Source organism: Rutilus rutilus, assembly GCF_951802725.1.
Source record: "Rutilus rutilus genome assembly, chromosome: 12".
NCBI classification, from domain to species: Eukaryota; Metazoa; Chordata; class Actinopteri; order Cypriniformes; family Leuciscidae; genus Rutilus; species Rutilus rutilus.
Window position 1 is genome coordinate 35,853,004 of NC_140217.1, and position 134,303 is coordinate 35,987,306.

A 134,303-nucleotide genomic window follows, 5' to 3' on the forward strand; every position below is an offset into this window, starting at 1 on the left:
TTCCTTTTTCATTGTTTTGTTGTAGTTTATATTACTTTATATTTCTTTGTTTTTCTTTGCTTGACTAAGGTGCAACCTTACCTTCCTTGCAATAACACAACTGATTTGTTCCCTTTGTCTTTATCTGCAGATCAGATGACAGTATCTTGGGATTCGGCTCTCTACTGCAGAATCAGCTTGAATCTTCCCTGATCTCTTCGCACTTTGAGGTGCGCAGTGGGCTGGCTGGCCTGTGCTTTTGGCTGCTTGTCTGTCATCTCATCCTGGGTTAGGACCCTGAGCTCAGCCCCAGGGAGGGGAGGGAGGCCATGGAGGTTCCTCTGGTCAACTTTGAGAACCTGGACGACATCGGAATCAACCTGGGAGACCCAAGCGACTCAGGATATCCAACCTCACCCACCTCGGATGTCCCAGAACCAAACCAGGGGACCTGTGGCATAAATTCACCCACACACTCACCTCTGAGAGGAAGACGTCCAAGGCGCTCTCTAGCCTCTCCACCAACACTCAGCAAGAAAGGAACTTCAAGCTGCAACAGTCTGATCTCCAACTGGAAGGTTCTAATGAGTAGCGAGGGCAGTCCCAATGAGGCTCTCTTAGGAAAAGTAGCCAAGGATTGTTGCGAGGACTATTTTACAGAAAAGGAGAAACTCGAAGATGGCGAACAAAAAGTTGTTATCAACGTCTCAGGGATGATGTACGAGACAACACTTAAAACTTTGAATCAGTTCCCAGACACCTTGTTAGGAGACCCCTTAAGAAGGATTGACTACTTTGACCCCATGAAGAACGAATATTTCTTTGATCGCAACCGTCCCAGCTTTGATGGAATCTTGTATTTCTATCAGTCCGGAGGTAAGATTCGGAGGCCAGCGAACGTGCCATTGGATGTGTTTGCAGATGAGATAGTGTTCTATCGACTGGGGCATGAGGTCATGGAACAGTTCAGGGAAGATGAAGGTTTCATCAAAGACCCTGAGCCTCAACTCCCAACCAGTGAGATTCACCGTCAGTTTTGGCTGCTCTTTGAGTACCCAGAGAGCTCCAGCGCTGCCAGGTCAGTAGCCTTAGTGTCTGTTTTTGTCATCACTATATCTATTTGTATCTTCTGCCTGGAGACGCTCCCGGAATTCCGTGATGAACGTGAATTTATACCTGCGTTCGTCAACTTAACCCGTGACGCCAACGGCACGCTCCTGTCCCCTACTCCTCATCCTAAGGCCATGGCCTCTGTCTTTACTGACCCCTTCTTTGTGGTGGAGAGCATCTGTATCGTTTGGTTCTGTTTTGAGCTTGGAGTACGTTTCGTGGTGTGCCCCAGCAAAAGGGAATTTTTCAGTAATATCATGAACTTCATTGACATTGTGTCCATTTTGCCCTACTTCATTACCGTCATAACAGAACTGATGGCCACCCATGATGGAGAAGACCCCACCGCCGGCCAGAACATGTCTCTGGCCACACTACGTGTCATCCGATTAGTGCGCGTCTTCAGGATCTTCAAGCTGTCCCGCCATTCCAAGGGCCTGCAGATTCTAGGCCAAACCCTAAAGGCCAGCTTGAGGGAGCTGGGCTTGCTTATTTTCTTCCTCTTCATTGGCGTCATCCTCTTCTCCAGTGCCATTTACTTTGCTGAGGTTGACGAACCTGATACTCAGTTTGTGAGCATCCCGGAAGGATTCTGGTGGGCTGTAGTCACCATGACGACGGTCGGCTACGGTGACATGTGCCCCATCACACTGGGGGGGAAGATGGTTGGGATCCTCTGTGCCATTGCTGGTGTGCTGACCATTGCACTTCCCGTTCCCGTCATCGTCTCCAACTTCAACTACTTCTACCATCGTGGAACGGAGCAGGCGGACAAAATCATGATTGACGCTGCTGCTGAGGCTGCTGCAAATCAGAAAACCAGCGCTGAGGAGAAGTATGAAAGCAATTACTCGCTGGACAAGAGCAATGGGAATTGGCAGACGGGAAAAAATGGCGTTCCATAAGGATTGGTATATTTCAAATGACTAGCAATAACGACTGTCCAACAATGCACTTAGAAACTCTCCGTTTTATGGTTTGACAACTGTTTATTTAAGAGCTCTACATATATACCTAATGCTATGCATATACCAACAGTACCTTTGCAGAATGTGCTGTTTCAATGGAAGAACTCGAACAGGATGCTGTTTTAGCCAAAGGCTGCTAAAACACAGCTGGATGACTATAAAACCTCAGAAGCACTATCTAAAAAAAGGAAGCAAAAAATATTGTAAGGAACATCCCTTTAAGGCTTTACAGTAATAAAAACTGAAATGCACTGAACTGGAAAAGGAACATGAATCACAGAAGACAAAAAAGTACTCGTCATCATTTGCGAGGCAAACGGCTGCATTTGACTTGGGTCAAAACAAGCATTTAATTAATCGCGATTAAGTGCCTGTGTTGCCGAGTCCCTCAAATTAAAGCCGAGGAATCATGAATCTGCACTCTGAGCATCCACCCAGCACCACCTTTTGCTGATGTTGTCGTTCCTTTGGAGTTTTGCACTGACATCACCTTTTGTCCCTGCTGCTTGTGAGAGAAAAGCGTATGCCAAACTGTTATCCATCTTTCAATGTCACAAAATGTCTCCTCTAACAGCCCTGGTAGTTGTCAAACATAATCAGGCCTGTTTTAAATTTAAATACAGTATCTTACGCATGCAAGTATGTTATATTTGGATGACCCACCGTACTGTGGCAGCATCTGCTTGCTGCTCGTCCCACATTTCTTCTGGTGTTTCTATTTTTGTCAGCATACACATAGAACGAGACACTGGAACTCTATCTTTAGGGTGAGATGTTTTTTTTAATTCTTTCTATGCTGGCTTAAAGTTTTTGTACACACCTTTGCTTGGTAATTTCAGACAATGTCACAAATCTTGTCCCCTGTTTGACCGAATGTATATGACAACAGTGATGATAGCCAGTAGAATAAACAGCACTTATTTCTTTGACTAAAGGCTTCATTGGCCTACTATCAGCCTTACTTGTTATGCACATCGATATGTATGGCTGAAAAACGCACAAGAATTAAAGCATGAATTAATATGGGTTGGGTTAGCCACTCAAAACAATACTTGTCGGTCAAACAGAGTACACATAAAAGAAGCTTTAATTTAGGTTGGTTCTGATGATGGAGGCAACAAGTGTTATTTAAGAATGGATTTCCATGCATCACACTAATTTAAGCTGACTTGACAAGCCATTAAGGCAGAGAGCATGATCGCACACTGCATGTACTGTATAGTGAAACAAAACCAATGAACGATCAGCCACTATTGAAAGATGGAAAAGATTGCCGTGAATATATCATCCAGCCTAAAGACTTATTTGTAAATGTTCGCAACATCAGGACTTACACAACGTAACAGGTTTATCTAATGAACAGAACAAGAAGAATCATTATTTTACAAGCATATTAGTAACATTCATAGCTACGTGAAAACACTTACACAAAGTTTTTGTCATGCAATCATGCAGATAAGCATATGTCTGTCTTTACCCATGATTGCAATAGATTTTCACTTATGAGATATTATTGTCTTTCATAAGAGTACAATTTCTGTCTTTGGAGTAAGAATAAGATCTGTTACGCTCATCACGACAACAGTTTTAATTTTTTTAGTGATTAAACTATGCCCATAGAAATCTGTGCTCCATAACTTGAAGTTTCTTTATTGCAGGAGAGAGAATATTTCCTGCTTTATTCACATTAAACATATTGCACATTTGCATGTTTTTGTAAAAAGCAAAGTTGAAAAAAAAAAAGAGAGGACAAATATTTGTTTCCAAAGCATATTTTGATTGTAGCATTTCAGCACTGACTAAAGCAAAGCAATACAGCACTTTTCAGGGAAGCTTGAAAATGAAACTTATGCCAGCAGTTAACATTGCATTTTTGAGACACTTAACGTATAATTGCAATATAGAACTTGAAATGCTTTTTATTATGCTGTTGTAGATTGTAAAAGATGCATGGAAACACTGAGATCTATGAATTTGATCAAATTATCATGCTTTGACTAGAGGTAGAAATATGACATTTAAATCAACCCTCCATTGTGTCAATGGAAAAATCGTAAGTATATTCCCTTAGGCATGCATTTTATGTCATATTATGGCAAAATATTAATAGCAATATTGAAAGTCATTGTTCAATAAATCCTGAGAGCTCTATTTTGATTTTATACAATATCCCCACTGACTAAGGTGATAATGCCAGTGTTATGTGATTATGGCATTTAGCATCTCGTGAATGTATGCTATGGCTGTATGATATATTTTGATTGTTTAAGCACTATATTTTATTCATGATATTCTGAGTGCCTTTTATTAAATATATATTAAATTTAATGGCTCCATCTTTGTGTGATTTAACAAGGACTCATTGTGTGATTCTCATTCTATGATTATGTGTCGTCCCAACACAAAATCAAATATGTTTATCATACAAAACTAAACAAAAAGTAACATTAAAGAGTGAAACACTGGTGCCCTCATCTACACATACACCACTTAAGTAAAACAAAAATGATGAATAAAATCTGGATTACCGCCGACACACTGAATAAAGTTTCTTATAAAAAGCTGACAACATTCTCCCGTTTTTTTATTCATCATAATAGCTCTTTTTTCACTTTTAAAGAACATTCATTTTTTCCAAATTAACATTCAAACTACAAATGTTCTTATCTGTGTTTTTCAAGTATTATTCATAGACCACAAGATCAACTCCAAGCATTTGAGAGTTCATAAGGTTTTTATACAGTATTGGAGAGGTTAAAAATTTCGTCCAACTCACTCAGACAGAGTGACCATGATTTGTTGGCATGACCTGTGGAGTTTTTCGGGAACGGAGACCAAACAGTGCAAGATCCCACAATGAGAGCACATTAATCTTTAAGGGCATTTTGTTTGCGTATGTGTGCACCCATTAATGTTTCAAAGCGCAACGTCTATGTAGACGTAAGGGGCATTTTCATTTATTTTGGCTGCTCTAAATTACCAACTTCAAATCAATATAAAATTTGATTTAGTTTAATGTTCACTAGACCCATATTTGCCCATTAAGCTACAGTATTTCCCCTTCTCCTGCGTATATGGACAAAGTATTTTCTTGTTTTATAAGAAAACAAAGTTGAAAGAATACAAAGCATGTTTGCATGCATGATCTTACATGATTATTGCCATGTAAACACCCTAAATGGCATTATTTTATTGCAGAAAAGTCATAATTTAAGCCAAACCCAAATGACAACCCTAGATTTTTGACCCTAGATATCTTAAAATATTTTGAAGCAACCTCTAAATGAATGTATATTCACTGTTTTAATTATTGAATCAGCTTTCTTTTTTTCTGTTTGCTTCATAGTGGTTATTTCAAGACATGATTGATTTCAGTAATTTGACAGGGAGTCATAAGAAGCACTCTCGTCTGGAGGTAAGAGTCCAGTTGAGACACTAAAATATTGAGCAGTGAGACAGCAAAGTAACCAAATACCAAACTATGTATATAGTATGTAAGAGAATGCTGGTAATGTTTTGTGGTTATGTAAGGCGATTCGCCTAGGTATTATATAACCGTCATCTGAGCAGTGTCATTTCTGAAGTATGATATCGCAATATTTGTTTGTCATAAAAATTTAGTTCCCCCTGTGTTTTTAGAGATCAGCAAACAGATAGTCCCCAAGCAAAGCAATTAAAACGTTTGTAAGTATCGTTTAATACTTGTTAAAGTTCACCCACAAATCAAAATTCTGTCATCATTTACTCACACTCATGTTGTTCTGAACCTGTATGAGTTTGTTTCTTCTGTTGAACACAAAATAAGATATTTTGAAGAGTATTTTAACCACTAACCAGACAGTTGACGGTAGCCATTGACTTCCATAATAGGAAAATAATACAATGGAAGTCAGTGGCTACCGTCAACTGTCTGGTTACCAACATTCTTTAAACTATCTTCTTTTGTGTTCAACATACAGGTTCAGAACAACATGAGGGTGAGTAAATGAAGACATAGTTTTCATTTTTGGGTGAACTATCCCTTTAATTTCAGCAAACAGTTTATGCAAATTGTCAAAATACAAAAACGAAATGAAATGCTAAAGAAGAAACGCATCCTCCTTGGCTTTTCTTTGGAATGATATGCATTGCCATTTATATAATTAAATAATATATTTTAAATAATCTCCTCAGCAGTCGCACCGGTCACACCACAGGCCAGACTAGGTGCCTTAAACGATGTGTCCTTAATTTTATCTGCTTTTATCTCTAAAACCCGACACTAGACTGATAACCCCTGATAGGACCAATTAGGAGATTGAGGAAAGAAAAATCACACAAAGGCTGCAATCGCCTTAATACCCTGGAGATACCCTCAGTCTCATATATACTTAACTGGTCAGGTGCAAGGTAAGGTCAAGCAGTGTATTGAGAGAGATGTGGTTATAAACAATTAATGGCCGGCCATTTTGTTCTAGTCTTGCACGGTTAAGACCGTTCAGGTCTCTCTAGCTCTGTGGCTGGAACAAGTTACTATAGCAATTTAAGGCTGGGTAAGACTGATTACATCTACAACAGGCAGAAAGTGAAAGAAACTGACCCCTATAACCTGAGCATGGTTCAATTTGTAGTTTCACGCAGTCCTGATTACTGCGGTAACTTTAGTATGCAGACCAGACGATATTTGTGGTTGTGCCCTGCAATGCCAAAAGTCATGGGTTTAATTCCCGGGGATAATATGTCTATTTTGAAGTCGCTTTGGATAAAACTGCATTGCAAGTGCCTAAAATATAAAAGTCTTCAGTAACATTAACTTAATCTGAATCATGAATTTGGCATTTCTATCCAAATGCCAACTTAAATTCCTCTAAAGGAATACATTTTAATAATGCATTTCCTGAAAATTAACCCACAAGCTTGGCATTGCAAGCATCATGCTTCATTGTTTGAACTGCAAGAGTGCATGAAACGGAAGTTGTGATGGTCTTTTCTTCCCTATTGTGAAGTACATCTGAGTGAAATGGCTTTTTGAATGAGAAAAAATTAGGGTAGGACTTGATCTCGTCCTTCAGGAATTGATTGTGTGTACAGGGTGTAAACCACTAATTCTTCTACAGTAACACTATCCAACAATGACTAAGGGGGACAACATTTTTTTATATCTGTAAGGAGGACAACAGTTTCAGCTCAATGGTAATATACATGCAAAAAAACTCATTTGGATGAGAGGAGGCATTGCCTCCACGTTACTATCGTCTGATCAGTGATCACCCAGTCATTTGCATAATGCCAGCCTTTCATGTTCAATGAGTAACCACAGTACTCACTCACTCAGATATCAATACTTTCACGTCTGATTCATAATCAAGCTCATAATCCAAATTACTCCACAAAAAGAGTCATCATGAAGCCTACAACGTTCATGATAGCCTATCAATTAGTATATAGCCTAAACTAAAAAAGGTTACACAAAACGTTTGATATTATTGCTACTTTAATATTATTATATATTATATTATAAAAGAAAAGAAACACAAAGAGAGTTTGTATTCTAATATCAGATTTTAGTGAGAGAAAAAAAAAACGCAAAATGATTAACAAGAAAGCATGTATTTCTATTGAGCTATCCTTTCAGACTGCACACAAAAACACAACAGCAGTACGTGTTCAGAATGTGTCCAATTCACGAACAAATGATGAACCAGGGCTGTGTTTTTCAAAAGCATCATGATCTAAGATTGTAGAGGCCATTAAAGAATTGAGCAAAAAGAGTCATGGGTCGCGTCCGGAATCGCATACTCTCTTGAGTAGGTACTAATTTTGAATAAGTAATTACTTAAAAAAACGCTAAAAAGTTTGTTCTATATATAGTATGAATGTGCGTAGTATGTAATCTGGACATACTACATTCGCCATGTTATCATTGTCATGTGACCTACCGGCGTTAGTTGCATTGCTTCACTGCAATTCACAGATTCTCTCCTGAGGCCTCATGGGATAGTAAAGTGTCCTTCCATTATGCACACTTCAGGCCTGTCCAAATACTCACACTTGCGATCTTGGCCACTTGAGAGCGTGTGCACTGCACGCAACAGGAAGTAAATGGGCAAGACTGTCCCATGTCTTAAAAATGCCAGAGAGCTGTACCAGAGACTATTTATTATGCCTAAAAGGACTTTGGCTGTACCCATAGATATATATATAAACACTAGATACCTCGTACGCGCTGTTGGCCAATGGAGGTCGACGTCCGCACACGGCGGCCATCTTGCGACAGGGTGCTCGCTCACTCGTTTAATGGTGCATGTACTTTAAAATAACCATAACTTGCTCAATTTTCTACCGATTTTCAAACGGTTTGGTTTGTTATAAACGTCAGAGATGTAGTTACGACACTGCATACATATGAAAAATTATAACATGCATGTTCAAGCATTCGGAATTATAGCCATGTTAATAACGTTTGTAAGAAACCAAACCGTTTGTAAATCCGTCGAGATTTCATCGAGATATGAGGATTTGTGTACGTGCTGATCATTCACCTTAATGCACAGAGCACTGCCGTAAGATGGCGGAACGGTGATGCCGGAAGTGACTGCGCCATAAGACATCTAGCGTTTATATATGATATGGCTGTACCCTGACACACACTAAACCCACACTAAGCGTAGGCTATCCCATCATGCATTATATTCGGGAACTCGTGTGCCCCCGAAATCGCAAGATGTCGAGGAAAACATTCCACTGCAAGTTAAATTATATAGATATTACATATAATGTGGTAGTAAAACATAAAGTGTTGCACGTTTTACTGATGCAAAGATGAGTAGGCTATATATTTTGTACAACATTTGCAATTGCTCTTTATCACTCAAGATCACCTTATCACGTCTTTATTGCTCTTTTGTATTCATCAATTTTTTAATAGTGTCTATTGTTACATAGGGACTACTGAACAGACATTTAGAAGTTTATTTTAAAATGCAAAGTATTGAAAATCAAAATAAAAGTTCTGTAAACACTTGCACTTTTTGCAACACTATACTTGCAACACTGTAATTGCAACACACAATTACAGCCTTCATGCCCACTTGAACACTTGTGCCAAATACAGGAAATACCACGTCATGTAAGTCAAGTCAAGCGCAGAGACCACAAGGTTGGGTCTTTCATTTGGACAGGCCCAGAATCTCCGGGTAATTTTTGCCTACTTTTCGGAGTACAGTGAATTCGGACATACTTCTTATCACATACTGTGTTTTCCCTACTATAGGGAAGTATGCTATTTTGGATGCACCTATGTACTCCATTATACTCTGTTTGAATCAGTCTGGTGAATCCTTGAATGAACTCACTGAGTCAGTTAAGAGTGGTTACTGAATCAACATTTGATTCTCTTTTGGAAATGCTATTCATCATTATTTCCAGTGATGTCAGTCTTAAAATTAGTGAGTTTTGTGTACAAAGATTCGTAAAATAATTTTTTTAAACACTCAATACGTATTTTCTGACATAAATGATGTTTTATTAACAAAGTTCGGGAGGAGCAGGTTCAGATAATTAACCAAATTATGCACAGCTGGAGATTAATCAGTAATCAACTCAATGACAGAGTATAAATTCACAGCAGACCTATCTCTGTTCATTGAAAGTTTGTCAGCATCCCTCCTCCACCCCATCGCCTCACTTCCAGTTCCATCTACACTTACCAACTGGGGGGGAGTACTCTGGGTTCGGGCCTAACTCCGAGCTCGGAGCCCTCTCCCCGGACAGCACGCCAAATACGCATAAACTTATTGTACTAATTATATGTAGATGTGAACTCGTGAAATGACATTATACAGTTTACATCAACACTGTTTATTTGTTCAGTCAAAAACTCAGGTCGGATAGAATGTTTAGTGTAGGCCTACTTGATTAAATGTGATGTCCAATAGAGTATAAAATGTCTCTTAACACCCCACAAATGCTATCAGAACAGATTCTGCAAAAACTAACTTACCTCTTGCACCATTGAGTGTAAAAGTCTTGCTCGCGTAGCATCATGTGCTCATGCGCAACGCTTCTTACACACTTGCCTACTTGAGAACTATGGCAAAGTAGCCTAAATAAAGTTGAGCCACACCCATTCTACTTTTATTAGCCTCCAAAATGATACATTTACAATAACTCATACACACTAACAATTATCAAAATAATAATGAATAATAATTAATAAAAACATTGTAAAAATAATTATTAGGCTACATTTCACAAGGCTTTAGACCACTAGATGGCACAAAAAATCATCTCAGCACTTTTCCATGAACCGGAAGTTACAAACGACTTTTCTCCAGTGTTGTGACGTATTTCCAAGTGAAACGGAATATTGAATGCAATAATACCAGAGAATGATAATACTAATTGTAAAATTTTATTTCATGGCGACTTTAACAACCGCTTTTCATGAAGCACGTGGAAAGTTGGATGTCTTCTCCTTGATTCTGCGCTAATTTGATCTAAAATGTAATGTTTTTTTTGTTTGTTTTGTTTTATGTTGTAGATTTATGAAGCAAATGAGAATCGATCAAATTATTGTTTATATTTTGAGACAAGGGTCTTGTTAATATTTTACAGTTTTGTTCAAGGTAATTAAAGCAACAGTTTAATTCAATAACGGAATAGTATGTAAAGGTCTGGTAGTATTTGGGGTGAAAGGCACAAAAATTAACATGATAATAAACAGCTGGCTGACTTTTCCTTTTGTTGACATGACATGGTTAGATTCAGATGGGAAATATCGTATATCAAATTGGGAGTCGACCTTAGAGATAATCACCATATTTATAATGAAACCATCATATTAAAAAATATATAATATTAATCCTAATAAAATATAGGCTATTTATTTGATACAACTGTAAATCTTTATTGAATTATTATGGGATCACGTTCAATGCTTTCAGAATCTTTACTTTCAATAATTTTATTTCTGTATTTTTAAAATGAACATATTTTAATGACAGTATATATTTATTGAACAAAAATGTATTATTTATCAAAATGAACCGAAAATAGTACAAACTTTACTAAAGTGATTGTTTTGAGCAAGCATTAACTTAGACATTATTAAAAACATAATTTTATTTAAACACATACATACACTCATTTTAATAAAATGTATTATTAACATTTCATGTTTGTCATGTGTTACAATGTAATAAGAAAGAAGTTAATTTTCTCAGACAATACGGGTATCAAGCAGTTATGATCTGTTATGTTGTAAAAAAAAAACAATTATGTAGCATTACCACCATGAATATCTGTTCACATGCTGAACGTGCTGGTTCTCCCTTTCCTCATCTCAATTAAGCTGTAAAATCAACTAATGAATGTTACTCATCCCGTGAGGGATTTCCCCTGTTGCTTCACGTCTGTCGCTCTGACTCAATTACCCAGCTTTGTTACACCCAGTTCATTCATTATTTATGTGATGTTTTGGTCTCACTCAATAATTCAAAATAGTCACGTGATGGTCTAATAACTGGAGTAAAGTTCAGAGTAAAATAAATATATATTTTTTATATATTATGAACACAGTCTCATGAGTAAGGCAAGGCAAGGCAAGGCAAGTTTATTTATATAGCACATTTCATACACAATGGCAATTCAAAGTGCTTTACATAAAAGAAATAAGAATAATTAAAACGGTAGTAAAAGAAAATGGGAATCAGTCCCAACATCTAAAATACATTTTCCCTTATACATTCATAACAATTACCCACATAATTTGCAAGCTACCCACATACGCAAATACCGCCAACAAATATATTGAATACAGTGATTTGTAATGTTTGCATCATTAAGGCGTATCAAAGAAACAGATTCACTTCATTCAGTAGAACTTTAGTTATAATAACCTACATAAATACTGAAAAACATTAGAAAGCATTTGTATTTTTAGAAGCCATATTATGCAGCAAACATTAATCTTCTGTCTGAGAACATATGTGTGTTTGGACAGTGCACTGCCAGCTATGCATTGTTAAAAAAGAAGGGAATTCTTTATCTTTTGCATGTCCCTACAAGTGCTTGCCTGGACACTGGAACCTCCTAATCATACATTTACTCAGTTTAAAATAATGAGAATAGATGTGTGTCTCTGTTTGCACTCACACTCACTTGAATGCCAAATTGACAACAAAGGTAATGTTCAGCCTATGGCGTCAAAATGCCATCTGTCCAAATCATATGAACAGATACTTCCTTAAAGTTGTCTGCATGCTGCATTTCCCACAAACCACATCATTTGACAGACAGGTATGGCTTGCTGATTACTGTGTCGCTCGCAAATTACTCTAATAAAACTGAATTATGTGTATGAGTAAGCATCATTTCCCAGACTGATAGGCTTTGCCTGTGCGTGCAATAATGCAAAAGGTATTGAGTGAAAACAAGGTGACAAGTCAAATGCCTTCCAGGAAACTGTCATGATTTCAGTAAATCAGCCACGGTCTGCCCACACCTATGGCCCACACATCCTTCAGACGACCTCTAGTGGCCATCGTATTGAACTGTTCAGTGGAAGTCGACCACCAAGAAAATACACAAGAGATGCCTTCAGTTAATTCATCTTACACATATGGAAATAGATGTATGTGATATGCAGAATTATAACTCAAGACAGAATGGAACTGTATCTTTACAGGATATGGCATATGTAAGCCATACAGGAAGTAATGTATATAATGTGAAGTGCATCTGTCAGCATTTACTGGATACCACTGTAATGTACACCTACACTATTGGTACTGTATACAAAGTAAAATAAATCACACTTGTATTCTTGTTATCATCACTAACTCAATATAGACATGTGTTTTGAAAGTAAGGACATAAATGTAATATGCAATTATCTATGCATTTATGTATTTTCCAATTCAGTAAACTGCTATGAATACAATATGAACAATTAGTACCTGACTATATAAATGTATTTCTATTAGGCTACATCTGTTTTACTCAAAGGATGAATTGTGAAAGTATGAAAAAGATCTAATGTCCTTTTTTTGGTGAAAAGAAACCTGTAAACAAGCACACAGAAGACAAACTGGTTCGACTGAATTTGCCCTTCCTTTCATTTTTATGCAACAACATGTGACATAACGTATTAAGTTCAGTCAAATGAATGGTCAAATTAGCAAAGTCTTTTCCAAGTGAAGACCAAATTGTTTCTGGTGTATAGATATCTTGTTGTAATCTCCATAGCTAATGGATGACTCTTAACTTTAAATATAAATTTTTGTCTGGTAACATTAGTGCATTATTTGATATGTATTACTTTTCATTTAATCAGAAATGCGATTCCCTGAAAAATGTATTTATATTACAACTCCTGAATTTTCTCATACCCACTTGTATTTTCTTGGTTTCATTTTTATTATGCGCCAGAGTCAGATTTTCCATGTCTTATCTTAGGTCTCTACATTTACACTTACATTAAATCATTTAACAGACACTTTTATCAGAAGCGACTCTACATAATATGATTCAGGAATTTATTTACCTCACAGTTTAGCTAGGCTACATGCCATTTAACAAAACTTACAGTAAATGGCCTACTGACTACAGAATGATGCAATCTTTTTTTGTGTCACGGTTTAGGCATAAATCCATGTAAGCCAAATTTGAAATGAATAGTTGTTTTATTGTATTCGCTATTATTGCACAACTATAGCTCCTCTTCAAATCCACTTGGACTTATATAGGTTAGGTTTCATTTAAAAAAAAATTCTGGTGGCATTTCCCTGATGTGCGTCGTATTAAAAAAATAGACTGCGTCGAAACTGTAAACAACACATGACGTGCTAGCCTACCTGAGTGATGTCACCCTGTAGAAGCGCCTGCTGATTGGTGGATCTTTAAAAAAGAAAGGGCGTCTTTAAACGTTGCCTAGATGTCGAAGGTATCTTAAAGACACAAACAGTTTGTCACACCACAGGAGATAGGACGAATATCAAAGAGTGCGAGAAATTGTAAGTCAAATAATCAATGGTTTATTCGAACATTTCAATGTATCCCAGTAATGTTCGCATGTAATATCGTAATTTATTGTGTTTTTGTTGGTAGCTGAATATACGCGTGTCGTTACGCTATTTAAACGGAGCCTATTTTTTAATAGCGATAGTTCTTAAACGGACAGTTCACTCAAAAAATTTTGTCTTCATTTACTCATCTGTATGTTGAGAAAATCATGTAAACCCTTACAATTGCAAGCTGTAATTTCGAGATCTGAGGAATGCTGAAAGGGGATTTAAAAAAAAAAGAAGTGAATGTGACTGAGGTGTTGTTAGGCCTATAGCATAATATGCAGCGATTAATCGGACGATATTTGGCCAATTATTAGTATTGAACGGTTAACTTGTCAGTGTATAATGCACCTTTTCTGTTTTAAGTTCTTTTCTTTCTTTTTTTTTTTGTTTATTTAATACAATATTAAATGTTCATTTGCATTGATGTTTTTTACAGTATGACAGCATGGCATCCATTTCAGCTGATTCCCATCACACCCCTCAGCTGCTGTCAGTTGGAGAAAAGGATAAGAAACGGTTGCTAGAGGTGTATGTTAAGCGAAGTCTCAGCCTTAACGATGGATCTCAGTGTCCTCCTCGGAGACAGGAGGACAGAGCACGCAAATGGGTCGCCATCACAGAGCAGAAGACAAGAGACCACAAACATACATCTCTTAACTTGACTTCACAAGCCTCCATCTCAGATGAGAACATTAGTTATGAGTCTGTCCTTGAACCACAACTGGACAAAAAGGAGATGTCTTATGAGAAGAAATCCAAAAAGTGGAGAGTTAAAGGCAGTCTGCGTCGCAACGATGGATCTAATGGGTCTCAGAAGTCCAATGGCAAATCCAAGAAGTGGTTTAAAAATGTGGATAAGGGCAAGGAAGAAGGAGGGCAAAGCAATGATGCTCCCCCCCAAACAAGTACAGTTACTGTTGGAGAAATTCATTCAAAGACGCCAAAGTCTTCCACAGTGGAAAGGAAGGACAAAGAAGGCAAGAAGACAAAGAAACCCACTGTATGGAAGACTTTCTTGAACTGGTTTTCCAAAGGAAACATTGAAAAGGAACAAGATCATCAGAGAACTGAAGAACAGCTCCCAATTTCCCAACCCTCAACACCCCAAATGTCTTGTTTGCCTTTAGCTGATGGCAAATCAAATGGTGACATCAACCTGCGGCGCTCAAAGTCTTCGAAAAAGAAACCATTGCACAGGAGATCGTCAAAATGGAGGCGAAGTGGAGATATGTCCACTGCAAAATGTATGTATCTCAGATTTTCTCAATGTATGTTCAGCTGTATTATGTATGTTCTTTGCATTAGTTTGAAGTTCACATGTATATGGGAAGAAAATTCTAAATAAGTTGTTTTGTTTTTTTCACAGCTGTTAAGATGGTGGAACCCACCACCTCGTACTATGAGAAAATGTCAGAAGAACTGGAGAAAATTGTGCACGAAGTGAAAGACAATCCAGCCGATGACAATGCCACTTTTCAGCCAACAGACCAGAGTGGTGTAAAGGGTGAGTGTTATTATAATAGACTCTATTTGAATGATGCAAATGAGATGGGTTAAATATTAGATAGAAAGGACGCCACAAACCATTATAGGTTTCAGCTAGTTGTGTCACAGTTTCCCAATTACTCAAGACAACTGAAGAAGGATGAGATTGAATGGATAGTTCACCATCATGTTGTTTCAAAACACTTTCTTTCTTTTGTGGAACACAGAAGAAGATATTTTGAGAAATGTCTCCATTGTAACACTATTTGGTTACCAACATTCTTCAAAATGGTTCTTTTGCGTTCCACCAAAGTATGAAAATCATACAGGTTTGGACAACAGAATTTTAATTTGTGGCTAAAAATGGCAAGTTATCACTCAAGCAATTTGAAAGTGTTTCATTAATCATTTAAAGAATTATTTGCTTATTCTTGTGTTGTTCCAAAACCATGTGCTGCTATTTTTTTTAGTGGAACGCAAAAAAGAATTTTACATTATCAACAATTCATAGTGACTATGAAGGACAAAAACTCTATAAAGTGCCATAAAAGGAGTCCATGACTTCTGAAGCATTATCTTCTCCGCATTATCTCCGCATAGTCTTATTCTCCATTCTGCAAATTCTCACACAAAGGCTCCGGAAGTCTTTGAACTACTTCTATGGTGTTTTTGTCCTTTGGAGTTTGACAGATGTCGCCACCGTAACCTGTTAATGTATGGAAAAGCTGGGTGAAAATTATTTTTAAAAAAATCATCTTTTGTGTTCAGCGAAACAGAAACCCAGTATACAGGTTTTGAAAGACACATGAAGAGTGAATAGGCATTAGTCTCAGGTTGTAGTTTTTTCTTGATGTTCAAAGTGCACAGTATCTTTTATAAAATTTCTTACATTTTCTATCATATTTCTGCAACTATAGTCTCACAAGAAGAGCTTGTCAAGAGAATCACACAACTGATAAAACATCAAGGGGACATAATAGATAACAGGGTAAGTGTATCGCATTCCTTCTGAAATCACTAAACGTTACTGAGACATTTTGTTTTAGTTTTGCAGATGTTTATTTCAGTTTCAAACATATATGAAATGTTAACCTGTTCCATATAATGTGGTATTTAAAGGAGGTCCACCCATTTCCTTTTTCCCACTAACGTTTTCTCATCTCCTGTCCCTCCAGCTGAAAGAGAACGTCACCGTGAAAACTTATCTGGACGGGATCACCTATAGATCCTTCCAGCAAATGGCTGATCAATACGTTCAGTCAGAAGTTCCAAATAAGAAAACCTGCCCTTCCGTCGTGGCACCAGAGCTGGTGAAGTTCGCCTTCACTCTGGACTTCACAGCCCAAGTTGCTAATCTACATCGCCAGGCCACAGGCCACATCATGGGCTTTGGGAACCAGTATCTCCAAGATCGCTTCACTCACATGAGCGAGAGCCATCCGCATCTACCTGACATTAAAGCAGAGGATCGGAACACGCAGAACTCTGAGCAAGAATTCATAAGCTTGTAGAAGCTTATGCTATTAAGATACAATTTGGTCGATCGGATCACAAGTGGACGACACTACAGGTGTAAACGGGGTCTAAAACGCTTTGAGCTTGTCCACTTTCGACCATTCAACCAGATTGCTTTCGTTCGGACTGTAGACTGTAAAAAAAGAAAAGCTACAAAAGACCGCCATTATGGTAAACGCACTAGCCAGGCGGGATTTTGGTTCAGACACAAATTCGGTGGAAAACGAAAACGAAAAACGTACCAAACACAATGCTCTCTCACCATTCCTGATTTCTAACACGCACTCACCGCGTTTGGCATTGTCTGGCAGAAACTGAAGTTTGTCTCCAGGCGCATTCATATATATATAAATTGCATGAGCTTATTTCATCCATTAGATCAAAAGATCTGAAAAAGCCCACACATTTACCCGCCCATAGACCCTCCACTTTAAGAAATCAGGACAGAAGTGGTTCAAAGTGGACAAAAGAGACGGATTTAAACACAGGCGTAAACAGGAATGTGTCTCCCTCGTCTGAGATCCAATCGACCAAAACACATCTCAATGCCAGGTGTAAACAGGGCCTAGTTGTCAGAGTTTTATTGGATATACCTTTGAACTGTAGCAACACAAAAAAAAGATGTAATGAAGGATTTTAAAATAGGCATTTTGTTTTTTTGCACAATAACCCAAATAGTGTGCTAACACACCAGAAATAACTGGTTTGTTTACACCATAAAACATTATTAAGTTAATGTGAAATTTAGGAGGAAATACTTTGTGAATATTTCTAATGAAACCAAAATCACCAGCCTTTGAGATGAGCGGATCGCTCTTAATATGAACATGCTAAACTTTTGAATATAATGTTGCAAAGTGCACATTAAAAGTCAAACAGTAGAGCATTGGCGCTTGCAACGCTAAGGTCATGGGTTCAATTCCCAGGGAAAGCAAGAACTGATAAGAATGTGAATGTGTACCTTGAAATTCAATGTAAGTCGCTTTTGATAGAAGCGTCTGCCAAAATGCATAAATGTAATCTGTATATTATACCTCAAATTTGTAAACTATACTCACTAAGCATGTATATATATTTTAAATATGTTGTAAATGTGTATGCGGGCATATGCAGAAGTTTTACACCATAAAGATAAGATTAAATATATTTAATAAATATGTTTTGTAAAGTGTTGTTCATGATTTAATTTATTTTCTTCTAAAACCATATTTAAATTATTCAAGATAAAAAAACAGTTAATGAGCATAGTAAATTGTTAATGAATGACAAAAAAAGTATATGTCAGTAATATGATTACAGCCAACTACTGACAGCTATAGTTTTATGCTGATGTGCAATCTAATTTTATTTTCATTTGATCTTAATTTGTGTATTTTTTTTTTAATACATTCAATAAGCAGTTTCAATAAATCAGGCTGTCCAAATCCAACTTGATAATGCATTTATTAGATTTGAACAATCTTGCATAAAACAGAATATGACTTTGGCACGTTTACTATTACATGTTTACTTTATTCTTACTACTAAATTGAAATAATCATTTAGTAATATACTTTTGCCATTTGTATTAGTCTTTGTTTTGTTTTTTAAAGAAAAATCCTATATAGTTTTAATATTAATTTTAGTAATTATTTTATTTCAGTTAGTTCAATTTTGTTTAAGTTTTTTTAAGTTTAAGTTTTTCACCTAATATTTATATAATATTTTATTTTAGCTTTATATAAATTTCCGGAAACAATATTTAATAGTTTTAGCTCTGGTTAACAATAACAACACGGATATGCATATCTTTCCATATTCAGCGTATCAACCAAATATTCCACACATGCACTGAAAAAAAATATATATTTGTTTCAACTTGAAAAAAAAGTGAGTGTTTGTGCTGCCTTAAAATTTTAAGTTTAGACAACTTGAAATGTGAAGTTGTACTAAGTTGGATATCTGAGTTGACTAAACTTACATTTTTAAGGCAGCATGAACACTGTTTTAAGTTGAAATAACAAACACATGTAGTCAGTGTTGTTGTTTTTAATCAACCATTAGAGAGATTTTTGAGAGACTTTTGTCTGCAATAAATAACGCACTGTCCTTCAGTCTTCCTCTTGCACATCCATGAAGGAGATACAAGGAGAAGAGAGATTTACTTCTGCGTTCCTGTGCTTGTCCAAGTCTAGTAATAAGCTTCTGTCATAATCTAGCGTGTCCTTCTGAAGCTGTGGTGTTTCAGAATGGCTGTCCATTTCTAACTCCAAGTTGAGCTGCAAGAGGAAGGTTGAAGATAGTGGCTTTGCATCTGTAATGATGTTATCTGTCTTTCTGCAGAAATCGCCGGATCCAGTAAGCTGGAAACAGAGGAAAGATCGTTGTCTAAACAACAGAGGCTGGGTCTGGCTCTGGCTCTGGCTCCTGCGCTCCGGATGCTTCTTCCAGGTTGAAGTAGGAAGACGGCATGACAGAAAACGCAAAGCAACAGAAAGTAAAGGAAAAGAGGAACAGGGAAGGAAAGTCAAAGAAAGAGGGGGGAGACAGGACCAGGGTGCAAGAAATAGAGCAGGCGTGGGGACCAAAGGTGGAATTTGCAAAAGCAGGAATCTGGAAAAATTCATGAAATAATGTCACATTCATGTTGATTACTAGTTCAATCATGTATGAAAGCGTTGCTAGTTTTACCTGTTCGGCAACAGTCTTCTCAAGTGTGTGAGGGCGAATCGCAGGTGTTCAATCACTTCCCTGACTGCATTCAGAGCCTGGTGGGGAAGTTTCCTCGCCCTGCGTAAAAATCTATTCACACACCACATGCAAAACAACACAAGGAATGTTATTCTGCTGATAAGATCCTCAAACAAGAATATGAGCAACTGATTTAGACTAAAGATCTTACCTATAGAAGAACGAGATGACTGCTGTAGTGGGCAGAGTGTACGGCAGTAAGGCGTAGGATATGAGACGACACGGCAAGATGTTGTTGTGAAAGGTCCAGATGCCAAACTGTTCTGCTAGGTTACAAAGCAAAGCTGAAGAGAGAGATTTCATTTTAGCATGTGCATATTTACATGTATAGTACAGTATACATTAGACTGGATATAGTGCATAGTTGCCTCAAAAAGGTTGCGGATACTTGAGTCACTTTAAGTTCTGCCATTAAACAATATCAAACTAAGTGGAATCTGCAAACAAATGCTGCTAGAGCTTTTCTCAGAAATAACTTTTCAGCTGGCACATCAGGAAGTAGTTCATGACATTATGACTGTCTTTTTAGTCATCATTTTTGTCATCATCATCAAACTTCTTCTTGTGGTATGTTTTGCTTGTAGAAGGTTCTTTCAGATTCTGCCATATTTGAATATATTTTAAAATACAGTTTATTACTGTGAGGCAAAGCTGAATTTTCAGCATCATTACTCCAGTCTTCAGTGTCACATGATCCTTCAGAAATCATTCTAATACAGACCCTTTCCAAAGAATTAAAATATCATGGAAAAGTTTATTTATTTCCATAATTCCATTCAAAACGTTAAACTTCCATCGATTATAGATTCAGGGCCCACAACTTAAACGATTTCAAGTACTTAGTTGTTTATTTGTACATAATTTGGGCTTCCAGCTCATAAAACCCACGAAAACAGGATTTCAAAAAATTCGAATATTACATGAAATCACACAGTAATTACACAGTGATACCATGGTCATTGAACCAGGTTTTGGTTATTTTGGCAGTGTGGGCAGGTGCAAATCCTGCTGGAAAATGAAGGAAGCATGAAGTGCTCTGAAAATGTCCTGGTAGACGGCTGCGTTGACTATGGATTTAATAAAGCACAGTGGACCAAAGTCCTCTTTTCTGATGAGAGCAAATCTCATTTGGAAACCAAGGTCCCAGAGTCTGGAGGAAGAATGGAGAGGCACACAATCCAAGATGCTTGAAGTCCAGTGTGAAGTTTCCACAGTCTGTGTTGGTCATCGGCTGGTGTTGGTCCACTGTGCTGTCCACTCAACGCAGCCGTCTACCAGGACATTTTCAGAGCACTTCATGCTTCCTTCAGCAGACAAGCTTTATGGAGATGCTGACTTCATTTTCCAGCAGGATTTGCACCTGCCCACACTGCCAAAATAACCCAAACCTGGTTCAATGACCATGGTATCACTGTGTAACTACTGTGCGATTTCATGTAATATTCAAGTTTTTTGAAATCCTGTTTTCGTGGGCTTTATGAGCTGGAAGCCCAAATTATGTACAAATAAACAACTAAATACTTGAAATCGTTTAAGCTGTGGGCCCTGAATCTATAATCTATGGAAGTTTAACGTTTTGAATGGAATTATGGAAATAAATAAACTTTTCCATGATATTCAAATTTTTTGGAAAGGGTCTGTATACTGATTTGCTGCTTCAAAAACATTGAATCAATGTAGAAAACAGTTGTGCTACTTAATTTTGTGAAAACCATAACAGTTATTTTCAAGATTCTTTGGTGAAAATAAAGTTCAAAAGAACAGCATTCATTTGAAATATCAGCCTAAACAAAATTTGAATAAAATTAATAAACTTTGAATGGTTGTGTAATGATACTGTATGCATGCATTTTAAACATGAATTAACTGTTTAAATAGCCTACTTTTCGGGGCTGTATGTCACCAGCTAAAAGGGAACGTTCTCAGAATGTTCTGGCAAGGATCTCTCAAGGTTATGACATTCTTCCAGTAACATTCGTTCTGGTAGTAGTAATAGAATGTTCGAAGTTGTTCCGAGATTTCATCTGGTTTTTAATAATGTTCTCAAAACGTTACCACAAAATGTATTATTTATACATCAATTATTCAAAGTTTTTTTCTGAAACGTTTTAGTTGGACGTTCGTCTACCATTTTGAAATGATACTAATTGTTTCAGAATGTTCAGACAACATTCAAAAGTAACATTCCCATAAATGTTTGCAAAATGGAACGTTTGCATATAAGAAAATATGATTTTAAAACATTGAACAAACTGGACGTTTTGAACGTTTGGAGAAAACGTTTTTATAACTTAATGGCAACGTTAGCATAATGTTATTAGAGTATATTTTTTAGTTAGGTAGTGTTTGTCATCTATTTCACTAAAGCCGGGAACACACTATATGAATGTAATTTGATACTAACGACTGATCCACGCTGAGCCAGAGACAGTTGCGTTCATTCAGTGTTTAAAATCTGTCCAGTCGTTGGAAACAGTCTGTGTTCAGTTCAATCTTAGAATGTTTCAGCTAGTCCTTAACAACTTGTACCACAAAAGCATGTGCCTGACATTTGCCTCTCGTTCTGTAGAGCAGGTGTGATGGGGTGTAATGAGGGAAAGAGTGATGGAGGGCTGCCCACTTGCACACATAAAGCTTTGCTCTTCAACTGCACAGCTAATGTTTTCCCAACTCCAGAATCACCAGTGACACGCTGAGAGTGTCAGTGATAAAGTTGGAAGTGCATTGAATCTGGAACTATCATGTGTATTCGGCTCCTCACCTCTTTGTATCCATGCTGGTAGGCTGATATATAGTAACTGCTCCAGTGAGTTCAGGTTCCAGGGTAGATCTTCAAGACCATGATGGAACTCCTCCGGTAACTCAGTATCTGTTTTTATCTCTTCAGAATGCTCCCCTTTGCCCCACCTTTGCTCCTCTTCCTCATTTATGTCATTTTCTCTGACTTCTTTTGTTCTCTTCATGTTCACGTCCTCCTCGCATACAGATTGGCTTGGTTTATGTCATTGTTGCTAATGGATTGCAAGCATGTTGTCTTTTAAAAGATTTGGACAAACAAATTCTAATATTTAAAACCTAATGTAAAACATGTAGGCCTGGTGTCACAGACAGGGCTTAGATTAAGCCAGGATTAGGCCTTAGTTCAATTAGGACATTTAAGTAGCTTTTATAAACATGCCTTAGAAAAAAACATTACGGATGTGCATCTTGAGACAAAACAGTGGCACTGACATATTTTAAGATACATCAGTGCAAGTTGCTTTCAGTTAAAACAGCTCAATGCATTTTTTTCTGGGACTATAGGCTGTTTTCCCCGTAAACCTCGATAATTACAAATTTCATGTGTTTTGTTAATCTCAGTTCACCACCAATCTTACATGTGTAAAATTTTAGGCTACTTACATGATAGATCATATCATCTTTAAAGTCCTGGAGTGGAGTGGAGAGCAGCCTGCAACCCTGATTTACTTTGAGCAGTGAATTAAACTCTTATTTTAGAGAGAGAGAGAGAGGCAGTGGCCCGTCAGCATGACAGGGTTTTGCCAATTTATGTTATTCTGCCACCTGGTCCTATTTTTATACACCAGAGACAAGTGATTGATGGCTGCAATACTGCAATTGACATCTGACCAGCACATGCTCGGAGCCTTTTGCCAGACACTTTGTTATTTTAGAAGTCACCTTCCTCCAAAGGGTGATTTTTAGTGTTAATATATTTGATCTGATCTCAGTTTAATCTGCAGAGACAACTGTAAATGATCATGTTTAGTTTTGAGTGCTCTGACATGCCAACTATTGAGTCTACCAATGAAATTAGTTTGGAGCCAAAGTAGCCTGTTTGTTGAACAACGGGAGATGGAGAAGGTGCAGTAGGAATGTTGAGGAAACAATGATTATTTTTCAATATTACATTATTAATGAAGACCAATTCCTAGGTTTTGGTATTTATAACTTGAAACGAGCCTTCATTTTTCTTGATCAAGGACTTATATCTAACAAATGTGACTATTATTTTAAACTTTAGCAGTGACCCTTTACAATAAGGTTCCATTAGTTAACATGACCTAACAATGAAAAATACTTCTACGCATTAATTAATTCATGTCAGTTAATTTCAGCATTTACTAAAAGACCATTATTATAATCAAAAGTCACGTCTGTTATTATTTAATGGACCTGAGCTAACATTAACAATAAACAGTTGTATTTTTCATTAACTAACATTAACCAAGATTAATCAATTCTGTGTATTGCTCACACAAAAGGTTGGATGCAACCAGTTTTGGCAAGTCCTATTCAACTTACACAACAAAAATGGTTTACCATTTCGCAGACAAATAATCATAAAGCATCTTTAAACACAAAATGTTTTCCTTTTTTTATTGTATTTTTACAGGTACAAAAGAAAGATTAATCAAAGAGGCCAAAGCCCATGTCTTCATCAGACTCCTCAGATTCTTCCTTCTTCTCTTCCTTTTTCTCTTCCGCTGAAAGGCAAACATGCAAATGTCAAATCACACATATTTCACAAACTTTCCAGGTTATTTCTGACTTCAGACACAAAGTATTTTATCACTGGGGCAAATCAGACGACTTCAATTTAGTAAAAGGGAATGAGGAAGAAATGCTATAATCATGTCCATAACAACACAATGCCTAGCAGGTGACGTTCAAACTGCTAACGAAAAACACCAGCAAAAGGGTTAGAAAATTGTGAAAGAGAATATTTTGCTAAAATTTGAAACGTAATGCATCTGGAAAACTGTAAACAATGACGGTGAATAAAACTATCCTGAGCAGTTTTATTCAAGAGAGCCTATAACATTAAAATTATCTTCACTATTCAAAAAAATTAAAGTTATTAATATTTTGCAGTAGTTTTTCCTGCTTTCATTTTAATTTGACCTATTTTTTGTTATAGTTCATTTATTTCTAATAATTTTGTTGTGCTTTTATTATATATATATATAAAAGTTTCAGTTTTTAGTACAATTTAAACTATATGAAAATAGCTGAAATAAAATAAGTTTACATTTTTTTATAGTTTATTATAGTCAAGTTTAGTTTATTTCAAGTAAGTACCAAAAGTTTTTCTGTGGTTTTTGTTTTAGTTAACTATAATAACCCTATTGGCAGGTTTATTAAAGTACTCACCTGCAGGTGCTTCCCCAGCAGGAGCGGCTCCAGCGCCACCGGCAGCGGCAGCAGAAACCGCCACTGCACCACCCGCTGGAACGGAGGCTAACTTAGAGAGGCCTGTGGAAACATACAAGTGAAACAACAAAAAAGTGAGAGTTATGAGGAACTCAAATGCTCACATGATTTTAATCTTGTGTAGGTCAAACAGTAAAAGCAATACAGCCTTACCGGCATTCATGACTTCATTGATGTCTTTGCCATTCAGTTCACTGATGACCTGTTGAGTAACAACAAAAAACAGAAGGATTGACTCATTAGGGGATTTAGTTGCTGTCCATGAGCATCCGTGTTATTGAGTAAGAACAAGGAAAGTGCACCAGAGTTCAATGTGCAACAACACAGGACTGTATGGAAATCCTTTTTATTTTTTTACTAATGATAATAGAATATACCAAAGAGATTTATTTATGGCAAGGAGTGGAGAATGTAAAATTAATGTTATGATGAATGTTAAGATATTTAATTATAAAACACTTCAATTGTATTAGGATGATAATTCTAATATCCGATTTAAAAACAGGTTTATTAGATCCAGGATCTACCTTGTTAAGACGCTCATCATCGGCCTCGATTCCGACACTCCCCAGGATGTTCTTGATGTCTTTGGAGGATGGGTTGGTGTTGCCACCCAGTACAGCCAACAGGTAAGCGGCCACGTAACGCATTCTAGAAGAGAGGTTACACTTATTTATAACTGATTAATGGATTTGAGTAGGCCTATACGTATCCTCTATTCATATGATTTTAAGAAGCATTTGATAAAATATATGGATTCACAAAAAATAAATTGCATTACCATGAAATCAAAGTTCACAATTCTTCTTTTTTATAGAATAATATTATTTTATTATCATTTATTTTATTATTTATAAATGATGCATGGTTTATAAGCATCTTTGATTCATATGATCTTAAGAAGATTTGACCAAACATGAAAATATTGACTAAAAAAAACAACTATATTATATACAGCTCCTAATATATAGGCAAAAATCTGAAATCTCAAAGAAATCTTTGGTCTCACGAAGGGTGCTATAAGATTGGAAACAATATTTCTTATATACTTAACTGATAAATTATTAAATGAATTACTATAGTAATTAATTTCACAATTTATCAGTTAAGTATATAAGAAATATAGTATAATACAGTTAAGTATATATAGTATAATGTAATGCATAGATTGAAAGTCGGATGTTTACTCTGCCTTGCTAAGCAGGTGACTAGGTTTATCAAGCGTGTTATACATGCTTTGTTTAGGGTTAATTACATATTTATATTTTAAAACATAATTCAAATAACCAGAACATTTTTCAACCCTTCACGTCTTATTTGTGTTATTAACTATAATGACATACTGCCATATTTCAATTCTACGGACAAGAGCGCAAGGAAACAAAATGGAGTAACGTTATGCCTATATAACTTGATAAGCACGTGCTTACCGAGTGGAAATACAGTTGAATATTAATCATGAATACTAGCTTACAAAACTGTACCTAAACACACTTTAACACTTTCAGCATATAAGTGAAATGTCAATGAAAACATACTTTAAGTCTGCGAAAGACACGAAACGTCGGTCACGCTGCAATTTCCGGAAAAGAGAGGACGAGTGGAGGAAAATAGCTGAAGAATGAAGCAGTATGCGATGATCTGATTGGCTGCGAGATGCGCCCTGTCAAAATGGGAGACGATGATTGGATACTATTTTTCCCTCGTTCATGGCGTGCTAGCAATGATTCTATCAAGACTTTTAAGGGCAATATTGCGAATGTTTGGCAGTTTTACCCTATCTCTATGAGGAGTTTTCCATTAAAAATATTCATAGTTTACATGAATAGTCTTGAACTATTCTACAAATAAAATTAAATATGAATGGTCTTGACAGTTGTGCTTTTTTTATTTGTTTTTCGAATCAAAATCCCCTCCGGTTTAGCTAACAACAGCTAAACATTCAACAGCACCTCATATGGTGAATACAGAGATTTTTAAATATTTTATGAACTGCTAAATCTTCTAAATCTAATATGTAACTAAAAAGTAGTAGAATTTGTAGAACTTGGGCTCTTATATACTTTTCGTGGCATTTAAACCCGTCATTAAAGGGATAGTCATCCAAAAATGAAAATTCTGTCATCATTTACTCACCTTAAAGTTTCAAAACCTGTATGAATTTATTTCATCTGCTGAAGACAAAAGAAGACATTTTGAAGAATGTCAGAGAACATACCCAGCAAACATGCTCCTTTGGGGCCCGAATGGGGTCAGCCCACTGTGGGCCCAGATACCGGTGTGAAATGCGGGGGGGGGACAGCCCAAAGACTATATAGTTTGAAAAAAATATATTATGGAAGTCAATGAGGTCCATCAACTGTTTGGTTTCCGACATTCTTCAAAATGTCTTCTTTTGTGTTCAGCAGAAGAGAGAAATTCAAACAGGTTTGGAACAACTTGAGGGTGAGTAAATCATGACAGAATTAAACATTTTGGGTGAACTATCCCTTTAAGTTCTGACCTTGATACAAAGCTTTCTAATGTTTCATTAATTGCATCAGCTCTTCGCTATCTTTTATTAGAGTATGTATTAAAAGTATGTAGACATTATATCATAGCCAAAATATAGAATAGCACGTATTTAAAGTAAAACAAGCAGCTCCAGATATAACCACATTAAAAGTGAATAAAATCGAATAGACAGAAGCTTTTTATTGGCAGGAACAAAAACCTCACAATGGCAAACACATCAATCACAAACCATTTACATAATAAAACAAGTTTCACAGCTGTACTGGTAATTAACACAAGCTTTACTGAAAGATACTGATTCAGTTCCAATTCGATCTTGATGTATAAAGCAGTGGAACTCTGATCAGTGGAAAATGAATGAATTTCAGGAATGTCTACAGTTCTATAAGCTCTTCATCCTTCTCTTGTGTAAAGAGAAATGACACAGTTTCCAGAATAAACTCCAAGATTTTTCTCCAGCTGGTCACATACCAGATCTTATACAGGAAATCTCCACAGTGTACGATTAGGAAGAGTACAAGAAAAATGAGAAAGATCCGATCAGCGTGGTGGAGCACCTTCTCTTTGAACGTGCGTTGTTCCCATGGCACTGCGGCCCGAGCCTCACTATATTTGCCAAAATGGATAAGGGCTTCCTCATCACTGTTGATCTCCTGTGTCTCCATCTCCTGCTCCTGCTCCTCCATAGCTCCGTCACTTTCTGCCATCGTGTTCAATGCTCTCCAAAATTCAGGCCTTTGAAAATGGCTTTTTTAATGAAATGTTCAACTTGTGGAGACAGGCTTCTTCTCAGCGCGTGCTCTTTTGTTGGTCTCCCCTGCACAGTCGAAGAATCGAGCCTGAAGTTACTGAATTGGCAGCAGCTTAATTAGTTTTCAGTCTTTCTTTAATACCTGAAGTTTGAGAAAATACAAAGGATGAATCAATGAACTGAATGAAACTAACTAGCTGTAGCCATTTTAATTTTGTTGGTTAATTTCCACAGTCCTCGTCAAGGCTGCTGTGCGTGTCCGGTTGAATATCGCAGGCTGATTATGAACTCGCACCTCACTAAGGAGATCACTGAGACTTAGTGACACTCAGCACTTTTCAAAATCCGACAGTAACAGATGGCAAGTGGAATAGATGCTAACAAAAGGTCATCTAACATTATTTCAAGAACATTTATGTAGAAAGAAATAGAGTCAAATTCTGTCATTCAAACACCATGTGATTTATTGCACATTACTATTCTATACCCATTTTAACTGTATTTAGGGACACATTAATTGATTTATTAAACACGTTACAGAAACTGGAATTTCATGACTTTCTTCTTTCTGCCTAAGAGTGGCATAACAGTTTGGATGCAACTGCATAATTACAAGTACACATTATAACTAGATGTACCGCATGGCGGTATAAAATATGACCGCCGCTCAGGCCTGCACTGGCTTTCCACAAAAATAAATGACGTGGAGCAATTTGGCTGTATTGCGTGTTTATGTATATACCTAAAAAAAGTAGTAGTATGTGCATGTCTGTCTGTGTGTGTGTTTGTGTGTGCGCATGTGTGTTTGTGTGTGTGTCTGTGCCGGTCTGTGCATGTGGATTTGTATGTGTGTGTATGGGTGTGTGTCTGTGCATGTGGATGTCAGTGTGTGTGCATGCTTGCGTTTGTTTGTATTCCTGCATGTGTGTGTGTGACAGTATCATCCTAAACCAGCAACCCTTCGCTCAACAGCACCATCTACAGGCCGATGAGTGTACAGTCACTAAATGTGCACATAAATGAATTTATTTTATACCCCCCCATGGATGAAATTCTACGAAACTTAGCATACCCCCAGAGGATGTCAAGTAAATCATACACATGAAATATGGTGCAGTTCTGAACATCTCAACTGAAGATAGGGGCGATTAAAGCAGAATAATATTGCATTTTCATTTTTTATGGGAGGGGCGCAAATCACAAATGAGTGATTATGGGCTAGGTTGATGTGGGCCCTTAAGACCAACATACCATAAAAATGTCTTCATCCTCGTTCCACGGTTCAGGTAGTTATTTAGGAAAAACTGGCCCCCGGGGACCAAACGAAATTTTTCCGTAAAAGTCTAGTGGGGCTACATGCTCACCAAATTTCATGTTCCCCGGTGTTTCGGTGTCCGTTGACGGAAAATTCAGTAGATTGACGAAGAAAAAAAAAAAAAAAAAAACTTTGACAATCCCTATATGACCGTCATAATTATACAAATAATATAACTATTATAATGTAAAGATGGGTGTACTATTAGTAATATGCAAAAAAAGCCAAGTCAGGCATGCTGCCTGACTGCGCCAACAAAGTTTGAGCAGCACCCCAAAAACCTGAACTTTGTACATCTGCATTTATAAGGTGCATAAGCATAGTTTAAAGTCAAAGCATGTCCGTCCAGTACTTGTATTAACATGATTCAAACTAGCAACAATCTAGAAAGACATATGAACAGTGAAGATCATATTTCATTGAATCATCTTTAATCAATAGATTTTTTTTTTAGTTTTAATATTTCATTTTTAAATTTTATTGAAATTGAAGGATTTATTTTGTAATAACTATAATGTAGGTATCACTAAATATGTTTGCTTTTATTATTCAGATATAATAATTAGGATCACAGAGGAAATGTAAGAATTAAAACATTGATATTATTCCTTTGAGGTGTGCGATTCAAAAAAACAATGGATTATTAACGCGTTTATAAAAATCTGTAAATCGAGGTTGTACCACTGACTGCGAATATTAATTAAATCAATAATATGACCAGTTTTTCTTAGACCAAAAGACGCATCACAAACTTTGACCCTTAACATTGACATGCATTTAAAACTATTTATGCTAGCAGTCTACGAGCTAGTGGTTGATGTTCAAAAATCAGGTAACTAGCAATATCAAAAACTTTTAATGTAAAATAATATTGGGGATTTGTTAACCATAATACATAATTATATGCATATAATAAAAGAGAATACTTTTTTTTTAGATTGAATATGAAAGAAAAATGACAGATTTGGAGCGCCAAACAAACTACGCAGCAACAATCAAAACAAAGAAACCCTAGGACCGGTCTCAGATATTTTTTATTTTTCTGCAAAACAATGCACAGAATGTGACAGTTGATTTGCTTCACATGGGCTTCGGAGGAGCTCTGGGAGGAGCACCCTGCAGGAAAAAAGGACAAAAGAACATGCTGAGATCCACATAAAAGTAACAACAACACAAGCATTGTAACTTTACTAACATACTGCAGCTGTTGCTTTAACTTAAAGGTAAGGGTAGGCAATATGGCCGACATACAACTATTTGAAAATCTGGAATCTGATGGTGCAAAAAAATCGAAATATTGAGATAATCACTTTTAAAGTTGTCCATTTCTGTTCGCGATTTTGCTGTATCCATTCATAAAAATATTTTTTATATATATTTAAGGTAGGAAATTTACAAAGTATCTTCATGGATCATGATCTTTACTTAATATCCTAATGATTTTTGGCATAAAAGAAAAATTGATCATTTTGACCCATACAATGTTTTGTTGGTTATCGCCACAAATATACCCGTGCGACTTGTGACAGGTTTTGTGGTCCAGGGTCACATATTAAAAGATATTCATATTGTCTTCTGTGGGAGTCTCAGGACCAAAAATGTTCGTCCAATCATTGCATATGGTCCAGCGTCACCGAGTGCCGCAAAGAGACAACAGGCACCTTACATACTTTACTTCACCTTACTTTACAGTTCCTCTTGAACCAAAACAACGAGCTCATGCTGCGTTCATGCCATGTCGTAATGAGGTAATTTAACGCCTTCTCTCGTCTCGTGAAACTTTGCAGATTCTGTTGTGTGTGTTCAGGTGTTTTGAAGGAGGTGTGGCTTTGGAGACGTTCTGAAGGGAGGGTGGAGTCTCATGTTTTCAAAGCTAGCTTGCTATTGCTAGCCTCTCTGGAATTGCCTACCCTTACCTTTAAAGGAGTAATTAAGATTAGTCAGCTACAGAATTTCAAGGCACTTACGCCAGGCCTGAAGCGGGGAGGTGGTGTTCGGTCCTTGCGGGCCTCCCGGGATCTGTTTCTCACCACCTTGCTGTGGATGGCACAGCTAACACAGTAATGCAGCTTCACGTAGAGCTTGGGCAATACATATGCTACAAAAGGAAGAGCGGAAAACAGAAAACCACTATTTTAATCTGGAAAGGCATACTAATGAGAATTGGTCAATGTTTTGGTTGTTAAAGCAGTCACTTACAGTCAAACACACTAGCTTCTGAGATGTCCCTCACAGCAGCAGCCTCCACAATGTTCCTGATGACAAACTTCTTGATGGCCTTGTCCTTGGGAACACAGCGGGCACAGTTGGTGCAGCGGATGGGCTGGACATGGCCACGGCCCTTCTTTGCACGTCCGTTGTTCCTTCTCTTCTTAGTCTAGCATTTGAAAATGGAAATAATTGATAATTAAAATAGTATAGAACATAATTCAATTAAACATCCTACATTTTCTGACCAATGAATTACCATGTATTTTAGGCTCAAACAATTTAAAATTTATTTTATAAAAATTCTACTTTGCCCTCTCTCTCTCTACACACACACATACATATATATATATATATATATATATATATATATATAACATATATATACACACACGAGTAGGGTTGGGACTTGAAAACCAATTCCAATTCTGGGATCTGATACTTGTTATAAAATTTGTATTCTGCTTATCGATTCCTGTGTGCGCATTTTAATGGGGCTTTAAATAAATCAAGTGAAAGATGATGCGAAATTCGGCACTCGTACACTGGTTTCTGTGCTGGGCACATTCAGAGCGCGTACACAGAAGCCGCCTCTCATATAGTGCACAAATACCGAATTGAGTACTCTTTCGTGTCTTCTTGTGCTTTAATACACACAAAATTGTGTCAAAGTATCCTCGCAAACACAGCCAGAAGTAAATGTCAACGGACGAAGAAAGAAAACGCATTCAGTCTTAAAGTGACGGCAGCCTAATAAACCTGCTGCTGTCTGTGTTAACATTAATCAAAGAACAAAGACAAATCACTCACTGATCTTGACTGAATAACTTTTGTAACTTGAATAAGGATTAATCTATATTTTATTTATAAAAAGAAAACTATGCAGTGTTTTATATTTGATTTCAATTTCTGAACTTTGTTCTTCAGTTGTATTTATCTGTGCTATTGCTTATTTGTTATTATATTACTGGCCATGTCCTTGTCTTTAATAAGACATTTTGAAATTTAGTCTAGTTTATTAGTTGTTTAGGCTTCAGTTAGTGTTCAGTTGCAATAGAACGTTTTGCAAAAACACATAATAAACATGTTTTGACTTATTTGTTTAATACCAAAATGGAATTGAAACTGGGGATCGATAAGAGGAATCTCTAAAATTAAAACAATACCCAACTCAAAATTTGAGATCTGTATGTAGTTCTGATAGAATTGGAAATCTTTGAAATATCAGGAAATGTCCAATTTTAAATTTCCAAAAAATGTATTCTCAGGATTTCCATTACTACAGTAACCACAAACAGACCTAAAAAATTGTTTAATATTTTACTTTTAAACTCAAATTGTGTAAATGTGAAAATCGCGATTTCCTGATGGTTTTCCATTATGGTATCTGTATATTTCCAAAGAACAGTGGATATCTTTATTCAACAATCAAAATCAATTATTGTAAACAAATTACTAAATTATCCAAGTGTCAATCTACTCTTTATTTTATGTTAGCCTAGAAAGCCTGTCCTGAAATCATCAGTATGCTGCATCAACCTTCTTCAGCTTACACCCAAGTACTGACAGGCTGCAGCGTCTTGCTATATATACGCCAACGTATCGACAATAACACAGTTAGAATCGATACATCGAAGTCTTAATGGCAATAATGCCGTTTAAATTAAATGTCAGTATTTTGCTTTATATACATATATACACACAATACCCGGCCTGTCCATGCCGCGTGCTACTGAAGAGGAAGGCACATGCTAAACATCATCAGAAACTTCTTACTTAAACCGTTTAATAGTCCCGATATAGTGGCCAGTATTTAATAAAATCAGATACGTTACTAACTATACTCGGTGATCACGTAGTTTTCTTGACTATATAAAGATGATTTCATATACTAAAACATATTCGCGGATCAATCGCGAACACTAAAGTCTCACCATCTTGAACGGGAGGCAGGAAAGAGGACCGGAAAAGGCTAACCGGAAGTAAAACATTTCTCTGCTACACAACAAAAGTCTTCTGAACGAAAATACTGCTTTGATGTGATGCAAGGCTAGAAATATAAACGTTTAATTGAGGCATTCAATTTAAATATATACTTAAAATTCAGTTGCTTAAAAAATAAAATGGCAAGAAATGACATGTATAGGCAAAACCAATCAGATTTGTTTTATTCACCAATCAGTTTTTAAGTTTTAGGATTTTTCAAACCAAACTTTGTGTAATGATGATTCTCTACTATGTTATGAAAGATTTAACAGAATGAATTGATGTACCATTTTACTTGGCCATAAATGCCATTACCATTCAATACAATGTATCTATACACTTTATGTAATTTGCATATTAATGTGTTCTAGGGGAAACATGTAATAAAAAAATTAAAAAAAGAAGTGTAATAATGCAGTAATAAATCATCTAATATTTCATAGGAATATTGATATATAATTTATTTCCCTATTCACTTCTTGTGTCTCCCAAAATGCCTGATAAACATGATTTAAGTACTGGTGTCCACAACAGTGCCCTGTTTTATAACAGAAAGTCATATATTGATTAGTAGGCCTAACCTACTAAATTTGTAAATTTAGTGCTAAATTTGATCTCTAAATTAATGTCAGCCATTTTTAAAGACCAAGTTCTCCTTGCTGTTGTCATGCTGAAACCTTCAGACATCTGGTATCTGAATGTGCACTTTTCAGGACATCCAGACTTAAAACTGAGACATGTATGGAGTCAGAAAAATTGACCAAAATATAATGTACAGTGTAATATAATTCTACAGTGGACAAAAGTCTATTCCTGGGTCCCAGAAGGATAAACGAGACTGACCAATCAGCCTTAATTATGTATACACAATATAAAAATACTATAATTATAATATAATCATACTAATCGGTGTATTACGCAAAAGTCCAGCAGGGGTAGAGTTATGTTATGATTTTTTTTTTGCTCTATTAAATGTGTAAAACAATATTAAACGTAATTTAATTATAAGACTTTTGTAATTGCATTGGAAATATGTTGACTTGTGCACACAGGCTCCTTATTTTGAAAAGTGCTTACGAATCAATCGACTTGGAGAGTTTTAACTGAAACGTCTTCAAAATAAAGGGCACAACTGAGAAACGATTTCAAATTTATATTATTTTAATTAACCAATACTAAAAATAACAATACATAAACTGTTTTTAAAAGAGATGCACAGAAAAATTACAAATGTTGTAACCTGAAAGGTTAGGATATAAAATCTTTGAACATGATACATTGAGAAGTATACAATGGGGGGGGGGAGATCAAATCAAATATTGTATCTTAATATTGTAACAATATGAGAAAACTAGTGGATCAGTACATATGCAGTATGCAGACATATGAAGTGGTTTTGTTGACATATCAGTGATGTCAGTGCCTCAGTAAATCAAACAGGAGAATTTATTGGGGAAAATATAACAATCTAACAAAATAGAAATCTATTAACATGGTGCATATGAAAAAAAGAAACAAACAAACAAAGAGGACACACAGATGCATGCACACAAACACACAAGGGAACACAAGGAAAACAACTTCGCCCATTATACAATTCCAAACCAAGTATCGCCACAAAAAAAAAAAAAGACTGGCCTTGAATCCTGTAGATATCAATCATATCAATTTAATCACAGGCTGTATTTCTGAACTAGACTAAACCTTTTTTTTTTTTTTTTTTTTTACAATTCCATATACACAGTCCATAAACATATTCCATATACACATCTGTGAGAATAAATGCATTGGATCCGAGCACCACTTGTTTGGTCAAGAAAGTTGCCTTATTAAAAAAAAAGTGAACCGCTGATACGTCATGATTCATCCAGTCCAGCAGATTTATTATTATTATTATTATTTATATATTAAAAAAGGGCCTGCAATTTACTTTCCATTGAACCCTTAATGATTAGTAAAGTGCTCTTGGCAAAGTTTGCCCTTACGTGCTGATGTGGGTCCGGTCCCCCAATTTAAATACATAAACCATTAAAACAGGCATAGCGATAACCGATCAGCAGCCAGAAGCAAGTACGCCCATGCCAAGAGCAGCACAACCATGAAACGGATGGTCCGTCATATCAACTTCTAACACGCAAATTTGGGAATTGTCAGAGGAATTGTGGAGTGCTTTGATTAACTCGTGCAAATGCGACTAAACAGTGTGCTGGCTTCATTGTTTTCCACAGACAACCAAGCAGCGCCCTCTGCAGGTCAGCTCATAATTAACCAATACCGATCATTGACGTCTTACTAGAATTCTAAAGACTGGGCATGTCTAACAATTTTGCTTGTACAGTGTCTAAATGTCATCTAGTGGCTGTAAAGGTTGCTTGGAAAGCATTGGTTTACTCCTGACACCCCTCTAAAATACTGGCCCCTTTCATTTATAAAACGGCGAGGTATAAAACCGCTCTTCACCAATCAGGGAAGACAAATAGGTTACATACAACTGGATCTCACTCAAAACACACAGGAAAAACGTGTACATTAAAATATCAGTACTGAAAGACAAAAGCAAATTCTCGTGAGCTACAAAAGGGTTGAGCAAAAAGAGGGAGGTTTTCGTCTCCCGAGCCGCAATAACTCGAGAAGACGCTTGTTTGCTGTTTCTAATCGCTGTTTCCCACAATGATGCAGGTGCATTCTGAGGGTCAGGTAAACAGGTGGTTGGTAAATGCAGCACAATTTCACTTAGCCTCAGCTCGATTACCATTTTGCGGCATTGCAGCTTTAAAAACATCTGAATATCAGGTCTCCCTGAGTTAGTAGCACTTCACTGTCAGTCTGCTTATGTCTTCTTAGTCCTTTTTGTATTAAGAAATCCACAAGAAAAAGGAAATGGAGAAAAAAAAAAGAAGTCTTACAAATGTACAGTTAGCTTTGGAGGGGCAGCTGGTAGCATCTGAACGGTTTTGAGAGGAAACGACACGATCCGCCTTTAAGATGCGTCTTGTGTCTCCAAATACTTTCTGCTGCCACAAAGGTGCAAAAGAAATCTTGCACCATTCAGAGAGGTGAGATGGTTGTTCGGTGTTTGAAGGTGTGTGTGTGTGTGTGTGTGTGGGTGCTGGAGGAAGGGGCTTAAAGTGAAGTTGTGTAAGTGAGAGATTGCGTGGGCCTCGTGTATGAAAAGTTTTGCATTTATTTTTAATTGCTTGTCAAGGCAATCTCCCAATTTAACCATCTAAATGGCAAAAACCACTTTGGAAAATATTTTTTGCACGGCTGTATTAGTTGTGTTACCATAAATATGCATACATTTGCATATTTTAAGTATCCCATTTTAAATTTAGCTACACATAAGTTGATTTCTTTTATGTATAAATGAGGCCCATTTTGTGTATAAATCAGAAAATGTGTAATATATGCATATACTGTCATATGTGGAGCATTTTAGGAGGGGATAAGGATACATTGTGTGTGTGTGAAGGTCTTGGTCAGTAGTTCCTATTTGTAAACACTTGTCTGCAAATCCGTTTAGTGTTGTTCCTGCTGGTGCTTGTTCACATGTGCGGATTGAGCTAAAGGTGCTAAATGAGCGCTGCTGTGTCCATGACGTTCCTGTTGGTATCCAGTGTGGCAAAGAACCGCACGTCCCTGTCCTTGTCCATCCTCAGTTCGGACAGAGCCTCTTCCAGCTCATCCGAATAAGCGCTGCCTGGGTCCTTGAAGTAAGCTGAGATCAGAGCACACACACATAGATGGTGATCAGAACTGATGCCTAAACTGTAGCCGGGTTTCCATTACAGATTTGCGCAATTTTGTGATATTTTCTAAATGTCGATAAAAAACTATTACGAAATGACGGCGTTAACCGATTAACCGATGTTATGTGACTAAAATATCATTTTTTCCTCTCGCGATACGTTATTATAAAAATCATGGCAACGGATGTTGGTAGGTTTACATACATCGCAGCCACCGTAATAGCCATTATTTTTAATCGAAGGAGACGTAGGCATGTTATTCAAGCTTTAATAGCAAGGAAAGCCCCTTATACTTGGGAGCGGTGTTTCTCCCTCATATCTGCTTCGGGGTCATGATAAATTGTGGCATTTCTTTGTGGTTTAGAGCCCAGTATTCCCACAATTCTTTTGTCTTTTATGAGTTTAATAAAGAACTCTGTTTCGTCTTCTGTCCAAACATAGCGCACCATCGAAACTGACGTGTTTCCATTGGCCATATTCTCAATTCTCAATTTGCGCAATTTGATGTGTAATGGAAACGCAGCTTGTGACACTTACACTGAACAGTTACTTAGCAAAATATTTTATCTTTTGTGCTAATAATAGGTCACTTTTATTTAGGTCACAGTTTATTAGTTAAATGGTCACTAGCTTATAAGGTTCAAATAAATATAAAACCCAAACCAAATAAAATACAATAAAAAAAAAAAAAAAAAAAAAAAAACCAAAGTCAGTGGATTTTACATCACTGCCTGGAAAAAGTACACTTGACATCTTGTACTTTGGACATTATAATTCTAGAAAGCATTTCATTGGACAAAAATAAAGTATACACTTCATACAGGATATTACTTGTTAATATTTTTGTTCCATTTTCCAGGCAGACAAAAGAGAGTAAGTTTGAATTTAATTGTAACCCTTGAAGGGCCTAATAAAGGAGACATAAGTCTATGTAAACATCCTGTGATGCAGGCATCTTCTAACTTGTCTGTAAATTGTGTGCGTTTGTGTCTTACGTTTTTCTAACACGCTCTGCCGTAACGCCTTGGCCACCAGCACGCGTACGTTGGGCACAGGATCTGATGAGAGGCTGAGCAGACTGGGAAGAAGGTGCTGTGCAAACTGGTCCATGGGCATACAGTCCTCCTCCACTATTGCCTGAATGGAAACAAAGGAAATGTCTCAATCGGTCTCTCCCACATTGTTAGAGGTTTAGATTTTTCCTGATGCATATTATAAAAAAAAAAAAAAAAAAAAAAAAAGAGAGAGCAGGTTTTATATATATAAAAAAGAAAATCATTAGCTTCATTCTGATTGGTTGACTAACACTTAATTGCACACTAGTCTATTATTGTGGTATCTTGATTTCAAATGTATTCATCCCATAATGTCATGAAACAACTTATTCTATGCAAAATATTTACTGAAATTAACAGCAGCAATAATATGACAATAAAAGAAGTTAATAAATATTGCAGGACCACATGAATTTATATAAAGATGGTGGGACTGTAAATCCTTTGGGTAATACTGCATGAAACTACAATTTGATGTAAAATTTACCTGGCAAATGAATGCAAATGCCTGACGTCCGACCCATTTAGGACAGTGGCAGAATCTCATAATGAGCTCATTAATGTAATTCAGACCCAGGTCATGAGCTTCACAGGAATACAACTTCTGCAGGATCACCACCACCTAAACACATTCACAAGACAAATCTTAAAGAATACTAGAATAGGTTTTCATGCTTGAAATGTAAAACAACAACAAAAAAACATTATTTTTTTTACATATTTGAGATTGTTGCAGCACCTCTCTTCCCAGTCTGTCAGTAATGCTCTCTTTAGTTCCAATTTCTATGAAGCCCCTCCTTCTGAAAAGCGCTGTGCTCTAATTGGTCACTAGACCAGTGGGTTGTGATTGGTCAACCACTTCGCACTTGTTTTGGAAATGTCACTGCCTTTACCATAACAGCAAGTTTATACTACTATCGCAACTCAACCAGGCCTGCGCATGCCTTGGGTGAGAATTATTTAAATTAGGGATATTGTGATGTGTACAATCACAGAAGGAAACTCAAGATTACAATCGAGGCGTTTCAGGGAGTTCAGAAACAGTGATATAGAGAATACTGTAACTTCCTTTGGGGTGACTTTGTGCTTTGTAACTTTGCAGACCTTTTTCATGCTGAAACAGCAACATTACACACTAAAGAAAGTTGAAAATGAAAAAAAAAAGCATAATAGGTCCTCTTTAAAACATTTTAAGCACTAAATACATGTGCAGATCACCTGAGACTAGGGGTGTAACGATACACAAAACTGACGGTTCGGTACGTCCCACGGTTTTGACGTCTCGGTTCGGTTCGGTTCGGTTCGGTTCATTTAGGTGGAGTGGGGGGTTTAGAAAGCTAAAATTGCTTCTTTTTTTTAAACTGTGCTTTAATTAACAAATTGTGTCCTTGTCTTTAAATTAATTCAATTACAAGTAAACGTTTCACAAGGATAAAAAAAAATTATCTGCTAATGCTGTAAACTATATAGGAGCCCTTACTTGCACATTACTATAACATTAAAGCTTAACAACAGAGCCTTGACTTTTAGCCTAAATTCAGTTGCTATTTATTTTTAGATATAATAATAATCAACACTCAAGTAACAAATTGTATGAAAACATGTAAACCGCACATAAGGCAGTTTTTACATTAACATTTTTACTCTAATTTATTATTGAAATATAATAATTTACACAGTTGCTGTCATTTTCATGACAGATATTTTAAACATACATTAAATAATCAAGATGTCATTAACAGGTTAAGTAAAATATAATATATAGGCTAATACAGTGCATTTATTTAGTGAAAGAGTTCATTTCCTTAGCAAACCAACAAGCTGTGGACACTGAATGACTTGCCTGAGGTAAATAAAGCTATGTGAAAAACTAAGCGTTTTATTGACGTATTTCCGCTGTTGAAACACTGACTGAGCGATTACACGAGTTATGATGTCTTTCAGTAAGTATACTGTATCTTTCAACATACCTTCAGGTGTCCATTCATGTTTATTCTGTAACTGAGGAAGAGAATCGCGTTTACTCGCGCTCCCGCTTGAAATGAGGAGCCTAGTACGGTGATCTGTCACGCCACATCAAAGAGCGCCAAAACGACATTTAATGTTTGAATTTCGTGATCAAATAGACAGAATTTGAAAGATTACACCTTGCTTATTATCGAAAGTAACAAAACACTGAGCTTATTGCGATTAAATGTGGTTAATGGTGGTTAGGAAACGCTGTATTCGTTGTGTACACATAAGACATGAGGTCCAATGAGCCGGGACAGCAGGGGGCGGGGCGGACGTGTTCGGTACGCCATGAGAGTATCGCGATTCGTATCGTGGGTGGTGTATCGCGGTTTTTCGGTTCGGTTCGAATATCGTCACACCCCTACCTGAGACAGTTGTTAATACAGGTCTAAAAAGCCTATAAGCTGAGGTTTAAAACAGTCCAGTGGAGTTGCTAAAAGCAGAACACAAATTCAAACAATACAGCTAGTGTAAGGCATTGCAATGTTGCACTATTTTTGGAAACAAGCTGAAGGAAACTTGACTCACCAGTTTATAGGAGATCCACCGCACTTCAGACACTTTGTCAGAGCAAAGATTAAGTGCAATTTGTCTGAGGTAGTCATAGATGTCGTTGTGACTGTACAACTCAATGATCAGGATAAGCTGCCTAAATACAGACAGACAAATGCCACAAGAGTGAGATCACAATTGAGAGCTTCAAAAAAGCCTTTGTGTAACAAAGTAGCACGCACTCAGCTAGCTCGTAGCGGAATCTCCAATTTCGGCTGTTGTCCGTCACCATGAACTCCTGCAGCTGATACAGATACTCCCGACGCTTCTCGGCATGAAGAAGCTACAAAAGAGAAAACAGAACGATCTGCTGATGCCAGTGTTGTTAGGGGCATTGACTAAAACAAAAAGTATTGAATGTTGCTGAAATATAAAGCTGAAATAAAATGAAATATAAATATTGGATGACAAAATGTAAACATAAAGTAAATAAAATAAAAGTAAAAGTAAATAAAAATAAATTAAATCCATATAGAAATAGAAATAAATAAAAGCCAATTGAAAATATTAATAAAAACTAACTAAACAATACTAAAATAACAATGGTTGGGACAGCCATGACATGCTTGCAAAATTTGTACGAACTTTTTGAAATGCATTTAACAAATCAGCAAACTCTAACAAAACTTATAACTTGAAAACAAATAGAGCTAAAACAAGTAATAAAAACTCAGTGAGTGTTTTAGCGCAATTTTCTCACGTCATGGGATCACAACACTCAAAATTAAATTTTTGAAGCATAAAGGAAAGATTTTTGATCAAATCTTTTTTTCTAATATTATTGTAAATTTTAGAAGCCATCGATTGCAATTTGTTTCAACTCGATAGCTATTATGGTTGCCGAGAAATTTGCAAAAAACAGATTTTTTTCAGGAATTTCCAGGAAATCCAAAATCTTTTCCTGGATTTTTTTTGTGCGTTCCCGAGATTAGACCTTCCTTAACATAATGCCGAAAACCCGAAGTCTCTAGGTGGTCTGGTTGAGGAGTAGATAGAAGTGCAAGATTGGTGCACACAGACAGAACAGAAATCATGAGTTAACAATCGCAATTTTGTCCGGTGGAAAATTGCGCTAAAAATGGGGAAGGAAATGCACAAATTCTCTCATTTTATAATTCTCAAACAAGCATTTTTTTCAGTATGGACAATTCAAAGCTCTTTGCATGAACCACATTTTCTCAGTTAATGAAATTTCATATCCTCACCTTCAAGAAATCATACAGGTGTTTGAGGACTCCTATCCGCACCTCATCAAGATCTTTGAGGAAGCCATTAAATATGGGCACCAGGTCAGCCGCGGTCAGCTGATCCCCCAGAATCACTGCCAACTCGTGGATAGAGAACGCAAGTGTCCGTCGCACCTTCCACTGTAACACATACACAGTTAATTCATTTGACGAATGCAAAACCGAAGCTACTACGTATATACCTCATACATTTCATATTTACAAAACAAAGACAATTATAATCCATCAGAATATGGTACAGTGAAAATATTGTTTAATTAATAATAAGTAAATATATAGTATATAATATAACATATATATTATTATTATTTTTAAATATATAAGGTAAGGTAATATAAGGTAAATATATAAGGTTAAGCAACAGTACTGTACTAGCATTTTGACAGTTTTGTTAAACATTGATTTTCCAACAAAACCCATGACGAGTAATGCATATAAAGAGGAAGTTTTACCTGTACGTCTGTAGCGAGGGTCTCGTACGTGTCTTTGAGGCAGTGCCAGTTCTGTCTGCCCAGCGTTAGGGCGACACCTGGCAAGCTGAACGCACAGTGTTTGGCGATCTCAGTGTCTACGGTCTGAGCTCGAGCGGGGTCTGTCATGGACAGATACTGATCCAGCAACTGCTGTGGAATTACATTCTGTGACGACAGAAACAATGCGTGTTAGGTCAGTCAGATCTGTATTGTTTATTTACAACAATTTGTACATTTGATGTGCTTTTCATCAATGATTGCAATTTGTACAACTAGTTGAAAATTAAGGCCAATGTAAAGCCATGAGATTTGTATATGGTAAAAACATGCAAGTGTTTCCATCAGAGTATGGTACAGTGAAAATATTGTTGAATTAATAATAAGTAAATATATAGTGCATTACCTGGACTTTAGACTTCTCCTCTTCGCATGTTTTAACTTGTGAGTTGGTGTCTTTCTCTTCCTCCACATTTTCTATTAGGTCTGATTCCTGTATGCAAGCACATACACAAATGCATGTATAATGAACTCTCTACTGTAGTTACTGTGCCATCACTTCCTTCTAATGACATTTGCATAAATAGATTTACATAAAACTGCAGAAGGGGATTAGCATCAAAATCATTTAAAACAACATTATTATTCTTTGATAATTGTTATGACCTCATATTAATTGATAGATTACATGGAATATTGGTATTTTCCTGCCAAAATGTAGATTCTTCATTTGAAGGCTTTACCCAGGAAATATTTATATAAAATTAATTGAATTAAAATGCATCTATGGACAGTTCTAACAATATTAATAATAATAATAATAATAATTGTTATTCTTATTATTATAAACTAAAAATCATAACTGTAACATTTAAAAAAAATCCATTACATTTTTAAAGTATGTAATAATAATAACTGTCTGAAGATGAAATATTTAGTAACTTTATTTTAAAGTGTCCTTGTTAAATGTTACATGTAGTTACTATAGTAATAACTATAAATGATGCATAATTACATGCAACTAACTCTAAACAAAACCCTAATCCTAGCCCTAAAGTACATGTAGTTAATTAATATTAAGTATAATTTCACTGAAACAAGAACACCTTACAATAAAGTGTAACATGAATAAAGAAATTACAATAACAAATATTATTATTATTATTACAAAATATATCATTTAAAAAAATGTAAAGTATTATAACATTGATTAAATGTAATACCACTTTAAATGTAAAAATGTAATAGATCACTTTTTAAAATGTTATAATTGTTAAATGGCTAAAATGTATTTTCTTTTCTTTGACATTTATGAACTATGAAGGTGTCCTCTCACCTCACTGCTGTGTTCAGAGTCATCTACCAGCACAGGTGAAGTGGAGGGAGAGTCTGAGATCTGCGTGTCTGTCAGTGAGAGTTCACTCATGGCACTGAGCTCATCAGACGTCGGGGAGCCTGTGGAACCATTGCTCTCTGACACAGACTCATCAGCGTCTTCTGTTTGACTCTCTAATTGAGCAGCTTTCAGCGCAGCGGACAACACCTTCACTTGAGCTGCGAGTGGAAAGCAAACGGGGGAATGAATAACTACAATTCCCTACTCGGGAAAAGAGCAAAAGAACATGAGCTCTTTTCACAATCACCTTGAACATCAGGATCATCTATGTGGGGCTGAAGACAGTCCAGCACTTTCTGGATCTGGGAGCTGGTGGATGGGCCTTGTGCATCTAAACTTGGCAAGTTTTCTTTCCCCCCTCTCATGGTCTCTTCTTTTTCTTTCAGCACATCTCTTTTCTCTCCTTGTAGTAGCCGCAGGTCTTGGGTAATGTCAGGTAGTGGGGGTCTCCAGAAGTTGAATGAGTTGAACATTGTGCAGTCGTCCATCTTCTGGTGGGACGAAGGGGTTGAGCATTCAGGCTGGTTCTGGCTGGTGCTATAAGAGTGGCCTTCTGGAGGACGTGCTGGTGGAACCGCTGTGTCTGAGGTGGATTGTAGCTGCTCTGAACGGGGCTGAATGAGAGTGTCTGAACAACCATCAATGGAGGCATTGCGGATGTTACTCGAATTGCTGGTGGTCACTTCCTGTCTGTGGCTGCAAAGACAAGAGGGGTTCATTTAGAATTGATTCAGTCATTTTGTTTTGTAAACACATTTCAATATAAAAAAAGTGACTAAGATCTCTACACTACTGTTCAAAAGTTTGGGGTCGGTAAGATGCTTTTTAAAAATAAATGTGTCTTATGCTCATCTAAGGCTGCATTTATACGATGAAAAATACAGTAAAAACTGTACTATTGTGAAATATTATTACAATTTGAAATACCTTTTCTATTTGAATATATTTTAAAATGTAATTTATTCCTGTGATGCAAAGCTGAATTTGTCATATGATCCTTCAGAAATTATTCTAATATGCTGATTTGCTGCTCAAGAAACATTTCTGATTTGTACCAATATTTAAATTGCCGTGCTGCTTAGTATTTTTGTGGAAACCATGATTGATGATTGGATTTTTTATTTTGTTTGTAACAATGTAAATCTTTACTGTCACTTTTGATTCATTTAATGCAACCTTGCTAAATAAAAGTTAAAAAATGTCTTGGAAAAATAAAAATCACACTGACCTTTACCTTTTGAACATTATGTAACTATTTAAAGTAACTAGGAAACAGTCAAATAGGGGTCAGGTGAACCAAAAACAAGCCTAATTATACAGACCTTCCAGCAAAGTGGATTGATAATCAACTACAACAACTAGTTAATAACAAACCTATGTAGTTTTTCCTACAAAACACAACCATAGTGAAGAAACCATGTGCGCTTACCTCTCTGAGGAGATCTTCGGTATCTCGCAGAGGGTGCCATCCTCACAGAAGTGCAATCCTGTGATAGAAGGGTTGGCAAACGTGGAGATGAAACGACCTAGAGACTGGAACGCAGCCTGGCGTACCTAAAAAGGAAAAAAAGGGTTCCCTTCCCTTTAAAAAACAGATCCATCCATTCTCCATACCTCTTTGTCCAGACCTCATTTCTAAAATGTATTAAAGATTGTCTAACATAAGTGGAAAACAGAAAGTCAGAAATCTCACAGGTCCAAAGTCCTACTCCGCATAGCTGCATAGTACTAAACATCAAATAACCATGTTGACTTTCAGAGAGGACAGAAATCACAGCATGTTAGAACACAGTGTTAGTGTGTGTGTATATCTTTACTCTTACCCAGCGTGACTGATCACTAATGAGGTTGATGAACAAGGGGGACAATTTAGTACGTCGCACTTCTGGAGAGGTGCAATTTGAAACAACCATGAAGCACTCGGCACAGGCTTTCCGAATACCCCACAGACTGTCCGAGCACAGGTCGAAAAACTTCGGCATCTGAAGTCAGAACAAAGAGATAGTGCTGGTTAACACATCTGTCGTGTTAGGCTTTATAAGATTAAGGATATTTTTGGGGTCTAGCACTCAGATATAAATAACATTGTGACTTAATTAACCCACTGTGACTGTCATAAATAGAAGCACAAAAGGAAAGCTGCAGAGGTCTCACCAGTAGTTTCTCTGTGGCTTCCTGGCCAACAATAGAACAGAACTCGCCGAAGTTTGCTGCACAGACCTGATGGTGAGAAAGAAATAGAGGGTTTAGACATTTGCAATGAGGTCAAATTCAGTCTTCTGTTATGTTGTAAGCAGAAGCATGCTGCAACTCAAGCGGCATTGCTTTCTGCCAACCCAGCACGAGTTTCAAAAGTAGATTAACATTTTTCACAACCTTTTCTACACAACATAGGCCTAAGTTTCATAACTGCAGTTATTCGAAAGACAGAAGTCACAAACACATTCAACATTAAGCAGCATTGTTTTAATCAGCTTGTTTTGTCCAGAGTACAACTTTATTGTGTCAAGGCTCTTTGTTCATAGAAGCCATTTCTATCCATCGTGTTCTCAGGATTGTTACTTATTTGTCTCATGATACTGATATAATCATGCATGGACTTGGAATTTCCACAATTTTGTAAAAGAGAAATATACTGAAATACACTACCGTTCAAAAGATTGGGTCAGTAAGACTTCTCTTTTTTTAAAAGAAATTAATACTTTCGTTCAGCAATGATGCATTAAATTGATAATAAAAAGTAGTCAAAGAATCCTCAAAGAAAAATGTATCATGGTTTCCACAAAAATATTAAGCAGCACAACTGATTTTAACACTGATAATAATAATAAATGTTTCTTGAGCACCAAATCAGCATATTAGAATGATTTCTGAAGGATCATGTGACTGAAGACTGGAGTAATGATGCTGAAAATTCAGCTTTGCATCAAAATTGTATTTTAAAATATATTAAAATAGAATTTTTTTATTGTACTTTAGATCAAATATATGCAGCCTCAGCGAGCATTAGAGACTTCTTTCAAAAAAATAATTTTTAAAAACCTTACTGACCACAAACTTTTCAATGATAGTGCATTTTAGGAACAAATTATAAAAAAGTGGCATCTCCAAACAAATGCTGCAAAAAATGTTTAGCTACATTTTTGCATTTACTTTTGATCCCAAGGTGATTATTCATATGTGTTAGTGCTGCACGATTAATCGTATCGCAATCGCGATGTCAAGCCTACGCGATTATATGACGCAAAATGCTGCGATTTTATATTAAATAAACAAATTAGTGCTGTTAACGCAATTAACGCAGCATCTGTTAATTTTTGGCATCCTTTGGCTAGTGTTACATGATCCCGCTCTTATTCATGCAAATGCTTTTAAACCATTCATGCGCGATAAGACAAAAAAGAACGCGCTGTCAGTGAATGTCCTCCTGACACACACACAAACACACGACCCACAGATAGACGCGCGCCAGTATCGTACAGACAGCGCGCCAGTATCAAGTTCTCTTTCGCGGTAGAACGAACAACACACATGTACGTTATGCCAAATTGAACGCGCTGCCTGTGAATGTCCTGACTGTGACACACAGAAAGACTCGCGCCAATATCGTGCGTGCGCACAAAACAGCATGCCAGAATACAGTTCTCTTTCGAGCTTGAACGAACAATAACACACACAATTATGCCAAAATGTCTTTTTGTCGAGTATCTTCATAACATAAGAGTAGTCTTATGATGAACGTGAAGAGTTGTAACTCGTGAGAGAATAAGGCGCGTGTGAGATCCGCGTCTCTGACAGCAGCGGCTGGTCTTAAAGGGACAGTACACAGTAGCCACTAATTATATCTGTCGCTAAAGTTAATCAAAGAACAAAGGGAACAGAGAAAAACACTCACTGCTCTTGACTAAAGAACTTTTTTCTTTAGGCAGATTATCACTAATCTGTGTGTGCATTTATTTTCCTTGAGAACCAAGCAAGTTGACTCATGAAACCATTTGTTTATTATATCGCATATCGCAATATTGACCTCTATTATCGCAATATGACATTTTCCCCAAATCGTGCAGCCCTAATATGTGTGACATAAGAAGTTCACAGACACACACCAACTATAAACCTGTTCCACTAACATTTAACAAATCACAGAATGACAAATACTTATAAGACTTCATTATGAACTGCAAAACTATCGTTTATATTTCATTCTTTTTAATTTAACTAAGTTATTGCAAAGACAGCTCATAAAACAGTTCTTCAAAGAATTTAACATGGAATGGAGAATTTTGAGAATATTACCTTGCGGACTTGAAATAGTCTGACGTCACAGCAGAGTTCACAAAAGCGCAGCAATAAAAGGTGTTCCACCGTGTCTTTAGTCAACATGGTCACCAACTTGCACATTATCTGCAACAAAACATTATCCACCATTAAGATCAAAACATGAAAGTTCATCCCAACCCCATAAAACAATTAGCAAGCACAGTAACAGCATCATAAAGACAGTACACAGATAAGCATTCCATCACAGATGGAATGAAGTTTCGACAGGAAATAGAATCTCTTCAGTCCTGTGAAAGCTCATGGTTTACATATTTTTATGATGAGTATTATCCGCTGCCAGTAATCAGTGTTGCATTCTCTTTAACACAAAGGACTCACCGCTACAGCCTCGATCTTATAATCGTCGTCACTACTGGGTTCAGTGAGCTCGAGAAGCACAGGGCAGACTTTTCCCTCCATATCTGCCTTACTCATCAGACCCTGTTCAAGTAGCACCAGCAAAGCGGCCTGGCTCGTCTTTCGCACCTAAGGGAAAAGCACAGACAAAACCGACTCAATGGGTTGTCTGAATGACTAATTGATTAGTGAATGTTAAGGAAACCCTGAATAATAAGGCTTTAGGCTTTTTTCCAATACTAATCAGATGCATTCCTTAAGGATATATAGACGCCAAACACCACCCTTTAATATGAAAATAACAAATATTTAACAAATAAATACTGCACACAATTATCAAAGTCTTCATTAAAAAAACGGAACCCTACAAATTGAGCATAATAATGGGAACATTGCTTACAAGTAGCAGTTGTTGTCAGACTAGTCGACCACCTTGACCCACTCCTACTCAAAAGCCATGATGTTCGTCAACCTTACTTCTATTCAGAAGAACAACTCAAAGAACAGCCAGTTTTTCGAGTGGAACTTACCTGGTTATTAGGGTCTGTGAGATACCGGACCACAATGGGAACAAGGTACCGTGAGAAGGCTTCTGGGAAATTGGGCCGATTTTCATGGAGGAACATGGCAATGTTTGGTACCTGCTCCATCAATTCTGCTCGCACTGTCGGTTCTGTAACATCACAATATATTTATGATATTACGTACACATTACGTACCAATTACCACACTAGACAAGTCAAATACAGGTAAAAGCCATACAAACCTCCATCCTCAGACATCCTGGCAACCGTTTCCATGACGCTGATGAAGTCATTTTCATTATCACTGAACTCCCGGAGCACATCCAGCAATCCACGAGCCACAATTTGCCTGAAAATAAACATCATGCTATCAAGTACACCATAATAGGCCACATGACATGAGCCTTCACAATTTATGAGCACAAAACTATTTGGAAAAAAATGACAGCTCAATTTTTAATCCTAGAATAATATTTATAGCATTTCCAAGTCCAAGCCAAGTTCTTTTACAATGACTTGCCTGGCTCCTTACAAGTATTTCGGGACCAACGTCAATGTCAGGTTCGCTTTAAGCACTTAAAGGGATAGTTAACCCAAAGAATTTAATTCTGTCATTAATTTTTTTTGGGGTTATTTTCAATTCAATTCAATTCACATTTATTTGTATAGCGATTTTCACAATACTTATTTTTTCAAAGCAGCTTTACAGAAAATGCATGTCTACGTTGTTATCAGAGGTGACTGTGTCAAAGTAATGCCTTTCAGAAATGTACATTTACAAATCACAGTTAGCTAATAATGTATTAATTTAAGGCAGAAACATTGAGCTCATTAAAGTAATGAATACATGTTTGTTAACAAATGATTAGGATATATAGAAAATCTTTATTGTGTATTGAAAATGTTATTTTCCACCATTGTACCATAAAAAGATGTATTTTTGGTATCAAATCTCACTTAAATTCAAGTGATAGGTACAAGAGGGACATTTTATACTACTCCTAAATAAACATTTAATATGGCATGACAAAAAAGAAATCCATCTCACATAACATGCCTCATAGTTGAAGACATCTCACCTGTTGAAGACGTTTTCACTGAAAGCATATTTCTCCAGCCGTCCCAGAGGGGTGAGATTATCCTGGCCTGAATCCAGGAATGCTGTTATCCGAATCCCATCACACTCTGAACCATAGTCATCGAATCCAACTGCAAGACAAGATTCATACAGACAGTTAATGACCAAGTATAATTTAATGTCCAGTTTGTTGGTACAGCCTCATGGTGGCATCAAATGTGAGATATTTTACATTCAAATCAGGAATCCCTTTAAAATACAGAGAAAAATTCAGAGTGACAGCAGATCTAATTAATAAGGGGAATTTGTTTAATGAGAAATTATTTATTTTACAGCAATAACAGTTAAAGGGATTTCATTACATGCAGTCTGTTTCTGCCAGCAAAGATCACACAGACTACACTTCAACTATATAGTGTACAATAACCGGGAAAGATCTCAAAAGCATGACCGGGTCAATTAAAAATTTTACATAGAAAATGTATATTTGGTTAATTAAGATTTTTGTTGTTGATTTTTGTTTTGCTGTTGATATTTTCATGACAATTAAGCTAATTTATTATTAAAATATGAAGGTTTTATTTGTTTAATTCCTATTACTTTTAATCGCAATTCTATTACTGTGCACAAATTTTTATATTCAAATCAGAATTAAGAAAGTACATACATTTTATATATTTCAGTGCTGTCAAATCGATTAATTGCAATTAATCCCATCTAATGTAAAAGTTTGTTTATATATATATATATATATATGTGTGTGTGTGTGTGTGTGTGTGTGTTTACATTATACATACACACACATATATATATATGTATGTATAATGTAAACACACACACTATATATATTATACGCACAGACATGCACACACACATATAATATATAAATTATATATGTATAAGTCCTCATATTATAATACACATATATAAGCAAACTTTTGTTAGATGCAATTAATTAATATATATGCCATTATAATAAGATTTTAAGGGGGAAATGTGCTTAATTTTAATTGAAAATAACATCATTATTGCAAAATTGTAATGATTCTAAAATGGACTTGATTAAGGGGGAAAAAACTCTTATTTTGGTTGTGGGGTGACACATGACCCAGACATGTTCTTGAGAGGTTTTCCAAGATTCACCCAGCCACATTGATAGAGATGTTGATCTGTAAACAGTAGCAGTTTTAACATTAAGTGACATGGCATCTGACGCACAGAAGCCAATGGCACATGTCACTATGGGTATTGGCACATCCGGTGGCACATCCGGTCTTCATTGGCATGTGCCAGTGGATAGTGGCATGTGCCAGTGGTGGATAGTGGCATGTGTCAGTGGTATCGCGACACACTGACACTGACATGACACCATGTCACTGTGTTCCGACACCTCCAGTAGTGACTGACAGATTAATCGAACACCTATAGCCTACTGACGTAATTGTGGCACAAAATCCTAAATAAATAGCCTAATTTTGTGATATTTAAAATATCAATTAAACGAATTAAAGTGCATTAATATTTTTTCAAACGTGTTATTTGTGTCACGTCTGTATTTGATTGGTATGTGCCACTGAATGTTGTGTAATACCAGTGCTACTTTATGTTGTTTATCTCGCAAAGTCACAAACTGCCCATTCTAGGAAAGACACGAAACAAATCTATCATGGGTCATACGAATAACGTATTAACAGTTGCGTCCGTTACTGTAAACCTTTATTTTTGCGTGATGCTGCTCAGACGCACGCCAGTAGGTGTCAGTATAAGTGAGTGTAACACTGGCCAGCGCAAGATTCTCATCTCATTTGTTTGTTAGGCTCTGTATCTGAAAAGGAGTATACCGAGCTACTAGCAATATTCTTTATTTATACAAGTGCAAAAAAGTGCTCAGTACATTTTAAAAATTCAACAAACGTTCGGTCGCACAGGACCTTCCTCAGCACCTTTAATATTTCAAAAATAATTTTATGGAATTATTCAATAAATAAAATTATTTTTTGTTGTACAAATTAACTATGTGCATATGTTACATAATCTACATTATACTCCGGCAGACAGCTGCAGGTGTCACTATTGGAGGTGTCACTACTGGAGGTGCCACAACATAAAGAGACATGTCAGTTTTAGTGACACAGGCCAACTGGCATGTGCCAGTGGATAGTTAGTGGCATGTGTCACTAAAACGTGAGATGTGCCAATGGATTGCGTCATATGCCACTTGCATAACAATTTGCTTTATGCTGTCAAAAAATATGATTTATAACATCGCTAAGTTAATGTGTAGCCTACAACATGCATAAATCGATACAATTATTTTTGAAATATTAAAGCCACAGATGAGAATCTTGCGCTGGCCAGTGTTACACTCACTTATACTGACACCTACTGGCGTGCGTCTGTGCAGCATCACGCAAAAATCAAGGTTTACAGTAACGGACGCGACTGTTACACGTTATTCGTAGTGACCCATGACAGATTTATTTTGTGTCTTTTCTAGAATGGGCAGTTTGTGACTTTGCGAGATAAACAACATAAAGTAGCACTGGTATTACACAACATTCAATGGCACATACGAATCAAATACAGACGTGACAAATAACACGTTTGAAAAAATATTAATGCACTTTAATTCGTTTAATTGATATTTTAAATATCACAAAATTAGGCTATTTATTTAGGATTTTGTGCCACAATTACGTCAATAGGCTATAGGTGTTCGATTAATCTGTCAGTCACTACTAGAGGTGTCGGAACACGGTGTCATGTCAGTGTCAGTGTGTCGCGATGTCACTGACACATGCCACTATCCACCACTGGCACATGCCAATAATGTCAGTGACACATGCCACTATCCACTGGCACATGCCAATGAAGACCGGATGTGCCACCGGATGTGCCAATACGTATAGTGACATGTGCCATTGGCTTCTGTGCTTCAGATGCCATGTCACTTAATGTTAATACCGCCTCTCTCTGTAAAGTTGCGGACGAGTTCTCATGTGTCTTCTTCACTATATGTGTTCTTCACTATGTGTGTTCTGAGTTCTTCACTATATGTGTTCTTCACCATATGTATATACTCACAGTCATCCAAATCATCATGACCGTCTTCAAAATATAAAGACAGACCTGTGGAAACACAAACAACAATATGTTTAAAGACTGGCAAGTGTACAGTAGATAAACTGACAGTTTCTAGCCATGCTACTGTTACACATGAAGTCGGGCTGTGCTTCACAACCTAGTCAGCTATCTAACTAGACTCGCATTTTGGGGATTTTCAGTCCAGAAACGCACCCATAATACCCCCAAAAAGCTGTTTAGGTAGACAGCTCACTAGGTCTTGACACACAGCCTAGGCATTTATCGTAGTGTTAGCTTATCTCACTAAAATATCAACTCAGGTGACTACAACAAATGACCCGTTTACCAGGAGACTATGTCTGTCAAACACTTTTTATACTGTAGTCTGCAATAAAATACAAACATGTCTTATGTTATGACACATTATTAATGCATTTCAAAAGGTGACCAGCTAACAAAACGTGTTATCCGGGAAACGACCCCGGTCAGGTTGGCTAACAAACTGACAGTCAAGCTCCTGTCAACTCAGCTATGTTATCTTCACACTTATTTACTTAAAAGTACAGTATATTTCCCATCATCATGTATTTAATACAACATATATTGTCTTGTTGGCCAAAAGTTCTTAATCACAGTACTTTTATAATATCCCAGTATGTCCTGCTAGCTCCACAACTCGCAACTAGTGTTAATCCACTTAAAATTTCACCAGGCTCATGGCCTTTGTAGTGAAATTCACCAGAAATGTTCAAAAGGCATTACAAGGCATTACAGTCAACAGCGATAACAGGGCCGATTCTCTTTAAACCGCCCCATAAAGCTTTAAATAAATGTACTAAAGCACGTTACCTGCCATCTTGATTTACAGCGGGGCTGTCACTCCACTTCCTCAAAAGATTTCCTGCTCTTATTTCAATCCCGGCATTTATATGAAGATCAAATACTTAAAAAACAGGGATAAACTCATCGAAACAAAACTCTTTTACGCGCGTAAATATCGTAAATATTTGTATCGCTCAACCGAACGCTCGATGAGAAAAAAAATAAGACAATGTCGATCACGTGACTAGTCTAGCGACGTCCGATTCGTCAATGAACTGTTCAGATGAGTCGGATCTTTTGATTGAATCCGTTGTACCGGTTCACAAAACTGGACTGTTTCGTTTATAAAACGTTGAATCAGGATTACAACATAATTTTCAGCAAAATTATTCTCAATGGCAATTCTCGTTTGGCACTCAGTTTTTTATTCAAATGATCATGAAAGCAGTACAAGTATTACTATGACGTATATAATTAATTTAAATGTATATTTACATTTTATTTAATATTAAATATGTTATTAAGATTCACCCAGCCACATTGATGGAGGTATTAATCTGTAAATTTGCTGAAGTGTAAACGCACAGTCATCCAAATAATCATGAACTTGGGTAGCCTACATAAAATAACGATAAATTAAAACTGATATTAAAACACAATAGAACATGTAAAATCAGCCATATATATACCTTTATATGGCCAATGGTGCTTTATTTAAGCGTTTTATATTATTATTTAAGCTTGTAATAATATGTTTTTCCACGCTATGACGTAATTACGTTGCAAAAACAGTTTTTGAACGGTTCAATGAAACGAACTGTTCGAAAGAACCGATTCGCGGGAATGACTTCTCATAACTAGACTCGTCAACCGGAGTTCAAGATGGCGATCAGCGAGCAGCTATTATCGCAACTAATCGATCATTAATATACCATTTCAGTCCTCATATTATAAGAAGCTTTACGCGTTATGTCAGTTTTCCACGTCGCCTTCTTATACCATCATAAAGCAGTGGGTATCCGACACTAGTGTATAGATAGAGACTGTGTGTGTTTTTTTTCTTACGTCAAAAAGAAATAGTTGCTGATCAGGTTTATGAAACTATTTGGAATGATTGGGAAGTTTTCATTAGTTTGGAGGTCATCATGTCGCTAAGAGAGTTGAAAGTATGCCTTCTTGGGGTAAGATTTATATTCACTTTTTACGACTCGACGTTGCTATTATGGATTGCAGTTTTGGTGCAATATTTTATGTTTTTATTTCTCTTTTGATGATCGATCTTAACTGTGTTATTGTATGTTATAACTTGCAATAAAGTGTGTCAGTGGTTTTACCTGTTGTGCAAGCTGTGGGGATTTCTTAAGTAATACAGTAACATTTGTGGAATGATGACGTATTTAACCACCCATTCATAAGTGGACGATAAATGTCTAGAGAGTTTAAAAAAAAATGTTCAGTGGATACATATAGAGTGTATTTACTGCTCAAGGATTTCATTTGAGAATGTTTGTACTATTAACTATATTTACTCATATATTGACAATAAATGTGCCCTATTAGTCATGTGATTTGTAAACGGGTAGTTAACATGACATGCCAAGCAGAATCTGGCAGTGTGATATTCTACACTTCATATAAAAGTAAAAAATCTAATTATATTGATTGTTTTATTATATTCAAACCATGTAATATTATCAGAACATTTGACAAAAAACAAATATCTACATTTTTAATTGCATTTTTTAGTATGGGAAACTGCATCAAAAGTGAATTATGTGTTTAATAATATATATAACGTTATATGTGATTTTTATCTTGTCTCCTAGGATACAGGAGTTGGAAAGTCAAGTATCGTGTGGAGGTTTGTGGAGGATAGTTTTGATCCCAACATTAATCCCACAATTGGGTAAGTTTACTGCAAAACATGCTTACTGGGAGGTCAAGCTGACTGTGATGCACTGTAAAATAAGAAAAAACCTGCACGTTTTGAAGGATTTCCACATAGCAAACACAGCAAGCCGTGACATGCACTGAAATGGAAGATGTTTCTGGCAAAACAAATTGATACTTAGTGTGTTGAAATGTCCTCTGGATTAGAGTCAGAAAGCATTGTATTTAAAAAAGAAAAAAAAAAAACCTTGATGGATTATTTGCTTTAACAATGTTACGATAATAATTCAATCTCTTAAATAAGAAAACAAGATCTGTTAACCAGCATCTGGGACTTCCCTGTTGGTGCTGAGAATACAGATTGTCTTTCCTTCAAGTGATTTAATATTCAGCATTGATTGTGTAATGCAAGTTGCATCACAGTGTGTTAAAGATTTAACATGTGACCCCTTTTAATTCAGTTGCATAAGTCTAAATTCAATTGACACACATTTCAGGGCTCAACTATAAAGATTTTTCTGCTCTCCCAGTCAGGCCAGTCATTTCTGAGCTAGTCAGTTCCCTGCTAGCCCACAGACAATGGTAATATTGCTAAAAGGGAAATCATGCTTTTCTAAAGTTCCTAAACTTTAGTTTTCTAATTTCAAGAATAGCTGGAAATTATGCAGCTATAATTCAACTACTGTGTATCCAAAACACACAGTTTTAATAGACAAAAAATAGGGCTGGGTTAATTTTCGATTCTCGATTTTAATGCATTATCATTTTGAAGAACCGATTTTTCAGTCTATGTTGTTTTCAAACGATGAATGAATTCTGTGAATGAGTAAATGATGAATGAGTTTTGTAGTGTGCTTTCCATCCAATAAATTATAATAAGCTTTGTGCTTCGTTACTTCTGATAGGAGTCTCAGCTTTCTAATTCTGTCAAATATATTACGAAATTTAAACAATAAATACCGTTTTTGGCGCTCTTTAATGTGGCATGACAGATTGCTAGCGCCTTCAGTTAAAGCGAAGCAGCAGCGCAAAGCTAAAACTAGTTATAGCAAGAAATAAACATGAATGAACATCAGAAGGTATGTTGAAAGATACAGTACAACTTACCGAAATCTGTATCATGTCACACATGTAGTCGCTCAATCAATCAGTGTTTCAACCGCGGAAAGACGTCAATTAAACAGCTTGTAAACAATACATCGCGTAATGTTACGTTTACCTCAGAAAGCCATTCAGTGTCCAAAAACTCATTATGGTAAGCTAGAAAAATAACTCTAGAGAGGAGCATTTTGTTAAATATGCACCATATTGCATATTCATTGTACTTTTAACTTAACTTGTTCTTCAATATTTAATGAATGTTATAATGTAATATTTAATGAATGTCATGTTTTTATGACAGCCACCATTTAAATGTTTATATATTTTTAAAAACATCATTAGAAATGTATTATAATGTTATTATTATAAAAGCTTCTTTAGGCTATATGTGTAATTTCAATGTATGTGTAATTTAGCCTTCAAATCATTTTATTTCAGCCTTTAATAAAGGGATACACCAACTAGGGTTCCCTGTATAGTTTACTGCATTAATTGAGAGATATTTTATTCTTGAGGAAGTTTGTACCTGTACCTGAATTTGTACCTGATAGGCCCCAATTAATCAATATTAAATCTTATTGAATTGCAAGCTTGTGAATCAAAATAGAATCAAATCGTGAAATTTGTGTCAATTAAAAAAAATATTAATATTAAAAATATTAAAAAATATGGTTGCATATTGTTATTTTAACCGATTCTAGTTGATGTTTCAATGCATAACAGAAAAGCAGATTTTTAAGTTAATAGGGGCATAACAACACATATAAAGAACATAAAACAATTTGTGTGTATCTGCACCTGGCAAGACGCTTGTAAACTTTCTAAAGATGTCTATAAGTAGGTCCACATGACACACATTTTCTTATATTGTAAAAAATATATATTAAACAAAGCTTGGAGTCTTATTGGCAGCTAAATGCATTGCCAAAAATATTTAATACATGAGATCTCAGATTCCATGCAGACCTATTTGTATGGTGTGTGCTTAAAATTATTATTGATCATGTGCATTTTATTTTCAGGGCATCGTTTATGACAAAGACTGTGCAGTACCAAAATGAGCTTCACAAATTCCTGATATGGGACACAGCAGGACAAGAAAGGGTAAACATAGCAACAATCACTACACACACACACACACTTGGATGACAAACAAGCTGTTTCACTTTTTGTTTTTGCAGTGTCTTTATAGTTCAGGCAGAGGGCAGTATTGCATGCATTCTCTTACTATTATGCAGGCATACATTTGCGCGAGAGAGAGTTTAATGTCATTTTGAAAGGGGCTGGTTTTCTTCATATTGCTAGATACACTCTTCTCCCCCAAAACGTTCTACGTTAGGAGAGACAGCTGAAGAGTACGGATGACATCTCATATTTTGAGATGTTTATCACCGCTCACAACTTAACGGCAGTCTTGAGGCTGTTTGGAATATGATCTCCTCTCATGTTTGTCTGTGATGTTATGTGAAGCTAAATGTAGAATGCCAAGCGGCCCACACAAGCTGTTAGAAAAAAATAGTATCATACCATAGGCCAGATTTACTAACAGCTTGCGCAAGTGCAAGCCCTCTGTTAAAGAACTACTGTCAGGATTTACTAAAAGACACGCAGTGAAAAAATTGTGCTGAGAAGGCGTATACAGGGTTATTTTTTGCAAGCTGAACTTATTGCATATGCATTTTTTCGAAGTTTCCCTTTCTGATGCAACATTTATGGGAGAAGAGTTTTGAAATGAATCATGCAAGGTTTGCGCTATATATTCTGCACTACTTTCTTGGTTAAATGTAACAAATGTGTGGGGTTTGTCACGTTCAGTTCTTTGTTCAGGCCACATATTTCCAATCTTCACTCATATTGTTTTGCTGATATTATAATTTATAACAAAAAAATAAACGTGTCTTAGATATTTGGCTCCCATTGCATATGAAGGTCTGAGCATATGGGAAAGTCTGACTTATCGAGCCTCTTTACCCTCATCTGGACCTGTTTAGCGCTTTGATGCATTCCCACCGGTAAAGATGGTGCAAGTTCATCATCGTGGCCTATGAGTGGTTAAAGAGGTCAAGTTTTCTTTGCTTTTCTTTGTTTCGGGATGCTCCAGAGCCTGGTGGGATGAAATGTTAGGCCTCGTCAGAGATAAGAGTTTGAGAAAAACAACTGAAGCCACAATCTGTCTCTCTTCCTTCCTCCCTCTTATTGGAAGGGCTCTTTCTTCTTTCTTTTCTAACTTCAAGCTCTATTGTGTTTTTTGTGTGAAGAGAAGACAGTTCTGTCCACAGTTTCCTTACTCCGCCGGGAGCTGTGATCGGGCTTTTCACTGGCTGTCAAGCTCTTGATTAGATAATTATCTGGCACATTGCTTTTTAGAACAGCATTGTAGAAACATGGCTTGTTTTGTGCTTGTTTTGATTTAGTGGCTTTGGAGGTGACTTTTACATTATTACAAAAAATGTATTTCAAATAAATAATTAGAATAAATGTTCCTTGAGCACCAAATCAGGATGTTAGAATGATTTCTGAAGGATCATGTGACTGAAGACTGGTGTAAAGATGCTGAAAATTCAGCTTTGCCATCACAGGAATAAATTACATTTTAAAACACACTGGGTCTCATTCATGAAACATTCGTAAATATACGAGTAAATATGTGAGTGATTTGCGCGTAAATAGACATTCCCGAAAATTCTTCTCCTGATTCACAAATACTTCGTAAACGTCAGATTTGATAGTGAAATGTGTGTGTGTGTTAATGAATTCCAATCAGTAGTAAATGGGACGCGCGTGCACGCTCATTCTCAATTACCATAAATCCCGCCCATTAAAACCGACTGACAACTATATATGGGCATCATAATTATGACACCAAACGAAGGATTTCAACATTGTCTTCTCAAAAGCGAATGAAGAAGAGAAATTTCTCAGATGCAGAAGTTGAAGTTTTATTATCAGAAGTTCATTCAAAACGCCACATTTTATTTTCAAGCGTACATAGTGGCGTATCAGGTCCTATAAAAAAGGATTTTTGGCAGCATATTACAGATGCAGTTAATGGAGTTTCATCTGTTAATCGAACAGTCCCAGAAGTGAAAAGAAAATGGTTCGACATGAAGCTTGGCTGCAACACTTGTGACTTGCGGAATTGTAAAAAAAAAAAAAAAGAATAAACAGCTTGAATATAAAAAAATAAATAAAAAAAAGACTTGCGGACTTGTGTTCCATTTGCACTGCAGATGCTATTACTGGCTCTCGTGATAAAAGTAAAAAGAAAAACCGTATGTAATTACTATATATAATATTTTTTCAAAATGCTGTGTAAATATGTACCCGATTAAGGTGAATTAAAATGCAGCCTTATTAATGAGCAAAACGTTCGGATGTTAAACGCACTATTTACGCGTGGCTGGGAGCAGGTGTAGATTTCTTTCGTAACAACTAACATTTGGAAAATACGAACATTTTAATGAATCCGAAAATTTACGCCAGAACCACTTTACACACGATTTACACAAAAATTCGTTCTGCTCGTGTTTCATGAATGAGACCCATTAAAAGTACTGTATTTTTTATCAAATAAATGCAGCCTTGGTAAGCATAAGAAACTTATTTTAAGAACATTAAAGAATCTTATCGACCCCAAACTTTGAACAGTTGAATTTAAAATGGGCGAAAAGAAATTCCATATTATAGCTTGTAAAGTGATTTCACGAGGTCTGTAAAATTGAATAGTCGACTTAACGGCAAGATACATTTGAAGAGGTAGTGAGTGACTGGAGGAAGTTGGATGAGAGAAAATGCAGGAGGAGAGTTGGAGAGGGACCACACGGTCTGGAATCCTGGGATATGTCTAAGGAGACATCCTGCAATTTTAGTCAAAAGCTAAACTGAAGCGTTTCCTCTTCCTTGTGCAGCAAACTCAGCCAAAAACAGCTATAAATGTGTCAGTCAAACTTGATTTACTAATTTTATTGGCAAAAAAAGATGGATTAAGCATTGCTCTGACCTGTTGTCTTAACTAAAATCCAATTTGTATTCAGCATTGTAATAAATTAAATAATAAACTTTGTATAAATTAATTTGTAGAGTATAGTTTTATAAATAATTGTTAAATAATTGATCTCACTAGTTAGTACTGATTCATTGATCAGCAAAACCAGTTGAGCACCTCAAGCTTTAGGGTCCAAGTGGTTTTGGGTCCTCTGTATATTATTTACAATTTATGTACAATTATGCATTTCGCTGTATTCACTTTTATTGATGGTAAATTGTTAGCAGCTCATGCTGTTAATGAGCACAAACATGTTTGCAGCTTATAACCAAAACTGTAAATTTGCCTACAAATACTTAATAAATAAGATTATTTCACAAGCTAGCTCACGCCTAAACTTTAGAAAGTATGTTAAAAAACCAAACCTGTCAGGGTTTCTCATCATGTCTTCTCTCTCTACCCTCTCTCTTAATCATTCATTTTTATAATGCACTTTTCCCCTCTTTTAGGTCTTTTTTTTTTTCAGTGGAATGGCATACTGGATCCAGCTTGTTTTTATTAATCAGGCTTTTTTTGTCTATTTTTGATGACCGGGGTCAAACAAACCAACTCTGCTATTTTATAATGATTAAACGCTAACAACTTCTGACACGTTGCGCTCATCTTTCCCCTGATGGCTCCCACATGTGTTGATATGCCTTTCCTTGCAGTTCCTGTACTCAAGCTCCCTTGGCTTGTCCGTCTGAAACACAATTCTCCTTTAGGTTTTAACGGTGGCTCACTTCTAGGGTTTTTCACCATGGGTTTCCCTAACCGCTGCCTGTTTGTACTGTTTGAAAGGAACAAGTTGAAATAACATGCGTTTTTTGTGTGTGTGTGTTTGAGCAATCCTTTTAATTCAGCACGAAACTCGAAGGAGACCTCCGCCAAAGCGTACAAATTCTTTTAAAGCTCTGAAAATAAGCATATGCAGGTTGAGATTGGCCGCGCGGCCCCTAAGAAGGGATGTTGGGTTGTTATCAGTGATGACTAAGTCTTTATTTTTTCCCTTTTTTAAAAGTTTCGGACATGATTTTTCTCTAACATCTGCATGTTATCTGTTTCGCTCTTAGTTTCGTGCCCTGGCTCCCATGTACTACAGGGGCTCTGCTGCAGCTATCATTGTGTATGACATCACTAAAGAGGTAATGACACATTTCTTCATTATTACTACACAAATCTCTCTGCTGGTAAAGCTATTAAAGGCATAGTTCACCCAAAAATGAAAGTCCTGTCATCATCTACTCAAATTCATGTCACTCGAACTACGTAAGATCTTTTTTTCCCATGGAACATTAAAGGAGTTATGGGCTGAGGTAAGACTTTCAGTGAGTAGCGGGTTAAATGTCAGTCTGTTCCTCACACAAAGCTATCGAATGGCTTTAGAAGACTTAGTGCACAGGTCATATAGACTACTTGTATTGTGTTCTTTTGTGCTTCCATTCATTTTCAGTGAATGGAAGACAGTCTGCTAGGTGGCTCTTTTTGTTTTCAACTGAATAAATGTGACCACACAGGTTTCGAGCAACATGAGGGGCAGTAGATGACATAAAAGTTTGCTTGTCATTGCTTGTCTTGAAGATCTCTTCATCTCACACTTAGGAATCATTCCAGACGTTGAAGAACTGGGTGAAGGAGCTTCGCCAGCACGGACCACCCAACATAGTGGTGGCTATCGCTGGCAACAAATGCGATCTATCTGATGCCAGGTGAATTCCAGCGTCCTTGCCACAAAAGACTTCACATCCTGTCATCTCTATTCAACTTGAAGGGATGCACCCGCAATGGCTGTCAACTCAATTTGACGTCGGGAAAAGACCCACATTTTTGCTGTCAACTTGTCTCGACTCATTGAAAACAAGATCGCACACGTACCGTTACCATAAGCATAACTTGTGATGAAAAAGAAATCCACTCTTCAGCGGTCTGTAATTTATCTTTCCACTTTAAATTGCTTCACTCTTCCCACAGGTCCAATGATATGTCTTGGTTCACCATTGCTTTCTTTGGCAGTGTTAGTCAGCTGTCATTGTGGTTGTATTTTACTTCTCGAAACCATAAAGACCGAGACATTGAATCTGAGGAACAGCGTTCGCACCGCAAGCCATTCAGGCAATAAATATCAGGGAAAATTCTTGCAATTGTTCTGTCTGGCACATAAAGATTAGATATTTCTTTTTCTAGCACAACTGGTGCTGTTCTCGGTGATGCACAGCCGTCATTGTTTCTTTACATATTTTTTGCTTCAAGTTGAAGAGGTTTGCTCCAAATGTAGAACAAAAACTTGCTTTCAAACACTGTCATCATGGAAATGTACTTACTGATAACATTACCCCTACTTGTAGATCTTAATAGTATTTCAAATTATATTAATTAAAAGCATAAACTAAAAGCATTTCTTTTACTCATACCTGGGGTTAGATATTTTATTGGATGTGCGATTTTTCATTTCCCATAGTCTTTCGCTTTCACCACATACAGACCCTTTCCAAAAAATTAGAATATCATGGAAAAGTTGATTTATTTCCATAATTCCATTCAAAACGTTAAACTTCCATAGATTATAGATTCAGGGCCCACAACTTAAACGATTTCAAGTATTTAGTTGTTTATTTGTACATAATTTGGGCTTCCAGCTCATAAAACCCACGAAAACAGGATTTCAAAAAACTTGAATATTACATGAAATCACACAGTAATTACACAGTGATACCATGGTCATTGAACCAGGTTTGGGTTATTTTGGCAGTGTGGGCAGGTGCAAATCCTGCTGGAAAATGAAGTCAGCATCTCCATAAAGCTTGTCTGCTGAAGGAAGCATGAAGTGCTCTGAAAATGTCCTGGTAGACGGCTGCGTTGAGTGGACAGCACAGTGGACCAACACCAGCCGATGACCAACACAGACTGTGGAAACTTCACACTGGACTTCAAGCATCTTGGATTGTGTGCCTCTCCATTCTTCCTCCAGACTCTGGGACCTTGGTTTCCAAATGAGATTTGCTCTCATCAGAAAAGAGGACTTTGGTCCACTGTGCTTCATGCTTCCTTCATTTTCCAGCAGGATTTGCACCTGCCCACACTGCCAAAAGAACCAAAACCTGGTTCAATGACCATGGTATCACTGTGTAATTACTGTGTGATTTCATGTAATATTCAAAAAAATTTGAAATCCTGTTTTCGTGGGTTTTATGAGCTGGAAGCCCAAATTATGTACAAATAAACAACTAAATACTTGAAATCGTTTAAGTTGTGGGCCCTGAATCTATAATCTATGGAAGTTTAACGGTTTGAATGGAATTATGGAAATAAATAAACTTTTCCATGATATTCAAATTTTTTGGAAAGGGTCTGTATATCTATAGGGCTAGTATGCAACCACCCACAAGCAACAAAAATCTAGTTGATCGAAATGTTTAAAGAAAACATCACTGCCTTGGCGGTTAATCTAAGAGAGCAAAGCGTCAATGGAAAATTGATCCATTGTCAGTGTGACCGGCCTGATATGTGTAGCACGGGTGCAATCTGATCAGCACCTGTGATCAGGTGACAGGTGCACAGAGAACCAGCAGCACACAAAAGTTTACCTCCAACATGCTGCCCTGTGCTAGTTATACACCACCATCACACAAAAATAAATACACGAGCTTTACAAGGTTCATCCCTCTCAGATAATCTCTCACTCAACCACGGTATCTGATTAAATCCATCTAGTCACAAATATCAATAATAATAATAGTAATAACATGCTACACTTTTTGAGAGTTTTGAAAATATCAGAATTCTTCATTTATGAAACTGATTACCTATTAGTGTGGTATTACTGCTATTGCTACTGCACTATTACTCACATTTGTTAGTCCACTCTCTTATTTCACCCATTTTCTGTTGCTTTGTCCTTTTGTTTTCCAGAGAGGTTTCAGAGAAAGATGCCAAGGACTATGCTGACTCCATTCATGCCATATTTGTTGAAACCAGTGCCAAAAATGCAATTAACATCAATGAAGTCTTCATTCAAATAAGTGAGTATAATATTAACTAGTCATTATCAGTGCATTGTGTCATTAACAAGGCCAATTTAACAAACAATCTAGAAGCACTCGTACAGAGCCCTGTGATTTTAAATGTTATCATCTTCTCTAGATTGAGCTTGATCACAGGCAGCTTTGGTTTTGATAAATGCTGTTTATTGCAACACCATTTATTATTAAAATGATAATGAATGCATGATCTATAATTGATCCGGATGGTGGTGAGAATAGTGCTTCTGTGGATACTTGTTCTCGCCACTTGGACCCAGGGCAGTGGATGGGTTACAGTGGATACAGATCTTTTACCATGGATCTTGGCAGTTGCCCCGTCAAGGAACAGGCGTGACACCATGCTTGTGACTTTTGTACAGGCACTGAAATGGCAAATCATTTTTGCTTTTTTTTTCTCATGCATATTTTTATTGTCAATTGCTGCGTTTACATGGACCCTAATAACCCGGACTAGTAGCACAGTCAGAATGAATAAATTGGCCAATCCGATTAAAATTTCATTCAGATTGTATGTGGTGGTTTAAACATTTTGTAATCCGATTGAGATGACATGTAAACACTTAATCGGATTGAAACCTGAAACTGGAAAGTACTGCGCATGGTCAATGACGTAGAAATGGCGTAATGACGTATGATGCACGGAATGAGCTGTTGTTGTTGTTGAATAAAGTGTCATAATAGTGACTGTTGTGTCATTCTAAAATTCTCCTTCCACTCATCGTCTTTGAAGTGGAGCAGGACAACGTCCCACCAGTCCTTGTTTCAGACTCTCATCCACAGGCGGCTTGTGCGTTTTTACCGCTTAATAAGCAGCACGGCGCAACGGTTCATGTGCTCACGTCTCATAGGACCCGAAATGGATAAATACTAAGTCTCCTCTTTAAAACAAAGATGCAATATAGAAGAATTGTTAGTATGCCCAAACAGCGGGAAACTATATTTGTGCAGTGTGAGCGTGTCAAAAAATCAATTCCGATTTAAAGCACGCGCACATTAACACGGTCACTTTATTTAGCGTTCATGTAAACACTAAGATCGGATTCATCAATCAGAATGAATTGATTCCGATTGAAACAAAAGGTGTAAACGTAGCTCATGTCATTATGCTCCTTTTCATTTTTATTTCATTTCCTTTATAGGTCAAAGGATCCCAGTTATAGATGCAGATGGGTCTGCAGTCAAGGGCTTCAAGCTTCGTCGTCAACCATCAGAGTCGACCAGGGAACGTACTTGCTGCTGACGCAGTCGTAAACAGTTTGGCCAGATCCTCTCCAGCCTCAGTTTCTTTCTATTAGTAAACAAGGAGAATAGCAAATGAAGAATGTGATGTTACAGGGGAAGTTACGGAACTTCCTTTTGGAGCCAAATAAGAGGTTCTGTTAATAGTGGAATGAGATTAATTGTCTGAATCCCCGACGCAATGGTCACTTCTTTGAAAAAGGACGCTCTTCAGCCCCCGCTCAAATGTCCTTGGGGATCCATTTCTGTTCTAGATTACTGGCCAAAATCAGACAGCAAAGAAACAGATCAACAGATCAGATACTGTCCTGTCTTGCTCTCTCTCTCTCTGTCTGTCTCTCTCTCTCTCGTTCATTCTTGCAAAAACCTCTGCCAAACTCTGTGAAGTTTTCAAGTAAAGCTATTGTCTGTCCGTCTGTACATTTGAAGAGTTTCAGCACTCCAAATGCAAGCAACACAGCTTTCTTGTCTCACTATTTTTGCACATCTTTGATATATATGATAAAAAAGATATATATATATAAATGGGCGAATCTCATGAAACCTGTCATAAAAATATCCAGGTCACATTTCACTCAAATCAAATGAAAAATTAAAATCCTAAATTATATTTTGCAAGTCAATTTAAAGTCTGTTGTTAGGACTATTTTTTTTTAATGCTCCTAAAAATAGACCTCATTATATTTTTCTTGTGATTTTGGGGGTAAAATGTGACATGAGATTTACTCAAACCCATATTTAATATTTACGATTATAGAAATATCAGTGTTGTATTCCTGTTGCATAGGATATAAAGCTGTATGCGCTTCTGTCTTTCATATATTTCGAATTGGAAAAAATCAATGGTAGTACTAAAAATACAGATAAAGATAACTCTGGGATTTTATGGTTCAATGATAATAAGCGTTAACAAGAGATTTCTGAGCCTTGGCCATTTTGAGATGAGTTAATGAAGTTATATTTGAAGTTATATATGAAGAATGTGCCAAATCTTTGCAATTTTGTAATCCTGTAAAAAAAATGTGTGACATAGTAGCGATCATGTAGTAGCAGATTGGTCAGCGATGTTGATGCATGAGTTCAACACAACCATCTGCATATTTTATCCATTTGCAAGTCGAGATAACAATAGTAACACGTTTTTTTGCTCCAATTTGCCACATCATCTGTTGCCAGATTTCTAGCTTCAGATCCAGTCTGTTCTTGGACTAATAAGCAGTTGGAATAGACTTTTTTTTATGTTTTACAGTGTCTGACCATTGTTACTGCTTGCAGTGCATAATCAGGGCATTAGTGAAGTTCAACCCTCACGCTTTGAGAGAAAGTTGGCCAGTCTTCTAGAATGCCAGCAGTTTCAAAGTGTTAGATGCGATAACTATTCCATCTGTTCGCATGTTTTCCATATCAGAACTGTAACGTTATTGGGAAGGAGCCAAATGCAGGAATCTTGTATACGGTGCGCTTTAGGCTTTTGTCCAGGACTTTGTGAAGTGTGCAGTATGACCAAATAGTTTCTGAAATTGCATTTTAACCATTTGTGTTAGTTGGCAGTTAGTCTCCTCAGCTCCCTTGCTGTTCTTTTTCATTACTTTTTTTTTTTTTTTTTACTGGATTGAGTGATTTTGAGAGGTCTTGCCAAATGCCCTAATTGTCTCGTAAACATTTTTCATCTTTCTCATTCTTTCACTGAATAACTTTTGGCCTGCTCATCCAACATGCTTTTACCATCTGGACAGGGATAAAAAAGGAGCGTATCTGGAAACTAGTCTTGTTTCAGAAAGAGCAAGACGTCTAATCTCTTCATCTTTGAAAAAAAAAAAAAAAAAAAAAAATAGAAGCAAAGGGAAGTAATTATACCACATATTCTTCTTTGAAATGACCCCAAATAAAATAACTCTTCTTTGCTGTCACTCAATTTTTCAGCCTAAATATTTTCTCAAGAGCTCTGGCGTCTGAGAAACTTACCTTTAAAAGATTTGGATTAATGAACACTATTCGTTCAAGAGCGTTATAACACAATGTGGTTGAGTGGCTCTTTTTCTACACATGAATTTAAGTTTATTCAGCCAAAATTTAAGATTATTTGTTACAATTTTGCATTTGTGAATAAATATGTTATGATTTATCAACTGAATACCCACAATGACAAAGTTTTATGTACTTAAAATGTGATTCATCTAAATGTACACTTCAGCATAACACGTGACACCATCTCTGTTGTTTTTAGAAGTTATAGTATGTGGCTTTTGATGGTACTTAAAAAAAAAATCATGGATACTATTACATGTGCTTTGGCATTATTGGCATATTGGAGTCATAGAATGTGTTTAGTGGATCAGAATGGATATTATGGGCAATCTTGAGTTTCAATTCCCGTCCTTTATCCTGTGATTCTATATGCAGTGCTGCCAACGCGCTATGATGTTTTCAGGAATTCACAAGTGCAATAATAATACTTTCCCCCTCCAAAATATGTGCTGTCAGTAATAATAGCAGAGAGATTTATAGACTTATTACAGTATAATTGTAGTTAATCCATGAATTTTAGCACAACAATTTTTTCCTTCAGAAGACTGCTTGTTAAATTAAAAAAGGGCATATTTGGAACAACACTTGGGGGAAAAAAACTGCACTTTTTCTAAATTCCTGTGTGTCTTTCGTCCTAGTTGAAACAACTTGAAAAATGACAGTCCTAAGCATTCACTATTGATGTTTACACAGAGGAAATCATTCAAATTGATTCTTTTATTTTCTTTCTCTCATGTCAAACTAATTAAAGAAGGAAACAGCTCGACTAATGTCACATTATTAAACTCACTGAAGGGCCTTTTCAATGCATGGAAATGCATCGCTCGCTCTAAATGTTGTAGAGCCAGCTGTTTGTTTGTCTTGTACAAAGCCTGTGATCCACAGTGAGACCAAATGTCTAATTTAGTCCTCTTGAAGTTCTTGAATTCCTGGCCAATTGGAAAGGACTTTCTGAATTGCTTGTTCTCTTGCTGGGGAGCACAGGCTTTGCATTAATGCCTTTGAATGGAACTACATGCTCGAGTCGGTGGGACAGGATAAATGCCGTCTGGTGTGGTTTGCAGTGGTGTTTAAGGTGGAAGAACCGAGCCAACAGTCTTGGGCTGGCCCTAAGAAAGTTGTGAAATTCTAATATGTACTTTACGTCCTTGTATATACCACACATTGGATGAATTCTGTAAATTAATTGATATAGGCAATGTTACTTTACCACTTACCATTGTAATTCAGTATTTACAAAAGTAATTTAACCTAATCATTAATTGTTTTTGCCATTTAGCTTGTCTCTTTTATTGTTTTGTCATGTTTTGGCTTGAAAATAACATTTATTTGTTCATTTGTGAATGTGCAAAAGGGAAATGTTTAGCTCTTTATTAGTAATAAAATTATACAAAATCCATTTTGATTTTTTTTTATGCTTGATCATCATACACATTGGGTTTGTTTGGTCTGTTGCTGATTCAGGTCGGAGACAAGTTACTCCTAATTCTTAGTTAGGAATCTGTTCGCAGCAGTGCTAGGTTCTCCTGCACTGGCCCGTGGGCTATATATATACATATGACACTTGTGGTATGTGTCTCCTTTGGCAGGGGGTTCCTGCTGATCTTTTAATTGTGCTGAGGAAAGTAAAACAGTCGAGCTTGTATTCAACTGCCAAACTGAGCATAAATTAACTCAACCACATGCAAGTACGACAATTCTAGAATCTTGGCTGAGGATAAAGTAATTCATGTTCATTCTTAGATATTCAGCTGGATTACTATACTGCTTTTGAAGAACAGATTTAGATTTTCTCCTCTAATTATTTATTAATTTTTTTTCATTCAATCCTTGCATTATGATTAACCATTTAAAAAAATCATTCTCAAATCTACACAGCCCAAATACTCTTCTTACAGAAATATATATATATAAAAATTTGGTAGTTCACGAAAAACATGAACAATTTTAGTTACCTTTTTAATTGTTTTGCAGTGCCATTTATTATTTTTGTGTACAAATATCCCATGCCATGAGTCATTAAAAATAATTATACAAAATATATGAATTATATATTATATTAGGATATATATTAAACAGTTTAAGTATAAAATAATATAATTAAAATCTTTTTAATTATAAAAAGTATTTCTATTCTTTTTTTTAGGTATAGCCTACAAACATTCCATGTCTCTTAAACATAAGGCTCATTGAATATAAAATAATTCTACAAAAATGTATGAAATACTATATATATATATATATATATATATATATATATATATATATATTAGGGTATAAATTAAAAACAGTTTTTAATTATATATATATAGGCCTAATATATTATAACATCATAAAAAACTTTTTAAATGATAAAAATGCTAGCATTTTCTTCAGTGGTCATTGCATGATGTTAATATAACAAATGCACATACTGTTCATATAACACTGCAAAGTTACCGTAATATTTTCATACGATGGTTCATGACAGATGACCCATAAAGACAGCCCACCCCCTCCCTCATTCATTCTACTACACCCTTCTCCCTCATTCTACTAACTACACCCTTCTCCTCACAATCACATCAGTCGCCACTACTGAGTACTGCAGGGGCAGTGACGTCACGGCCAGCCTCTCTCTCTCTCTCTCTCTTTCTCTCTCTCTCTCCCCCACACACAGTCCCTTCCTGCTGCATCACAACAGTCGCTAGTGGATCGGGTAACTGAGCTATTTCCACTGCCTTGTGGAGTTTTTATTTCAAATAAATGTAACAGAAGTCCTCATCGACTAACAGCCTCAACCGTCAAGCCCGTCACCGTCAGTCCGAGCGGACGTCAGCGCAGCCAGTCTGAACGCGTTTCAAGCGCAGTGGGAGATGGCCAGGCCAGAGCAGGTCCTGCTTCTAGAACCGCAGCACGAACTGAGGTTCCGAGGTGAGTGGAGAGACTGACACAGCCGTGGACGAGCGCCTATAACGCCCAACTCAAAGAGGGAGGGTCATTTTTTAGGGGGTTAAGGGCAGAAAGAGGCGGTGAGATGGCGTTTCTGACAGGCCTCAATCCTTGTAGTAATAGTGATAATATGGCGCAGCGTCGTAATGAAAAATCGCTCCAAACTAATCAGAATGACATCAAACGCCTTTCACAAGGAGTAGATTAAGTGCTGAGTAGGTTTGCCAGAAGACTGACTAGCACGTTAGCTCGAGCTAGCCTGTTTAGGCCTTAAAATACAGGCTCTACTGGTGGGCTGGTTAATTCGGTTAGTATGAAGCAGTTCAGTGTTGCCATGTTCGCTTATTATTAGCGACGTTGCGTTTTTTTCTTTTCCTCATACAGTCGCTTAAAAAGATGGGCTGTTGATTTTATTATAGTCTTACTTACAGCAGCGTATATTTGCTTGTTAATGTTTCGCCTACTTGCATACAAAGTGTGTATGTCGTTGTTTAGTGTTATATTTCTCTGATTGAATGACCGCTGTGAGTGAGCTGTCAAGGCGAGCGCTCATTTCTCCTCGTGCTCAGATGATCAGAAGGAGAAATGGTGCCTTTCGTTAGCATGAAGAACTGGGCCGCTTATTTTGACTTCTTTCTATATGGCAAGTCGATTATTTTTGGCTTATTTTTTTCAGAACAGGTCGCATATTTTTCCAGCGAAATCTGGCAACACTGACAACAACCTACCTTCATGCTGCTTCCAGTCAGGAAGTCAATGGCACCATTGAAAAGACACCTGTATTATTACTCCACCTGACATGGATATATTGTGGATAATAATTAGGCCTATGTCGTAAACACACTTATTTAGGTTTGCCATGTTGTAGACTTTTAAGGTTTGGGGCTTTTAGTCTAATGTAAGTTCATAAATTTGATGTTTACATAATTTCAGGGTTCATTTCATGGACTGGGAACACTAATTACTGTCGACAGGAGACCAATGCTATATTGTTGTATGTTTACATTAGCATACTATTTATTAAAGTTCGCAAGAAATCAGCCAATGAGAATGCTGTGGAGGCACTGACACCTCCCATGTGACCACCCTTAGTCAACAGGCTCCAATCTTGTTTTGTTCCTAAAATCTTCTTTTGTGTCCCATACTAGAGTAAAAGTCATACAGGTTTGGATTGGAATGGTGTAAGGGTGAGTGAATGATGACAGGATTATCACTGGTGGACTACTACCCCTTTAAGGAGCTCAGTGAAAGTGCATTGAGCTCAACTTTAACATTTACATTTATGCATTTGGCTTGACACTTTAATCCAAAGCAGCTGGTATTGGGAATCAAGCTATACACATATTAGTTCATGCATTTGCTGGGAATGGGCAAAAGAGTGTTTGCCTCCCTCTGAAACTTTATTTGCTAAAAAGTGATATTTCAAAATAATATCACACCGACTGATTTCCTAAAAGTTAAAGTTTTGGCAAATCGACTTGCAATATCAGTGAAACAGCATTCCTTCTTTAGTCACCCTACCTCAGGCATATTTACATTTTTTGTAAACTGTCAGGACACACCTTGTGAATTGTCTGGAGTTAACCAACATTGTGTAAACCTATTTAATGTTGTTATTGCTTGTGATGTCATGTCTTTAGTTCATTGTTTAGTAAGTGCTTTAAAGGTGACATATTAAGCCCCTTTTCACACGATGTATTATAAATCTCGTGTCCCCAGAATGTGTCTGTGTGTGTCATTTTTGGGCGTGACCAAAATCGCGCCGTTTTTGCGTGTGTCCCTTTAAATGCAAATGAGCGGCTGCTCCCCTCCCCCGTTCAGAAGAGGGCCGATCCTTTACACGAGCTTCAGATACTCCGGGAATAGCAAAGAATTTCAGTCAAATCTCAGAAATAACCCGTAGCGGAGTGCAGCCTTACAGAGAGACTCAGATTGTAACTTTTAGGTGCACCTGGATGTTTCTGAATGGTTAGTGGATACATGTATGTAGTTGTTGTGGAGTTACATTGATCAATCTCATCGACTTGCATGTACTGTAACTTTTACACAAGTTGACAGCTCCCTGAGTTCTTTATAAGACAGCTGTGACATCTTTTGGTCCACTAGTGTTCAGTGCTCGTCTGTCCAGCAACGACTGAACAGTTTGCATGCTTTGCTCGAACATTTGCCATTGCGTTAGAACTGGTTACACTGTTGTCGCTTGAGAAAACCAAACGGCGGCGCCGTGGGTGGAAACGTGCATATTAAGGGGTGGAAATATTATACTAAGATCCCCTTCCTACTTCAGAAGTGGAGCGAAATCTGATCGGCTTATTTTTTGACATGCTTGCTTGCAGAGAAAGGCTTACCGAAACAAAGTTACTGGTTTGCCACTTTTCACATTTTCAGGGTTGGTAGATACACAGGAGACCCTATTATAGCACTTAAACACGGAAAAAGTCAGATTTTCATGATATGTCCCCTTTAAAAATGAGGGTGGTTCTCCTACTGCTTGCTCACACCAGGAGCCTGTGAGGTGATGTTATGCCAGGTTCAGACAACACAATATTTTTGTCTGTTATGATAGTGTCAGAGTATAAGATTTTGACTCCTTAATTCTTTTTGTGTCATAGACCATAAACACATCAGACTACAGTGTTTCCTCTAGGATTTTTTCCAGCTGTGGTGGCAGGACCATTTCCCCAGGGGGAGGGGGCGTCGCCAATGAGTAGTATTCCCACGGGCCACGCCCCCTTGCCCGGTCGATTTACAAAGCGAGTGTGTAGAATGATGCACTTGAAGCAACGCGAAGTCACAGTGTGCAGCGCTTCGCATTGAAAAGTTTAGTGTATTATATCTATGCAACAGTTTATTGAGGCTTTTCTTTTAACAGTTTTACATTTCAGTTACAGTGCGCATGAAGAACAATTCATAGTGCTCTCTACTCCAGTGCTGTAATCTAACAGACACCCGGGAGAAAGGAATATGATTTAGAAAGCGCAATAAACTCCAGCGAGATAAAGTAATTTTATGCAAACCATCTACAAATAAAGTATAATAATGGGAACATTGATCTTGGAGAGAGTGTCATCGTGTTACTGTCGTAACCGAACGCGACGCGCTGTTTGAATGCTGAATGGAGAATGACTGAGGAGAGATGAGTTTCCGTTAACTTTAACTTAACGACTTAAATATGAATTTTTACCTCACATTATGCTATCGAATGACTTTAGAAGTCTTGGAATATAGTGCATGAAAGCTTTATGGTGCTTTACAGTGTGGGGCTTTAATGCCTTTAATGGGGCTTAACAATAACACAGTAGTATGCACAATATCGGACCTCACTGAGAAGCTGCAGCCGTGGCGGGATGATTTTTGGTGTGGCGGACCACCACGGCAGAACGAATGTAGCGGAAACACTGGACTACACGTCGCTTGCTGTCTTTAGTGATGTGCGTAATGTCATCAAAAAGGCTGAACTAGCAACTGGAAACAAGAGCGTTGTAGGAAACTCAGAAGCGAAGACCAGGAGACTTGGTTGTATCTTCAGCAGGATTCTTTGAGAACACGAGCTGTCGGTTGCTGCAGTCATCAAGTCTGACTAAGGGAACTTTACATGGTATCTTATAGGCATTCAGTGGGCAGTCCTTAAAGGTGCTGACAGCCCTTAAAAGTGTTGACCTTACACACAGCCTTAGAAATGACCACTAAATCGAATCATCTAAAGACAATAGAGGCAATTAACCCCTACTGAAGATAATGGTACCCACCCCCAAATTACATAAACATCACATGGTCACAAGAACTAAGACTATGTAATCATTCACACATAGTTTGACTCTCAGTATAGTAGGAAGATCAAAGATTGACAAAACCCCTTCAATGGAAACTATATTGAATCTAATCAGTAAATTGATGCCATCATGTTCACCTTGAATGCCCAGTACAGTGTAGTTCACCTTAGTTCTTCATGTGATGTTATGTAAGGATGTAGGGATCAGTAGATCTTAAACATATTCTTAAATTTGTAATCCTACAGCGTAAACAAACAATGTGAAGCGGCATGTTAGCTTTAAGCCTGATTTATACTTTCGCCTGGCTCCACTGACAGCATGCACACCTCTCCAAACGGACAAGCCGTTCATACTTAATGCGCTCGCCGTTGTACTATTCTTTGAAACGACGGGGCGACTCAGGAGTCAGGAATCAGTAGTGAGAAGTAAGGTACACATGTGACCGTTTGTTTTAGTACACTTCACCAAAACCACACTACAAAAGAATCATGTAAAATCCAGTTAACCTTGAGATTATTGCTTGTGACATTAGAACTAAATATATGGATATGAGAAAATGTCTAAAACTAAATTAAATTAAATATTTTCAAATTTTACTAAACATTTTCATTTAATTTCGTGATTTTTATTTTTATTAAAGGCACAATATGTAACTTTTTTGCTTTAAAAATAGCAAAAATCACTATATCTATGTTATATATATTTTTTTGTTGTGTACTTACATTATCCCGACTGTTTCCAACAACTTTCAAACCAGGAGAAATTTGTAATTTAATTCGAAGACACGTCCCGTTTCTTTATTTCCGTTTTGTCGCCGTCAATGGCGTCATATCCGCGTTCTCCCTGGTTTCCGCTCGTACTGCCATAGCAACCAGAGCCCTCTGATAGTAACCAAGCGACAGACGTCGACAACTGTGTACTTCGCAATGTCTATTTGCACGCTGTTGTTGTTTCGTTCAAACGTTATGGACCATGGCAAGCAGACTTTGGATAAAAAAGGAGAACTAAAACGAGAATCAATATCAGCGCGGTGTTTTCGAGATGCCTAGAGCTCCCATAGACAGTATATAAACGAGAGCTCCACGTCCGAGACTTCGACCGTTCCTACATGTACTTTATTAAACAGGTGAGAACATTTACATAAAACTAATCAATGTTATATAGTTCAACAATGATAAAATGTTAGAATATGATCTGTATGTTATTCTAATGTTGATCTAGCTTACTGCTAGTCTCATACAGACAAACAAACACATACATTTCAACACATTCAAATGCAGTTTAGTGTGCTAGTGTAATGTTAGACCAAGTGAAACAGCGCTGCGTTACCTCACAAGTTTAATTTGTCTAATAAACTGACCTGTGAGTTGTAATTCTGCACTTGCATGTAGTTCGGTTGAATGAAATGTCCATATTCCTTTTATATCCGCGGGACTCGCGTCGCGTGTGGAGCTGATAGCTGTCTCTTAGCAATCCCGAACTGCTTCATATTACAGTCATGATAAAAGCATCGATGTGTTCAGTCATCCATAAACATTATTAGATCGGTCGGCTTGACGTTGACGACAAGATCCATAATTCTTAGCAAATGTTGCGTCATCAAACTACGCCTTTGTTATTGTAAAGAGGTTAGCGACCCCTAGTGGTGAAAAATTGGCGTGCACACCGCCACAAAAAATGGCGTGCACACCGCCACACAAAATGGGGTCACACGCACTTCCGTCAACGGCATAGTGACGTCATTTTTGCCACTTGCACCCAAGCAAACTTAATCAGCCTTAATGCTAATTCCAGTACTCACCGGGTTGCGGAAGCGCCTCTACTATCATTCGCCAACATTTATCGTATCGTCGTGGTAGTCCTTCGTCGAAACATCAGGCAGGAGTATTGTTACCATGGCTCCACGAACCTTCTCTCATGGCATAATTCCACCAATGACATTGTCTCGCTTTTGTTTCGCCATGATTGAAAGCTGTGTATGGAAGAGCTTCTTTGCTCCTATTGGTCAGTGTCACAGATGTGACTGAACTCGTTGTGGAGCGCCGTAAAATATTAAACATGCTACACCCTATGTCTAATGGGTCGGGCTGATATTGTGTAGTCTATACCCTGCATTAGACATGCTCTTAGTTGTAGGAGTTAAATATCAATGCCAGTCCAATGCTGAAGGCCATTTGGTTTCCCCAACATATTTAGTATGTTGTCAATATACTTGTCTTTAAACTGTTTAATCTAATGGTTCCTGTCGCGTCTTTTGTTAGTTTCATGTTAACCTGCAGTTTTGTGTGTTTTTTATTTATTTATGAATAAACTCTGAAATGAACTGCTCACTCACAAAGTGCCTGACACATTGTGTTTTACAATAAGCCATATCTGATCTTTGCTTATCAACAGCCAAACCTTTGATAAGCATTGCTATTCAAAGCTAATGAGTGTGTAACCATTGCACCGTTTTATTGCTTAGTTTTCCTTTGGTGATCTTGCTTGTTGAGCAATACTGTTCCTGTGCACAATTCTTCTGAAATGATTTTTTCAACTGATGTCACCTAGGCCATGAAGGCTATTGGTTAATCTTAACATCTTCAAAAGTGTGTGTGCTGCTGTTTAAAGGGTTGCTTAGTAATTGTGTAAATGCTCATTTGTTGACATTAAATCAAGTCTATGCTGGGAATAAGGTCATTCTCTTCCAGGTTTCATTTTGGTTGTTAATCAATCACTAAAATTGAGGAAGATTAGCCTCAGTTGGTTCCACTGTGGAACGGTGTCAGTTCTATAATGCTTCTCCAAAATTCTCCTGACTCAAAGGGTAGTGTATAATTACAGTAAAATTGTTGCCTGATGTGATTGTCCAAACGTTTTTGTTTCCGACAGGCTTTTAGGTCTACTATATATACATTTTTAGTTTGAGGTCTTTTCAGACAATGAAGAATGTTAAAGGGATACTCCACTTTTTTTGGAAATAGGCTCATTTTACAACTCCCCCAGAGTTAAACAGTTGAGTTTTACCGTTTTCGAATCCATTCAGCCGATCTCCGGGTCTGGGGGTCCCACTTTTAGCATAGCTTAGCATAATGAATTGAACCGGACAAGACCATTAGCATCTCTCTCAAAAAAATGAACAAAGAGTTTCGATATTTAAATATATCCTATTTAAAACTTGACTCTTCTGTAGTTACATCGTGTACTAAGACCGACGGAAAATGTAAAGTTGCGATTTTCTAGGCTGATATGGCTAGGAACTATACTCTCATTCCTGCGATAATAATCAATTATCAGCACCTGATAATAGTCCCCAGCTCAGTAGCCTATTATCAGGCGGCATGCGCTGCGTCATATCATTACGCCTGCTTCACCCATGGTACGGCAGCAAAGTTTCTTGATTATTACGCAGGAATGAGAGTATAGTTCCTAGCCATATCAGCCTAGAAAATCGCAACTTTTCATTTTCCGTCGGTCTTAGTACACGATGTAACTACAGAAGAGTCAAGTTTTAAATAGGAAAAATATCGAAACTCTTTGTTCATTTTTTTGAGAGAGATGCTAATGGTCTTGTCCGGTTCAATTCATTATGCTAAGCTATGCTAAAAGTGGGACCCCCAGACCCGGAGATCGGCTGAATGGATTCGAAAACGGTAAAACTCAACCGTTTAACTCTGGGGGAGTTGTAAAATGAGCCAATTTCCAAAAAAAGTGGAGTATCCCTTTAAATTCCTCCCTCACATGTCAGACCTATTATTAATCGGTATATTGAATAAGTGGCAAGAGGAGTGGAACACATGCAAGAATAATAAACTATATGAAAATCATCCGGGAATTTCAAACAGACTTTTAATCACTCTTAAAACTAGATATGATCAAGTGGTATTCACCAGACATCGTATATAGGTCATACAAGTTTGACTCATGCATGCCTTTTTGCTTAAAGTTGAAGACCCAACTCTATGCATTGTCTATGCATGTAACTCTGTTTTGTAAGATTCCCCTCTCTGTTAAACATATTTTATTGGACTGTCCTGCGTTTAATGCAAGCAGAATGCTCTTTTATGAAGTTATTTCACTTAAGGACTTATTCAGTAAGATTATCCCTGAAAAGGTATATGTTAATTTATGTATTATATGACTTGTGTTTGTTTGCTTGGTTTTATTGTATTTATATGATATTTGTATATTTGTAATTAAATTTTTGCCATGAAAATAGCGTTAGATGCTTTTAAATTAAACAATCTATCTATCAGACAATTAATATATGCTACTCTATAATAATCAAATATACAAAAGCCTTATGGGCTGCGTTGCAGAAATCACTTTCTTACTCTGTATTTTTTGGCTTGATTTTCAGTATCCTTAAAAGAAGATAAAATTACCTTACCTTAAGATATGAAATCTTCAATACCAGTGAACTAAATTTAGTGAGGTTTATGCACAAAGCGAGGGGAAAATTTTTTATTGGGTTTAGAAACATTTTCAATAGAGAGCAAGCTTATTTATTAACACATTTTTTCCCCCTTTCTAAATAAGCTTTCATTTTAACCTCACTTAATTTTGTTAGATTTCTCTGGGTAGGAAAAACACTTAATATGTAATCTTCACATAAATATAAGCCACACATGGCTGTCAAGTTGAAAAATGTGAAGTTTATGCATCTTTATATTTTGTTGTTTAGTATCATGCATTTTATGGATCATGATTTAATGCATATATATATTGCCATAATTTAAACAAATTCTATGTAAAAGCTGTTAGTACTGCACAATTGAGGACAGTTTGACAGATTTGTTTTTCAAGAGTTAATTTAGCCGACATTGCATTATGAAGCTGACATTATATTAAAGCTAAAGAGATCTCAGATCCACTGCAGAGTTTGGTAGGTGTAGTCCAAAGCTCAGTTGCAGGCTTATGTTTTATAAATGAGGTACAATGCGTTTGTTTCTCAGCACTGGACAAGGCTTCCCCCCCCAGAGAAGGCTGTCTAGCATGTGTCATACACCATAAAGAAGCCAACATCATCTTAAAGTTACACCACGCCTCCTGCCTCTGACTCCACCCCCCTACAATACACTTCATTGAAAAGTTAGTGGATGCTCTCAAGTAGCAGGTGACTTCAGGTAACAATAACCCGACCGTCCAGGCATGCCACTTTATATTTAAAGCGTCTGAAGCTGAGACTCGTCTGTAGAGTTCAGGAAGTACCTCCAGCCAGTAATTATATGTCATTTTAGGAAGTATAAAGGGCAGTTTGAGATTTTGAGGTGGTCCAGGTGTAGTAGTAATGGGGCAAAGCTGTTAAAATATGGTGACGTCTGTTTGATTTAGCAGGGCTGCACCTTTTTGGCCTGTTCCATCCGTTTAGAATCACTAATACCTTGAACTATGTGGTGAAATTATATAAGTGCTCATTGATTCAGACCTTGGATAACTGAATTATTGTATTGCTCATGAAACGGTCCTGTAATAAATATGTTTTAGGGCTATAAAGCAGGGTGTAAATGAGAGGCAGATGTTGAAATGCAGAGTTGGAAAGACGAGTCACATCTGCGCACGTGCGGATGCCAAGTATCTCTCCGTGTAGATGAACGCTGCATCACTGCAGACAGATGTGTTGGGTATTTCTGAGCTATACGAAAGGCACGCATAATCGCTCGAGGCTTTTTCCGCCGTTGTACCTTGTTTGGCAGGAAAACCTCTTCTACATTAAATGATGTGTACAGTGAGTTTTTTAAGGTGCTCAGGGGACATATTTGTGTCTGCAGAATATCCTAGAACTATCTTGAAGCTCAGTCTGACTCTAGAGGTCAAACTGAGGATCTTTTATGAAAAATATGTATGCATTAAAGTGAGACTACATGACTATATGGTAACTATAAAGTACTATATAAATGACTATAAAGGTGCAGCATTACTACAATTCTAAGCTTTAGGTGCAAGTGTTTTTTAGCCTATTTTTAAATCTGATCTTAAAAATGTCAGCTTAATTCAAAAGCCGTTATTTGTGTAGTGACGTTTGCAAAATGTAACTTTTTCTTTTTTTTTTACTTTTTGTAAAAAAAAAAAAAACTTTTTTCGAATTTTACTGTAAGTCATACTTGTTATTTTTCATTTATATTATAATTTTATATTAATTGATAACCCTTTTTTTATGAGTACTTAATTACAGAATTACTCCAAATGCCCAGCCTAGGGTGGTCCTTATTTTTAAAGTCTCCAATTGTCGTGCTCTTAACCCTTTAAATTGTTCCTTTATATAAGAAAATACAGCATGCCAATTTTTATGGCAGTAACATAATAATTACTGGTAGCTCAATAGCTTTAAACTTTCTGAGATTTTGATGATTTTCGTAAAAACAGATCATTTGAATTGGTATTGTACCTGGCCAGTAAAATTCCAAAAAGAATCTCCATAAAAACATCTAATGCACCATATATTCCTAAATATGTATTTTAGATACATATCTCAGTTTACTTATTGTAGAAACTAAATCCAAATTAATCCATCCATGACCCGGTTTAGCAGATTTACCTTTCCTGGTGGAATCAATACATATTTCTATTGATGATCACCTTGGTTATTGTTTGGGTTTAGAGCACATTTTTTGGTTAAAAAAAATTACATTACGTTCCTTGAAATTGACCCGGAACTTTGGCCGAATCAAGCAGATTATCAGGAGGCACAGGCAAACATACATGCAATGAAAGTAGTCAATGATCACGCCGTGAGAGGAGTGGCTCTGATTCAAGAATACAATGGCTATCTCACACACTCTGAAGAACAATTGCAGTTTCTCCTTCATGTGGTGGAAGATCACCGACGGATCTATCCAGACTGCAAAAAGTCAACACTGGCTGCTGAGTATCAGAAATGAGGGATTGTTGAAAACTTTGTGCTTTTTTTGAGATTGTTGTCATTGTTGTCATGTCAGTGTTGCTCTGATTTCAATAAAATGTAGTTCATTTGCAGCAACTTTTAATATTACTTGCACATCACAATAACGCCGCACAGCTTAACATAGGCAATCTTCCACATGATTGAGCTACCTCTAAATATATATATTTTTTTGTCAACATTTTTGCATATTTCTAATTTTGAAGTTAAAAGGAACAGTTTAAGAGGTTAAGACACTAACATTTTGCACAAAAAAAAAAAAAAATTGGACTTGATAAGGACCACCCTAGCCCAGCCCTACCATAAAAGGGCTGTTTTTTTCATAAATAGTTTTTTGTTCTTCTTAGGCTCTTGGTATTGATCGGTGATGTCATTTACCTAAAAAAATTAATACAAAGAATGATGCCTTTCTGCATGACTCATGCTTTGCAATTACTTATGCACTAATTCAGTGAGGGTCTCCGGATAGGTCTGAATGAATGGAAAAGACATGAAGCTTTTGGCCAGAATGGTCCATTGTTAGGCCTTGTGTAATGTTTGTCTCTCTTTTAAGGTTTTAAAGGCCCAAGGCGCTTAGTTCATCTGCGTCTTTTCCTCTGTAACACACAACATAAAGCCTCAAACAACATAAGGCTCACCATGGGTTTCAAGTGTCTCAGCCTCTCAATAATTTAACTGGTTTAATAGAATTAACCTAGATGAGGTGTTGCATACTTGATGTGTGGTGCTGCCATATTACAAAGGGTGAAGGATGTTTGAGACAGAACTAACATGTATGGTTGAGTATGGTTGTCAACGTGAAATCAAAATTGGCCCGATTTACTTTCTCAACACATATTTATGGTTATATTGTGCACAATTTCATTGTTTATCTCTGTAATCAATCATCAAAATGTAATAACTTGCTCTGCCTGATGGATAAAAGTCCCGTTTTATTTGTTTTTGCACATGGAACTGGCACATTATGGAAATAAAAAATGTGTTGCAAATTATTCTGTTTTATGTTGACTATGATAGAAAAAAGTTATCCTTGGATTTATAGTGTTTATACAAACATATTTATAGTACTACTAAATGTAGGCCTTTTATTTCTTGTTACAAGGAAAAACACATCCCAGTTGCTACATATCAACGATTCAACCTTTGTTTCCAGGTGAAATATTCGAAAAGGTGTTGGAAATGATTTGATTTCATCAGGAATTGGTTGGAAATAAATGTCATTAAATTGCAAACCTATTGAGAATGAGAGACTTGTTTCAAAAACACAACCCCGACCCCAAGATTTTGAAAAGCATGTATAAATCTTCTCTCTATCACTAGGCCTGTCACGATAACAAATTTTGCTGGACGATAAATTGTCCAAGAAATTATCGCGATAAACGATAATATTGTCATTCTGAGACCATTTTCATTTAATATAATTATAATGGCATAATAATGCAGGTACACCTTTTCAACGATCTATAAACTTTTATTTCTAAAGAATATTAAACATTGAAAACGGAAAACATTTTAAATATCCAAAAAAATGAACAAAACAACCAAAAACAATAAAAGCAATGGACTCTTAGTGTCTGTTAACAAAATAAATGTCTGTTAATAAATAAAATGGATGTAGGCTAAACAAAATTGCACTTCAAAAAATATTAAACATTAGGCTTTAGACATTAGGCATAAATAGTGATACATTCCATAACAGGCAAAACTGACAGTTAGGACCTTTGTAAACAAATAAAAAAAAGCCTCAACAAGCCATATCGCACAATTTTGCACTGTTACTCCTGTTACTTTGTCCTTCTGTTACTTTGTCAAGTGATTGTGTACTGTCGGGAAGACGGAGACGCTCTTTATTACGTGTGTATGCTACGCACTGAAAATACTTGGTTAGGAAAGTCGCCGCAAACAGTCCCGCCGGCGCTTTCCCACACAAAGACCATGCAACTGACAAGCGCCGCGGCGCCGCCTCCCCACACAAAGACCATGCAACTGACAAGAGGGTTCACTCCTCCTATACGCTAAAGAACCGAGAGTGGTCATCCAGTCTCTTTGGTAGAGAGAGAGAGACGAGGAAAACAAACAAGCATGCAAATGGAATTATCGCGGCCGGAAAAATTATCGAGCTCATTTTTTTTTATCGTGCGATTAATTGACTTATCGACTATCGCGACAGGCCTATCTATCACCATATAGTTTTACCATACAAGTGGTGACTTGTATGTAGTTCATATACAAGAACATATAGTTCACCGTACAAGTCTCTGTTCATCAACACAGACATTAAAATGAATTGATTCTGTGATATTTACTGATTAGCGTCAGCCTTAGGCAGGACAAATTCTCTTTGTTCCATTTTCCTGAAAATCACCTTTATTCTTTGCCGCATTGTAAAACGAGTGCCAGGGTTGAGAACAATACTGTGGTCTTTTGGCCTTTGATGTACCGCTAATTTTGTAATGTGCCACTAATGTGATTTGTCTGGAATCATTATGTCTTGGTGAGGTGAAATCGGTTACAAGGTTGTAAATCGATGCAGTCTGGCTGCAGATATTGTTTGAGATGTTTTTGCAGCAAGCCATCACCCAGCACACACTAGCAACTGCATGGCAATGCGCTAACAACCACAGAGCAACATCTGAGTTTTGAATGTAACAATTGAATGTCCTGTCTTTCTCCCCTCAGGTCCATTCACAGATGTGGTGACCACCACTCTAAAGCTCGCTAATCCCACAGACAGAAATGTGTGCTTTAAAGTAAAGACGACTGCACCGCGCCGGTACTGCGTGCGGCCAAACAGCGGAGTGATTGATGCCGGAACCTCCATCAACGTCTCTGGTAAATACAGCTCATTTTTCATAAAATTAGCATTTTGATACCATTGATCACTCTTGATTTAAACTGTCAAAGCTTCCAAATGACGGTAAGAATGTTGTTGCCTTCATAGTTCTTCTTGTTGTTGTTATTATTATAATTATTAGGGGTGTAACGATAAACTCAGCGCACGATTCGATACGTATCACGATACTGGGTTCACGATACGATACGCATCACAATATTTTGAACCAAATTAACAAATGAAACTGAAATTTAAATAACAGATTTATTTCCAAAACATTAACAATTTTCAGTAACTTTGTTGTACATACAACTTAATAAAGAATTAACAAAATGTAATTGAACCTTCTGTATGTAAATTACCAATCGACTAGGTGTGTCTGAACAATGAAACTGAATTTTAATTGGGATAGCTGAAACCTAAGAGAGAACAGGTAAAGCAGTAAAACAATTGTGACACCAGAATAAAAATATTCATGATTCTGAACCTGAAAATACATAATTATACTATGCAATGCATAGCCTATAAATAATGTAAGCTCTTTTTTACTGATAAAATCAGACATTTGGCATTATCAGGACCCACAAATATTACCCCATTGCCTTATTATACATTATATTAGTAGTTTAATGTAGTACTGTTACTGCAACTCTGTAAACTAATTTCTTTTCTAACGCAGTACACTTTCAATGCAGGTATTCGTTGAATATCTTACACAGATAAGATGATCTTTTAAGTTTTAGGGGAATTGACTTTAAATCTGGGGATCCGAAATCTCTCAGATTTCATAAAACGTATATCTTCCTTTATGTTTGGAAGATGAACCGAAAATCTTTCAGGTTTGAAACAACATGAGGGTGAGTACCTGATGACAGAATTTACATTTTTGGGTAATTTAATACTTTATAAATACAGTAAGCTGAGTCTTGGATTCTTGGGCGGAATAAGTAAATAGAGAAGCAGAATAGAACAAGTAATGCTTATGAAGAAAAAGGTCCGTGGGAGTGATTTTATGCCTCTTTGGGATGGCACCACCAAGCGCCGTTCACTTTAAGTATAGTGGTGCAGAGCCAGTGGTTGTTCTGTAGGCAAACACAGCCTTGAATTTGATGCAACTGGCTATTGGCAGCCAGTGCAAACCGGTGAAGAGAGGTGTGATGTGCGCTCTCTTCCACTCTTGCTCTGGCGTTCTGGATCAGTTGAAGAGGTTTGACAGTACATGCTGGAAGGCCTGACAAGAGAGCATTACAATAGTCCAGTCTGGATAGATCTCCCTAATGTGCAGGACCGGGCCGTTGTAGCAAAATGGTCTGTGAAGCTTAACTGATCAACAATCACAACTCCAAGATTCTTGGCTATACTGGAAGGAGTTATGGTTGATGAACCAAGATGAATGGTAGCCTGGTAATACCAAACTCTGCTACTTCGCTTTGCTTCGTAGACAGAGTCTGGCATGGCATAATTGAAAAGCGTTTTCTTTCTCGCGGGGAGGCGCTTGTCTGAAGTTTAAAATCATTGGTTCCCGTAAGCCAATCACATAACGTTTGGTTATGGCGTGTGTTATGCGCATGCTCAGCCGCATCTAACTTCCACTGTAAACACATGTATGATGCGAAAACAAAACCATCGAGCGAAATACCGGAGTGAACATGGCTGTGAACGACTTTTGCAGATTATGTGAAGAAAATCTACGCATCCACGGTACAATCAGCGTCTACGTCACGGCTCTCAGCCCGCCCTCTGTTAGTTGATTGGCCGGCTGTTTTCAGGCCAGAGGAAAACGGAAAGCTATTACGCTGTCTGAGACTGAGTACAGAAGCGAAATGAAATTGAGCGGAAGAAAGAAGTCTGACGTAGTCAGGCTAGATGAATGGAGACGTTGTGATGAATTGAATTGAATTGAATTGAATTGAATTGAATTGAATTGAATTGAATTGAATTGAATTAAATTAAATAAGATATTAAAGTGTTGATATTAAATAAGAATAAATATTAATTTACACGCATATAAAAGTGTTATTGTTATTACTACCTCTACTTATTATTATTCTTACTATTTATTCGTATTTTTTATATATATGTTTGTATTTATTATTCTTTTCTTATTTATATTAATATTATTTATTGTTGTGCTTGCGTCGTAATATAATAATAATAATAATAATAATAATAATAGTTATTTAAAAGTAATATTCATTTGTAATTTATTATTTATATTTGGCTGATTTATATTAATATTATTTATTGTTTTGCTTGCTTTGTTATAAACTCAATAGAAATGCTCTCCATTTACAGGAACACATGCACTGCCTTCCTTTAATAACTTTTTGTTTTTTATAACACTGTTGCAGATACAGAGCCATATATATTTAATTATATTAAATTCAGTGCTATGAGTCATCTGCTCCAAGTCTTTATATTGTGGAGGAACCACTTTGATGATGATGATGATAATGTCAATATTGTGTATCATGTGACAGATGTTTGTAATGAAAACGGCATTAGCGGTCTTTCAAAGAACCAAGTGCTTAAAATTGCCGTTGCTATCAAATGGTCATTAACTCTGTCAGGTAATTGATCAGTATGAGAAGTTGATTATTTAGGTCAATTTTGAAAGGGATTGTTTAATAGTGAGTCATTTCTGATCTTTTCTGTCGATGTGTCACAGGATATCTGTTTGTGTGAGCTTGAGGCAGGTCTGTCTGTGCGGATCCAGATTCCCGTCCCTGTTATAAGTGTTAGCCCTTTCTGCAGGCACATTTTTTTTCTATACACGTCCTGGTTTCTGTATGTGTGAATTTACAGAGAATCAACTCACAGACCATTTGTTGTTTTTGAACGGAAGGTGAGAATGAAGCGAGAAACGGCAAAAATCACCCCCAAAAAAATTGGTTCACTAAAACTATTAAAAATAATTTTCAGTAGTAAAAAAAAAAAAAGATGAAATAAAAATAAATATTATATAAAAATCTAAATTTTGAAATGCTGCCTTGGCAACTAACAAATAAAGCTTACGATGAAGAACTAAAATGGCTAAAACTGAAATAAAAATAAATAAGCCTATATATAAATACAATTAAAATGAAACTATAAAGGTAAATAAATAATGCTAAAATTGATTTGAAGGCACTTTTGCAGACCGTGATTAGTGATAAAACGACCAGAAGCTATGATGTGAAATGAGCAAGAGTGATGTGGCCGTGTCCATCAGTGCGGCTAAGATGAGAATATGTAACTTTATGCAAATGAGCTAATGAAGTCTTTGGAGTACACTATACAACCAGAGTGTACTGTGGTTGGCAAAATGAAGGAGACGTTTATGTTACAGCACCTTTATATCCATTACCCAGCTGCTCTCTGTGCATGACGGAAGCCTTTACATAACCAACAACAGTGCTGGTCTCTGAGACCTTTGAGAGTTTTCCTAATAACTCGACTCATTTGAACTCGACTCAATCTCAGAGCCTCTTGGAATCTCACGGACGCTCTTATATTGCTCTCATTATTCTGTGTTGATTCTGATGGTTTGGGATTTCTCTCCATGGTGAGATGCCTGGTCCCTGTCAATATGTGCAATATCTCTGACTGTATTTGAATCGATGACAAGCTAGTTTTTTAGTATTCCCTCGCGTGTTTATCAGAGGGGATGCACAATGGATTTTGGTTAATGGGCTTTTGACTTTTATCCAGACCTATGAGACGAGCCTCACGTCTCCGTCCGTTCTCAAACATCACTGTCTGTCTGGATTGTGAAGTTTTTTGTTGACAGTTCAAAAGCAACAACTTCAAGCTCTGAATCCCTCATGAATCTGTTATGATTGAAGAAACTTTACCTTTAAAGTTCTTTATACAGTTTATGTCCACTTCCACATTGTGTCCACAAGACTACACACTTATTTAACACTCACACTCACATCAATTTCACCATTATGTAACGCTTCTATGCCTTTATTTGATCAGCAACAACATTTCTTTGGCTGCACAAAGTGAAGTAACTCCAATTTAAAGATATATTTGTGTTTACTGATAATAGTGATTGTGACACTCTGCAAGTTAACAGAAAATAGGTTGACTTTTTTGTTGTATTGTTTTTTTCTTAAACATCTTCTTTAAGTCTTAATTTTTTATAATTCCATCAATACAAACATTATGAAGAGATCAGTAATTGGGATTTTTGACATATTTCTTTAACTGCAAGGTGGAGACACCAGTAAACTTCATGCTGAATATGGTTTATTATGGTTAATCACTTAGTGTTTATAATCCTGTCATGATAATATCAAATTACTTGTTGATTATACTTATTAATACCCTGTCATGACTCAGAAGCTTTGCTTTGGAACTTAGTAAGTTAAGTACGCCTCTCTAAACCATTAGTGTTGTCTGGATTTCCTCACATTTTCTCCCTCTCTCCATTTAGACTTCATAGTTTTTGCCGAGGGGATTCCGAGGTCATGTTTCATAATTAATGGAGTTGCTCTGCTTTTTATCTCCAGGGATCCAGTTAATTAGGCAGAGGAATGATTGTCTGCAGTCAGGTGTTTTGTTTGAATGCACATGGCCCAGGGCGACAGTTTTCTGCAGTTGTCCCGCCCCCAGACAGGCCACAGCCTTGAAGATGACCACTCAAGTTGTGACCACACAAGCTCTGTGTGATTAGAAATAGTTCTCTTAAGAATACAAGAAAGAACAGTATGTGCAGACAGCTCATAAAATTTGTGTAAAAGACTGAGATTGTGCCAAATACGGTTGCTTTCAAAACAAAAAAGGAGATCCAGAAAGACCTTTCTGTACATGAGCAATCCTCGTCTTTCTACATTGCACATTCGAGATATCTGATCAAAAGTATGCATACCTGAGAGCGTAAATTAGTTAATATTTTGTAATATTATCAGGTCAATCACATTAAATGGCTAGATATAATCACATTTATTTTCACTATTCTGTTTCTTGTAAATTTCCAACCGTCTTCGGGCTAACATTGTCCATGTTCTGCAAATTTAAGCATCACATAAAGATGTTCTTTGTTAAAGAAATCATGCTCTTGTGCTTTAATAATGATTAAATCACTGCCTTGCTCTTGTTGGATTGTGTCAGTAGTGATCTCCCAGAGAATGAACTGTCAATCACAGTCAGCATGGAGCCGTCCATTTTTTTGTTCAAGACAATAACACCTAATACTTATTAGGGCTTTGACTCCGAACTTCGTTATTCGAATATAATTCGAATATTTAAAAATATAATGATATTCGAACAAATATTAGGCAGCCTTTAATATTCAAACCTGTTATGGGCATTATTTTTTGGAAATGTGTTTGCTTGTAAACGTTGTTTTCAATTCAGATTCCAAGGCTTTTTCCGAGGCCTGGTGAAGTTGTGAATCGCGAGCTCATTAGCAAGGCTATTATTGGTCATCTGGGCTCATGTAGGTGACGTTAGCGTCCTGGTTAGCGCCTATTTTGCATACCAAAACAATGGCCGCGCCAACGGCTACAACAACCACAGCAGACGAGGAGTTCGAAATCTACGCTCCTGACAATTTGAAAAGCAACATGTGGCGCTACTTTGGGTTCCCAAAGAAACAGGGAAAAATCACGAGTAAGGACAAAGTGATGTGTAAAATATGTAGGACCAAACTCGCATACCACGCGACGACCAGCCACATGAGAGCCCACCTGTCAACACTACATCCCGGCAAGCTGGAGGAGGGGGAGGGATCCGGGGCGAGGCAGGCCAGAATCGACTCCATGCTATCTCCGTCAAAATATTATTAATAAATATTCAAATATATTCTAATATTAATAAACAAACAAACTTCGAATATGATTTTTGGGCAAAAGTCAAAGCCCTAATACTATAAAGTCTCTGGCTTTGTTTAGCAAAAAACAAACAAAAAAAAACTCGAAATTCAACTCGCATCCGTTTATGATTGCAGTTTGAACATCGAAAAAATCTATTTTTAAATTCACATTCACACAACACTGTTTACCACAAACTTTTATGCATTTTGGCCGTTCATTTACACAACACGACATCGCCAACTACCGGCCTGGCAGCATAATACAGCGTTTTTATTCATTTTCGTAGATCCGTGTGAACGAGGATCGTTTGGCAGTGTTGTCGTCTGTACGCTAACATTTTCAAAAAAGCAAAGTAAAAACTTTTCCGTTTTCAGTACATCGTTGTCGTGTAAATGCACCCTCAGTCTAAAAAGTAGTTGTTGTTTTTCATCTGTGATGCAATGTGTATATAACGTCTTACACCGTGGGCGGTAGCGTCTATTGCTGTTTTCATTACTGTGACAGTTGATATACACTACCATTAAAAATTATAAAGTCTCTTATGCTCACCAAGGCTGCATTTATTTGATCAAAAATACAGTAAATACAGTAGCATTGTGGAATATTATGGTACATTTTTTCATTAAGGTTTCGTTTGTTAACATTAGTTAACATGAACTAACAATGAACAATACTTCTACAGCATTCATTAATCTAAGTTAATGTTAATCCCAACATTTACTAATCAAAAGCTGTTAACATGAGTTAATGCACTGTGATCTAACATGAACAAAGGTTAATAAATGGCATAAAATATATTGCTCATCGTTAGGTAATGCATTAATTAATGTTAATAAATGAGACATTATTTAAATAAATGATTTCTATTGTAATGTCATTTATTCCTGTGATGGCAAAGCTGAATGGTGTGAACTTGAACTGATACTTTGACTTTCTCCACATCTTGCGTCAAGGATAGCAACAGCTATGGGTGAGAAATCTGAATATTTGCACAGTGCACATTTCGTTTAGTAATATTACTAATGTGAACTGTACAAATAAAGTCATGTCAAGACTCATTTAATCCCTCTTCCTCTGTTGATACGTTTAAAAACACCCCCTTGATGCTGCTAGTGAAATACCGGTCTAGTGCAGTCGGAAAGATTGGGACTGACAAAACAGGACATTCCCAATCTGTCTCAGCCGTCTGTTTTCAGTTTGCAATATCGACGGCGCTTGATTGCCATAATGGCACACAAAACCAAAGTGAGGTTTTTTAACTCGCGGGGGAGTTGGCGTGCATCTTCTGTGAGCTCGGCAGTAGTAGCCACATCTAAGAGGGCCTTTGAAATTAAGAGATCATTTGTTTTTAATGAAACTTAGCAGCAGTTTTCCTAAATCATGCACACATTCACTCACAAAAAGACCCTTTTGAATCCGAATGGTGTCTTTTAAAAAGGGTGATGGGGGTGAAATCGGCTTTCAATACTGATTTCAACCGTGCCAGAGCCCTCGCACGCCAGGCATAAGAAAGTGATCATTGTAAATCATGGTAACAGCTCTAAATTAGCTTTTGCTCATTGGAATGACATCAAATAACATGGCCTTCTTTGGATGGTGATGATGGGGTTGTAGACGTGAACTTCCTCACACTAACACCTGGTTTGAGTTAAAGGCTGAATGTGTTATTATTAACGTGAAAAACACTGTTTAGGAGCTGTAAGAAAAATTGCCCTACTGGGGTCACTGAAGTTTTATCAGCAACGTTTGTAGTGGGATTATATGAAATGAATAGCTGAGTCTTTTTGTTTTTCTGAGTAATGTCATTTTGTGAAACATGGGTGTTTTACACCCAAATATTTTATCACATTTGGGGCCAGATTTACTAAACAGGGCAGATTAGCGTAAGAGCGCAATCCAAAAAAACTCAGCTGGGAGTGGAAAGGTCTGCGCGTGATCTACTGAAGACTTGCAAAATGATCCGCAGCCGGATCATTTCCATAATGACCAACGCAAATTAGGCGGTAAGCAATACCGCAATAAAACCGTAGACTGACTTGCGCAAACCGTAGAAAATCACCTTGCATGATTCATTTAGATACTCTCCTCCCATAAATGTTGCATCTGAAAAGAAAATTCCTACAAATGCATAATTCAATAAATTACTGTCCACGCCTTTTCACCACTATTTTTTTCCACTGTGTGTCTTTAGTAAATCCTGACAGTAGTTTTTTAACGCCAAAAGAGGGTTTGCGCTGGCATCAGCTGTTAGTAAATCTGGCTCTTGGACTGTTGAGAAACCTATCTGCTGGAAATTTTAATATTGTATAGTTTTTTTTTTTTATTCCTTAAAAATCATAAAATGATGTTGGAGCCATCATGGCCTAGCACTTGGGGCTCAAGTAGGCATCTCAGGTTCAAATATGGCTCAGATCGTCTGTCGTCTTATGACTATCCTGCCCACTAAAATGAGGAAAACGCTAAAGATATTGTTTAATGTGTACTGTATGTTCTTGTGTTTGTCTTACAGTGATGCTGCAACCGTTCGATTATGATCCGAATGAGAAAAGCAAACACAAGTTCATGGTACAGTCTCTGCTGGCCCCACCTGACATGACCGACACTGAGGGAGTGGTGAGTACTGATCCATGCCACCTGCTTTCTGAAGGTTTAAACTCCCTTATATATATTATAAAACCATTCTTGATGTCTTATATGTGGGGTCCAAAATGTACTTTTATAACTGCTAATTGCAGGTGAATTGATATGTTTTTACCAGCCTTGAACAGTTTGTTTGGCTTTATTTATATAGTAGTATAGTATTTATCAATATATTTTTTTTAATTAGCTTTTATGTTTAAATTTTTAGGTTTAAAGCTGCAGTCCGTAACTTTTTTGGGTTCAAAATGATCCAAAATACATTTTTGAGCAAGTACATAACCAGCCAGTGTTCAAAACGATAAGCTTGTAATAATGTTTTTAATTCCAGTGGTACTGGTGGATTTCCGCAGGAAATTCGAGCATGTCTCTGCGTCATTACGTCACGTCTGTACACATAAAGAAGGAGTCTCGGCTAGTAGGCTATATTGCGTGTGAGGATGTTGGAGGTGGAGATTTATAGCCTTTTCTCACAGCACTTGATATAATTAAACTTATCAATTTGATGGCGGATCCAGAAAGGTTCAAACGACAATCACCAGTGACAACTGGAGATTCACCCGTTGTAAAACGCAAAAGACTTCGGACTTCGGCTACAGAATAAAAGAGACTGTAACCGGGCCATGCGAAAACAAGGATAATAACGGAAGGGCATTAAATGTAGTCACGCAACGATGATGTTGTTAACATTAACAATTTGAGAACAAAGTATAATTTGCACGATTTGACGTGATATGATAAGCGATCGTTAGATTTAATAAGCGCGATTTACTGCAATGCTTTTTCCCCCTTAGTTGGTCAGGACAAAAGTGGATGTTACTTGTTCAGACAACATTTTCCGGTGAAAATTCTTATGTTGGTCATACTTCCAAAAAGTAGAATCTGTGATTGCGAATGACAGTATCCACACCAGCGGCGACTGACAGCCGCAAATTCTCCTCAAAACATTGGATTCATCCACGCTGTGCCGTGCCGAGGCACAACCCATGTTAAGTTGATAATTCCGCGAATAACTGCAATTGCAGATTTCAAACAGAGATGGCGACAAAGAGGAAAAACTACGGACTGCAGCTTTAAGTAATTGTATGTGCTTTTGTCTTTTTTTTTTAGGGCTTTCAAACGATTAATCGCATCCAAAATGAAAGTTTGTGTTTACATAATTTATGTCTGTGTACGGAGTATAATTATTTTCTATATATAAATACACACACATGCATATATATATTTAAGAAAATGTGTTTATATATAAAATATTTATATATAATATATATTATATATAATATAAATATATACACAGTATATACATGCAAATATTTCTTAAATATATACATGCATGTGTGTGTATTTATATATAGAAAATAATTATACACCGTACACACACATGTATTATGTAAAAACAAACTTTTATTTTGGATGCGATTAATCACGATTAATCGTTTGACAGCCCTACTTTTTTTATTATTAATAGTTTTTGTTTTTACGTATTTCTACTAAGCCTTAATTTATTTTCATTTCAGTTTTGATAATGAGAACTTAAACTTAAATTATTTTATTTCAGTTAGTTGCCTAGGCAGCATTTCTTGTTTTTTTTCCCATCTGATAATTATATTTTCTTTTATTTCAGCTTTATTTCAATAATAAAAAATAAAAAACTTTTAGTTAACAACAACACAAAAGTCTTTTGCATTATTTTTGAAGTTTTTCAAAATACAGACTTCATCAAAAGTGTGCTACAATGCCATTTAAGCAATAATATTGTGATAACCTCTGGCATAGATCAACAATATATGATACAAAGCGGTGTGAGTTTGCTGTTCAAGTAATATAACTGGGGTTGTCACATAACTCTAGTGTTTGTCAGGGTCCAAGAGCAATATCCAAATCTCTTGGTTGTTCATGACTCTCTCTGAGCTTTCTGAAATAGATCATACTGAACATTTGTGTGCATGAGCAGATGTAATGGTAAATAGGTTATGAAAATGACAGGAAGGAGAAGCGGAAAGAAAATGTAGAGCAGAGATCTGGCTACTTATTCACTGTCCTGAACTATTTCCACGATTGCTTGTTGATGGCTCCAAAGCTTGACTCCAAAACCGAGGGAGCTGCCTCACAGTCTGCTGTCTACATAGCCGGATACCTTTTTAAGATCCGAGACCTCGCAGATGACTGCTTTGAAACTCTCTTCATGGGCAACTTATTAATGCATAACGTCCACAATTGGCTCAGGTGGCATGTGGCCAGGCTAATGGATCAATGCTGTCACAAGCATTTGAAATACAAATATTTTAGTCAATTGTGCCTTTTTAATTGTTCAGAAATTTTTCTAGCAATACTTTTTATCATCTACATTTCTCTGGGGAAATCTTCCATGGTGGAAATCTTCCTATGATGCCTAAAAATGTTGTGTATGTAAGCAGGTCGCTAGGGTTTGTAAACGGCTCATGAGGTGTTTATTTGGTGTATAATCAAATGTAGGCTCTTGTTTACACGTTGTTGTTCTCTCCTGCAGTGGAAGGACGCCAAGCCAGAGGATCTGATGGACTCCAAGCTGAGATGTGTCTTTGATATGCCCGCTGAAAATGAGAAAACAGTGAGTGGATGGGTTTTCATGTTTTTCCTCATGTTAGCTCTGAGCTGTAGGCAGTGTGTGAAATGACAGCAGGCTTGACTACATTCATGTTACCCTCTCCTAAAACTATTAAGCAAAACAGATTCTTGGCTCTTTTATGGATGCATTTGCTTATGATTGTGTCTGTCTGTGTGTGTGTGAACCTGATTTTGGCCACAGCATGAAATGGAAAGCAATAAGATATCCGCCAGTCTCTCAAAGTCGGAATCATCCACATTGTCTATGAAGTCCATGGCCTCCAGTCTGGATGATGGAGAGGTCAAGAAGATCATGGAGGAATGTAAAAGACTGCAGACGGAGGTGCAGCGGCTACGAGAGGAGAACAAACAGATCAGGGTGAGTGTTTGCTATTTGCATTCTCAGAAATATCATTGTCAGCAATAGTCATGAATATTTTAAAACACTAGATACTTTTTTGCTATTTTCTTTCAAATTCAGAATTCAAATATACAAAATTATGCATTAAAAATACATTATATACAATACCGTATAAATCACATGATCCTTTAGAAATCATTCTAATATACATTTAAACATCCGCCTAACGTTCATCGACCTTTAAAACATGGAAGTAGTAGCCTAACGTTAGCCACTTTACGTGCCCACTCGCTCTACCGCTAACCTAGATAAATGTGCGCTATTATTAGGCACATATCCAAGTGTTTGTTCTGAGTATGGAAGCTAAATTAGTACCACGCTTACTGCATACTCTCTCAAAACTCGCATCCACTATCCTCTTAGCAGCCGACTCAGAATTCACTAATCTATGAATAAATTAAGATGTTCAGATAGTTTTTGCTGATGCATTAATAATCATCATTTTTGTCGGTGTGCTGCAGCAAGCTTTGTGTACATTTGAGCGCTTAAATAACATTTTAAATGATTATTATGGTTTATTATTTCTCTGCAATGTAGAACAATGTCATAATATTTTTCAGCCCTGAATTTGAAACCATTTTCCAATGGCACTCCCTAGATGCTCAAATTACCAATAGACTGAAACAAAATAGAAAGGTTGAATTTAATTAAATTGAATTACTTTAAAGCATTTATATCATTTATTTATATTAATTTCTTCCCACTGATGTCCACTTAAAAAAAATTTTTGTGTGTGTGTGTGTGCCTATTTGACCTATTTAAGTCTTTCATGAAAAAATAATTTCAGAATAAAAATGTTCAGTGTTCGTCTGCTGTACCTTTAAGAAACACTTATAATGAGCAACGTTACATTTATATCCATTAGGGCTGTAATCAACCAAAGAAAATCTTGGTCGACTGAAGTCCTGACATTTTCGACTAAAAATTACGTTAGGGAAAAAAACACGTTAAATGAATTAGCTGCGCACTGTGCGCAGTACATGGTAGACTTGTTGTCCGCCTAAATATAAATAAACATAAAAAACTAGTAGGCTATTTGCAGTGTATTAAATCGTTTTTGACCTAATTATTTTGCTCTGAAATGAGTGTGACACACGAGTCTGTCGGCTCTGACAGCGTTGCATCACGTGCACCTGCGCAATAATCATAGCCTATGATTTCCGAAAATAGTACTATGTTGTCAACTAGTGATATCATCACAAGAACTTTTGAGGAATATGCAACATAATTTAGACAATTGTTTTTGTCATATGTATTATAATAACAGACAGACACTATCATTTCAGCCGCTCTGTGCAGCCGCTCTGTGGAGCTCAGCTTCGCGGCTGAGACACGAATAGACTATTAACTTTTTTTTAAATGCTGCCACACTGCCGATGTCTTTGTTGACATGGTAGAAGAGGACTGACTATGAATTAAACGCTCTCACAATTAAATAAATAATATTCAGCAAACCTTCTAGTAGCCTACTTTCTTCTATCTGTCTCTCTTCTCCAGTGGGTTGGGCTAATCCAAAAGAAGTGAAAACAAGGGGGGTGTTCTGAAGACAGACTGTTACCTGTGAAACAGGGGTGCTCTGAAAACACCCCCATTAGCAATTAGTGCTTTCCACCTGATGAAATGAACGCGGCAAAACTGATGAAATCAACGCGGCACAAAATCGACCAATCAGAATTTTGGTCGAGCCAGAACGTATCGACCAAATAATCGACTAATCGACTGGGAGATTACAGCCCTAATATCCATCACCCTGCTCTCTATAGATATCTGTCTTTGAGCCATACTGATTGACCACCGCATTACTTGTGCTCTCTTCCACCATATTGTTCAAATTTGTAACGGCCACAGGATGTTGAGCATATCAAGAGTCGGAACTGAAGATAACCTGCCCTTACTCATCAGCTGCAGCTGGGGACCATTACTGCTGCTTGTTTAATGAGACGCGTACAGGGCCAAAAGCGCTTTTCATAACTCTCAAGATTATTTCTGTCATCTAACTGTCTTTATCTTTATCTCTCTCTTCCACTTCCCCAGCAGGAAGATGATGGTCTGCGGATGAGGAAGAGCACAGTAATGTCCGCTCCGCACTCCTCTTCAGCGATGAGAGTGAAGGAGGAGGGGCTGAGCACCAGGGTGATCGCTCTAATTGTGCTGTTTTTTGTTGTGGGTGTCATCGTCGGCAAGTTGGCCTTGTAAAATCCGAGAGGAGAGTGTTACAAGCATGCATTGCGGATGAAACAAAAACAAAACAGACAAGTAACCAATGCAGAATTCGTTTAATCCGAATGCCATATCATTGGGGTAGTTTTGGATTAGCGAGGTGTGTAAAATTAATAAAGAGATCAAGATATTTCATCATGTTATGTGCAAAGAAATAAATTCAGACAAAAAAAAAAAATTAATAATAGTAATCTGACACAGCTCTTGCCTCAAAATTGTGAAATCATTCTGGCCCCTCTTCCTTAATTATTTCTGATGCAAGTTCAAATATATCATAGATTTTAACCACTAAAATGTTGTAGGGATTTTCTAACACCAGATGTGCGACTGAGTTGTGCTAGAGTGAATGTTGTTTATCACTTTTTTCTTTTTTTTTTCAATGGGTCAGAAGCAAATCTAATCTGTATACAAATGCTAAACATCTTTGAAAAGTGTCACGTGAGCATTTAATTTGTGCATACCCAAACATCGTGCATTAAAGCAGCAGTTCACTGAAGTTTAGCCTGTATATTTTCAATCACTAAAATTATTAAAAACAAGCCTTCTAGTATCTTCCCCAGTCACACTGTTGTTGAAATAACGTGTTTTATATCTTCCATCCACTTCCGTTCAGTCCAGCAGATATGTTTGAGTACCAACAAAGTACTATGATTCAACATATATTTCCTCGACAAATCGGATAACATGCAGTTTTGCAAGAATATATGATGTCATCACTAATTACCCACATTTTTTTGTTAAAAGACCACCACCGTTTCACGCCAATTTAATGTTCGCTTGCAAACACAATACGGTTTGACTATTAGGTGTTCAGACATCTTAAATCAACAGCGAAGAAATGGACTGTTAGTGACTGATATTTCAAACTGCTGTTACTGGGGAAGTGTTGGGGAAACCCTTTGGCCGTTCACCTATTCATTTGCTCCAAAAACCATTTGAAACGATATTTCTCTGTATGTCGGTGAGGCGCAGAGCTGATGTCTCTGAAACCAACACTTCCGATGATGCTTTGCACAAACCGATTTCCCTGTCAGGAACAGAATAGGTTTTTCACCTTTCTTTATTATTGTTTTCTTTTGGTAAGGGATATATGCTTGAATGCATGGCTCTGTTTAGAGCAAAAAAAAAAAACTTTATATTTTATTAAGCTGCTCCATAGGTGAAATATCCTTTTCAGGCCCTTTTAGCACACCTCAGTTTCCATTTCGCTGCCTGTCGACCTAAGTTAATTTATTGATCAAGTCATTATTATATACAATAATAGTGCAGCTGCTAAGCGTAATATCTGATGCACCATGTACATGCAACTGGTTGAAGGTCTCTCTCCCTATGAACTTTCTATCTGAAGATGCCATGAGGAGTTTTCACCATCAGGTCCATTAACACTAACACCCCCCCCCCCCTTACCCTTTCAGAAAAGAACAAAAAAAAAAAGTAGTTAAAGGAATAGTAAATCCAGGCTTTAACATTTCATGATCATTTACTTCTCTTCACGTTGTTCCAACCCCAAATTGTTTGCTTCTGTGAAACAAGTTGTTAGGAAGAGCTGCTCTTTTCCATACATGACTTACAGTATGTTGCTGTGAAAAAGGACACAAATAGTCATGAAACTATCATAAAACTAGTCCAAAGATCTTTTGTTGTTAGAGATGGACTGAATTTGTTCATGGCGTTTGGCATACAATTTGATATGTTTGAGATTTTGCATATGGTATGATATGTAAATGAGATTTGGCATACGAATTGATATTTTAATGAGGTTATGAGTGACAAACTGTTTAGCCAGTTCCACACAAAGCTATTGCATGGCTTTAGAACATGGTACACAATTTTTGTCCTTTTTGGATCATTTCAGGATCAATCCCCATCCACGTTTATGGGAAAGAGCAGCTCGGACGATCTGCATAGCATCTAATTTGGGGTTTCGTAGAAGAAAGTAATTAATATGAGGTCGTAACAACATGATGAGGGAGTAAACCGTGATGAAATGTTTAGTCTTGAGGGCAACTATTCTTTTAAAAACTGACACATGTGAGTATTGTAACCTGTATTTTAGCCATGCCAAGCCTACACCTCATTTCCAGATAAATGCATGGCTTCGATATGCCTTGTCGGTGGTCTGAAATGTACACAACACTGGTTTATCTCGCAGCATAAGGCTTTAAAAAAAACACTCCTGACATTTCTGCACTGTTTTCCTGAGCCCTCTGTTTCTTTGCTGTCCTCTGATGTTAATTTAGTCGTTTGTTTGGATTTAAGTTATGAATAAAGCTTTTATTGCACAGAACTGTTTATATTAAAAATGCACTACATATAAAGAATGTCATCTTCCCATGCACAACGGTCTGGTCTTTGTGAAATAACCGAAATGACACCCGAAGAGAGACTCTTCCTACAGGGGACCATTTTGTGACCTGATGTGTATTTGTGTCATAGTTTGGTGTTGTGGGGGCGTTTTTTTTTTCTTTAATGTTTCTCTTCTACCCCCCTCCTTGAGAAGCTTTAGTTTCAGTTAATCATCTTATTGCTAAATATTGGATTTCTAAGAACAGAGGAGCTTACGATATTGAAAAACGGCAAAACTTTGCTTTGTTGAGTATCTTAAGGAGACATTCAGGGTATAGGGATTTTTGGACTGCAGTTTATGTATAGTTCACCAAGGAGTATGATTGCCATGGAGAGGGAGGGATTTGGGGGCCTATCAGCCAATCAGCTGGCTCATAATTAAAGGAAAACCTTATTATAGTGCCCCAAACCTTCACATACGATGTAAACATGAAGGTGACCGTTTTGTATGTATATAAATAAATAAATAATGAGTCTAAGATGAAAATTAAGGTTGATATTCTTAGTCAAGTAGTCTATAATGGTATATAAAGAAACCCCAACTTTGTTGGACTATGTAGCATCTTAATAAATTAAATCAATAAAGCCCCAGACCAAAACTTTGTGTTGTTTGTTCTTTTGTCCAGTTTCCATTGTCTGCTTTATGCATTTTCAATGTATTGTGAACTGTGTGCCTGGCATAAATTTGAATGCTTATTAATCTTTTGATAGTTGACGACAAAATGATTGATATTTTGCATGTCATTGGACTTCCTGATGAAATTTTGGGGATATTTCTATGTCAGCTGCCTTGTAAGTGACTTTTCATATGACTGAAATTGCACACTTATAGTCTACTTTTTTTTTTTTTTTGAGTTTTAATTTTCACTGTCTCAAACATTATGGTTGAGGTGAAAAACTAGTAAACCTCTATTATAGACTTGTGACATCATTAAACTCCACCATTGGCTCTACCGCAGTGCTTTTAATGTTAACTTAAAAAAGTTATTTTACCCACAAATATATCTACACCATGTTCAAGTTACAGAAAATGACAGGACATCTGCACAAATGTATACATAACTTGCAAAAATAATGTATATAAAAAAAAAAGTTAGGAAGTCTAAGCTCGTTTGGATTTTAGACATTTGGCCTTGCAGGAATGTGGACCTTGATTTGGTCTTTGCAATAAAACTGTATTATGCTATGCCCCTTTTTTATATATAAATTTGGGAGGGGGAAATTCAGAGCAGATGTTGGTCTGCAGTCATAAACAATTAGAGACATAACAAACATAATTGCATTACATGCATAACTAGCTCAAGTCTAGGTCAAGTATTATGTTCTTTTTTTTTTCTTTTTTTTTCTTTGTTACAAGTAAACTACATTTTGCTATACATTAGATGCTGTTGGTTTCAGTTTGCAAAGTTTACTTTTTTAAAGGAGTTTTAAACTAAATGGTGATTGTTGTTTAGCCAAAACATGTTGAAATTGCTATATATAGCCTATATATATATTTTTTTTTTTTGCTTTAAAGGGGACCAATTATGCCCCTCTTTACAAGATGCAATATAAGTCTCAGGTGTCCCCAGAATGTGTCTATGAAGTTTAAGCTCAAAATACTATAATAATACAGATAATGTATTATAGCATGTTGTTAATGCCCAATTTTGAGTGGATGGAGTAACATGCTGTTTTTGTGCATGTATCTTTAAATGCAAATGAGCTGCTGCTGCACACCCTGCTTTCCAGTAGAGGGCGGAGCCTTTACAGCTCGGGCCTCTGATACTCTCGGATACTCTGCCAATAACCAAAACATCTGTTTGGTTTTGATTATCATCTGTCATGGTCACGCTTATGTGACAATGCAGTTCTTCATCAGCATGAACGTTTATTATCTTAAAGCCATATCAGTCTAAACTTCTGAGATATGTTTTTTCTGAGTCGCACAGAAAGCTGGATGTCAGACGTTGTGTCCTGTGAGTAATAAACTTAAGTTCTCTTTCACGTCCTATTATGCTTATTAAACTGTCAAATACACACTTATTAAACTGTCAAATACACACAAGGTTATGTCAAAAACACAAAAAGTTCACATAAACACAGTCGGTTATGTCTTAACGTAAACAGCAAGTAAAGAAATCGCATGTGTTAGATCTGAGTATTAAAGTGAAAGCAGCGTAATATACAGTACCTACTGCTATATATGCTGTGAATCAAACAAAAGAAAAATAGAAAATCACTCACTGCTCTTGATTGAATTATTTCAGTAGCTTTAAAAATAATACATTTCTTACTTGAATACTGCTGTTAAATGCTCTGGCGAGGAGATATACAGGTGGACTGTACAGATCATCAGGACGGGTTCGTCAGCAGTCGTGGACGAGGCAATGTGACATATTGCATAGAAACTGCAAACAGCTTATTCTGAGGGTACGTTGACAACGATGTACTAAAAATGAAAAACTTTATTCTTTGTAGGCTACTAATGGCAACATTATCAAAACCATCCCGTTTGAATTGATCCGCGAAAACGACTAAAAAACCCTGCTTTATGCTGCCAGGCCAGTATTTTTATTTTTATTTTATTTATTCATTTTTATTACAGGGACAGTGCATATTAATAAACATTTCTGTTAATATGCCAGAAATAGCCAAAAGGCTATTTTCCATCTGCAGTCCCAGGACAGATGGTAAAAAGTCACCCTAAAAGGGAGTAAAAATACATAGGCTATTTACATAACAATACAAAAATTACAATACATTTAGTAAGAAATACTAATATGTTAAAATATACAATCGAAACACAGCAAACCAACAATCAAACGAACATCAGACAAAAACAGGATTTCTGATGGTCCACTCAGTAGCAGCTCGAACAGAAAAAGCAGTTTGACCAAATACACTTTTCCTAAAGGGAATGATACAATCTCTGCACCTCTGGTTCTGCTGTGATCAGCTGTTCGGATGTCAACAAACTGATGGAGAGGAGGGGATGATAAACCATGAATCATTTTATACAGAAGACATAGATTTGAATATGTGACCATGGTTTCCCAGCTGAGTAATCTATATTTTTGTAATATTGGACAATGATGAGAAATACATGGTTTCTTGTCCAGAATTTGAACAGTTTGTTTGTAAAGCGATTGCAGAGGTTTCAAAGATGTAACTATAGCTTGCGACCAAAATGGGTAAACAGTAAGTGATATGTGAGAAGATCATAGAGTGCATGTACATTTTTGCTGCCTGTGTGGACATTTGATGGCGAATGTGTCTAAAGTTACTGAGGGTAAATTTCATTTGATTACAGACCCTTTTTACATGTGATGTAAATGACAACTTTGAATCAATTAAAACTCCCAAATATTTGTATTCTGACACGATCTGCAGCCTTTCCCCTGAAACAAAAATATCTGGCTCAACACTGAAGTTTTTGTGAGATTTGGTGAAGAACATTGCTACTGTTTTTGATGTATTCAGCTGCAGGCAGGAGTGTTTCAACCAAGCCGTTGTATTATCCATGGCGTTAGTGAGTTTCTCAGCCACCTGGGAGATATTCCCACCATGAACATAGACTACGGTGTCATCAGCATACATCTGCACAGAAACACCAGGACAGACGGATGGGAGGTCATTTATATAAATTGAGAACAACAAAGGCCCTAAATTAGATCCTTGAGGTAGACCGGTGGACAGACTGAGGGCCGCTGATTTACATAGTAGTCAGCGATGTCACTTTGTAAAGAAACACTGTGCATATGCGCATTCGTTTGCAGAGCACTCGTGCCAAATGCGCATGCAGGCTAAAAACATAAATGCCGTCACCGTTTTTGTAGTTTACACAAAGACGATAATGGTATCGTTTTCAAAAACTTGCGGTGGATATTTACCATTATAGGGTGGTTGTGTACACACACTGCCGACACACCTTTATGTTCAAACACCATGTAACAGTGAATTTTCATAATAAGCCTATCCAACTTGGTTTCTGTGAAGATAAATGGCATCTCACAACCACTTTTTTGTTTGGTTGATATTCTGCTGCTTACAATAAAACAAGAGGCATAGTTACAAAAGACTAGGAACGAGGTCAATCTTAGAGACATTTGCCCTGGTTTTCATAAGGATTTATTTGAGCCAATACAGGACCTCACACTTTCACTTTGAAAACAGATACTGTAGAAGAGACCATATAGATATGTAATGTCTTTTAATATTTCCTTTTGCCAGTGGTTTAGCCAGATGGTCTTGCTGATGTTGAGATTTTATTAGACAGCTGCAGCTCATATATTCTGAACTGTACAGCCTTATAATGGATGTTTCTAATGATGCTTGCGAGTGGAGGTCTGTACATTCGAGAATATAAAAGGGCATATATGGCCCTGACGTAACACTTTTAGCAATGAGTATTAATGAATTGTGTGTATTTGAGGCTGTTACTGTACTCTGGAAGACTTTTATAAAGCAACTTGCTTGTACCAGATCGGTCTCAAGAGGTAGTATCATTTTGTGGGATGAAATCGGTTTCACGATGGTTTGGAAGGACTACCGTCAAATAATGACTCTTATAAATAGTGCAAATGCTTACCATGTGTTAAGAATACTTTTGTAATGAGATATAATAACGCTTTTTTTAAGCATCTCTGCTACATCAAGCGATGTCAGTTGTCTGGCCGGCCGAGGGGATTTTTTTGGCTGCTGTTAAGTATGGAATGTTGTCTTTGTACTTTTGTCATTTTTGCGTTGAAGGGCTGGATTTCATCATCTGTTTAAGAAGTTGGTTCACATTGTTTCCTTACAAGGGAATTATTATGACAAACCCACAAAGATTCTGAGGTTTGGATGCATAAATTTGCTGAAGGAAAATGTTTATCTTTGGCATTGTGTTGTTGTACGTCTTTTTAATTATTGTTTGCCAGCCGGGAACGTGTTCTCCTGCAGATGCATGATTGCAAAATGCGAACTTAGCGCCAAATTTGGACCACTTCACCCCAGTGGACTGTGCATGTCAAGTGACAAGTCTAGTTGATTTGATCCTTTGGTCCATGTCCAAATTGAGCACTATTGTTTGACTTTATTTACAATGATTGCAGTCTAAATATAAGCAATCCAGGTTCTCGTGGATACATAAGCGCACTATTGTGTTTGCAATGCGTGAAACCTAAACACTTATTCAGCATTCAAAAATTTTAAGTGTAGTTTATTCCTGTGATGCAAAGCTGAATTTTCAGCATCATTCCTCAAGTCTTCAGTGTCACACGATCCTTAAGAAATCATTCTAATATGCTGATTTTCTGCTCAAGAAACATTTCTTATTATTATCAATGTCGAAACCAGTTTTAATATTTCTGTGGAAACTGTGATGCATTTTTCTTTTCAGGGTTCTTTGGTAAATAGAAAATTCAAAAGAACAGTGTTTATTTGAAATAGGAATCTTTTGTAACATTCTAAATGCATTTTTGATACATTTAATGCATCCTTTAAGAATGAAAGTGTTAATTTCCTTTAAAAAAAAATCGTACTGACTTTGAAACATCTCTTGAATTGTAATCGCATTACTTTACTCGCTCTTCACCACACAGTGCACTTTCCATGTTCATCCGCTTTGCAAGTGAATTGAATGCAGTTTGGGTTATGTTTTTGTTCACCTTGTGTAGTTTTGTTCGTGGTTTTTGAGGATGTCACGCTTCTACCAGTGGGAAATGCGCACGGCCTTTGATGTCAACAACAAAAGACGTGGAAAATGTGTCTCCTCCCTTTTTAAAAGTTCTTAAGCCGGTTTATTTTGTCATCCTGACCCACTACGGCAACTCTAGCGTGTTGTTTTTGATCACGAGAGCCAATGATCAAAGTACGCCCATCCCATTAGCAATAATAATTGGAGCAGTGGAGCATGGAGCAAAGACATTGTAACTAGGACACAGTCACGCTGTTATGCTTCGTAACTTTTCATTGAACAGTGTAAAATAGGCCTTGTGTTAAATCTTTTTATAGATACTTTTGACAAGCAAGAAGCGTGATTACAAGCCGAAGGCCTTTTTGCAATATGATCTTCTGACAGTTAGCTTTTATTAATTTAACTGTAACCACAGAAAGAACTGTCGCTTATTTTTAATCCGTTTTGCTGGACTTCTAGAGTTAGCTTGGACTCATCTGTTGTTGTTGGCAAGCTCTAACAGACGCAACTGCTTTTGAGTGTCAGTATGGAAATGTGCCTTGTTCTCCCTCTCTCTATTTATTATTTCCAAGTTCCCAACCTTCGGAACTCTTGTTATAACCAGAAAGCATTACCTCATGGCACCCAGAGCCACCGTCACCGACAAGATTTAATTTGAACAATCTGCTGCCTTTTGGATGTGACTCACTGACTCGCCTTGCCCTCCGCGTTCTCTTCCGTTACGTCCCTCGGCCAGCAACCATTATTTCATAACTTTTAACAGAAAAACCACAAACTCAATCATTTTATGATTCCAAAAGAGTTGTTTAACTGTAATATGCCTGCAGATGGTTTTAATGACATAGCTTGAAATAAGTAAAAAGAAATGAAGTAGCAAGCGGAAGTCGCTGGAGTATTTTGGGTAGTGGTTGGCTGTATGAAATGCAGTTGGGTATGACATTGCTCATTAGGGGGATCGTTCTCCCAAAAATGAAGATTGTTATTAATTACTCACCCTCATGTCGTTCCAAACCCCCTAAGCCTTTCGTTCATCTTCGGAACACAAATGAAGATCTTTTTGATGAAATCTGAGAGCTTTCTGTATACACAACTACCACTTTGACGTTCATAAAAGAGATTGTGAAACTAATCCAAATTTTCTGAAGAGACTTGATCGCTTTATATGATGAAGAGATTGAATTTAGGCTTTTATTCACATATAAACATTCATCAACTCACACATCAGTTGTGGTAAACGGAAGCTCAAGCATGTTCGCTTGACGTGCGAGAACCAATGAGGTTCATTCTCGTGTTACGCTGGTTCAGTTAGCTTCTGGTTATGTACACTGATCAATGTTTACAGTGTGTGAATAAAAGCCTAAATTCAATCTGTTCATCATATATTGTAAAGCGATTAAGTCTGTTCAGAAAATTTGGACTAAACCGCTCAATTCATGTGGATTAGTTTTACGATCTCTTCATGAACTTTTTGAAGCGTCACAGTGGTAGTTGTGTTGCTGTCAGTGGAGGGACAGAAATGTCTTACAGGTTTGGAACAACATGAGGGTGAGTAATTAATGAAAGACTTTTCATTTTTGGGTGAACTAGCCCTTTAAGGCTTTGCGAAGATGAACCTTGCAAAATTAAGGATTATCCCAAATCCTTCATGTCTGCTAGGTTTGAACTCTGGGTTTGGCTGTTATCTGGCAAGTGCACATGTTGAGAACATCTTTGATTAATAAGATTGTCATTGTTGCACACAAGCAGATTTTTCACGGGGCGCAACCGTGACTGCAAAACATTTTTAGTGCCTTAATTTGGTTCTGTATTCTGCATTCTCCATTGGGGTTTTGAAATCTTTTTTAATAGAGTTACAGGCTATAAACCAAACAACCAATTTGATAAGAATTCCAACATTTTAATGTGACCCAAAAATGTGTAAAAAAAAAAAAGAAAAAAAAAAGTTTGTAACCCATTAAGAAATATGGTTTAAAACACTGTACAATATATAAATTATATAATGTTTGAAAATATTTGGATACATAGTGAAAGATAAGTAGTTTGAGACTGTAGGAAGACCTTGGGTGAAAGTTGGAGTTCTTTTGCTGTAATTTCTTGGTATTTGCTGTTTCCATGGTAACAGTGACTTCTCTGACTGGTGGTCTGTTCAGGATCATGGGTAGTGTAGTTCTTCACAAATCATTGTAAATAACGTGGGTTTTACAGAAGCATATCGTATCATCAAGTCAGCACATGCTCTTGAAAGGTTCTCATTATTGCTAAAAATCAGTTTCTAAATGAAGAACAGATGGGATTTTTTCTGTGTACAATATTTGAACATGAGCTGAGTGTCTAGAATCTTTGATTATTTAGTAATTGACTGTGTATGGTCACTGTGATTTTTGTCGAGTAAGACATGTTCCTAGATCGACATATATTGTTGATCCTTCCAGTCCAAAAATTTTGCCCTAAACTTAACCCTGCCCATAACTTATCCATAAAATCTGAGGGAAACTATAGTTGAATAAAACTGATGTTGAAGCATCTAACCCGGGTTGTATATCAGCCTAAACTTGACATAAACAGTAAACTTGTCCCTTAAATCTGATTGGTTGATTGGAATGTTGTTCCAGGATCAACAAATATTTTGAAATCACGTTCATATTAACTGATGCATTAATACTTATGCACTTACCTCAGGATTCTATTATAAAATGATATAATGGTAAGTGGTTGCCAATAACTGGTTAGCCTAATAGCTGGTTTGATTTGCATTGAGAGATGATCTTATGGAAAGTATTCCATGCCAATCTCTAGGTATTGTGAAGGCTATGTGATGATGTGGGGCTATTTTAATTCCAAAGGCCAAGGGAACTTTATCAGGATGCATAGTATCCTGGATCCATGAAGTAACTGGCCTTTAAAAATAAAAATCTGCTTGCCTCTATGGGAATTTAACATAGGGGTGTTCAGACTTATGCACCCTGTATTTTAAGGAAGAACATTTATTTATTTACGATACATTATTCATTCACAAAGAAAATTGGTGTCCTTAAAGGTTGGATTTTTCCTAAGTTTTTAAATTAAGGCATTAAGTTCAATTTCCAAAAGATGATTTTTTATTCCTCTTTTTAGTCAACTTTAGTATGGGTGTCTAAACTTATGCATAGCACTGTATTTGTAAAACCATATAAACCAATAAATAAATACAGGATCTCTTTTTTTTAAGATATAATATTTATTTATTGCTTTATATGGTTCTATGGTGTTTTGGAAACAATGGCTACTATGGTGCATTTTTGTAAGGGTGGTGTCAAAACTATAACAATCAATATCATGCATGCACTTTAATGTTTGACAGTTTCAGTTCAGATTTTTTGAAGATTGCCTCCAGAACAAGGAATCACTCCACTCTGTAAAAACAGAAAATCGCACGCTCTGCTACACTAAGACTGAATGAGTAGAACACTTCCTGTTCTTCCAAATAAACAGGGAGAGATTTGTACGCAGAGTTCTGAGAACTTATACGCTTCAGATATTGGCGAGCGTGAGCATAATGTGGAAGCCATATGACAGGTCTGTTCAAATGCATTGCACATGTATTCAACATTGGATGTGAATTGAACCATTGTGCAAGAGCTCGCTAAACGTGCATACAGTCACACATTATACGTTTGAACTATGTGTGTAAACATAAATAACAGAAAATCAATGTTCAAAATAAAACAAAATTGTGTTTCTTATCAAAATTACTTTAATGGTGGCAATAAATATGTTCACCCTCACCATTATTGGAAGATTAACTCTAAATAAAATGTATAAGATGACAAAAATGAGCTACGTCACCTTGTCAACACAAGGCCCTAATGTTGAAATAATACAGGGTAGTTAATGCCAAATTTTGTCCAAATACGCACTTCAATTCAAACATATTACCAGATTTTGGGAAATCTTCTTTCTTCATTCCCAGACAAACGGGAATATGGATATCCATCTATATCTCCCATGTCTTAAAGCTGAAGTGTGTCATTTCTGCACCAAACAGAATAATGATTGTGTTGAAACTGGTTCCCCAAACACCCCCACCTCCTATTGGTCGGTCACACTGATAGTCCTCCAAAATCGCACCATTGGTTGTACACTGGTAAGTATTTAAAGTACTTCGCCTTCAACTGTTCATCTTTGTTAACTTGCTGGAATGTTGGTAAATGCATTTTCTACAGAATAATCATTCTTTAAAATAGATATTCGTTTATCTGTAGTTCTTATCAAAATATGAAACAACACCCCAAATAACAGATATTAAAATTAATGTTGATGTACTATATGATTAAAAGGTTTCTATGTACATTTTTGCTTTATGAAAATCTCTTTAGATAAAAAAGTCATATTTCAGAGCATTTGCAGCTAGCATTTTGCTATAGCACCGAACTGACCGATCCTCCTTCAGTCTATTAGATTGTGCTATGCCCATTATAAATGGGTCAGAATTTGAACAGTCAACGTGAATGGCACGTCGCATTTTAGAAAAGATGAATATTCCAGCACCATGCATTTAGAACGGTCAGCAGAATCAATGAAGAGTGCAGTGCATTAGCAGAGCTTGTGGTCTTGGGTCCCGTTGAATGATCACTGTAGGAACTGTAGCGTGGCTCCACCCTGACCCTTGTGCTGCATTGCACCATTGGTGTCTGAAAGGATGTTGGCCTTTTTGCAGGTCGATCCGGGCTGGATCCATCCGTGGGCCTCTCCCCATTGAACAACAGGGGGCGCCCTTTATGATCCACCCCCATCTTAAACAGCTCATACTCTTTGTGCGGAAGTCGTATCCCCAATGCTTCGCAACCGTCCGTCCAGGTTATGTCCTGCTCGACACCCACCTCCCACCTGCCCACCTGTCCACATCTACCATTTTGTGTTGAATTCAATTCCCGCAACAACGCACGGTCAGACACAATCGCTTTTGCCCGTGTCACCTTGAAGACGAGCTCAGTGGCCCCACGCACTTTAACGGACTGTCCTACTTTCGCATAATGACCTGATGCCAACAATGTAAAGATGGGCTGGCGGCACATTGGGTCAGAGTAATGTTGGTAGGTCCCCTCCCAGGTGCGTTGCTCCTCGTTGAAAACAAAAAGGCGGGTAAGGAAGAGGACGGATGGACGGGACTCGCAGCGTTGGCTCACCCAATTTCCGTTTAGATCCAGAGGGATGGAGGGGGATGGGGGAAGAATGGGTGGATGCTGTTCAGAGGCTCGGTATACCAGGGCGCACACTGGGCAGGGGTGGATGTGGTGCTGAGAGAGAAAATAAGGATTTTTGTTAATTTTACAGGATAATAATTACAGGATTCAAAAGTTTGGTGTCAGTGAGATTTTGTTTATGGAATTAATACATTTATTGAGCAAGAATGCATTAAATTGATCAAAAGTGACAGTAAAAACATTTATAATGTTGTGAAAGATTTCTATTTAAAATAAATGCTGCTCTTCTGAACTTTATATTCATCAAGGAGAAAATGTAGCGTGGTTTCCTCAAAAATCGTAAGCAGCACAACCAATGTTTTCAACATTGATTATAAAAAGTTTCTTGATCAGCAAATTAGCATACAAGTATGATTTCTGAAGGATCATGTGACACTGAAGACTGGTGTAATGCTGACAATTCTACAATCAGAAAACTTTAACAGTTTAAATTGTAATAATATTGTACAGTATTACTGTGTTTGCTGTATTTTGGTCAAGTATATGCAGCCTTAGTGAGACTTCTTTAAGACACCAAAAAATCTTACCAACCCCTAAACATTTGTACCGGATATAAACTAAATATGTAAGCATTTGCATCTGCATTCTTGATTGTTTCTAACCTTATTTTTGCTTGTTTTACATTGACTGTAGTGCTAAGCGAATACGCAGTCCTGTTATATATATTTAACATGCACTCTTACCTTAGTCTGGTGGCACAACATGATATTCTATAAGTTTGAATATGAACATCATTTGAAACATTTTAGCAGACCTAAGCAGTTTGAGCAAAAATACTCGAACCCAAAAATTAGAAGACCGCTCGATTTACAAGGATTCATTTTACGCCACTTTTATAACCTTTTAGGTTCTTTTCGGTTCTGAATACCTGGATTTTCAATGGAGGGACAGAAACCTCTCAGTTTTCATTAAAAATTAGGTACATGTATTATCCCGAACCGTCAAGGTACGGACGTCACGGTTCGGTGCATATAGTCAGACGACGAATACAGTCAGTCACAGGCAATCCACACTCCAATCCAGAAGGGATAACGCAACACAATGCTGTTTGCTAACCGCCACAATAGGAAAAAGAGCAGAAGAAGACATGACCCCAAAACCGTGACGTCTGTGTACTGTTACACTCCTATTAAAAATATCTTGTTTTTCAAAGATTAACCAAAGTCTTATGGGTTTGGAACACCATGAGGGTGAGTAAATGTTGACAGGATTTTCAGTTTCTCTTTAACTCTCACCATAGCATTCTGTAGAGGCTCCTGGTAACCAGTCGGTCTATGGTGCACCCTTTCGTTCCAGTCTGTGTGCACGTCCCCTAAGAACAGCTCCTGAGCCGGCCGGCTGTGAGGATGGTGATGGGTCTCCACCCGCAGCAACTCCAGTTCCATCATGGAGAACCCAAGAGCACCCAGGCAGTCTTTCTCTGCTTTGGCATTAAAGAGTTCATAGAAGCGATGAGGCACCAGGTGTCCTCTAGCTTTGAGCCCCAGACAGGACGAGGGCAGGCGGGTCGCGAGATGATGGATGGCTTTCTGGCTGTGAATGACCATCCCGACTTTATGGAGATGGTGCTCTGCTTCTGTGGCTCCACGGGTGATCCATGAGGCCTGGCGTAGCCGCAGTTTACCCCTGATCACAAGAGAGTAGGTAGGGATGTGGCAATCACTGTCAGAGTAGTAGTGCTGGAGGGCCCTGAAGAGACGTGTGGGGCTTTGGTAAAATGAATAGGATCGAGTGAGGAATTCTGGACCGGGTCGCATTTCACATCTGAGAAGAAAATAACAAATATACTCAGGAAGTTGGTTAATATGGCAATTGCAAACCATTTTACTCCCATAATCTGATGCATTTCCAAGTGAAACCGGATATTTAATGAGACAAAATGTTGGATGGGACTTGATTTTTTGAATTTATTGTAGAATTTAAAACTCTTTGTTTTGCCAGATTATTGCAACATTCAGTATCATCTGATAGTTTCTCATTTATACATGTATTGTCCCCTTAAAGTGCTAGACTGCCATTCAAAGGTCAGAGTTAGTAAGATTTTGTTTTTTAATTAATACTTTTATTCATCAAAAGTGACAGTAAAGACTTTCACATTGTTACAAAAATGTCTACTTATAGGCCAGGATTCTGTATTAAGGACATAATTTGGGTAAAATTTGAATTCATGTTGGCTTTAAAAGTAGAAAAGTCTTTCTAGGGGCCTCTCACCTGCTTGACACCCAGTGGCCCTCCAGTTTGGGTGGTATGGTGGCTGTGACTCTCGCTTCATTCTGTAGATGGCGTAGCTGAACCTGGCACTGTGGCTCCCAAAACAGTCTCGTGCTGAGGTTGGCATGGGGTACGAGGGGGGCGGTGGGCACTTCCCACAACTTACTGCCCATCACACACAAAACTGAGGAGACACAGAAAAGATCATATTGCATTGTTATACCTGCATTCAAGCTTCGTTTATATCAAAGAGTCGGGTTTTGACAACCTGCTAACTCTTTGTTTTCTCATCATTATTGAAGTTGTGAATTAGCCGTCATGCAAAAAGCAGTGTATATAAAGTGTATATAAATTCTTAAATCCTAAAAGGTTTCTATATTTGTTTTTTTTTTAATAAAAAGATATTGTTTTAAAATGTTTGCTGGGTCATAAGTTTTAAGTTAGTCCTAATTAACAGATTATGTGGATTGTTGTTGCATGTAAGAGCTGCCAATGTATTAAATCCAAAGGGCTTCACTGAAATCGTTCCAGAAGGTCTAAGTTTGCAATAATGTGCTGATCTCTTTTCATGACTCTGTAGCCACATTTCCGAATAAATTAAGCCTGTAAAAAACCTCAGACACTTCAAAAAGCTTTGGTACCTCCAGCAATAAAAAATAAATAAAATAAAAAACTCAGAGAGGAGCATTTTCACTTCATGGTCTTTTACGGTCTATAAACAGGATTCTGCTGAACTGGAAGTGGTTGAAGGATTTTGCATTTCTGTAATTTTCCGTGTAATGAAACGTGATGAGGTCTATTAGAGCCATATATAGATCCCAATCCTGCTCTGACCAGGATTTGTGGTGAAGGGCAGGAGGCCAGAGGTTTGGCTTGTCACTTCAATCAGACACCATCTTCAAGGGAACGGGAAGGGATATGTGACGCTGGCCAATGCAAACAACAATTTTTGACAATTTTTTTTTAAACAGACAGAAAGGCAAACATGGTTCGAGCTCATGAGGAGTGAAGTTTGTCAACATGGCACTGGGCATCTTTGTTTGATCTGTAAATCTCCTTGCCGTAGGCCTCGCCACAGAGCTGTCCTTGAGTAAGAACACTGTAGATAGATGGTGTAGTAAACCTGATTAGCAGAGGCTTTGGGAAGTTGCTTGCTGAGAAGTGCTTCCCTGTACACAGACTCAAAAATGTGCGCTGTTCTATCAAACTTCATCCAAAGAGGAAAGGCTGAGAGGAGAGAAACAGTTTATCTGGGACCTCATTTACTCCTCTGCCAAATGTCCAATAATTATTACAGGTCCAAGTCACATTTAACCCCAAAATCAACAGAAAATGAATCCTGTTTTTAGAACAATTAAGATTATTGCATTGTGACATTTTTTGTCACATGACTTGTAATAAACACTACAGTTCAAACATTTGAGACGGTAATATTCATATGCTCACCGAGGCTGCATTTATTTGATTAGAAATAATAATTTTAGAGTTAATTGCTGCAATTTAAAATAACTCAAATGTCATTTATTCCTGTGATGTCAAAGCTGAATATTCAGCATCATTACTGCAGTCTTCAGTGTCACATGATCCTTCAGAAAACATTCTAATATGCTGATTCCTGCCTGAGAAACATTTATTATTATTATCAATGTTGAAATCAGTTGTGCTTGTTTGGGGGGGTTTGAGGTAAAATATGAAATTTGAGATTTGTACTAGTTTATTAATCCATCAGATGGAACTTCTAATCAAATAGGCTGAAGTCTGCTTTCTGAAAAGCACAAAACAGAAAAAGCTTTTATTCCCATTTGTTAGCTGTGGCCCTAAAATTTCTCTGATTGCATAATTACAGAGCATTTATTGAGAATGTCAGGCTGTTTGCTCCCTAAAGGAGGGAATTATTTCCTTATGCTGTTTGGGAGGGATCCAGGCTCTGCTGTTTTGAGGGGGTTTTTCCCGATGTGAAAGAAGACTTGTTAACTCATGATCACAATAATGTGATATAATGTTAGAGTTAACGTGCTCTCAGTCGCCTGTTCTTTAGATGGTTCAACAGCCTATAATCAAGTTGAGGTTTTGTCTGTATTAAGATCACTTGGACATCACAAACAGACACTTTAGATCGCTTCTGGGCTTTTCACACTTGCAATTGTTTATCCAGGGTCATTTCCAAAGCTATTTTATTGTAATTGTAATACTTTACTATTGGACGGGTAGTCATATTTTAAGTTTCTAGAATAGGCTATTAGAATAGGCAAAAAATGAATCTCCAATACGCGTTCACAATAGGACGCATGCCTGTTCATGAGAGCACCATGACACTTAATGCAAGAATTGCATTCACGTTGTTGCATGAATGTGCTTTGGAGAGAAATAGTTTGTAAATAAAATGATAAATGATGGGGTTTTTTGTGCAAACAAAGCACTCTCATTGTTCATAAAAATGGGGTTAAACCACTTGAGTCACATGGATTACTTTAACGATGTCTTTACCTTTCTGGGCTGGGGCTTAAAAGTGGTAGTTGCGTAGGCTGAGGGACAGAAAGCTCTCAGATTGTATTAAAATATCTTCATTTGTGTTCCAAAGATGAACTAATGTCTTATGGGTTTGGAACGACATTAGGCGAGTAAGTAATGACAGAATTTTCATTTTTGTCTGAACAACTAACTGCTGCTCTCTCAGATCATGTTCAAAGCTCATGAATATTAATGAGGCAGTTTAGTTTATGATTGGTTGTCTGCGCAATACTGTTTTTATCCAAATGAGAGAGCGCTCTCAGTGTAGACTCAGTGTGAGAAGATCATATCTTTTAACCTCTTAATCTTAATCTCTTAATCTCACACACACACTCTCTCTCTCTCTCTCAGTCTCTTATCTCTCTTATCTTTATATCTCCAAGTGAATGGCACAGAAGCCTGTCCCAAACAAAGCGGCAGTTCATCATATTGCCCAGCAGAGGGGGCTGTGGTAGAATGTGTGTGGTCTCTTTGCTCACAGGCAATTCCCTTTAGTGTGAGCCAAAGTAAACTACCTGTCCTAATATTCCAACCATTCAACACCCCCGGACATACACACACTGGAGACATTGATTTATAGAAGAAGCGAGGCTAGCAAAAGTACCTCCGACTGGTTTCATGTATTTGTTTTTATTTGTCATTTCAATTTGGGCAGCCTCTCTCTCACTCACCCCAATGCGTCATTACTGAAGAGTGGCCAAAAATAAAATAACCCTTCCTCTCTAGCACTATTCCTCCTGCCATTTGCCGATGCCTATTTAAGATGCTGTGCATGAAACAGGGGAGATGAGAGAGACAATTTCAGTTGTTATCATTAGTTCAATAAAACATTTAAAACAAAAAAACACGTGATTCCAGAGGACAAAAAAAGTCTAGCTATACTGTAGATAAGGAGCTAAATGACAGACTTAAAAACAGTACAGCACATTGAACACACATTAACAAGAAGATCTTCATTGTCATCTGTACTACAATTCCATTCTTGTTTTGTCCTAGGCATTTAATTTACATTTGTTAAAATCCTAAAAATTCATTTATTTCCAGGTTTAAATTATCTTATACGTTTGTATCGTACTGTATACAATATGAATATGGTAACGATTCAGAACCATTGCATATATCAGAGTACCAGAGTATCACCATCTGATACCATCATCACTGTACTAGTATGCATGAAATGCCTTTGTGCCGCCCGCCGCCTCTTTCTCCCACCCACCCCTGCTTTGATAACTGCTCCCTGATGAAAAAACTCCCATTTACACCTCATTTACTTTGGATAGAGCTCAGATTCCTCCTTTCCTCTCTCTCTCTTTCCCTCTGTCACACTATTTTTGTCTGATGCTGTACAGTTACAGAAAGGTAAAGTTTCATATTGAAAGTAAAGCCTGCATGTGTGTGCATGCATATGTGTGCTAGGGGCAACAAAGGTGTGTGCACGCTTATGTTCATGTGCATATGTTTATGAAAAGGGTAGGCGAATATTGATGTGTGCATGTGAGTGTGAATGAGATTTGTGTACAGAGCAGTTCGGAGGTCATCTATAGTGGGTGGGTGTACATGTTTTCCCACTCAGAATCCTTCTCATCATTCAACTTCCTTGTAAATCTGCAGCACTGTTGTCTTTTCATGAACATTAAACCTGCCTAATCCAGCAGTTGTTTTTATTTAGATAAGGGATTATGAGAAAGTTTCTCCACCAAACTAAGTAACCCGAAGGTTAACTCAACATCACTGTGATAGTGACTAACTGGCAGATGTATTTGGATCTAGTTAACATATTGATAACCTAAGCAAAAACAACTAGTTTTAGTTATTAGTTAGGGTGATTGAGCATTAAAGGCACATTATGGCACAAATGGAGTTAACCATACTAAATTCTGAACTTGATCTGCCTAACACAACTTTCACTATTGTTAACTGAACACAAGTGGGATTATGTTACACTAACTTCAGTATGTCATGCCACATCCCATCCTAATTAAAAGAAAAAAAAGAAAAGTTTTCAGTGATATTCAGTAATATGCAAAGACTCACTTTGACATTAACTATCAATAAAGGTGATTTTATACACTACTGTTAAAATGTTTGGGGTCGGTATGATTTTTAAATGTTTTTGAAAGACGTCTCTTATGCACACAAAGGCTTCATGTATTTGTAATACAAGTAACAAGTAACAGTCATTAAATATATTTTTAAAATTCAATTTATTCCTGTGATGTAAAAGATGGATTTTCAGCACCAGTCTCTATCTTTTATTTTTTATCAATTTAAAGCATCGCTGTGGAATAAAAATATAAAAATATATTTTTTTAAATCTTAATGACCCCAAACTTTTGAATGGTATTGAATATCATATACAAATGGGGTTATATTATGTAATATTTTAGCATTTTGTCGACCATATAATCCAACCCCTTGCTGACCACATTCCACATCAGTTAACGTGACAGTCAGTTAGTAACTGGTCTGATCTTTCACTCCTACAGCTGATTGATGGTTTTCTCTCTCTGACAAGTACTGGGCCTCCTTTTAAATGGCTGACAGGCTTTCTCTCATGTCTTCTGCTTATGAATATTACTCATGCATTTCAAAGCAGACATATTTAAAAAAAAAAAGGTGGAATGGATGCAGAGCAGCTGGAAGATTTATGGTGTTGATTCCGTGTAACACTGGAAAACCTTCGTGCTTTATCAATATTGAGGCATACGTTTTCGTAAAATCACCTTGTGTTACATAACGTCCCCCTTTAAATCAAAGCAGACAGTGTCACAGCCAACTACAATATACCGAATTGTATTTAGTGTCTGTTTTAGAAGAATATTCAAGCATATGGGCATGATATTAATCATTTCCGCAGATCTAATTCAGCAGTTTGATGAAAAAAGGCCAAGTAAGTACAGGCACATAAATGAACACATGCTGAGCTCCGAGGTCATGGGTAACTGCCATGAGTTACTGAGGGGCGGGTGTAATTGCACCAGTCTTTCACTCTCTCTCTCTCTCTGTTGTTCTGTATAGGCGGCCTGATAGTGAGAACAGAAGCCTATTGCTTTCTTCATCACCCTAACCATCCCTGACTGAAAGGAACGAAAGCGTAGAAGAAAAACAGCTCCTAAATGGCATACGAACAGAAGGGGTCGTTAATGGCGTTGGCCTGTTACTCTAATCATTATTTTAATGGTGGCATTAGTTCCATCGCTGTGATCTGCTTTCACGGGAAACAATGGCCTCCTCTACACCCCTGCTAACTTTAAAAGAGTCTGGATCAAAAACGGGGGTCCGGGGCCCGTGGCCCGTGGAGCAGACTGACAGGTGAAAAGAGCCGTGCCAAACTCTTTGCCATTTATATTAAGACCTCTTTAAACTCCACCTGACTGACTCATTTTCCCGGAGAACAAGCCAAAATTTCTGTTACTTGTGCACTCTTAAAAATGAAAATTATAACCTTATGCCATTGGAGAACCTTTTAAATTTCCTGAAACAACTTTTATTCAAAAACCATCACAGTGCTTTGAAGAAGCCAGAAACCAGAATGATCTGAAGAACCTATAAATGTAACATCAATAACCTTTTCCATCTCCAGAAGAACCTTCTAGACCACAACGATGAATGGAAGGTGCCGCAAAGAACTTTTTTAAGAACGTGGCCTTTAAAAGTCTGAAATTCGACATTTTACAATTTAACCTTTTGCTGAAACTCTTATTCTGATTAAATCATTTCTAATGAACACTTTTGCATGCAAAATAGAAGCATTTTCTAGACTTTTGTGCACATGCACAAATGATATCAACAGCAAAGAATGACCAATGCAGTATTAGTTCAGTAAGCATGAGTTGCATTAAGGAAACACAGCAAGCTTTAAAGCAGACTTGGCAAGTTAAACCACTGGAGAGTTTTTAAAAAAGCCGAAAAACCTTCTTTTGTTGAGTATATTAAGTTTGCCAATTCAAGTTTAGTTTCGTCATGGGTTTTATTAAGGTTAATTAAACCCCAAAACTTTAACCGAACCTTATCTTGAGAGCTCTTTGTCATCCTTTAGATCCTAATTACACTTGTGAAATCCAGAGGGGGGGGGGGGACACACTGTAAAAAACGTTCTTGATACAGTAAGAAAATGCTCAGACTTGTTGGTCTCGATAATGAAGGTGTTTTGCTTGGCAGCTCTCATACTTTCACACATTAACAAGAAGTCATTCTTAAGCTTTAAGCTTATACTTAAGATTCTCATAATTTGCATTATTATTTATTTGCATTAACATTAATACCATAATAACATTCATTAATTTAGATGTGCCATATTATTTCATCATAGTTATATGTTCCTGTTTTATAATGACTGTTTTGCCTGTTTGGATCTGTGATAAATGATAAATATAGGCTGTACTATGATAAAAAAAAAAAAAAAGGAAGAAGGTTCTTCGGGTTCGGCAAAGAACACTTTTGTTACAGAATCCTTTTGGCTATTTAGTGTTCTTAAATTGCTCTGTGGTGTTTTTTATATTAATTAGATTAATGCCGTCGCATTGTAGGCTGCGATAATCATATCTGGTTTCTTTACAACACTCATTCAGTCCTGTTTCTGAAGTCCTGCAGCACTGCGCATTTTGGATGTCTCACTTATTTAACTGATTTATATCATCAGCTCATTAGCAGAGGCTCCAATACCTGAATTGGGTGTGTCAGATAAGGGAGACATTCAAAATGACCAGGATTGAGAACCACTGCTTTAAAGCAACAGATTGTTTTCTAAAGAACTAGAGAATAAAAAGCTCTTTGTATTACTTGAAAAAGGTTTTTTTTAGTGGCATGACAATGTAAAAAAAACATTTTGGTTCTATGGGAACCAAAAGAGATGGATCATACAATTCAAAAGTTAATATATCAGAAGTGTAATCATGCACCTTTTAGCATTTTGAATAGTGTCCTGAAATAGGTAAAACCATTTGCTTGAAATCAAAGGACAGAGAAAAATTTAATGAACTAACCTTGCATGAGAAATACCATCCAAATTGTCTTCAACAGGTGAATAAGTCTCACCCCAGCCATGATCGGGTACTTATACTCTCCAAATCACTTAAAAATAAAGGACTAAAATCTGGAAATGCTCCTCTCCTGGATAGTCACACGTCAATGAGAGCGTTTCAGATAAGATATTACCAGATATGCAGATTAATTGAATCCACTTTTGATACGTTTCATCTTCAAACATGAAGTTTTTCCATTCATGGCAGGACTCCTTGACTGAGTTTGCAAGATCTCCTTTCTTGATAGTGCTTGAAAATACGTCCCCTGTTGATTCTGTGCTCTCTTTGGTGATGTTAAACCTGTGTGGTGCTTGTAAGAGTCTGTCTTTGGGTTACTCAGTTGAGAGAGCGGAGCGAGAATCTGAGAGGGAGAAAGAGAGAGAGAGAAAAGAGGAGGGAACTTGTAAACCTCCCAGCATTAACCCTCTGGGGAGCAGGGTAAGGTGCAAAAGGGCACAGTCAAAGCCAGCAAGTTGAGAAACCTGCCCACAACATTAAATTAAACATAAATGTGTTAATCAAACCCACACACGTGTTTATATGTTTAATTTTGACAGATGCAATGGTTTCCTGCATAAAATCTTTTCTCACTTTACCTCATGCACACATATAATATGGGTATAGTAGGTGTTAAAAAGCAATGGCACTGTGCCGTCCAAGAAGAAAAGTTTTTTATATGTGCCGTTTTGTGTACAGTATGTTGCAATTCTATCTTGAGTCTGCCAGCCACTATAGTTTTGAAATGCAATACAGTAGAGATAACACAGTGGAAGTATAATCCAACAAAATAAATCTGATAAAATATCAGCTCTAAATAATATATCTACTATTAGAAGATATTACATTTATTTAATGCATGTGAGGTTTATAAGTAGTAAAATATGTGTATAAATCTTAACATGCTGATGAGAACCCCTTGAAACTGGCACTTTGGGTTTCAATGCTGCAGCCAATGCATGCTGAAGTGTTTATGACCTGCGTGATTTGGATTCTGTGTTATGTTCCTGAGAACAAGTTCAAGAGTTCACTTATATGTTCGGATTTGGAAGTGCATGGGGTGGATTAGAGTGTTTTAGTGGACTAGGTTTAAATCTGTAACCTACAAAACCTGAAATATTTGCACATGTGAACTGCCGCAAGAACTAAGAATTAAATCCATATTCTGAATATGCATTTTTGTTAAGCCATCTGTGATGTCATTTTTGGCTGCAGCCTCATAACTGTTTGTGACTGCTGTGTCATTCAATCATTCATTTGGTAATGTGTTTGTTGCAGTTAAGAAGTGATGAGTGAGAACAGAGTTGGACTGCGGACATAACCCTGAGGAGCGCCAGACCATGTTGCTGCGTTTCACCACTTGTGGTTTGCTGTGATGATAAAATTCAGTGTCTAATTGCCAGGCAAGCTGCACAAACTCAGTTCTTCACATTTCAAGTTTATTTGAGGAAAATAATAGCTGAATTTCAGAATTAAAGGTAACGGTCAATACAGTTCATGTTTCATAAGGATCACCACTGGTTTTGCTAGTAATGAGAGATGGCATGAATACACAGTTTATTGTTATTTCACTGCTTAGGCAAAACAAATCTCAATAGTTACAGGTAATAAAATACATTAGGATACGTTCTTCTATCCCAATACTATGCCAAGCCAAATTAAAAACCCCTGAGAAGTGTATCTGGTGCTTTCAAAACATTGTTCTTCTAGTTAAAACACACGGACCAGCCTAAAAATGCAACATTGACTCAACCAATAGCACGAATTTTGTGGCAGGACCATCTGTTTGTCCAACCAATGGGAGACGGACTGTTTGGGAAACCTGTTTAAAAACAATCATCATTTTAGGAATTTTGTTTGGTATCACTAATGGTGCCAAATTACACCTTTACCTTTAACCATTCATTAAAGAAGAAGAGAAGTGTTACATTATATTCCCAAGACGTGGTTACGTCGCCCCCCACAGGATCCGTTTGGTTTCCACACACATTTATGGACATAATCTCTCTCTCTTTTTTCTGCTGACTTTCTGGATTTTCCCTTCACATTGCTGTCTATAATGGCGGCAGGTTCCAATCTAACACACCCATGCACCCAAAACCACAAACAGCTCTCTAATCAAAACCATTTTTTTGTCTCGCTGCCTTCTTTGTCACACACTCTACACACAGATTTGATGTCATTGAGGTGCAGAGGCTCTTTGGAAAACCACCACCCATTTCATTCTTCATCCCCCCCTTTCTCTCTTTCCCCTGAGGCCTGCAATCAGTCATCTGTTTGATCATGTGGAGATGTGGCTTTAGTGTGTGTGTGCTGGCTTGGTGCGTAATTCTGTCTTAGTGCTTTGAGATATATGAAAGAAAGTATATCCCCACCCTCGCTTCCTCAGTTTAAACCAGAGATGCCGCAGCGGTTCCAAACCAGTGAAGGCTAACACGTGGCGGTCGTCCAAGCAGCAGGAGGTCCAGCCTAGCCCAGGTGGGCGAGAAGGGAGTCTGGCGCGGAACAAAAGCAGAATCGTGCCCCTGTGCATAAGATAAGATCCACGCTCTAATCATCACACATTCGCATCCCAGTATGCTATCAGGCAGCTGGGTGACTGCAAATGCACACTCACACAAAACACTTACTTTAAATGCATATGCACACTGATTGAGATCCCACAGGCATTTGTTATAGTGCAGAATCATCCCATTTATAAAGTTTCATTTTCCCCTTATTATAATAAAGAAAGAAAAAGTCAGTTGTTTAAAATCATAAACGCTCTAACGAGATGAAGAGTCATATCAGTAGTCTGATAAAAAGCTGTTTTATTTTACACCGGGTTCACTTTTGCATGTGGAATAAGTTAATCATGACTGACTATGTGCATCACTGCAATGGCAAATTACAAAGAAAATATTTGCTTGATGCTAAAAAAAAACAAAAAAAAAAACATAATATATATATTGAGTGTGGGAAAATAAATTTGTTCCGTATTAAATCAGAAGTGTGTTGTATGTTAGCATCTTGCACCTAAACAGCTGATAATGCTTCTGCATGTAGAATCTGTTTTGTCTGTTAGAGTTTAAATGGTAAAAATGGAAATGGAAATGGAAAACAAGGCATGATAGACATGTTTCACCTTTGTTTGAGGGCGCTAATATTAACCAATTAAAATGTCTACAATAATAAGCACTTAAAAGATGAACTTTAACTCTGTTCCAGTGGTATTTAATCATAATTGATATACTGTTATAGTATTTATTAATATTTTGGATCATTTTTTCTATATCATTTTTTATTTCGGTTACAGTTTTAGTAATTTTAATATTTCAGCATTTTTCACATTTTTATATATATATATATATATATATATATATATAACAATTTTACTAGATTTAGTTAACAATATTAAGGCTGCTTTGTTAATCTTGAACTCTACATTGATTTACAATTCTCTAATGTAGAAGCTAAATTATCACTTTAGTACAAAAAAAAAATAATAATAAAAAAAAAAAAATAATAATAATAATAATTTTTAAACAAATGCAATGTAATTGAGCCAAAAAGTAATTGGTGATTGCATTTGAAATGCATTTCAGCACTTAATTCAGTCAGGCAGTTTGTATAGCTGCAGGCATCAATCTCAGATGTATATGTCCCTTATTTTCCTAAAAAAGAAACTGAAGAACTACACAAGAACTCACCCTAAAACACGTACAGGACATTTAGACTATATATAGTATGGCTAATGACTCGTAAATATCCTTGCATAGTTGCATTACACCCGTGGTTGACTTTTTGAATGTTCAAACAAGCTGTGACTGTGGTTGAAACGGTTAGCTTTAGCATGTTTGCTCTTTGGTTGTTAATTGAAATACTTGCGTCAGCAGTTGGCTGCTCTGTCTATTTACATTTAATAGTGTCTATTTCTACACAGAAAAGTTGCTCTGTGGGTGTATGTGGACCTCCTGCTGTGGGTTCCCTCAGTGGTGGTCCAAGACAGAGGAGATTTTGCCTTTGCTCGTCTGATACGCCACTTTTAGTCTTTCTCTATCTGCGCTGATGTTTATCTGCATGTCTTTTTTTCCATAATCAGAGCACAACAGATGCCCAAACAAGTCAGAGCAGAGCAACGTGGGAAGCATCCCGGCAATGTTGCCCCTCTTTCATCCAGAATTCCACACAGACGTAGCCTGGAATATTTCAATTCCCGTTCTGATGCCACATGGAAGATACATTAGCCATCTGACCTCTGACCCCTTGTGTGTTTCTTTGACACTCTCTGTGTGTGTGTGAGGCACAAAAATAAACATTTGTATGCACAAACATGCGGAGCAACAGGCATTTAGACACGCACACAGTGGGTCATTAGTGCAGTGCTGCCAGCAGGGCTCCGGTTATTCTTCCAGAGGTTAGTCTGACAACAGCTGCAGCTTTCAAAGGAGCCAGAAACTGAAATAAATAACAAATAACGAAGCTGAGAGATTTCACAAATTCCCCACATTACTTTTGGCCTCTAACTCTGACCCAGATTAATCCACATCCAACCTAAAAAAAACAAGTAAAGACTAGAGTAGTGCTTGTATTGCTGCAGCGAGTTTTTGCCAGGTTAAGTTAAGTTAAGTTAAGTTAAGTTAAGTTAAGTTAAGTTAAGTTAAGTTAAGTTAAGTTAAGTAAATGAGTTAAGTGTTTGCTAAGTAGTTTCTTTGCTTAAATGTAGTTGTGTAGTCCTTAACATGTAAACGTACAATTTATTCAATTAAGGATTCACAATATATCAGTACCATATCAGTTATTGTCTGATATTTTCCGATGTATTGGAAATATTCTCAAGCAGCTATTGGGTATTTAATTGTTCATTTCCTCTATTTGAATTTTATATATATATATATATATATATATATATATATATATATATATATATATAATAGATTTTCAATACTGGACATTAAAATATTGTAATGCCTAATTGCTTTAAATGAAAAGTCATATTGATTTTACTTTGTAGCGTTTTATTTTTTATTTGATAAATATTCATTTTATTTTATATTTTAACAAAATAGTATAGAATTTACTACCAATAATTTTTAATATTGGCTTTTTAATCAGTCAATGGCCATAACATGAAAAGAATTGGTGTCAGACAGACCTTCAGTATTGTTGCATCCCTAATTGCAATGAATTCACTGACAGCTACATTTTCAATAAAGCACGCAAAAAAGCCTAAAGAGTTTCATAACTTATGTTTTCACTATTGTTATAAGTTATTATAACAAGTTGCCATTAAGGAGATTATTTAGAAGCATTAGAGGTGATGGACATGATTTCTGTAATAACATGGGATTAGCAGAATGGAAAAATGAAAATGTTTTTGAAAGGTCTACTCACAACACATTTCTTCTCATGTTGGAGTTTCCTCACTTTGGCTCAAAGACATATTCCCCGAGTGAGAACACACGGAAAGCAAAACCCGAGATCCTTGACTTTATCATTAATCTCTGTAGATCTTGTGAGCAAATGCCTGGAAAATACAACCCCCTGTGGCATGTTTGCTAGCTCTGACTCTTCTTTGTTTCTTTCGTTCTTTCACTCTCTCCATCTACCATTTGCTGTCTAGTGTTAGTGATAAGACTTGTTGGATGAGAAGATTAGCCTGTTCTGAAGTCAGCAACTCTCTCGTCTGCTAACGCTTCGTGACATGAGTGTGGCTTGATATGCTGAGCATCTCACTCTCAACACTTCATCGTGCACTGATCTGAGACCAGCTATACCCAACCAAACCTTGATTGTTGTGTTAAAGAAACCTCAAAACACGTCTCATATCAGCAAAGGAATGTATCTCCAGCATATCACCTCTCGCTGCATCCGCAAAGCTTGAGATATCAACTTGCTTTCTGCAGATAGAAAGATTAACATACCACTGGCTGACTAATTAACTGCCTCCAGTTAAGACATCATTATCTGAACACGTTCCAACAGGGCCTAAAATTAACACTCCCCAAACTGCAAAAGCGAGTAATAATCGGAGTTGGCAAGTATATGAAATGGTGTTTGGCCAGTTAACGTCTCAGATAGTGCGCAAATACTCAGTTGAGTTCTCTTTCATGTCTTCTTGTGCTTTTATGGACAAATTCACGTTAAATTATATTTAAAAAATGCCCATCTCGGCGAATATCCTAGCAAACATAGCTGTTTATGGCTTAAGTGAATGTAAACAGTAAGAAAGACAACACGTGTTTAGATCTGTGCATTAGGTCTTAAAGTGGCAGTAGCCAAATATTTCTGCTATTCAGCATTTGTTTCAAAGCATTTGTTCTTAAAAGGATAGTTCGGCCAAAAATGATATTTAACCCATGATTTACTCACCCTCAAGCCGTTCGAGATGTATATGTCAATCTTTTTTCAGACGAACACATTTTCAGTTATTTTAGAAAATGTCTTAGATCTTTCAGTGGTTATAGTGTGAAGCTATGGGGTCCACCTCCTTCAAGTCCCAAAATGTGCATGCATCCTTCACAAAAGTAATCCATCCGGCTCCAGGGGGATAAACGAAGGCCTTCTGAGGGTAATCCGTGCGGTTTTGTCGTAAAAATATACATATTTAAAACTTTATAAATGAAAATAACTGGCTTCCGGTAGCGGTCGACGCGCGTTCACAGAGATGGATGCTGGCGTATGACGTAGGACGTAGCGTAGGAAGCGTCGTGACGTAGAACGTCAAAAAGATTGACATATACATCTCGAACGTTCTTGAGGGTGAGTAAATCATGGGTTAAATATCATTTTTGTCCGAACTATCCCTTTAATTAGTGTTAGCCATGGACATAAGAACTACCACTTAGAGAACTCAGACAATCCTATAAAAGTATCACAGTTTCCACAAAGATATTAAGCAGCACGACTGTTTTCAGCATTGATAATAATAAGAAATGTTTCTTGAGCAGCAAATCAGACTATTAGAATGATTTCTGAAGGATCATGTGACACTGAAGACTGGAGTGATGATGCTGAATTCAGCTTTGATCACAGGAATATATAGCATTTTAAAATTCAAATAGAAAACGTTAAAAAGTCATTTTAAATTCTTCTTTTTCACAATATAACTGTTTTAATGTTTTTGATCAAATAAATACAGCTTGTAAGAGACTTTTCAGAAACATAAAAAAATTAATATAAATAAAAGATTCCAAACTTTTAAATGGTAGTGTACTTCATTGCCTTCGAGATGAATGAGAGTCCTGCTAACAGAAAGCTTTTTCCAGGTGTTATAGACCTCCTTGATTTTAGCAAGTTGTTTCCTTATCCGGTATTCCCAAAAGACTATTTTTGTGCCATGTGTTGTCAGATGTCAGTTAAAGACAAAGTCTCTTGACAGAACTCAATTCCCACTTGTCCTAAGAGCCAGAATGAAGCAGGATTTCTATGGCCTGTAACATGAGCCCTACAGATTCTGACACTGTAGATATTACTGTACATGTGTGTGGTGGTGGATACAAAAAGATTTACAGGACCAAAAAAAAAAGTGTGTGTGTGTGTGTGTGTGTGTGTGTGTGTGTGTGTGTGTGTGTGTGTGTGTGTGTGTGTGTGTGTGTGTGTGTGTGTGTGTGTGTGTGTGTGTGTGTGTGTGTGTGTGTGTGTGTGTGTGTGTGAGTGTGAGAGTGTGTACAGTATACACAGTATATAAGTCAGAAATAGAATTTAATATGCCTGAATCTCCTTCTAAAGCACACGTCCAGAGAGTGTGTATTATAAGTGTATCATTTGTTTACCCTCCCATGGTAAACTAACTGGGTACATGGGGTATTTACATGGGTAAGTGGTGTTGGTGATTGTGATCAAGCTGCTTATGTTGAGAATGTTTTTTTGATTACTCACAGAAATGTATCTGTTGAAACAGAAATGTCCCATGACTGTGGTATTCCTCTTGAAGTCTGTTAGCTGGAAGGTGGAAGAGGTCACCGAGAGGACCATAATTAGCTGTGGCTAATTGCTGTGTGGCTTCCAGGGGGTGGTTAGCTTCAGCAGCACTAGATATTTCTCCATTGACAGCCATTCAAAAGTAGCTGTGTATTCTGATCATTTATTTATTATAATTATAATATAATTATGTGTTGCTTATATAATTATAAGCGACATATAATTTTTAATGCATGCTTGAGAGGAAGAGCACAGGATGAGGCGGTTCACGGGAGGTAAACGGCCTGTTTGGGAGTCTTGCACAGTGTTGGGGAAAGTTATTTTGAAAAGTAATGCATTACAATATTGTGTTACTCCCCTAAAAAGTAACTAATTGCGTTACTTAGTTACTATTTTAGAAAAGTAATGTGTTATGTTAGCTACTTTTGCATTTCCTTTTTCACCTGGGCTGGGCTTGTTTTGTTTTTTTATAACAAAAAAGTTATATTTTTGGGCAAATGTAAAGACACTTTCACACCAAAAGTGAAATAATAAGCCCCAGGCTGAAGGAAATGCAAATTCAGAGATTAAATGCATAGAAAATGATGTTTTAACAAACATATTTAGTTATTGGAGGTTTGCATAGTATTCTGATTTTGCATTTCACAGATTTTATTCATTTTGAGCAATATTGAATCTTTTTGTTGTGCAAGTGAGATGAGTAAATGCACGCTCACATTTAGTCTAGAACTACAATAACCATCATGTTTACACACAACACCTCTGCACTTCGATTTGTCTCAACATGGGGAAAACAAACTTATTTGAAAAAGTAACTCAGATATTTTGTTGCACATTTTTAAAGTAATGCGTTACTTTAGTAACTTGAAAAAGTAATCTGATTACATAACTCAAGTTACTTGTAATGAGTTACCCCCAACACTGGTCTTGCAGCAACAGGTAAAACGCCTCTCTCGTTCATACCTGCCGACAGGTGCTTGGCAAAGTATGAAAATGGAGGGTTGCTCAGAGAGAGGATCAAGGACAGCGATTGCCAAACGCTTCCGCCCTCATGCTACAAACATCCTCTCTTCGAGGAAGGATGTTATCATGCACCAACAATGAGTCTGTATCAACAGACATTTTGATGCATGCACATTCTTTCTTTTATGTGATGAAATCTCCAAATACAAACTCCAAAGCCACTGAATTCTTTGTCGGCTTATTATGAGCTTTACGTTTACTTCAGCAGTCATTGCCATGAAAATGTCACAATCCAACCCCAGTTCATTTATCTTTGATTTTTCTTTTGATTTTGGGATGAAATATGACCCAGATATGTTCTTGACAGGTTTACTGAGAGTCACCCATATAGACTGACCATTGATCTTTATGTTGCCTACCTTGGCCTGATTTAATGATGCTGACAAACAGAGGCATCTACTGCATGTTGGTTATGGTGTCATTCTATCTTCATAGTAAGCGATCCAACATGATCTCACCAGTGCAAGCTATCATCTCCATCCCTTCCTCTTTAAAGAGTCTCTCTGCTACCATTTACAACAATACACATTCTATTTCATTCACTTTGTGATGTTTGATTTATAGAGCTTCGAGATCATGAAGTTCCATCTGTAACTTTTTATCTCGCTTCTTAGTGAATTTACGACAAACAGCCGGTTTACAATTCTCTGTGCTGTATATGAAATAACAACCAAGTGTAACGGCATGTAATGCACATAATTATTTACAATCATGTCCTTACCGCAGGGACGCCCGGCAATGATACGGGACAGAGAGTTTGCGGGAATAGAATTACGTTCAAGATTTAGGGATCCTTTAAAAGAAAGGCTTCCCTTGTTGGATTGGTTTACCTCTCCTATGTGGAGTTCCCCTTCTGGAAATGGTTGGAGGAATAATCATAAAAACAGCATTGCAAAAACAAGTCAAATGAGAGTTGCTAATGTCAGGTCATGCGAATAGCCACAAAAATACTTGAAGATGGGAAGGAGGAGGTGTATATTCTAAATTATCTAGTGTATGAACCTGTTGGACATGAGTGTGAATGGCACACCTCAAAAAAAAAAAAAAAAGAGATATTAACCCATACACAAAAGAAATATATTTGAAATATATTTTCAGGATATATTTTGGAATATATGCAAATATTTGAAATTGGCCCAATAAATATATTTCATACTTATATTTCATATATTTTTGTTATATTTCAGAATATATTTCAATGTATTTGGAATATATGCCACATATATATTTGACACTTTTGGGGATCCATACAGAAAAAAATACATTGAAATATATTCTGAAATATAACAAAAATATATGAAATATAAGTATGACATACATTTATTGGGCCAATTTCAAATATTTGCATATATTCCAAAATATATCCTGAAAATATATTTCTTTTGTGTATGGGAATACAGAATATACGTAGATTACTGGTCAAAAGTTTGGGGTCAGCACTTTTTTTAAAGAAGAAGAATATTTTTATCCAGCAAGGATGCAGTCAATTGTACAAAAGTGACAGTAAAGACATTTATGGCGCCACTAAAGATTTCTATACAAGTAAATGCAGTTCTTTTGAACTCAATATTCAACTAAGAATCCTGAAAAAAGTGTTTTCAACATTGATAACAATAAGTTTCTTCCAAATCAGCATATTAGAATGATTTCTGAAGGATCATGTGTGACGGAAGACAAAATTCAGCTTTGCATCACTGGAATAAATGACATTTTAAAAATATATTTCACGATATTACTGCTTTTACTGTTATTTTGAACAAATGCGGCCTTAAGATCTAAGAAAAACACTCCGTTCATCGTTGTTAATAATCTTTTGTATAGTAGCAGAGCTCATCTGTTGACTGTGAGAACTGGAGACGGATCAAACGGGCCGTGTCCAGGTCAGACGTGGGGGGAGGAACGCTTCGGAGGCACTGGTATGAAGCGTCTCCCGTGGACAACCCACAGGTGCCTGATCCGCCAGCTTAAGATCCTCTACATCCCAGGATTCTCTAATGTTTGTCCACATACTGTACTATGTTTAAAGAGCGGTCTTGAGCCTGTGATTAAAAAGAGAAGAGAAAACTCCAGAACCGTAACCATGAAGCCAAGTTCAGTTCCAGAATGCAGAATTCTCTGGTTGATATGAACTCAAGAGCAATAGAATTCCCAAGATTCCAGACTCAGTGTAGCAGAGAACAGCTAATGGTCTGTTCCTCCTCACGACCTCTCGGAGTAATCCTTGTAGAATCCAATAGTGTAGAAGAGATATGGAGGATCTCTATAGTGATGGCTGCCACAGAATGAAGGCTTGTTTATTATTATAAAGCAATTTTAAATAAAAATTAGCAAGGCAAAATGGTTAAGGACGGATGATTATGATTTACTAGATTTATATCTATAAATAAGTGCACATGTGTCTGACATTTTCTCCTTCACAAAACACCCAGAAATCGGTTTTAATTACAGAGACAAAAAAAGTGCAGCTCTTCAGCAGATGTTTGCACTCACTTTACTTCAGAGACCCTTTAATAATAATAGAGAAGTGCTGGTGATGAAAAACATCAAACAATTCAATCAAAGTGACATAAAAAAAAACGGGCAAAGAAAAAATTGCGGTTTCTCTTGTAATTCATTTATTTATATTTAAATGCACGTGAAAACACCACATTTTTTAACATCTTGTTCTTTTTCTGTGTACAAACGTTTATAAGCAGCCAATTCAAGTATCATGCCAGAACAATGACAATAAATAAATTACTTACATGCATTAATATTTTGTCTGTTCTGATTTGACTTACAAAAAGTACCATGATAATATATGTTTTGGGACATGAATAATAATTGTCTTTGAGCATTACCATGGTGTTCTTTTATTAAAGTACCTTTGATGGGATTATCCTATCACACAATACCATACCATACCATTTGTGAAATATTATTGCAATTAATTTTAAAATATATTTTGAAACTTAACTCCATTCTTCAGTGTCACATGATCCTTCAGAAATCATTATAATAAGCTGATTTGCTGCTCAATAAACATTTTTTAATATTATCGATGTTGAAAACTTTATATTTTTGTGGAAACTGTAATACTTTTTCAGGATTTTTGGATGAATAGAAAGCTGAAAAGAACAGCATTTATTTGAAATAATTTTTGTAACAAAAATGCATATGTAAAAAAAATATATATAGGGGTAAGTAAGAAATATTTCTATATATTTCTATATTTATCTTTCTTACCCCAAATATTTGAATGGTATAGTGTATTAAAAGCAGCAAACACATCTTGATAACTTTGTGTCTCTGGCTGCTTCAAAACAAATGTAGCATTGAGTTTGAATAAAGTCTATTTGTACAGGTTTACATTCGTGCTACTTTACACTGAAGTTTGATGAGTATATTAATCTAGTGATGAGAGACGTAGGAAAAACAAGCAGCACTGTAAATTATGGTAATCCCAGATGTTTCACACATACCATGCAAAACATCTGTTGTGTTTGGCAAGA

General features: G+C 36.9%; 8 protein-coding genes across 10 annotated transcripts; 4 read left to right on the top strand and 4 right to left on the bottom strand.

The window, feature by feature from the left end:
- Positions 1–308: 308 nt before the first annotated feature.
- LOC311301227 (potassium voltage-gated channel subfamily A member 10) lies at positions 309–4,271 on the top strand (the record flags this gene model as incomplete). The annotated part of the gene is made up of 1 exon (XM_084426194.1): positions 309–4,271. The coding sequence occupies one exon, from the start codon at positions 309–311 to the stop codon at positions 1,992–1,994; it is 1,686 nt and encodes a 561-aa protein (XP_084282320.1). The 3' UTR covers positions 1,995–4,271.
- Positions 4,272–13,962: 9,691 nt separating this feature from the next.
- Positions 13,963–18,144, top strand: LOC311301592 (uncharacterized protein). Its single transcript, XM_084426846.1, has 5 exons — positions 13,963–14,050; positions 14,544–15,351; positions 15,474–15,611; positions 16,510–16,580; positions 16,768–18,144. The coding sequence occupies exons 2-5, from the start codon at positions 14,553–14,555 to the stop codon at positions 17,101–17,103; spliced, it is 1,344 nt and encodes a 447-aa protein (XP_084282972.1). The 5' UTR covers positions 13,963–14,050; positions 14,544–14,552; the 3' UTR covers positions 17,104–18,144.
- Positions 18,145–24,190: 6,046 nt separating this feature from the next.
- Positions 24,191–26,767, bottom strand: rplp2 (ribosomal protein, large P2). The gene is made up of 5 exons (XM_084425636.1): positions 26,590–26,767; positions 25,579–25,702; positions 25,205–25,253; positions 24,992–25,093; positions 24,191–24,324 (listed from the first exon to the last, which is right to left on the bottom strand). The coding sequence occupies exons 2-5, from the start codon at positions 25,699–25,701 to the stop codon at positions 24,248–24,250; spliced, it is 351 nt and encodes a 116-aa protein (XP_084281762.1). The 5' UTR covers position 25,702; positions 26,590–26,767; the 3' UTR covers positions 24,191–24,247.
- Positions 26,768–30,647: 3,880 nt separating this feature from the next.
- Positions 30,648–33,840, bottom strand: rps26l (ribosomal protein S26, like). Its single transcript, XM_084426405.1, has 4 exons — positions 33,774–33,840; positions 31,831–32,008; positions 31,599–31,729; positions 30,648–30,747 (listed from the first exon to the last, which is right to left on the bottom strand). Exons 1-4 carry the CDS (start codon positions 33,828–33,830, stop codon positions 30,712–30,714), a joined length of 402 nt encoding a protein of 133 aa, XP_084282531.1. The 5' UTR covers positions 33,831–33,840; the 3' UTR covers positions 30,648–30,711.
- A 1,123-nt stretch (positions 33,841–34,963) lies between these two features.
- ppp4r1l (protein phosphatase 4, regulatory subunit 1-like) lies at positions 34,964–54,764 on the bottom strand. Its single transcript, XM_084426197.1, has 20 exons — positions 54,520–54,764; positions 53,671–53,715; positions 50,588–50,717; positions 49,751–49,857; positions 49,515–49,657; positions 48,967–49,113; positions 48,604–48,711; positions 46,462–46,527; positions 46,131–46,289; positions 45,737–45,861; positions 44,555–45,003; positions 44,248–44,465; positions 43,318–43,404; positions 42,894–43,079; positions 42,400–42,561; positions 41,377–41,477; positions 41,171–41,291; positions 39,117–39,251; positions 38,570–38,711; positions 34,964–37,543 (listed from the first exon to the last, which is right to left on the bottom strand). The coding sequence occupies exons 1-20, from the start codon at positions 54,524–54,526 to the stop codon at positions 37,398–37,400; spliced, it is 2,784 nt and encodes a 927-aa protein (XP_084282323.1). The 5' UTR covers positions 54,527–54,764; the 3' UTR covers positions 34,964–37,397.
- A 563-nt stretch (positions 54,765–55,327) lies between these two features.
- Positions 55,328–70,213, top strand: rab22a (RAB22A, member RAS oncogene family). Its single transcript, XM_084425062.1, has 7 exons — positions 55,328–55,673; positions 56,319–56,398; positions 58,506–58,587; positions 62,581–62,652; positions 63,110–63,216; positions 65,417–65,526; positions 66,687–70,213. The coding sequence occupies exons 1-7, from the start codon at positions 55,638–55,640 to the stop codon at positions 66,785–66,787; spliced, it is 588 nt and encodes a 195-aa protein (XP_084281188.1). The 5' UTR covers positions 55,328–55,637; the 3' UTR covers positions 66,788–70,213.
- Positions 70,214–71,384: 1,171 nt separating this feature from the next.
- Positions 71,385–99,392, top strand: vapb (VAMP (vesicle-associated membrane protein)-associated protein B and C). Of its 2 annotated transcripts, none has more exons than XM_084425265.1 (6): positions 71,385–71,727; positions 85,078–85,230; positions 93,542–93,645; positions 96,179–96,259; positions 96,458–96,634; positions 98,711–99,392. In XM_084425265.1, exons 1-6 carry the CDS (start codon positions 71,670–71,672, stop codon positions 98,870–98,872), a joined length of 735 nt encoding a protein of 244 aa, XP_084281391.1. In that variant the 5' UTR covers positions 71,385–71,669; the 3' UTR covers positions 98,873–99,392. The 2 variants fall into 2 exon arrangements, with proteins under 2 accessions (XP_084281391.1, XP_084281392.1); XM_084425266.1 differs by having other exon boundaries at positions 71,398–71,727; positions 98,714–99,392.
- Positions 99,393–110,219: 10,827 nt separating this feature from the next.
- On the bottom strand, positions 110,220–122,251 carry apcdd1l (adenomatosis polyposis coli down-regulated 1-like). Of its 2 annotated transcripts, XM_084425268.1 has the most exons (5): positions 122,024–122,196; positions 121,852–121,939; positions 114,356–114,539; positions 113,380–113,908; positions 110,220–112,177 (listed from the first exon to the last, which is right to left on the bottom strand). In XM_084425268.1, the coding sequence occupies exons 2-5, from the start codon at positions 121,910–121,912 to the stop codon at positions 111,404–111,406; spliced, it is 1,548 nt and encodes a 515-aa protein (XP_084281394.1). In that variant the 5' UTR covers positions 121,913–121,939; positions 122,024–122,196; the 3' UTR covers positions 110,220–111,403. The 2 variants fall into 2 exon arrangements, with proteins under 2 accessions (XP_084281394.1, XP_084281393.1); XM_084425267.1 differs by having other exon boundaries at positions 121,852–122,251.
- Between the last annotated feature and the right edge of the window lie 12,052 nt (positions 122,252–134,303).

Coding starts and splice junctions, on each gene's coding strand:
- vapb (XM_084425265.1), top strand. CDS start 71,670: ATGGCCAGGCCAGAGCAGGTCCTGCTTCTAGAACCGCAGCACGAACTG. Junction 71,728..85,077: donor GCACGAACTGAGGTTCCGAG/GTGAGTGGAGAG, acceptor TTCTCCCCTCAG/GTCCATTCACAGATGTGGTG. Junction 85,231..93,541: donor AACCTCCATCAACGTCTCTG/GTAAATACAGCT, acceptor TTTGTCTTACAG/TGATGCTGCAACCGTTCGAT.
- rps26l (XM_084426405.1), bottom strand. CDS start 33,830: ATGTTTTACTTCCGGTTAGCCTTTTCCGGTCCTCTTTCCTGCCTCCCG. Junction 32,009..33,773: donor CCTGCCTCCCGTTCAAGATG/GTGAGACTTTAG, acceptor TTCAAATGCTAG/ACTAAGAAGAGAAGGAACAA. Junction 31,730..31,830: donor AGAAGCTAGTGTGTTTGACT/GTAAGTGACTGC, acceptor TTCCTTTTGTAG/CATATGTATTGCCCAAGCTC.
- LOC311301592 (XM_084426846.1), top strand. CDS start 14,553: ATGGCATCCATTTCAGCTGATTCCCATCACACCCCTCAGCTGCTGTCA. Junction 15,352..15,473: donor AGATATGTCCACTGCAAAAT/GTATGTATCTCA, acceptor TTTTTTTCACAG/CTGTTAAGATGGTGGAACCC. Junction 16,581..16,767: donor GGGACATAATAGATAACAGG/GTAAGTGTATCG, acceptor CTGTCCCTCCAG/CTGAAAGAGAACGTCACCGT.
- rplp2 (XM_084425636.1), bottom strand. CDS start 25,701: ATGCGTTACGTGGCCGCTTACCTGTTGGCTGTACTGGGTGGCAACACC. Junction 25,254..25,578: donor ATGATGAGCGTCTTAACAAG/GTAGATCCTGGA, acceptor GTTACTCAACAG/GTCATCAGTGAACTGAATGG. Junction 24,325..24,991: donor TGCTGGGGAAGCACCTGCAG/GTGAGTACTTTA, acceptor TTTGCCTTTCAG/CGGAAGAGAAAAAGGAAGAG.
- rab22a (XM_084425062.1), top strand. CDS start 55,638: ATGTCGCTAAGAGAGTTGAAAGTATGCCTTCTTGGG. Junction 58,588..62,580: donor ACACAGCAGGACAAGAAAGG/GTAAACATAGCA, acceptor TTTCGCTCTTAG/TTTCGTGCCCTGGCTCCCAT. Junction 65,527..66,686: donor TGAAGTCTTCATTCAAATAA/GTGAGTATAATA, acceptor TTTCCTTTATAG/GTCAAAGGATCCCAGTTATA.
- ppp4r1l (XM_084426197.1), bottom strand. Junction 49,858..50,587: donor AGTGAAAACGTCTTCAACAG/GTGAGATGTCTT, acceptor GTTTATTTTCAG/GCAAATTGTGGCTCGTGGAT. Junction 49,114..49,514: donor TCACAGACCCTAATAACCAG/GTAAGTTCCACT, acceptor CTTTTCCCTTAG/GTGCGAAAGACGAGCCAGGC.
- apcdd1l (XM_084425267.1), bottom strand. CDS start 121,912: ATGGCTGGGGTGAGACTTATTCACCTGTTGAAGACAATTTGGATGGTA. Junction 114,540..121,851: donor GATGGTATTTCTCATGCAAG/GTTAGTTCATTA, acceptor GTGTCTCCTCAG/TTTTGTGTGTGATGGGCAGT. Junction 112,178..113,379: donor AGCCTCTACAGAATGCTATG/GTGAGAGTTAAA, acceptor TTTCTCTCTCAG/CACCACATCCACCCCTGCCC.